This window comes from Sorex fumeus, unplaced genomic scaffold, assembly GCF_029834395.1.
Source record: "Sorex fumeus unplaced genomic scaffold, SorFum_2.1 ptg000003l, whole genome shotgun sequence".
NCBI lineage: Eukaryota > Metazoa > Chordata > Mammalia > Eulipotyphla > Soricidae > Sorex > Sorex fumeus.
The window spans coordinates 22,007,148-22,151,326 of record NW_026606060.1 but is presented as its reverse complement, the minus strand read 5'-3'; the positions used below and the strand labels follow the sequence as shown (position 1 = coordinate 22,151,326).

General features: G+C 39.0%; 3 protein-coding genes, 1 non-coding gene and 1 pseudogene across 4 annotated transcripts; 2 read left to right on the top strand and 3 right to left on the bottom strand.

Moving 5' to 3' along the window:
- Nucleotides 1–7,707: 7,707 nt before the first annotated feature.
- Nucleotides 7,708–9,003, top strand: LOC130028546 (eukaryotic translation initiation factor 3 subunit E-like; annotated as a pseudogene).
- Nucleotides 9,004–54,319: 45,316 nt separating this feature from the next.
- On the top strand, nucleotides 54,320–69,728 carry KRR1 (KRR1 small subunit processome component homolog). Its single transcript, XM_056116074.1, has 10 exons — nucleotides 54,320–54,415; nucleotides 58,712–58,884; nucleotides 60,068–60,202; nucleotides 60,387–60,512; nucleotides 60,604–60,687; nucleotides 61,483–61,539; nucleotides 62,753–62,923; nucleotides 65,447–65,524; nucleotides 65,618–65,711; nucleotides 69,178–69,728. Exons 1-10 carry the CDS (start codon nucleotides 54,331–54,333, stop codon nucleotides 69,318–69,320), a joined length of 1,146 nt encoding a protein of 381 aa, XP_055972049.1. The 5' UTR covers nucleotides 54,320–54,330; the 3' UTR covers nucleotides 69,321–69,728.
- Nucleotides 69,729–70,344: 616 nt separating this feature from the next.
- On the bottom strand, nucleotides 70,345–85,178 carry GLIPR1 (GLI pathogenesis related 1). The gene is made up of 6 exons (XM_056116087.1): nucleotides 84,922–85,178; nucleotides 81,294–81,533; nucleotides 76,600–76,715; nucleotides 72,912–72,997; nucleotides 70,615–70,641; nucleotides 70,345–70,510 (listed from the first exon to the last, which is right to left on the bottom strand). Exons 1-6 carry the CDS (start codon nucleotides 85,111–85,113, stop codon nucleotides 70,356–70,358), a joined length of 816 nt encoding a protein of 271 aa, XP_055972062.1. The 5' UTR covers nucleotides 85,114–85,178; the 3' UTR covers nucleotides 70,345–70,355.
- On the bottom strand, nucleotides 84,177–84,339 carry LOC130029485 (U1 spliceosomal RNA). Its single transcript, XR_008793356.1, has one exon. It is a non-coding gene; the product is annotated as a U1 spliceosomal RNA (small nuclear RNA).
- Nucleotides 85,179–101,226: 16,048 nt separating the features above from the next.
- On the bottom strand, nucleotides 101,227–135,113 carry GLIPR1L1 (GLIPR1 like 1). The gene is made up of 7 exons (XM_056119241.1): nucleotides 134,940–135,113; nucleotides 125,010–125,255; nucleotides 116,571–116,671; nucleotides 105,337–105,425; nucleotides 103,502–103,528; nucleotides 101,358–101,446; nucleotides 101,227–101,265 (listed from the first exon to the last, which is right to left on the bottom strand). Exons 1-7 carry the CDS (start codon nucleotides 135,111–135,113, stop codon nucleotides 101,227–101,229), a joined length of 765 nt encoding a protein of 254 aa, XP_055975216.1.
- Between the last annotated feature and the right edge of the window lie 9,066 nt (nucleotides 135,114–144,179).

The following is a 144,179-nucleotide window of genomic DNA, read 5'->3' as shown; positions in this document are numbered from 1 at the left end:
CTACTATAATAGTTCAGCACTGTCTATAAAGTTCCCTTTGGGATCTAATAACTTCATATTTTTCAGATTATTATTTTAAAATTTATAATGTAATGCCTGATTTTGAAACCAATAAATATTCAATAAAGGCCCTCCCGTTGATCGTCGATTTGCTCGAGCGGGCCCAGTAACGTCTCCATTGGAGACTTTGTTGTTACTGTGTCTGGCATATCGAATACTCTCGGTAGCTTGCCGGGCTCTCCGAGAGGGGCGGAGGAATCGAACTCGGGTCGGCCATGTTGGCCGCTTGTAAGGCGAACGCCCTACCCGCTGTGCTATCGCTCCAGCCGGGTTTGGGGTACAAAATATCAGCTGTTCTTTGGATAATTAGCCTTCCAAAATCTCTGTTTCCTCAACTGCAAAATGGGTATCCTGTCAGTGCACTCTTCAAAGAATTGAATCACGAATCCATGAGAAGAAGTTTGGAAAACATTAGCACAGTGACTTGTCATTTACACACAATAATCTTCAGAGACTCTTTAAAATATCTTTCCTTATGTTTTTTATCGTCTCTGGAAGCACTCTCTCCCCCATGGTCCAAGCTAATATTTCAGCAGAGTGTGAGGGAGAGACTTAAAATCAAGATAGAGTTCACTTTTGCCAGTTCCGGTCTCTGTTTGGTGTGCGTGCTCAGTTGGACGCAAGCTTCTTCCTCTCTTGAATTTTTATATTTGACACCTCCTTAGGGGACAGTTCCATATCAGGTGTCATTTCACATTAAGAAGCCAAATTTTGTGGCCGCTTTCATACACTCAAGAGCATGAGCACAGTCAAGCTGACTGTTTCCACTGTCCGTTCCCAAAATAGTGATGGTACCGCCACGTCCAAAGGAGCATAAACCACATCCTTGTGAAAGGGGTACTCTTGGCAAACTAAGGTTAGGAGACAATCTTGAAATATTCGTCCTTTCTGTTGCTTCGAAGATCATGTCTAATGTCCTTCAGAGTTATGGAATAATGTTCAGCCCAAGCCAGATACTGCTTCGTCTTTCATAGTCAGGTTAGTTGCACAGCTGGGAATAATTTTTCAAGACAACAACCAGCTCGCTCATAGTTAAGCCTTTGATAATCTTTACCTCTGCTTTCCTCTAAAAGGTGCCCTTGAGTCTTCATTCTTGCTCAGTGTCCTGTGAAACATGCTGAAGCTGCTACCGCCTGCTCCCAGCGTTTCATTACCACCTCTCAGTTGGCTTTCTGCTCTGTCCCTCATAAACAAAGATGACTTCCTTTGGCTGGAGAAGGGGTGATGATTGAAGTTTTAACAAGTTTCAGTAATTAATTTAGAAATAAACCTAGCAAAAGAATTAACAAATTATGTTTTGTGGAAAACCAAACTAGTGAAAAAAATCAACCAGGATGGACTGTGTACAGTTTGGTGCAAGGAATCCTAAATAGACAACAAAAGGAAAGCCACAATGCAACAAACAACTTCTAAAATTGATTCTAAATTGATTCTAATAAGTGATACCCTGTTATAACTAGAGAATTGTCAATATATAGTACTGTGCTTACTGAACTCACAATAAGGAAATCACTTAATCACTCAACTTCCCGTTAGTCGTCGATTTGCTCGAGTGGGCGCCAGTAACATCTCCATTTGTCCCTGTCGCATGCTAGTGTAGCCCAATGGCATCTGTTCGCTCTGGGAACATGAAGAGCCTCAAACCGATCGTTCATGATCTTGACGAAGAAGTCTGACCATCTGGTAGGTGGGCAGCCACGCGGTCTCTTGACATCCCGTGGAATCCAGTCGGTAACAGCTCTAGTCCAGCGGTCGTCTTTAAATCTCATTACGTGACCAGCCCATCTGATTTTTGACACCTTGGCAAATGAGACAGCGTCCCTGATCCTTGATCATCGACGGATGTCGGAATAAGGAAATAGAGACTAAAAATTCCTTCTCATAAAGAAGGGACCATTATGACAAAGATAATTGAAATGGTCACTTTGGATAGGAACTGCATGCTGAAAGTAGGTAAAGGAACAAACAAGATAACCTCTCAACCTCTCAGTATCTGTGCTGCAGACCATAGTACCCAGAAGGAGAGACAGACAGACAGACAAAGACACAGATACAGAGACACAGACAGAGACAGAGACAGAGACAGAGATAAGAGTGGGAGAAAAGGAAAGTGCCTGCCATAGAATCACAGAAGCAGGCTGGAGAAGGACAGGTAGTGAAAGGAGGGAAACTGGGAACAGACATCATTGGGCTACAGTAGCACGCGACAGGGACAAATGTAGACGTTACTGGCACGCACTAGAGCAAATCGATGAGTAATGGGATGTCAAGTGATCAAGTGGTTGATCTTTGTATAATGTATATGAACACTTTTTCTGATTTTTAAATACAATTTTTTCTCCCGTTCAGTATATTAGTTTTAGCCTATGTTTCTTTTGCCATACAGAAACTCTTAAATGTAGTTCCAATTGTTTATATTTTTTATTCTGTTCCCTTTGCCAATGACATCAAATCATTAAACATGCCTTTGAGGTCCAAATCTTGCATTGTTCTGCCTACATTTTCCTCAATGTATTTTATATATTCTAGTCTTATCTCAAAGTCTTTGGTTCACTTTGAGTTGAATTTTGTGTAAGGTGCATGATATGAAGGCAGTTTTTTGTTTGTTTTTCTTTTTTTTTTTTTTACATTTGAGTAACCAGTCTTGCCACCACCATTTGTTGAAAACTCTGTCTGTGCTCCATTTTACTTTCTCAGGCCCTCTGTCAAAGATTAGCTGACCAAAAATAACTAGGTAGTTTTAAAGAATCAAAATTAATCATTAGTTCTCGCTAAAAAATAGCAGTAGAGATTCCGATCATCTTTCCTCAGAGGGTAGCGAATTTATTTTTCATAGTGAGCTTCATTACTAGCTAATTTTACATGAACACATTATATCAACATTTTCCTCACATCAATTTCTTATAATTTATTGTATATGAATAGTTTTTTCCCTTACAGTTATATTAAGTGCCGAAAATAAAAGCAATACATTTTTATTAAAGTTAATCAATAGGAGGAAAATTTCTTTTTTTAAATTATCTCTCTTCTTTTTACTTTGTTTTGTTTGGGGGGGTCACACCCTGCTTTGCTCAGGGGTTAGTCCTGGCTCTGCACTCAGGGATCATGCCTGGTGAAACTTAGGGGACCAATAGGGGTTACAGGGATCAAACCTGGATCAGTTATATGCAAGGCAAGCACTATCCCCACTGTACTGTCTCTCTGGCCCCAGAAAATTATATAACTCTTGAAGAGAGATGGAAGAGTGAAGCACTTGTTTGATTATTCAGGTATGTAATCTACCCAAATTTCCATTCATTGCTGCTGGTCTACTGTGTGATACTGGACATAAACTATATCAAAATGCCTCTGAGACAAAATGCCTCAAACTCAATAACTAAAACTTTTGTGCTTCATGAATTTCCACCAACTCTCTGATAATAAAATGTAGATACAAAGCAAGAAGCAGTTAACTTTATGACCACATGTTGGTGCTTGTGGAAGCTTTCTTATTAGGTCACATCTTGCCTGAGAGATGTCATAAGGGATTCAGGTACACAAAGTCATGAAAAAGATGAGCCCAGGCAAGGGATGTGATACGGGTCTTTATTTAGAGCTGAGAGTCTGAATCTTTTCTTTATAGCCTCTAACTCTAATATTGTGATATTATAAAAAAAAAAAAGTAAGCACTGGATTTCATCAATTGCAGAGTTTCTGTGATCCATTTATTTGACTCATATGGGTCAGAACTTTTCTTTTAAAAATTATTTTAATTTATTTTTTAATTTTATTGAATCACCGTGAGATACAGTTACAAAGCTTTCATGTTTGAGATTCAGCCATACAATGATCAAACACCCATCCCTCCACCAGAGTACATTTTCCACCACCAATGTCCTCAGTATTGACCCCCACCCAATCCCGGTCCTCATCCTGCCTCTATGGCAGACAATTTCCCCAATACTATCTCTCTCTACTTTTGGGCATCTTTCAGACATTATCTTTTTCTTGAATTTTTCCACCACCATCCAAGCCTAGCTGCCAGGTGCAGATGTTAGATAACTTATTTTCCATTGCTCATTTTTAATATCATGAGAGCTTCACAGCCACTTTTGTGGCCACACGCTTCTGGAATTCTAGATTGCAAATAGTTGGGTTACAGAGACATGGCTGTAGGGCACTAATCGATTGTGAAATTCAACTGGGCATCTCTGGACCAGGGTTGTTGGTGTGGTAAGATGGTGCCCGGAGGTACATTTTAGGTATGACAGCCATGGGCAGGAATACAGGGGAGATACAGCCTGGCCCCTCTGCCACCATGTAGCCTGGAGATTTAGTCCTGGAACCCGCATACCTGGGCCTTACTTGTGGAAGCTCTTGGTCTCAGGGATTCCATCTAGGGTAGACAGGGAGAGCGCACATGCTCCATCTGGGGTCCCCAGGCGCAGTTGGCTTGATATAAGGCCCGGAGAGACCTCTGACACTGTGGTGTCCTCCAGGACTCACTGCTGTGTCTCTGGACCAGGGCTATTGGTCCGCCAAGATGGCTGTCAGAACTTTTCTTTCAGACACATTTAATGGCCAAGTCATGTTTCATAAAGCTACTAAAGTGAAGAGCTATAATTTATACTTAACCATAAATATACTTAACCTGCACAAGTAAATGAGGATACACAATTTAGGGGCAACTCCTTCTACAGTTATTCATTTAGTCTACAAATAATGACTAAATATCTAGTCTGTACAAGTCACTATTCTTTATTAAAAAAAAATATCCCCAGGGCCAGAGCAATAGTACAGTGGGTAGGGCACTTGCCTCCTTGCACACACTGACCTGGATACAATCCCCAACATTCCATAAGTTCCCTTGAACAGCTCCAGAAGTGATCATGAACACAGAGCCAGAAGTAACCCCTGAGCAACACTGAGTATGGCCCCAAAACAAAAAAAAGTTTTTTTAATAAAAAAATTATCCCTTTCCTCTTAGACTTTTTATTACATTGACATGTTATTCAATTACAATAGTTTAATATACACACTGGTATTGTGCCTTATTATAACCAACAGACTATGGGAGAGAGAACATTGTGCAGATAATGGGACATTAGAAGCAATCCCTGTTTTTAGTTTTACCCTCTTGAAATACATCTACATCCTCACAAGCTCCTACCTAGATTGGCTGAGAGACCTTCACCTCGCAGAGAACTGAAGTATCCAGCTGAAAGATCCAGGCAACAGTCATCTGGGTTAGCTAGTTCCTCTTTATTCTGCCATCTCACCACAAAAAATACATAATGGTTATTTTAGACCACTGATTTTGGGGGTGGTTTTCTATATGCAAAAGATAAAATATAAACTTACAGCATCTTATTTCATCAAAGAGATGATGAGGAATTGCTGAAAGACTTTAAATAAGTTAAAGACCTAAACATATTTTTATTTTAGAAATTTCACTCAATATCAGATATCAGTATACAGGATAAATTGAATAGGTTGATACTGAAAAAAGATAAGAGTAGATGGAAATAATGGTTAGGTAAAACTTTAGAGGATATGAATGTTGACAAGAGAACTTCAAGGATAAGGCAACTTCCCTACATGTGTGAACTGAGAAAGGTTTAACCCTCAGCAGAATCACTCCTAAAATTCAAAACTTTAGCCTAAGTAATTTGTACTTTTACTTTGCACTGAATCATACAAATTATGCTGTTGATCCTGAGGAAGAAATCACAATAACCTTTCCAGGCCCTATATGGGCTTGTATTCTCTTATATACATTCTCCATCCCTCTCGGAAAGTCCAGCAAACTACCGAGAGAATCCTGCCCACACGGTAGAGCCTGAAGAGCTCCCCGTGGTGTTTTCTATATGCCAAAAACAGTAACAATTACGGGTCTCATTCCCCTGACCCTGGAAGAGCCTCCCTCCAATACGGCACCCTTGAGAAGGACGAGTAAGGAGAGGCTGATAAAATCTCAGGGCTGGGACGAATATCGTTACTGGTCCCCGCTCAAGGAAATCAATGAACAACAGGATGACAGTGACATAGTGATACAGTGATGTGACAGGCTAAAAATGGATCTGACACAATATATAGTTGATTATGGAAGATTCGAATTGCACACGGCCTTAGGTTTGCATTATCTAAGTGAATGTTTCTAGCAACAGTCAAGTTTTGATGACTACAACACTCAAATTAGTTGCTGCTTCACACAATAGAAATAACAAGCATAAGAATGCATTTTTTCTCACCAGTGTAACTGAAGCCCTGTTATCTGTTCACCTATTACTTCCCATTTTATTCTTCCCTCCTTTACTTCTTTCCTTCTCTGTTATTCTCTCTAAATACTGGGGTCAAGGGTAATCTAGGCATCTGCCTTTACTAAAATACATTTTCACATCAAGTATTCTATGTACTACAGATAAATTAGATCATACTGTTTGCCTCTCTTCTTCTGGCTTACTTCACTTAACATGATATCTTCCAGTAGCAAATTGCATGATTTCATCGTTCAGTTATACTGGTGATACGGATGAGAGGAATAGTGATATATCCAAAACACAAATTCAACAAAACTGAAAACATGAAACTAAGCTGCAACCACTGAAACTTTGTAGTGTGCCTTTCAAGTTGACAGATGGGGATGGGGATGGGGAGGGGGGCTTGTGGGCTTGTGGACTTGAGGAGGGAATATGGGAACACTATTAGAGGAAAATGACACTGGTGGTAAGAAAAGGTGCTGAAATATTATATGCCTAAAACTCAACCATCAATAACTTTGTAAATAACAGTTCTTTAATTTTTTTTAAAAAAGAATGAAGCATTTCTTTCTGCTCTCCCTCCTACCTGAATGGTTTTGAATGAGTCAAGCTTCTATAACTTCCTCATTCATGAAATAAGGTGATAATCCTGTCCCTACACAGTTCACAGGATTGTGACAATTCAGTGGACATGTGAATGAAGCACTTTAAATTCCTCATAAAGGAATGCATCCAACTAAATAGAAGTACTAAAAATAATTCTTGCAACAGCAATAATCCTCATGCATTGTCCTTAACCCAGGTCCTTCTGAGGTTAGTATGACTGCATGCTGGTCAGATTTCTCAGAATCAAAACATCCAACTGCTTGAAGAGAGATAAATAATAAAGATGGTTAATCTATAAGCATTTGTTGAGGCTGGGTACATGTGAACATGTCATAATAAACTTTATGTTGATTCCCACGCTCTCACATAGTTTAAATTTTCTGAATCTAGCCATTCATTCACAACATTTATTGAATATTCCAGGAACTGTACTAAACAGTGTCTAGATGTTAGGAAAGAGGAACCCTAAGATTCCTTGTCCCAAGTAGTTAATAGGTGTGCAACTGGAGATTGATGACACAAACAACAACAAAGAACATCAGAAGACAAGGTGAGAGTGTTAAAACAGTCATCAAGTGAGAACGAAGAGTGAAATGCACAAATTATTTGAAATGCACAGAGAAATGAACGAGAGCTTTCTTGGGGAGATGACTATGCTGCTAGGAATTCTACTATGTTAAAAACTAAAAACAGCCCTTGGCAAGAGGGCATATGATGACTTGACTACTTGACTACTCACATAGTGCACTTTTTGGACAGGCGCTAGTCTTTATTTCTGTGAAAGAAAGACTGTGCTTGACTTTCTGTGAAAGAGATATGTAGTGAAAAGGAATTACTGCAAGGAAAAGAGGATTTTCTTAGTGATACCAACATTGCAGACTTTGCTATGGATGTATACAAAAACCTTTATTCTGATGATATTTCTCATGCTTTGAGGGGAGAAAGGACCACAATTGTTGCACAACTCAAGCAACTTGAGGCAGAAACGGAACCAATTGTGAAGATGTTTGAAGATCCGGAAATTACAAAATAAATGCAGTCAACCAGGGACATTTGGGTGCTCTTTGACTACCTGGCAGATAAATATGGTTTTAGTCAAGAATACTTGGATACACTCTATAGATATGCAAATTTTCAGTAGAAATGTGGAAATTACTCTGGAGCAGCAGAATATATTTGTTTCTTTAGAGTCTTGGTTCCAGCAACAGAGAGAAATGCTTTGAGTTCACTCTGGGGGAACTGGCTTCTGAAATCTTAAATGCAGAGTTAGGATGCCAGAGTTGGGATGCCAGAGTTGGAATGCCAGAGTTGGGATACCAACTCTTAAGCCAGAGTTGGGAAGACACCACCCGGTTGAAAGAGACCATAGATAATAATTCTGTGAGTTCTCCACTCTGCAGCAGCGAACATGGCTCATTCACTGGTCTCTATTTTCTTCAACCACCCCAAAAGGCAAGATAACATTATTGATCTTTTCCTTTACCAGCCCCAGTATCTTAATGCAATTCAGACAGTGGGTCCACATATTCTCTGCTAACTGACTACAGCAGTGATAACCAACAAGGACGTTGGGAAACAAAGGCAGGTGCTAAAAGATCTGGTCAAAGTTACTCAACAGGAGTCTTATACATACAAGGATACAATTACTGAATTTGTTGAATGCTTATATGTTAACTTTGACTTTGATGGGGCTCAGAAAAAGCTGAGCAAATGTGAATCAGTGCTTGTAAACTTCTTGGTGGCTTGTCTCAAGGATCTTATTGAAAATGCCCGTCTCTTCATATTTGATACTTTTTGTTACATCCATCAGTGTATTAGTATTAACATGTTGGCAGATAAACTGAATATGACTCCAGAAGAAGCTGAGAGGTGGATCATAAATTTGATTAGAAATGCAAGACTGGATACTAAGATTGATTCTAAGTTAGTAATGTGGTTATGGGTATCAATACTTTGCCACCATATCAGCAAGTGATTGAAAAACCTAAAAGCCTCTCATTTAAAAGTCAAATGTCAGCCATGAGTATTGAGAAGAAACAATCAGAATAGTAGGTCAGAGGCTTCAAACTGGGCAACTCAAGACTCTGGCTTTTACTGAAGACCTGTAAAGTAGGGATGAAATTTTCAAAAAAGAAAGATGAACTAATGAAACCATTATGTAAAGGATAACATATTTTTTAAAAACCTGGCATATTGAATATAATTTTGAAAATTCATATAAAATTGGCTGTTTCATTGAAAAAATATAGAAACAATGCAAAGTTCAAGATTAGGAAATAAATACAAACTCTGAAAATAATCTGACACTGATAATGCCATTTACAGAGACATCCTGTTGGCCAAAAAATAGTTATTGCTTTCTAAAATGTCATTCTGAGTTCATTTTATGTATCTTTATAATTTAACAATCAATAGCCATGAAGTGTTTCAATTCACTCAAACATGAATGATTTTGATTTTTTAAACTTCTGAGAGCCTCAGTTTCTTCCAAAAATAAAATATTTAGAAATAGATAATATATAAACTTGGTTGCTTTAAGATAAATTCCAACAGATTTATTTTTCAATGGCTATCTCAATATTCGGGCTGGAGCGATAGCACAGCGGGTAGAGCATTTACCTTGCATGCAGCAAACATGACCTGAATTCGATTCCTCTGCCCCTCTCAGACAGCCCAGCAAGCAACCAAGAGTATGTCGCCTGCATAGCAAAGCCTGACAGGCTCCCCGGGACGTTTTCAACATGCCAAACACAATAACAAGTCTCACAATGTTACTGGGCCCGTTCGAGCAAATCAATGAACAACGGGAGGACAGTGACAGTGATCTCAATATTCACACATGTAAAAACAGTAGAAATTTCAATATGACTCCCTTGGGAGGCTTTTATTTATATCCCAATATAAATACTGTATTCTATAATTAAAATATTTTCATAACTATATTTTGGAACTGACTTGTTGACTTGAGTACTTCAGTGAAAACAACCTAAGGAATATAGGTGAATTTCTTCCTATAAGAAATGCCTATTTCATCTGTACCTGTGAGGCAAGTGCATCAGCAGCCTCATAGCGCCTTCAGACTTCCAGATACCCCCAAAATTGCTGCCGTGCCTTTGGCCAGACCCCAAAAACTTGGGGCAAAGTTTACCAAGAAAGTAAACGGCCAAAAGTTAGGTATGTGGGAAACACACCCACAAACCACCTCCGGCTCAGCTATATAATTGGAGGCAAGGCCTCTTTGGTTCCTGATTGAACTGCTTAATGGACATGATCCCAGAGACTCAGAAACGAATCTCAGAACCCAATGGCTTTAGGTAGAAATGTGTCTGGTCTCTGCAGTAGGTTACTGGTGCTGGGCCAACCCAGGTGGGAATAGGTTTCGTGCCTTGGCCTGTTCCTCCTGGCGGCCCAGTGGCCGCCATCCGTCTGAGGCCACTGGATAGTCACATTTGGGCCCCCAGTGACAAGACACACAGGGCCTCACGGGATGAGGGTGGAGCCGGGCTTGTCCTCCCCACCCCAACGAGACCCCAAATCATCGCCCACGGATGGCCTCTCTGGCTCCTGATCAAGCTGCTTAACGGCCATGATCCCAGAGACTCAGAAACAAATCTCAAAACCCAGTGGCACTTGGCAGAAATGCACCCGGACTCCACAGTACGTTACTGTCGCCGGGCCACCCCAGGGAGGAAAGGGTGTTGTCCCTCCGCCTGCTCCCTCTTGGCGACTTGGTGGCTGTCATCCTCCAGAGGCCATTGGACAGCCAGGCTTGGGCCCGCAGTGACGAAACTTGTTGGGTCTCATGGGATGGGCGGGGAGGTGGAGCCGGGCCTCTCTGGCTCCTGATCAAGTTGCTTAACGGTCATGATCCCAGAGACTCAGGAACAAATCTTGAAACCCAGCGGCTCTTGTCAGAAATGTGTCTGGACCCCGCAGTAGGTTACTGTCACCGGGCCACCCCAGGGGGGAATGGGTGCTGTCCCTCCGTCTGCTCCCTCTTGGCGACTTGGTGGCTGTCATCCCGCAGTGACGAAACTTGTTGGGTCTCACGGGATGGGGGGGAGGTGGAGCCGGGCCTGTCCTCCCCACCCTAATGAGACCCCAAGTCATCACCCACAAACGGCCTCTCTGGCTCCTCATGCTCAACGGCCATGATCCCAGAGACTCAGGAACAAATCTCGAAACCCAGCGGCTTTTGTCAGAAATGTGTCCGGACCCCGCAGTAGGTTACTGTCGCCGGGCCACCCTAGGGGGGAATGGGTGCTGTCCCTCCACCTGGCTTGGGCCCGCAGTGATGAAACGTTGGGTCCAACAGGATGCGGGGGGGGAGGTGGAGCCGGGCCTGTCCTCTCCACCCTAATGAGACCCCAAGTCATCGCCCACGAACGGCCTCTTTGGCTCCTCATCAAGCTGCTCAACAGCCATGATTCCAGAGACTCAAGAGCAGATCTCTAAACCCAGTGGCTTTTGGCAGAAATCCCTCCAGATTTAAGTGTTAAAATTTCGGAATTTCAAAACCACATGGCCCTACTGCAGCCACACGACATCATATGTTACTCATAACCAGCAATAGAACACAAATTGTCTATTGTTGCCTTTTCAGCAGATCTGAGTGTTGGGGTAAAATCTCAAATAATGGTGGGCCTGGTGTCAAAATAGTGAATGTGATCAAAGTAGAGAGAGTAATGTGGAAATCATCTGCCCCACAGGCAGGGGGAGGGTGTGGGATGGGGGTATACTGGGATTTTTGGTGGTGGAGAATGGGCACTGGTGAAGGTACGGGTGTTTCATTGTATGACTGAGACTTAGACCCAAAAGCTTTGTAACTGCTCTCACAGTGATTCAATAAATAAAATTATAAAAAATGAAAAAAAAAAGAAATGCCTATTTCATAATAAATATCTGGGTTTTCATTAGCATGCCGGCTCTCAGAACATCATTTGTTACAAATTAGGCCTTTTAACAATCTCAGAAAATTTCAAATTTAAGGTTATATGAAATTGTTACCATAAAATATAATATAAACATCTTCTTTTGAGTATAAACTTGACTTCATATTGAGTCTAAAAACATTTGGAGCTTTTCCCACTTTAGGGAAGCCATGTTCTCTTTGGAACAAATAGCTCTTTTTCTCTCTCCTCTTACACTTCTCCTAGTAGATTTATTTAAATAAACACTATTTTATGTACTAAAAATGTAAAAATGATGTTGATAAATGCTACACAAGGTAAATAAGGTAGGCTAAAGTAGGTTACTATTTTGAATCATAAATGGGCAGTTATTTTGAGAATAATTTCTTCAAATTTTATGTTAGTCTGAAGGTTGAAAAGACTTTGTAGAACGTACAATAACCTCCTTATTAAAAAATACAGTATGTCAAGATGACATCTTTTGAACATTGCCAATTAAAAAATGACTAGTCATTACCTTAAAAAATGTGATTTATATATGATTTCTAAAGGTGACCAATGATGGAAATTGATGTTTTAACTAGGTTTTACAAAAGAAATACTCTTACTCTAAAAAAAGCTTGGTAAGACATTTGTAGACTTTGTCATTAAAAAATTATTTGCCTAAGTCATCTTATTTGAGGATAATAACATCATGAGGTGTATTTTAATTTTATTCTCAGTTTACAGATGAGGAAATTGAAGATTATCTGTAAAGTGATACTGGGGCAGTTGCTAACCTTCTTGAGTCTTAAATTAGCCACAAGGCAGATTTTCAGTCCCACAAATCCTAAATTTGAAGTCCTCCCATGCTCACCACATATTTAGACCACTTGACATCTTCAATGCACTGATGAATCTGTTAAAACTATGTTAAGCTTGTCTGGGTGTCTGGAGCTGTCTGAACAGCCGTGTTTTGTCACCCCCTCAAGATGCCAGTCACCTGGCTCCATGACAATTTATAACTCACTGGGAAGGGACTCTAAATGCTCAGGTTTTACCTGGTGTCTCTTTGGCTCTTTGGCAACATGGCTAGAAACAAGAGGTCTGACTTGCCAGTTTCTTGACTTCCTCCTTCAACTGTGCTAAGCTGTGAGCCTTTACAATGAAATATCTATAATTAGTGCCTGCATCCCCTGTTTAAGAAGTCAGTGAGCTGGGGTTTCTAGGGGTCTCCTGGGCCCGAGCTGCAATTCATCTTCTCCAGTTGATTCCCTTCACCTACACACATCCCATCTTTCTTTCCATTCTCATTCTTTTCCTTTTGTCACACACTTAAGTGTCCACAGATGTCAAGTGCAGAAAAAGACATGTGGTGTTATGCTTTAGAGCTGGCACATAGGTACTTCCTGTAAAAGATAGGGCACCTCATAGAGCTGTTTGGTAGACTGCTCATCTATATTTATCATGGCCCAATGCTGATTCTTGGTTCAAATAGCCTGACAACTTTTGAGCTGGCTTGATGCCACCCAGGACATCAGTCAACGGGCCATCTAACCATATCAAGTGCGGCTGTTAAGAGCAGGAATTCTGGCCAGGAATTTCTAAACTGCTGTCTGTGGAGGGTCTATGAATTTTGGCTGGGGGAAACTTCCAAAAATAAAAGCTAGATACCGTGGCCATTTGTTTGGACTTTGTAGAAGAGTTATTAGTCATTGGGGGGAAGTGACAGGATGGCAGAGAAAACAGTACAAAAATTAAATCTAATTAATCACTCTGACGGTCAGTCAAGAGCTAAGCCCACTCGTCCCAGAACAACTGTTGGGAGTCTAAGAAATGAGTTTTAAAAAAATCAAAAAATATCTAGCCTTGCCAAATGATATTTATTTATCCAGAGATTGGAAGACCCAGAAGAAAATAAGTGCATTACCAGTAAGCAGTATAGAACTCTAAAGGATAGGAGTTTTCTTTCTTAGAATTCATATGGAAGAGGATCAAGAGACGTGTGTCTCAATCTTGGTAATTTACTTAGTCACATGATATTTGCTAATTTAGACCTTCCTGTTGGAGGAATAAATGCACTCTTCTTTTAAGTTGGCTCTGTCAGTGGTCAGAGCATGATCACCCTTTGAAAGTTGTGAGGTTTCTTACATGGGGCATATTTTTTTAGGAGTATGAGTATTGGAGTAGAACAAAATCAGATTAATCCCCTGCTTACATTTGGTGGGGAACACATCTAGTAGTGTTTGGGGGATAGTCCTGGTTCCAAGCTCGGAGTCATTCCTGGAAGTGCTTGCTGGACACTCCGGTGTGCTATAGGGACTGATCCTGGGCCTTTGTCATGCAAAGTACTCATCACCCTGTGTAAATTTCCTGGTTTCTTACTGGAAAACTCATTTTCCTTCTCTTTGCCCACTTCCTAAACTGTTAAAAGGTGCTGATAGTAACAACACATCTTAATAAACTGTTGTGAGGTCTAAATAAATTAAATATGAATAATTGTCTGGGAGTTAGTAGATTCTCAATAAAAATAATGGTTATCTCATTGATTTTTTTTGCATATTACTAATATAAACCAGAAGATTTTGTCTGTGCGTAACAAAATATTCTAGTGGCTTTTTATGTCTGTTTTCTTTTTACTGGTCTCCCAATGGTGTACTACATCCAACTGATATTGACTCAGGAGAGGCAATTAGGCAATTTTTAGGAGGGGAGGCCTGGTGTTTAATATTATCAATATAAAGAGATGAAATAAATTGTATTAAAAACAAGGGTGACACAACCCACTGTTGCTGCTCTGTAAGCTCATATACCGGTCCTGTTCCAGAGACTCATAAATAAATCTCAAAAGACATCAGCTAGCTGCAAAAAATTCTTGGATACCTGTTTCTGGCTGAGACCTCAGAGAACAGCTTGGAGGGGGCGGACCAGCTCCTACCCTACCGAAGTCCTGGCAGCCACACTCATGCCCCAAAGCCACTGTCAAACCTCTGGCTGAACTGCCCAGTTAAATATTCTGGATTTTTGGAACATCTCCAACCTCTACAATACTGACATCCCAGTAGTAGCACACCAGATTGGTTGGGAATGTAATGCAGAAATCAACCAATCTTGACCAACAAAAATATTAACACAGAAGGCTTACCTTGCAACAACAGTTTAGTAAAAACCCAGACAAGGACTGACCCCATGGTGAGATGCAAAGTTTTTCACAAATTTTCTTCCACTAAAATATTTTTTGATCATTCTGTCACTAGTGGTAACAAGAAATATAAAATAAATCATTTTCTGCCTTGTATGGGGACAGACTTCAGGGGTGATTGGGAAAAACAGAGACAATGGTAGAAGAAAGGTGACAGTGATGGTGGGGTTCTTGTTGGAATGTTGAATGCCTGTAACAAATCATCATAAACAACTTTGTAAACCATGGCATTTAAATAAATTGCGGGGGAGGAGGGTGGGCAGGGATGAAACTCAAATCTCAGACCTTAATAATAAGTTTATAATTATTTGTACTAGACGCTTCACATATTTTTATCTGCACGGTTAGATACACTATATAACTATTCCCTTCTCTCATTTTGTGTTCAGTTACATCCCTCCAGAGGCTTAAAAGCAGCCAAGTGGTTTGAAAACAGATGTTCCTCTATGTGGCTTCTGTAAGATACTTACTGTCCTATAGAAATAAGCAAAGACTTATACTTCAAGACTTTCCCCCCGAATTATTAATAGTACATTTACCAGGATAGAGATACCCCTGATCATTTAAACGTGCACACCTATTTAAAGTAAGAAAAATTGCCACTTACTTCGGTGGTTACTCTGATACTTGCTTTCAAAATAAGGAGAAATTTATGTACAAACAACCTAAACTGAATCACTCCCCATTACCTTATATCAAGTTTGTTTCATTTATTTATAGAACATGTCCTATATGCATGTGGGGTTTTGACATTTTTTTCACTGTTGTTGCTCTCTATGAATGCATCTCTAATGCACCTGGCCAGTACTGACAAGATTAGAAGTGGAGGGTAATAGAAGAGAGAAAAGGAACTATACATTTGGATACTTGGATTCAAGTCCTACTCATAACTCAAGTGCATGAAAGTGGGCCCTGTTTGTTAACCATCTGTACATTTAGCATAACATAGGTCACAGATGCTGACATTTTATAGGGTGTTGTAAGAACATATGAGGGGCTTTGACATACAGCATTTTTAACACATACTAATTTAATATGTTATCTAGCTAGCATTATTGACTAAATTCATATTAATAAATGCAATTTATTGAATAATATAGATTAACTGATAATTAGAGAAATTCTGTATATAAGGGGGAAAATCTAGAAAATCAAATTTATTTGTAATAATTCACTATTATAATTCTGTTGGAATAAACATCTGTCATCTAATTAAATGATCTTATGACTCCAGATGTATTTTTTCACCTTAACGTGTGTTCAAGATCTACAGAAAGTGTGTCTTATATTATATTCTTCCTGTATTCCCGTATCTCACCTCCAAAGTCCTCCCAGATTCCTCTTCTTCCTGATCTTCTCTATCTTTTGCTGCTGTTGGGGATGGAAACAAGAACTTTACAAATATAAGGTGTGTACTCTACAATTGAATATATATCACTGGTTATTTTTTTTTGTTCAGAATCTCCATTGGTGATTCAGAGCCCAAATGCTTTACTCCAGCCAAACATGGTCCTTACTATTCTTTGATTCATTCATGCTATTGATTTTCTCTGCCTTTAATATATAAACTCAACCACTTTCCCATAATAGTAAACTTTTTCAATTAGTCATAGTATTCTTCCTGTTTCCAAGACTTCTTGTTCACTTACCTGGTCACATATGATTTCTCCAATCATTGAGTTCCCTGAGTCATTATTAAGGCCACTTCTGACATGTGTGCTTGTTTTTAAATCAATCTATGTGAATATTTTTATCTAACCACCTAGTTGTTCTACATTTTTTTATAGTTTCAACTTTAACTCTCACAATCCAATGCCTACCTTTATCTGGTAAAACTAATCTAGTACATTTCAGAATCTGTATGCATCTAATATCCAAGAAAGTCTTCATATTTGTCCCATCAAAGCTACATTTCTATTCTTTTACTGTTCCTTCGTAGAGTTGAGATGAAAATGCATTTTGAAGTCTAGCATTTCAGAAATACATGGTTTAATTTAATTTAATTTTTTTATTTTGTATTTTTAGTCTCCGCCCCTCTTGAAGAGCCTGGCAAGCTACCAAGAGTATCTTACCCACATGGCAAAGGTTGGCAAGCTCCCCATGGCGTATTCGATATGCCAAACACAGTAACAAGTCTCATAATGTTACAGGGCCCGCTCGAGCAAATCTATGAACAATGGGAGGACAGTGACAGAGACAGTATTTTTAATTAAATTATCACAAGATAGAGTTAGAAAGTTGTCGATGATTGGATTTCAGTAATATAATGTTCTAACACCTGTCTCTTCACCAGTGTACACTTCCCACAACCAATGTGCCCAGTTTCCCTCCTTCCACCCCAATTTGTCTCTATGGCAGGCACTTTTCCTCTCTCTCCCTCCCTCCATCTCCTTTCTGAATTATGATTTGCCAAATGGGTACTATAAGGGTACCATGTAGATACCCTTACCTACTTTTAGCACTCAGTTCTCATCCATAGTATCATTTCCAATTGTCACTATCATAGTGGTCCCTTCTCTATCTAATGGCCCTCTTCCTCTTCCCTCCACTATGACAAGCTTCCATCTGGTTTCATTTTAATGTAAAATTTTAAATTCAAGCTGCTTACTTAATAAAAATAATGTCACTAATAAAAAATACTTAAAACAGGGTATTTTTCTTGCTATAAGATATGTTTTGTTTATACAATGATCATAAAGTATCAGTTATGTGAAAAAATAAATCTAAGCCCAAGACTTCTTAAGTAAATTTATAATTTTATATATACCCAACTATAAAAAATTTGCCATCGTTTTAATTTACTCAGAAACATTTTGATATTGAAACTGATTTCAAGTTTTTATATTACTATATCTCTGATTAACACAAAAATTTAAATTTCAGATTTTTCTCTACTTAGTTTCTCATAGTAAATTATAGAATATGGGGCACAATTGAGAGAGTTTGTTAATATTCCTTATATATTTTGTTTGTTTTCTTATTTTACCTGGGGTCCACATCCCTTGGTGCTCAGAATTTACTCTTAGTTCTGTGCTCAGGATCACTCATCGTGGTGCTCAGGTCCCCTGTGCAATATTGGGGATCAAATCTGAATTGTTCAAGTGCAAGGCAAATGACCTACTCACTATAATATTTCTTCAGCTCCTAATTTATATTTGATTACATATACTCTTTTAATATCTAGCTGAGTTACTCTTCAAACCTTACAGTTCACTTCCTCAGTCCCATTTAGAGATAGAGACAAAAAGAAGAGTGAGAAATAGCATATTTTTTAAAAGGGGGGATTTGCAATTTTCCTTTTCATTATTTTCATTTCTTCTCCATCTCTCTACTAAATAATTAAAATCATCCTTACAAAGAGCAGCCATTTTCATCACTTTAGTCTCTTCACCCTGCTTGCAGTCTTGTAGTCAATGGCCCCTACTACTCTGTGGGAGCTTCATACTTACTATGAAAATATTGCTTATCGAATCTAAAAAACAAGTGTGAAGCGAAATTTCATTGTGGTTTTAATTTTCATTATAAAAAAATTCAAGAAATAATAAAGTGTTGGTGAGGATAGAAAGAAAAAAGTAATCTTGGTAGAAAGGAACACTTACACCCTCAATGAAAACAGTGTGGCAATTATTCAAATTTTGAAAATAGAATTATATAATCCAGTAATTCCACTTCTGAGTTTTTGTCAAAAAATATGAAAACATGAATTTAAAGACAAATATCCCTGTTTGTTCACTGTAACACTAGTCATGAAAGTTAAAGCATGAAACACCGTAAATGCCCAACAATGGACAATTGAGTAAATAAGATGTGGCATGCATAGACAATGGATTACTGTTAATTTATAAAAATTATGAAATCTTGGGGGTATAGTGCTGCCAGCAGGTCAACCTGTACCTGTGGGGCAAGTGTATGAGCAGCCTGATGGTGCCTTCAGGCTTTCTGATACCACAAAACTACCACTGTGCCTCTGGCTGGACCCCAACAACTTGGAACCAAGTTTCCCAAGAGATTAAATGGAAATAAGTTAGGTATGTGGGAGCCATGCCCACAAACCATCTCCAGCTCAGCTTTACAAGCTCATTTATCAGCCTTGCTTCAGAGGCCCATAAATAAATCTCAAAAGAGATTAAAAGCCACAGTTAATCTCAGACTCATGCAAGGCTGAACAGACCAGGGAATAACGGAGGGGGCCAGCTTGCTGCCCAAGCAGAGCCCCTAGTAACCACTTGCTCCCACATTCCAAAATCATTGCCATCCCCCTGCTGGACTCCACCATCTCAGGACGAACCTTACCTGTTGAAAATTCGGATATGCTGGTCTTGAGACTGAAATCTCCAGGTTTTCTCAGAGTTGGGATGGGCTACCACCACCTGCTTTTCTATACTCCTGGAAACACTGGCAGTCACCCCCACAAAACAACTTCACAGTCACCATGTGAGCTTTTTCTACCAGCCTTGCTCCAGAGACACATAAATAAATCTTGAAAAAGATCAAAAGCCACAGTTAATCTCGAAACTGCTCAAGGCTGAACAGATCAGAGGAAATCAGAGGGCGGTGCAGTCTGGTGCCCACACAAGCAGAGTCCCCAGCAGCCTCTTGCTTCCACAATCCAAAATCGCTGCCATTCCTCCAGTTGAACTCCACCTTCTCATGATGGATTTCACCGAGATATAATCTGCTAAAAATTCGAGTATGCAGGTTTTGTGACCGAAATCTCCAGGTTTTCTTGGGGTTGTGATGGGCTACAATTCTCTGTACTTCCAGAAACCTCAGCAGTTATGTCCACACTCCAAGGCTGCCACCCAGTTAAAAAGCTACACCAGCCTTACCTTCCCAATAAAAATACTGAATGCCCTGAACAAAAACGATGACTTCTAAGTACCTGTATTGCAAACCTTCATACACGAAAGAAAAATGAAAGAGACAGAGAAAGAAGAAAAGTGCCTGCCATAGAGGAAGGCGGGAATTAGAGGGCAGGGTATTGGGGAATGGTGGTGAGAAACAGGAGACATTGGTAGTGTGAAATGTGCACTGATGGAAGGATGGGTGTTGAATCGTTGTATGACTGAAATCCAATCATGAACAGCTTTGTAATGGTACATATCATGAATATTCAATAAGAAAATTCTTTTTAAAGTAATTTGGAATTCATGCCCACTTCGGTCAGCTTAAGTGGCTGAATAAATAGCTGTATTCCTAGAGCTAAAGAAAATAAAATCTTGCCATTGTGACAATATTAATGAATGCTGAGGGTGTTGACTTGGTAAAATAAATCAGAAGAAAAACAATGATCATGGGAATTCACTCATTCATGGAACACAGCAAAAAAAAAAAATAGTGCAAAATAAGCCCTACACATTGAGAACAGAACATTGCTTATCAGAAGGGAAGAGGGGTCAGTGGGGTAGATTTGTTCCTAATGAGTGGTGATTGGACAGTTGGTGGAGTGGTTTTGATGGCCTAGAGAGTTGTCAAGGAGAGAAACTATATACCTGAAATCTATACAGTATTGTAAAATACTACTACTACTACTACTAATAATAATAATAATAGTAGCACTGTAGCACTGTCCTTTCATTCTTCATCTATTTGCTCGAGCGGGCACCAATAACATTTCCATTGTGATTTGTTGTTACTGTTTTTGGCATATAGAATAGTCCATCAAAGGGAGCTTGCCAGGTTTTGCCCTGTGAATGGGATACTCCCGGTCCCACCCGCACGGCAAAGCCTGGCAAGCTCTCCATAATGGATGTATTCGATATGCCAAAATAATACTACATAAAAAAATAATAAATAAATAAAAATTTATAAAAAGACAATCCTTAATGAAGTGCTCTGGGTACTCCTTTCATGGGTTTCACTTTCTAAAACTGGTTTTAAAGAATATATGCAGAAGAACTGATGTACACAAAGCCATGCAAATCTAAATTGGTTTAAAAGAAAGAAGATAAACATTTTGAAAGACAGGAAAAATAATACTGTCATACAACTCTAATGAAATAACAGGAAATGACTAGAATTAGGCTTTACCACATTGACTGCCTGGTTTTTTTTTACTTTTTTTTGGGGTCACACCCGGCGATGCTCAGGGGTTACTCCTGGCTCATGCACTCAGGAATTACTCCTGGCGGTGCTCGGGGGACCATATGGTATGCTGGGAATCGAACCTGGATCGGCCATGTTGGCTGCGTGTAAGGCAAATGCCCTACCCGCTGTGCTATTGCTCCAGCCCCGACTGCCTTTTCTTAAATCTACTTAAAACTACATGAATCAAGGTTCATAACACACACACACACACACACACACACACACACACACACACATGCACAAATGGAACAAATAGTTGAAAATCAGTTTACAGAAGATACTGTGCGAATTGGGGAATTTTTATAATAAAAATTCAGTTGGTTTCCAACATGCAAATTTTTCATTGCATACTGAATGTGCATCTTTAATTGAGAATTCTTCTGATGTTTATGGAGTTAGAGTTAGGATACCCACTTTGACAATTTTAATTATTCTGTTCTGATCTTATTAGAAAATCATGAGCACGTCCATTTGTAAACCCAAGGATTATAGAGCAGTGAATAAGTACTCTCAATGGGGATGTCCAGTGAAGGGTAAAATAATGAAGAAACTGTTAACATTTTTGATTATTAAGTTGCCATTTCAAAGTCCCAGATAAGTAAGTTTGCTTTGCACTAAAAATAAATCAAATTGCTTCAAACAAGTTAGTTATTCTAAGTATTTAAATTAAATAACAAAAACATTCCTACTGTTACAAGTTCTCTGCCAGTCTCATTATATTAACTTTATTTTCCTCCTTTATTTTTTTAAAAAAATCAGGTTTTTCTCTTTTAAAACTTCTCTGGCTTCATTCCTATTTCTTGTCAAGTTTGTTTGGCTTAAAATGAAATTTCTGGCCCATCTTGAAAGCAAATTTAAATCTGACTCACTAACTGGCTTACTATTTCTGCCATGTAAATTTAATTCAGCAATTCAAATAGAGGAATTCAATATTTCAGAAGAAAATCAGAACAGGAGAAGTCGTTATTAGAGAGTTCCTTCATTTTTTTTGTAAATAAAAAAATGGAGCAAATGCTTTTCCTCTCCCCTTGAGAAAAGTGATAAAGAGAAAGACCCTGGTTAAAAAAATTATATATATTTTTTCCAGATGGCCACTTCAAAGTTTGAACTGGATATTTGTGGATAAAATGCAGTCACAAGAGATCTATGGATCAGGGCTAGAGACACAACTCACAGGGCTAAGTGCACACGTTGGAGGCAAGAAGTCTGGGTTTGATCTCTAGCCCAGCACAGTTCTCTGAGCACAGCAGGGCATGGGCAAAACTAACAAATAGTGAAAAGATATGTGGTTAAAGCTTAGATGTTGGTTTTCCAACTTCTGATCTGGTTTGCCTCATATATAACTTCAGAGTCCAATTCATTTTGTTTTGAAAAGGATTTCTCGGACATAAAAAGCATGATACTTAACTCAAGCTGTAAGAACTAAAGCTGTATTTTTTTCTTTTTGGGGGGTCACACCAGGCGATGCTCAGGGGTTACTAGAGTCGGCCACGTGCAAGGCAAACGCCCTACCCGCTGTACTATCACTCCAGCCCCACTAGAGCTATTTTAAAATTGTCTTCATTTTTTCTTTTTTTTAAATGTTAAAAAGATATATTTTATTAGTTTCTACTGTATTTTGTGTTGAACCACTTCAAGAACAAAAAATATATTTAGTATTTTCACAACTGTTCCATCACCAGAGCATAATAACATCATTGAATTCATAAAGCTGCATTGATAACAAGACTAACACAATTAAATACATAATAGCAACCTATAATTGATGGTATTTAAAGTAAAGAAGTATTCTTCAAATACAAGGAGAAATTAAAAAATATCTACACATATGTTTGTGGACTTTAAAGGAAGAAATGATCCAAATTGGTCTTTTTTTCTTAATGGCAAGGTACCTGTGGTTGAATATCACGTATCACTTATTTTTAATCATTGAGTAAGATTTGCCCAGTCAGTTGTACATATTAATTGTCTTTATCTTCCTTTTATCTAGTCATTTTTAACTTCTATGCTTGGCTTATTTTTGTTCAGTGGTACAAATGTTGAGTCATGTTTATTGATGTTGACACACTTTCCCACACCCCTCATCACCTTTCTCCTCATTACCTTATCTGACATTTTCTAGGCTGCATTTTTACTATTGCTGTTTAATTGATTCTAGTGAAAAAAGAGAAGCCATAGTTTTTAATCCTTCATCAACTATTTGTTTCTCTTAGTAGAACCCTGAGTACCTCTGGGATGCCATCAGTGAGTAAATATTGAAATGGATTGGGGGTTCTTATGAGTAGTGATTTAAAACAAGGTGTGCCCAGTGTTGGCAAGGTAGCATAGGAAGGTCTGCACTGGAGTGCCAGAAGGTTTGGCAAGGTAGCATAGGAAGGTCTGCACTGGAATGCCAGAAGGTTTTTTTATATGGACTTGCCATGTACAAACCTAAACCAATTTTTCAATTACCAATATTAGGAGTAATTAACACTTTATGTACCTCATTTATCTGTCCATTAGCATCCATAAAAACTAACATTATAGCCATATGTACCTGTGCTCACTTTAACTTCTTTTTTTTTTTATTAGTGAAACACCATGAGGTACAGTTGTAGATTTAAAATTTTTTGTGCTTGGGTTTCGATTATACAATGATCAAATACCCATTCCTCCACCAGTGCCCATTTTCCACCACCATGGATAATATCCCCCCACCCCCATCCCCCCATCCCCCCCTGCCTATGTGGCAGGGCAATCCCCTGTGTTCTCTCTCTCCTTTTGGGTGTTGTGGTCTGCAAAAGAGGCATTGAGTGGCAAACATGTTCAGTCCATAGTATACTTTCGACATGCATCTCCCCTCCTGGGAGGATCCTCCAAACACCATTTATTTGGTGCTCCCTTCTCTATCTGAGCTGCCTTTCCTCTAGAATGTCCGGCTGGCCACTAAGCTATGGAGTAATCCTCCTGGTGCTGATCTCAGCTATTCTTGGGTATTAATCTCATATTTTGTTACTTTATATCCCCCAGATGAATGCAATCTTTCTATGTCTATCCCTCTCTTTCTGACTCATTTCGCTTAGCATGATACTTTCCATGTTGTACCACTTGTATGTAAATTTCATGACTTCATCTTTTCTAAGAGCTACATAGTACTCCATTGTGTAGATGTACCAAAGTTTCTTTAACCAGTCATCTGTTCTTGGGCATTCAGGTTTCTTCCAGTTTCTGGCTATTATAAAGAGTGCTGCAATGAACAAACAAGTGCAGATGTCACTTTGACTATACATTTTTGCCTCTCTGGGATATATTTCCAGGAGTGGTATTGCTGTGTCAAATCGGAGCTCAATTTCTAATTTTTTGAGAATCGTCCATACTGTTTTCCAGAAGGGCTGAACCATCTCAATAGTCAAAGCAAACACAGACACAGAGTCAAAGGCTGGAAAACAATCCTACAGGCAAACAGCTCCCATAAAAAAGAGCTGGAGTAGCCATCCTAATATCAGACCACATCGATTTCAGAGTGAAGAAGGTCATAAGAGACAGTGAAGGCCATTTCTTATGGATCAAAGGATCTGTACAACAGGAAGAACTTACAATAATAAATGTATATGCACCTAATGAGAGACCAGCAAAGTACTTAAAACAACTACTCATAGATTTGGAAAAAGACATCAATAGCAACACAATACTAGTGGGAGACTTCAACACCGCTTTGTCACCTCTTGATAGATCAACCAGACTCAAGCTTAGCAAGGACATACTTCATCTGAGGGAAACAATGGAAGAAAGGGACTTAGTAGATATATACAGGACACTTCATCCACAAAAAGCTGAATACACATTCTTCTCAAGCGTACATGGAACATTCTCCAAGATAGACCACATGCTGAGCCACAAAACATGCCTCCATAAAATTAAAAAGATAGAGATTTTATCAACAATCTTCTCAGACTATAATGCACTGAAATTAGAAGTAAAATCACACACAAAAACAGAAAACTAAATCAAACACCTGGAAATTAAACAGTGCGCTATTGAACAAAGAGTGGATTAGACAGGAAATCAAAGAGGAAATCAAAAGATTCCTAGAAACGAATGAAAATGAGAACACGAGTTACCAAAACTTATGGGACACAGCAAAAGCTGTGTTAAGAGGAAAGTTTATAGCTCCACAAGCATTCCTCAGGAAGGAGGAGCGAGCACACATAAGTAACCTAACCTCACAGTTTAAGAGCTTGGAGAAGGACCAGAAAAAGGAGCACAACCCAAACAGGAGAAAGGAAATAATAAAACTCAGAGCAGAGATTAACGAGATGGAAACCCAAAAAACAATCCGAAAGATCAATGAAACCAAGAGCTGGTTCTTCGAGAAAATTAACAAGATCGATAAGCCTCTAGCAAAACTCACAAAGAAAGGGAGAGAGAAAACCCTAATAAACCGAATCAGAAATGAAAAGGGGGTCATTACAACAGAAACTACAGAAATTCAAAGGATCCTCAGGGAATACTTTGAGAAGCTTTATGCCACGGAACATCAAAACCTCGAGGAAATGGATAAATTCCTAGACTCCTACAGACTCCCAAGGCTGAACCAAGAAGACCTGGAATACCTGAAGAGACCTATCACCATCAAGGAAATTGAAATGGTAATAAAAAGTCTCCCCAAGCACAAAAGCCCTGGCCCGGATGGATTCACTAGTGAATTCTTCCAAATCTTTAAAGAGGATTTACTCCCAATCCTCTTTAACCTTTTCCATGAAACTGAAATATCAAAAACACTTCCAAACAGTTTCTACGAAGCAAATATCACACTGATACCAAAAGCAGACAGAGATACCACAAAGAAAGAGAATTACAGGCCGATATCCCTGATGAACACAGATGCAAAGATCCTCAACAAACTATTAGCAAATAGAATCCAACTACTCATCAAAAAGATCATACACCATGACCAAGTAGGATTCATGCCAGGGATGCAAGGATGGTTTAACATTCGGAAATCAATCAACATAATCCATCATACCAACAAAAGAAAAGATAAAAAGCATATGATTATATCAATAGATGCAGAGAAAGCATTTGACAAGATCCAGCACCCCTTTATGATGAAAACCCTAGCCAAAATAGGTATAGAGGGGACTTTCCTCAACATAATTAAAGCCATCTACCACAAGCATCTACAGCAAGCATCATCCTCAATGGGGAAAAACTGAGAGCCTTCCCTCTAAGATCAGGGACGAGACAAGGATGCCCACTATCTCCACTGCTGTTCATTTTTTCCTAAAGTAAAAACTTTCCCCTCTGTCATTCAATCATGTTAATCATACCTGTTATGTATCAGGGCGATTCTGCCTTTACCCAAACACTGATAATCGTCTGTTCTGGGTCCCTGTCAAATGAGTCATCAGTGTTTCCTTAGCAGGTGTCATAAACTTGCTAGGTTGCTTATTGGACTGTGTGTCAATGGTTTCAGAAACTTCAGTTTATTTCACTGAATTCTTTTCTGATTGTTCTACTTTTCATTTCTAAAACAAAAATGTATTATTAGGCAGAAACACTGCCAGCTTCGTAAACAAAACAGAAAGCAAACAAAAGCTGTGATTATGCCTGAACTGTTTGTATTCATGAATGAGATTGCTAATATCCAAAGAACATGGTGTCTTTGGAAATAGTGTATATACATCATCTCTCTGTATACTCTCAGCTTCTCCCAATCTTTTTATGCCTGTTATATTTTTCCTAGTTTCACAAAATTTTGTGAAAGATGCTCTTATAATTTTATTTTTTAATTAATTATTTTAATCACAGTGATTTACAATAATTAGGTTTCATACATCCTACGTATACTCCAAAATCACACCCTCCAAAGAGTGCCCACTTCATCCATCATTGTCTGAAGGGTCTGCTCCAAAATCTCCCCCCTCCTCTCACTTTGGTAAACTCAGTTCTGTATACCAGATTTCAGATTATTTTGCCTTTGATCTTTGTTATTCCATTCCTGTGCTTCCTTATACCTGACATAGGAGAGAAATCACTCTGGGTATGTCCCTCTCCTTCTGACTGTTCTTACAATTTTAAATAAATAGATGAGAAAGTTTGTAAAAATGTTCAAGAACTATATAAGAAGACACTGTTAAAGCCATAGAAGCTTATTATTTGAAGCAAAACATTTTCAAATGATGATCCACCACCTTAAAATGTGGTTCTTTTTAAATACATTTGCATTAAAAATTACTTACCAGATACTACATATCACGTAGGTGCTAATAAAATGTCCCTTGCCTTATGAACAGCTGTTATTATTGGTTAAAGCTGACTCAAATCTGAGAAAACAATGACCAGCTTCAAAATATATTGATTAGTATTGAGAGAAACTAGCAGATGGTATTTTGCTAACTATAAATATTTCTAATTAAAATTTACCTCTTGGTTTTCAATTTGTGTAATAGCAGAGATTTTTTGTTACTATGGGGCCAAGGGGTGTATTTTATTTTTAACTCTTCTATTAACAACTATTACTAATAATGATAGTATCCTGTTGGATGATAGGAAAATAAGATATATGATGAGATTTTCAGTCTTTTCTAGAACTATCTACACTGAAGTGTTTTTGAAGTTTTGCTTGCTTGCTTTTATTAACTGTATTTTCAAATTAAGAGTTCCTGCTATCCATCAAGAATTCTTAGAAAAAAGTGAAGACAGTTGAGCTGGAGAGATAGCATAGCAATACAGCTAGTAGGACATTTACGTTGCACTCAGTTGACTTGGGTCCAACCCCCAGCATCCCATACAGTTCCTCAAGCCTGCCAGGAATAAGTCCTGAGTGCAGAGCTACTAGCAATGCCTGAGCATCACTGGTGTGGCCCCCAAACAAAACAAAAAGTGAAGACAGTGTTTTTTTATGCATCTTAGAACTGTTTAAATAGGAACCACATTAGATATATGATACATACACACATAGTCATACTCATTTTTTACTGAAATTCTTTCCTTTTAACTTTCAGGACTATTTCATAAATTTGACAGCTCCCTTTCATCTCATCTATTGCTGTAAACACTGATGCTCTCTACATACTGGTACCCAGATCCCTTAAACACAACTCTCTCATTTCAGATATACCCAGGGGCTTTCCTGTAAGCTTCTTTTGGTATGAACCATGACCTGAATATTAATGATGCAAGCTTTATTTTTTCTCCAATCCTGCCTACTATCCTGGGCAAATGTCACATATCAGAACTCTTCTAGTCACTTAAAATTCATTAATTCTCGTACAGCTGCTCGATCTTCTAATCAGTCAATGACACCTTCAACCATCACATAACTGACACCAAAAGCATAGGAGTCACGTGAGACATATTTTCCCTCCTCACATTACTGATATCTCAATCCCCATGTTGGATAATTTTCCTTCATAAATATTTTTTTCATTATTTATTTAATTTTTAATTATCTTTTTAATTGAATCACAGTGAGATACACAGTTACAAAGCTTTTCACGATTGGGTTTCAGTCATATAATGTTCCAACATCCATCCCTTCACCACTGTACATTTCCTACCACCAATATCTCCAATTTCCCTCCCACCTACCCCAACCTGCCTCTATGAATCTATGGCAGGCACCTCCTCTCCCTCTCTCTCTCTCTCTCTCTCTCTCTCTCTCTCTCTCTCTCTCTCTCTCTCTCTCACCCCCCCCACCCTTTTGGGCTTTATGATTTGCAAAACAGATACCGAAAGGCTAAGGTTATCAGGTATATCCCTTTACCTAATTTCAGCACTAAGTTCCTGTTCAAAAGGATCATTTCTGAATATTATTGTCATACTGGGGCTGGAGCGCTAGCACAGCAGGTAGGGCGTTTGCCTTGTACGCGGCCGACCCAGCTGACCCAGGTTTGATTCCTCAGCACCTCTGGGAGAGCCCAGCAAGCTACTGAGATTATCTCAATCGCACAGCAAAGCTTGCCAAGCTACTCCTGACATATTCGATATGCCAAACACAGTAACAAGTGTCACAATGGAGACGTTACTGGGCCCGCTGGAGAAAATCGACGAACAACGGGAGGACAGTGACAGTGACAGTGATTGCCATACTGGTCCCTTCACTATCCTAATTGTCTTTCGCCCCCCACATACTCCTGTATTAAGTTTCCAACCATTGACCAGTCCTTCTGGCCCCTGTTTTCCCTGGCCTTGGAATATTAGTCTCATACTAATTTTTTAAATCCCACAAATGAATGGAGTCATTCTACATATGTCCCTCTCCTTCTACATCATTTCATTCAACATGATACTCTCCATGTCCATCCATTTATAAGCAAATTTCACGCCTTCATTTTTCCTAATGGCTGCATAGTGTTCCAATGTGCAGATGTGCTATAGTTTTTTTACCCAGTCGTCTGTTCTTGGGGTTGTTTCCAGATTCTGGTTATTGTGAATAGTGCTATAATGAACATAGAAATGCAGATGATGTTGCTGTTGTGTGTTCTTGACACCCCAGGGTATATTTCCAGAAGTGGTGTTGCTGGATCAAATGGGAGCTCAATTTCTAGTTTTTTGAGGAATGTCCATACTATTGATTTTATTTGCATCTGATGATTAGTGATGTAGAGCATTTTTTTCATGAGCTTTTGGCCATTTGTATTTCTTCTTTGAGGAAGTTTCTGTTCATTTCTATTTTTTTCTTGTAAAGTTCTATCAGTGCCTTATATATCTTTGATACTATCTCCTAATCAGATAGGTGTTGAGTAAATAACTTTTCCCATTCCATGGGCTGTCTTTGTATCTTAGTCATCGTTTCTCTTGAGATACAGATTAATGCCTCTTAGATTAATGTAGCCCCATTTGTTTATCTTTACTTCCACTTGCTTGGTCAGTGGTGTTTCATCTTTCTAGATGCCTTTAGCTTCAACATCATAGAGGGTTTCACCAATATTTTCTTCTATGTACCTTATAGATTCTGGTCTGAAATTGTGATTTTTAACCATTTTGATATGACTTTTGTGCATGGCATTAGAAAGAAGCTTGAGTTCTTTTTTTTTTTTTTTTACTGGTAGCTGCCCCATTTTCCCAACACCATTTGTTGAAGATGTTTTCCTTGCTCCACTTTATATTTCTTTTTTCCTTTATTAAAGATCAAATGATCATAAATTTGAGGCCTGCATCAGGATTTTCAACTCTATTCCATTGGTCTGAGGGTCTGCCTCTATTCCAATATCATGATATTTTAATTACTACTGCTTTTTAGTACAGTTTAAAGTTGTGGAGGGTGATGCTTCACTTCTTCTTTTTTCCAAAGATTGCTTTGGCTCTTCATGGGGGGTTATTGTTCTAGGGCCTTTATAAATATTTCTCAATTCTGTTTCCCCATACCTTCATCTCTATGGCTATCTGCACTTTTGGTTTTGTTTTGTTTTTGTTTTTCCTATTGTTTTGTTTTGATACCTAAAATGTCAAAATAGTCTCCAAATTGTACTCCTTTATTCCTACATTTGAACCCTCATGTATTTATCATCTATCCAAAATGAAAAGTGACAATATCAACCCCCTGCCTAAATTTCTCAGTATAAGTGTTAACTACTGCCATTGTAACATTTCATGTTTTAAAGACCCTTCATGACTACAGCAGCAGCCTATACTTCCTACTACATCTGGCACTATACTCCAAACTGAATGGTATTGAATTGTTTCAGCCCTCACTCACCATTCTTCAAAGATATAGCTTAAACATGGCACGCCAGTGAAGACTTCCACAATAGAACCCTTCTCCTCTAACATTTCATCACACATATCAAAATAAATAGTATAATTATTTATTTACATGTTTCATCCGCGAATGGGGCTGGAGTGATAGCACAGCAGTAGGGCGTTTGCCTTGCACGCAGCCAACATGGCCAACCCGAGTTCGATTCCTCCATCCCTCTCAGAGAGCCCGGCAAGCTACCGAGAGTATCTCACCCACGCGGCAGAGCCTGGCAAGCTACCCGTGATGTATTCAATATGCCAAACACAGTAACAACAAAGTCTCCAATGGAGACGTTACTGGGCCCACTCGAGCAAATCGATGAACAATGGGAGGACAGTGACAGTGACAGATCCATGAATGGGTGATCAAGGTCAACATTCATGCCCATGTTCCCACAGAGAATGATACTAGGGCACGTAAATATTTTATTACAAAAAATAAAAGATTTCAAATAAAATTAAATCAATATTTTTAGGAGTCCTTGCATTATAATACTGGGGAAATTAGAATATTTTAAAACACACATTACATTTTATATACCAAATTCCAATAGTTCTGTGTTTGTGTATATGTATATATGCATGCATGTTTTATGCATTTAATTTGAGAACTTATTTTGGACATATATTGTCACTGTCACTGTCACTGTCCTCCCATTGTTCATCGATTTGCTCGAGCGGGCCCAGTAACGTCTCCATTGTGACAATTGTTACTGTGTTTGGCATATCGAATAAGTCACGGGTAGCTTGCCAGGCTTTGCTGTGAGGGTGAGATACTCTCGGTAGCTTGCTGGGCTCTCTGAGAGGGGCGGACATATAATTAATAATTAATGAACAAAAGGGAAAAAATTAGACAGGACATATTTACTAGAAGAACCAGATGTAGAATAGCTCCCAAAGATATTGATACTTATTATTTTAATATATATTGTGTTGTTCAGGGATACCAGGCAAACCAGTGAAAAAAGACTAGAAAGTTCATATGTGGACACTTGATCTATGACAGTGATGATATTGTAAAGTCACATGGTAGGACAGTTGGATCAATAGTCCTGGCATTCTGTAATCAGCTTTCCATTTGGAAAAATCCAATTTGATTCCCACTTTTCACAACACATAAAAGTCAATTCCAGTTGATTTAAAACAAAACCATAAAAAAACCCATAAAATAAAATCTCTTATTTTATTTTAAGAGAACCTTAGGGGGAAATACGAGAATGTTTTATGGAGAGGAAAACATTCAACTAGAAATAACAACTGCAAATCATAGTTTATGAAACAAATTAAATTTTAAAAAGTGTATATTTATCAAAAGATATTGTTTAAAAAGAAAAATGTAAAAGGAGGCACAGTGGAATGGCTCAGAGGCAAAAGTACCTGCCTTGTGAGTATGAGGCCTGGAGTTTGATACCACTCATATGCCACAAGCATGGTCTTGGTGACTGCTGTCTCAATTCCCCAGCACTGTAACAGTGTTTAGTCACTGGGGCACTGAAGGAAGTGGTGTGCAGATACCACCACTAAAAACTTGTGAGCACCATTTGACACCCAGATGTGAGCCTTCAGGTGTGAGCACCACAGTGACCCGCAGAAAGACTAGAACAAGAATATGTAGGAGCACCACAATTAATTGTGTGCAATCCCCTGAGAGCACCTGGGCAAGTACGTAAACTGAAAAATTGCAATGCTGCATGAGTACCGTGGATGTGGTTGCAAGTATCAAAACCTGATATAAATCCCTGATAAGTCCCATAACCAAATGTAGGAATACAGCAATGAAGCATTTAATCCTAGGATATAGAGAGCCACTGGTTTTGAAGTGTTAGAAAAACTGAAATATCGTATAACAAAATGGTCTCTAAGAAACGGGTAGTAGGTAACTATTTTTTAAAAAATTGTTTTGATGTTTGAAATATATCAAAATTAAACAAAATCTAAATTTAAGTAATTATATTTAGGGTGAAGACCTAGCTCAGCATAGAGCACTTACCTTGCACATGCAAGGTCCTGGGTTTGATTCCTGATATCACAAAAAAATAATAAAATAAATAAATATGCATATTTGAATAATTGGAGAATACTTGAAGACATTATAATACTTAAACATTGAAATTTTTGAGAAAAGCAATGGAAAATTATTCTTAGGAAAAAATCCAATGCCTTTGTGTGTGTGAAGCAAAATATTTTTTATTGAATAAAACTTATTTAGAAATATGTGAAGGGAGAGTAATAGAGGCGGTACATTTTCAAGAGAGAACACAGATTTCTCCAGAGTGGAAAAGCAAAGATACATAAAGTCGAGTATTGAGATACATGTTCAAAGGAGAATACAGACTTGAAGAGCAAGCCAAGAATCCTACACCTTAATATGGATACATTACAAATGCTTTCTAAGTGCTGAATCTGTATTTGGTAAACATTTTGAATCCTTAGAATAATAAAAATACTTCTTAGTGCTGATACACATTCATATTTCTATGTGGCACTGTATCTGAAGAAGATGAAAGTACAGAAGATGACAGACAGACTTGAAAATTGATGAGAGATAAATATGTCTCCTAATAAGTTAAAGAATTGGAAATGTGAAAGAGCTGACATTACTTTTAGATATTAGGTGGGTAGACAATTTGAACTTATGTTTAGAGATATTTCATTTCCATTTTCTTTCAAGGCAGGATGCTGAGAAGAGCATCAATACTGGGTCATTTTGGGATTTCTTTCTCTCCAACACACCCCAGTGCCTCTTGTTGGGCACTGAGGCTAAAAGCCCTGCACACATGCTGAGCACTGACAGGGATTCTATTCATTCACGTAAACCAGAGCTTGGAGGTTCTTTCTTTTTTTTTTTTTTTAATTTTTTTTTCCCCCTTTATTTTATTTTATTTTTTTTAAAGTTGTAGATTTACAATTTTTTGTGCTTTGGTTTCAATTATACAATGATCAGATACCCATCCCTCCACCAGTGCCCATTTTCTTATGGGGTGGCAAAACTGCCTCGAAGGTGTTAATGGCATAGTTCAAGCATCGCTTGACTCAATAAAACTACATGGGAAAGGTTTTCTTCCATTTGGTACTGGCTTCTCCAGTCCTGCCAGACCACCCTCCTCTGCAGCCCAATTGCTCTCACTGCACCTGGCCAAGAAAGCCACATGCCCATCTGGAATGCCCTACGACCCACACTGTGTTTACTTCTGAGATAGCACGTGACCTCAGATTTATATATTTATGAATTTGGAGATCCTTTAGAACCAGTCTACATGCCTTGCTCACTAGACTAGCTAATCTGCAATCCAAAGGGGCTATCTAGTTTCCACCTTAGGCAGCATCTCTGTAATGATATAAAAAAGAAAATCTATCTCTAGTCACAAACACACTGAAACCATCTCCACAAAGTACGTCACTGAAAACATAAGATATATAGTAGACTCACCAATATATAGAGTATAACAATATATAGAGTATGTGGTTACATAATCCAATCACCCAAACAACTCAAAGAAGATTCCTTAAAATTTACCATGAAAGATACTCAGATAATTCCTGTAACTCTGTATTTAAAAACATGTTTGGCTCAATTTCCATTGAAAATTTCTGAGTCTATTATTGTTTTCCCACTGGAATAAATAAAAGAAGCCTAATAATAACAAAGAGAACACCATGCCATTTTGTGGTCTTTGCAAAATGTTTGCAATTCTGTAGTCAAAAACCAAGTTCTGAGAATTAAAAAATATGTATACAGGAGTCAAAGAAATAGAACAGCAGGTAAGGTACGGTCCCTTAAGCACACCAGGTGTGATTCCTGAGTGCAGTGCCAAAAGTAAGCCCTAAGCACCACCAGGTGTGGTTCAAAAACAAACAAAAATTTTGTGTATAAGACTTTGAAAAGTTTTATGCCATAACTACTGATCTGGTATTAGGTCCTTCAGACAGGTGAAATCAGAAACAAGTCCATGAGAAATTTCCTTCCTCCCTCCTTTTCTCCCGCCCTTGAAGTAATAGAGTTTTAATAGAAACTTACTTAGATAGACATAAGGGTGGGGGGGGGGGGCGGGGAAGAGAGAAGTACTGTTCAAGAGAGAACACAGGCTTCTCCGGAGTGGAAATGGGGAAGCAAAGACACATTGAGACGAGCAAGTAAGATACATGTTCAAGGGGAAACACTGGGCAAGCCTATCCTATAAATTAAGTGTTTTCATTTTGTTTTCTGTTAAGTCACTGTCCGAAACAAATGGTTCTTATGAGGTCAGAGAAATAGGACAAAGAGTAGGGTCAGTGCCTTGCAAGGGGCACTACCGAACCCCACTACCCAACTGCTGCTATGCCTAAAAACAGCTTTCCCAGGTTCAATTCCAGATACCACACAAGGTACCCCGAGCCTGCTGATTCCTGAGTGCAGAGCCAGGAGTAATCCCTGAGCATGGTCCAAAAATAAACTAAACAAAAAAATAAATGGCTCTTAGTATCATTCTCATTGTGTTAATAATTTTATTTTATCATGCCTTAAAAATACAAACGACTGAGCAAATATGTGTTCTCTACTTGGCAACTAAAACAACTCAAAAAATCATGCTCATTAACTCATCTGAATGTTTACAAATTTTGTACCAATAATTCCTTGTGCTCTCCTTCCACAAATAAATGATAAATATAAAAATAATAAAACTGTTAATCTGTAAAGTAAAGTAAAGTAAAGTAAAGTAAAGTAAAGGCCCTCCCGTTGATCATCGATTTGCTCGAGCGGGCCCAGTAACGTCTCCATTGGAGACTTTGTTGTTACTGTGTCTGGCATATCGAATCTGTATCATTGATTTTTTTCTAACTTTACCCCGAGCAGAGCCCCGGCAGCTGAAGACCTCCGGTTCTAGCCGCACCCATGCTTAAGACCACTATCCACACGTTCAGATGAGCCTCACGCATGAAGGTAGCGGCTGAGGAACCCAGGTGTGCGGGACCCAGGGCATAGATCTCCAAGTCTGCTCGGATTGGGACTTGGGCCTCCTCCACCCAGATCCCCCACCTTCCAGTTTGTAGGCATTACACCCACCAACTGCCCCTGGCGTGGTATAATCCCATCAACTGCCAAGACCCAGAGACAATAAAACCCTGCTCCCAGAAGAGAACAACGTAGAGTCTTATCATCTAATTTTTACTCTGGAGAACCTGGCAGGCTACCAAAAGTATCCTGCCCACATAGCAGAGTCTGGAAAACTCCCCGTGGCATATTCAGTATGCCAAAAACCAGTAACAATGATGGGTCTCATTCTCCTGAGCCTGAAAGCCTCGAATGTGGCACTTTTGAGAATCTCAGGGCTAGGACGAAGGAGACATTACTGGGCCCTACTTGAGGCAATCAATGAACAATAGGATGACAGTGGTACAGTGAACTTCACCATGATATTTATTTTGTTTTTTACTGACTCCTCGCCAGGCTGTTTCTACTTGGAGCACCCCAGAGGGGGGTGGGCGAGAGCCCGCCCCGCACCGCGGGACCCAGCCCTGGCAGCCGACCTCCATTACCCAACCGCCACCAAGCTCCAGGCCGCTTTCCTGACACATCTTTTTTTTTTCTTTCTTTTTGGGTCACACCCAGCAATGTTCAGGGGTTATTCCTGGCTCTGCATTCAGGAATTACTCCTGGCGGTGCTTGGAGGACCATGCGGGATGCCGGGGATTGAACCCAGGTTGGCTGTGTGCAAGGCAAATGCCCTACCAGCTGTGCTATCGCTCCAGCCCCCCAGACACATCTTAAAACACTTCCTACCCATTTTCCATGATTACCACACCATGTTTGATGGAGTTCATACAGTAGGCAAAAAAATCATAGAGAGAAATATATATATATATATATATATATATATATATATATATATATATCCGAGAGTATCCTGCCCACACGGGCAGAGCCTGGCAAGCTCTTCATGGCATATTCGATGTATGCCAAAACCAGTAACTATAACAGGTCTCATTCCCCTGACCCTGAAAGAGCCTCCAATCACTGGGAAAGACAAGTAAGAAGAGGCTACTAAAATCTCAGGGCTGGGACGAATAGAGACATTACTGGCACCCGTTTGAGTAAATCGACAAACGGGATGACAGTGATACAGTGACAGTGTTTTTTTTTATTATTTTTTTATAATTTTTTTCTTTTTTTATTAGTGAAACACCATGAGGTACAGTTATAGACTTACAAATTTTGTGCTTGGGTTTCAGTTATACAATGATCAAGTACCCATCCCTCCACCAGTGCCCATCATCCACCACCATGGGTCCCAGCATCCCCCCCACCCCCCATCCCCCCCATCCCACCCTGCCTCTGTGGCAGGGTATTCCCCCTCGTTCTCTCTCTCTTCTTTTGGGTACTGTGTTTTGCAAGAGAGGTATTGAGTGGCAATCATGTTTGGTCTATAGACTACTTTTAGCATGCTTCTCCCACCCTGGGAGGGTCCTCACAACACCCTTTATTTGGTGCTCTCTTCTCTATCTGAGCTTCCTTTTCACCTAGCACGTGTGGCTGGCCTTCAAGTCATGGAGCAAAATTCCTGGTACTAATCTCAGCCATTCCTGGGTGTTAGTCTCCCTTTTTGTTGCTTTATGTTCCCCAGATGAATGCAATCTTTCTGTGTCTATCCCGCTCTTTCTGACTCATTTCGCTTAACATGATACTTTCCATGTAGTACCACTTGTATGTAAATTTCATAACTTCATCTTTTCTAACAGCTACATAGTACTCCATTGTGTAGATGTACCAAAGTTCCTTTAACCTGTCATCTGCTCTTGGGCACTCAGGTTTTTTCCAGATTCTGGCTATTGTAAAGAGTGCTGCAATGAACAAACAATTGCAGATCAAGTGACAGTGTTTTTTACTTGAAGCACCATGATCAGTACAGTGATCATGCTCAGGTATCATGGTACAATGATCCAACATCTTACCCTCCACAAAAATGTCCATTTCCCTCAACCATTGTCTCAGGGTCCCCTCAAAATGTAAAGAAAATTTCTATCTGAGTCTCTGTTAGATATGAATCTATCACTTATTTCATTAATGTTATAGAACTTTACAAGAGTTTTCATAAATACTTTGAAATCAGCTCTTTTTACAATAGAAGTAAGATGAAGCAAAAAGTTTTAGCAAAGTTCTGGCAAACTTTGATTACCATACCATCAATTAAAATGAAAATTATTATATTTACAAAATAGTGACTTTTACTAAATTACAATAGATTCTCAGTTATTGCCAACACCTATTAAAACAGAAACAAAATGAATTTGAAAGGTAACCATTTAAATAAAAAATATACTCAAATTGAATACGAGCTATGATGATTGTCTCAGTCCACTCAGCTTGTTATAATAATATGTGACAGATTGGGTGGTTTACAAACAACAGAAATATATTTCTCACAATTCTGAAGACTGAAAAAAGACAAAAATCAAAGGTACCTTCAGATTCAGTATTTACTGAAAGCTGACTTTTCACTGTGTCCACTTGGAATGAAGGGCACTAAATCTATCCACCTGATATACTTGACTAGAACTTCTCACTTCCTGAAGTCTTGATCTCTCCTACACCATCACCTTGGGATTGGATTTCAACAAATAAATTTGGGGAAATATAAATATCTGATCAGTTCATAGTTGTGATCTTCTCTTCTACCAGGTTTTATCTAAAGATAAATAATGACTATGGGATGGAACTATAACTAATTTCAGTTACATGCATAGTCTGTGTTACTTGCATTATATAAAAAAAAACACATACTAATTACACAAGGTTAATTGCATTGAACATATATCTGTGTCTGAAGTCATATAGATGAATTATGTATACGTGATGGCTTGAAAGTAACATTTCTTCATAGTTGAGAAAATGGAACTATACAAAAATGAATGAACTTGACCAAGGTCACAGTTAATAGTTTTCAGGACTTGAATTTCAGTGCCTGTGATATTTCCTTTATCCAATATCTACTTGACAATTATTTATTAAAGCACATGCTGTGGGAATGATAACCTGCAAGAGGATTAAGAAGTGGGAGTTCCTGCTTATAAAAAAGTTACAGCTAATTTTAATACTATAAACAATAGACTGTGTTGGTGGGATACTGTCACTTTGATAATGGACGTAGTATAGTAACACTGTACCCCTAAAACATATCAACATCAACTATCTTACAAAAAAACAATCTGTTAAAATAAAAACAGAGAATCTAGAAGTGTCCCCAAAACTGATTGACAGGATCCTATGTATCTGAGCTCAGATAACCACAAAAAAATCACATCCAGTTTTCCCACTTGGAATTTTCTCTTAAAAAACTCCTGCTGTGCTTGGGTCAGCCTCATGCTGCTTTTTCAGGGATTCCTGAAAACTTTGAACCCAAGCATGAATAAACTTGAATAAAGTGGAAAAAAAATAAAACTCCTGCCTTTAGGAAGAAAATTAGGTTTCAGAAAATTAGGATTTAAAATAGCTAGCCCCGGGGCTGGAGCGATAGCACAGCGGGTAGGGCGTTTGCCTTGCAGGCGGCCAAACCAGGTTCAATCCCCAGCATCCCATACAGTCCCCTGAGCACCGCCAGGAGTAATTCCTGAGTGCAGAGCCAGGAGTAACCCCTGTGCACCACCAGGTGTGACCCAGAAAGCAAAATAAATAAATAAATAAATAAATAAAATAGCTAGCCCCAATTTCTTTCCAAATTCAAACTTATTTCCTATGAACAGATCTTGGAGACAAAATTAGTAAACATAGTCAGCATAGCACCTATACCTCAAATGCCAGCAAATTCCATCTAATCTTCCTCAAAGGTTCAAAAGTGGGCAAAGAAAACCATCTTCCATCTTAGTGCTACCTAAATATGAGATTAAAAATTCATGCCACTGGCCAAGCTAGTGAAAACAAAGATAGACAAATGGGACAATCTTAAACTAAGAAGCTTCTGCACCTCAAAAGAAACAGTGACCAAAATACAAAGATAGTGTACAGAATGGGAAAGGATATTCACCAAATACACATCTGACAAGGGGTTGATATCAAGGATATACAACATACTGGTTGAACTCCACAAGAAGAAAACACCCAACCCCATCAAAAAATGGGGAGAGGAAATGAACAGAAACTTTCTCAAAGAAGAAATTCGAACGGCTACAAGGGACATGAGTAAATGCTCTACATCACTAATCATCAGGGAGATGCAGATCAAAACCACAATGAGATATCATTTCACACCACAGAGACTGGCCCACATCCAAAAGAACAAAAGCAACCAGTGCTGGTGCGGATGTGGCGAGAAAGGGACCCTCCTTCACTGCTGGTGGGAATGCCGGCTGGTCCAACCCTTTTGGAAAACAGTATGGACAATTCTCAAAAAATTAGAATTTGATCTCCCATTTGCCCCAGAAATACCACTCCTGGGAATATATCCCAGAGAGGCAAAAAAGTATAGTTGAAGTGACATCTGCACTTGTTTGTTCATTGCAGCACTCTTTACAATAGCCAGAATCTGGAAAAAAAAAAAAAAATGAGTGCCCGAGAACAGATGACTGGTTAAAGAAACTTTGGTACATTTACACAATGGAGTACTATGTAGCTGTTAGAAAAGATGAAGTCATGAAATTCACATACAAGTGGCACTACATGGAAAGTATCATGTTAAGTGAAATGAGTCAGAAAGAGCGGAATAGACACAGAAAGATTGCATTCATCTGGGGAACATAAAGCAACAAAATGGGAGACTAACACCCAGAAGTAGCCGAGATTAGTACCAGGAATTTTGCTCCATGACTTGGAGGCCAGCCACATGTGCTGGGGGAAAGGAAGCTCAGAGAGAGAAGAGAACACCAAATAAATGTTGGGAGGATCCTCCCAGGGTGGGAGAAGCATGCTGAAAGTAGACTATAGACCAAACATGATTGCCACTCAATGCCTCTCTTGCAAACCACAAAACCCAAAAGGAGAGAGAGAGAGAAGAAAGGGAAATGCCCTGCCACAGTGGCAGGGTAGGATGGGGGGGATGGCTGGTAGGAGAGATACTGGGACCCGTGGTGGTGGAGGATGGGCGCTCGTGGAGGAATGGGTACTTGATCATTGTATAACTGTAACCCAAGCACAAAAATTTGTAAGTCTATAACTGTACCTCATGGTGTTTCACTAATAAAAAAAAGTAAATTTTTAAAAAAATGTTCCAAATGGAAAATCCTTTAATTTTCAATTCTTTACCATGAATTGTGAGCATATATTACTCATTCCAAAGTATGGTAGATTATGTCAGACAATTAAACTGTTTACAAACTCGGGGGTATAATACTTTTTCCTTTTTATTTCTCTTGTTTATATGTTTATTGCTGGTGTATCAGGAAGGGATCCACAGAAATACTATGATAATGCTATAACATACCCCCCGGTTCCATTACCATTAACTGAAATATTTTTGTTGTAGTTGTTATTATTTGTCTTCTCTAATTAGGATATACACACCATTAAGTTGGACACCTTGTATGTCTCATTTAGAACGATGCGCTGCATTCCTAGAACTGATATCAATATGCTAGATAATAAATTTATTCAACAAATCATTATTGAGCACAAATGATTGAGTGAATAAAGAAATTAATGGGTTCTATATTTCATAATACTTTTATGAATCTAAAAGTTATATACTATGAAAAAAGATTACCCTTATTTTACTGAACTGTTTTTTTCTCATCATTTCTTTGAAGAAATATTTTTCATTTAGTAAAGAGAAGTTATCAAGAGGTACATGACCCTATTTTAAATGTTATAAGTATTTGAAAGTCATTAATCTTCAGAAAACTTCCCCGTAACATAATGGCTAACACCACCAAATATTGCTTACTTCTCTTGTTTCTGCAATTTGGGCAAGATAGGTCCTTTGCTCCATCTTGTTTACTGGAGTTGAAAAGACTAAGACTGCTTCTTTATTTACCTATGTCCAAAGCATCAGTTATGATGATTGGGACTGAGAGCTGACTATGCATGTCTCTCCAGGCAAATAGCTTGAGCATCCCTCGTAGTGAGGTGGTTTTAGGATAGCTGAACTTACAGAGAGGAAGTCCTCTGAAAACTTCACCTGGAATGGGTAGAGTCATAGACACAACATCCTAATGGTGAATGTCACATGACTAGACCAAATTCTAGTGTGAAAAATATGCTTGGTCTTTGGTGTGAGGAGTGGGATGCATATGAAGAGGGGGAGGCATCAATGGGAAACTCTTTAGAAACTATAACAATAATAAGTTGGTATGTTTAAAGCAGTCTTCCTGAATGCCTTGGAAATTCTGTGATTACCCATATTAACCGGACAGAGAGGAGAACTAAAGCGATGTGTGAGGTAGACAGATAATGCTTCTTCACTGCTCCTAATTTGATGCTGCTGACGCATTAACATTACTTCATTGCTTTGGTGTAGCAGTGGTTCCAGCCAAGGCACAATTGCCAGATACCTTATCATCTGTCCTAAAGCATGACCAACTGCCATTAAAATGATCCTTTAGCTGTATTAAATACTTGTCTTCTGCAAAACCAAATGAAGTTCATAAAGACTCCCTCATTACTGAACATAGGATCCCTGTTGAGAGGTTGAAGGAAGTAGCATATTCTCATTTTAGAAATGAGGAGGTGAAATAAAATGAAGCTCTTGAAATGCCAACCTAAAACATGGAGTTAGTAAGCTAGAATAAAGGGAAGAGGCAATGTGTATGGTATGCATGTGTGTGTCTTAAAGAAGCAGCACTAGATTATCACTTAAATTTTGTTTGTTTTCTTTCCTTTGTTTGCCTCTAACATTAGTGGTTCCACAGTAACAGAAATGTCTTTACTCATGTCATCATCTGTGACCATTTGCCCTCTAGTGGTAAGAATCGAGGAAAAGTGTTTTCCCTGAGAAAAAAAATTCCAGGTTCACTCCAGTAACAATCAAAATCTGATCAAGGTTTTGATAAATGCCTAGTTTTGCGTCATTCTTGAATTATTATACTATGCCCCTACCCCAAATCCTCCTTATTAGCAGTTTACAGCAGGAAACATGTACACAGATTTTGACGATGAGGAATTTTGAGGCAACTTTCTCTAGACGTGTCTTGCCCAGGAACTTAGGAGCCCATGACCAAGGGACAATCTAGAGCAGCAGTTCTCTGAGAGCTGGGCTAGCATGTTCTTGCATGCTCTCTCCTGGGGTTGACTGATGACAGGAGAGTTTAATTTTTATGGGATGTGGGTAGAGACTTATCTTCTTTAAAGACCATGTGCCAAATTCCACAATCCTGACAGCAAATTAGAGGGGGAAATAGCGTAGAAGCCCACTAAGCTCAATAAATGAAAGCAATAACACAGAAGGCTCAACTAGCAACAAACAGTTCAGTAAATCCTCAGACAATGACTTTAATAACACCATTGTGAGATTATATAAAATTGTTATACTTAATCACTTAATCACTTAACTTCCCGTTAGTCATCGATTTGCTCGAGCGGGCACCAGTAACATCTCCATTTGTCCCTGTCACGTGCTAGTGTAGCCCAATGGCATCTGTTCGCTCCAGGAACATGAAGAGCCTCAAACTGATCGTTCATGATCTTGACGAAGAAGTCTGACCATCTGGTAGGTGGGCGGCCACTGGTCTTTTGACATCCCATGGAATCCAGTCGGTAACAGCTCTAGTCCAGCGGTCATCTTTAAATCTCATTACGTGACCAGCCCATCTGATTTTTGACACCTTGGTAAATGAGAGAGTGTCCCTGATTCTTGATCGTCGACGGATGTCAGAACTCCGGATTCTTTCTCTCATTTGAGTGAAATGTGATATTCCAAGCATAGCTCTTTCTATTCTTCTTTGGGAGACCTGAATAGCGTTCTCATCTTGTTTGTATAGGGCCCAGGTCTCTGAGGCATATGTTAATGCAGGAAGAACAGTGGAATCAAAGAGATGTGCCCGGAGCCGGAGGTTCTTAGTCCTCTTAGCTATTTCTTCGACGTTCTTGAAGGCATTCCAAGCCGCTCTCTTCCTCCTGCGCAGCTCGGGTGCCAGGTCATTTGTCATGTTGACCTCTCGACCTAGGTACACATAGCTGTTGCATTTGGAGATGGTCATTCCGTTGAGAGCGAATGGGGCGTCAGGAACAAGGCTGTTTCTCATAAACATTGTCTTTGTAAGATTCAGCTGTAGTCCTACCTTTCCACACTCACGGTCAAAGTCGGCCAGCATTTGTGCCGCTTGGCTGATGTTTGGTGTTATTAAAACAATGTCATCAGCAAAGCGGAGGTGGTGTAGCTGCCGACCATCTATCTTCACTCTCATTCCTTCCCATTCCAGTCGTCGCATGATGTTCTCGAGGGTGGCACTGAAGAGTTTCGGTGAAATGGTATCACCCTGCCGCACCCCTCTCTTGACATCAACTATCACTTCTTTGTAGAATGGTGAGATCCTGGTAGTGAATCCGCAATACAGCTCACGGAGGATCCTGATGTATTGGGCTTGAATGCCCTGATTGGCTAGGGCTTCAGTGATCGCTCCCATCTCAACAGAATCAAAGGCCTTCTTTAAATCAATGAACGTTAAACAGAGCGGCATCTTGAACTCCCGAGAAATCTCAATGAGCTTGGTTATCGTGTGGATATGGTCGATGGTGCTGAATCCTTTGCGGAACCCGGCTTGCTCGCATGGTTGGCCTTCATCTAGTGTTCTGCCAATCCTATTTAGGATGATTCAAGTGAACAACTTGTAGATGACAGACAATAGGCAGATTGGGCGATAGTTGCCAATGTCATGGATGTCTCCCTTCTTGAACAGTAGTACGGTCCTGCTGGTTTTCCATTGGGACTGAACCTTGCATTCAGACAGGTAGCGAGTGAAGAGCCGAGCCAGTGTATTGATGAGTACTGACGGCAGGTTCTTCAGGTGTTCAGGTCTGACCTTGTCTGGGCCGGGTTATACAATTTTTACAAATTTTCGTTTACTGAACTATTTTTTTTGATAATTCCATTTACCATTTTGTCATAACAAAGCAATATAAAATAAATTAGTTTGTGGCTGCTAAGAGGACAGGCTTGGAGTGTGGTGGGAAACTGGTGACATGGTGGAGGAAAGGTAACCCTAGTTACCTGGGATTGATGTTGGAACACTGAATGCCCAAAACAACTGTATTATGAACAACTTTGTAGACCACGGTGCTTAAATAAAGCTAGAAAAACATATGTGCATGAGTATAATATGTTCATGCATACAAACAAAAATTTTCATAAAAGTGATCAATCAATGCAAAGCTCAGTATCGATGAGGTACATATAGGGCCTTTAACTATCAATATTTTATGTCTTAAATTTTATTATGACTACAAAAGAATGTTTTATATTAGCCTGATTTTTTGAGGGAAAAAGTCATACTGTTATTACTTCTAGAATAAAAAATAGAGAAAGGAGAATGTCCAGAGAGTAACTTCAATTGTTATACACAGAATAGTTATAGATTTATGTAAGTCTATGGGTTGGAGCGATAGCACAGCGGTAGGGCCTTGCACACAGCCAACATGGCCGACCCGAGTTCGATTCCTCCGCCCCTCTCAGAAAGCCCGGCAAGCTACCGAGAGTATCTTGCCCACACGGCAGAGCCTGGCAAGCCACCCGTGATATATTCGATATGCCAAACACAGTAACAATAAAGTCTCTACAAAATATTAACAGTAATTTAATCTGGAGGAGTCATAGATAATGGTAGCACTGATATTTTATTTTCCTTTTTATGTGGTTCAAAAATTTAAAATATAGTCATTTCTAGGCTGGAGTGATTGCAGTCAGTGGGTAAGGTGTTTTCCTGCACGTGACCAGCTGTTTCAGTCCTTGGCACCCCACAGGGTCCCCCAACTGGGCACTGCCAAAAGTGATGCCTGAGGGGTCAGAGAGTAGTACAACAGGTAGGGTTCTTGCCTTGCATGCAGCAAACCTGGGTTCAATTTCTGGCATCCCATGTGGTCCCAGAGAACTGCCTGGAGCATTTCCGAGTGCAAAACCAGGAGTACTCTCTGAGCCTCGCTAGGTGTGGTTCAAAACCAAAACCAAAATAAGAAAAAAAAAAGAAAAAAGTGATCCTGTAGAGCCAGGAGTAAGCTGTGAGCACTGCCAGGTGTAGCCCCATACCAGAAATATTATATATATACATATACACATATATGTATATCTAAGTCACAAGTCACCACAATTATAATAGATCACCTTTTCAGAATTACCACATGTGCCTAGAAGAAGTAGAAATGAATTCATTAAACTATAATGAATTTTTTTTTTTGCATTTTGCATTTTGGGTTACACCTGGTGATGCACAGGGGTTACTCCTGGCTTTGCAGTCAGGAATTACCCCTGGCGGTGCTCAGGGAACCATATGGGATGCTGGGAATTGAACCAGGGTCGGCCGTGTGCAAGGCAAATGCCCTACCCACTGTGCTATTGCTTCAGCCTCTAAACAAGTAAAGAATTTTTAAAAATTCATATAGAGAATCACTTGACCCCTCCCCAAATGAAATCTTAGCAGATAATGTCTTCATCAATCTTGTGACTGACCATAAGTAAGTATGTGCTTGAGAATGAAAATTAGGATGACAATAACAAAATCTAACATTCTATTAAGCCCTGGGATAACTTACTTTACTGACTATTTTTTTAAAGGCCCTCCCGTTGATCCTCGATTTGCTCGAGCAGTGGACACTATTTTTATCCTCTGCTAGTGTCCATCCCTCTTTTGGAGGAGCTCTGAATTTCCCCTTGATCACCATTCGTTCTCCCTACCCCTAACCCACAAAGTTTTTGTGATGTGATCATGTCTGTTTTCAGCGTATGATCCAGGTCACTGAGAATCTTCCTGGAGCTTTTGTTAAAATGTTCACCCAACCCCCTCCCCAAACTTTATCTTTAAAAAAAAAAAATAAAAATAATAAGTGCAAGGATGGGCACTCCCAGCAGTGCTTGGTGGCTATGAATTGTAGTAGTTCTTAGGACTTTAGTACCAGAACTAGTATTGACTAGGATTGAATTCAGGGCCTTGAAAATGCAAGTCATTTATTCTACCTCCTGGGCTAGCTCTTTTGTTGAAGATTTAATTCTGAAGCTGTTGTTAGACATTTTGCTTCAGATCAAAGACAACACAGAAAAAAGCGGAACGTAAGAAAAGAATGGATGAAAGAAAATGGGGGAAGGGCTAGAGTTCAACAGCAATTAATTGAGAAAGAAGATGAGAGTGTCTACGACATTATTCATGTCAGTCTAGCTTCCAGGAATGTAGAACAACAAAAACATTTTATCACTTGTTACTTTAGTGTTTTTAAAAATATGGAGCCAAAGAAATATTGAGAACTATTCTGATACACATACTAAAGCATACTAAAATACTGATTTTAAAAGCTATATGTTCAGAGCTGGAGTGATAATATAACAGGCAGGGAGGTTGTCTTGCACGTGGCTGACCCAAATTCAATCCCCAGTACCCCATATGGTCTCCCAAGTACTGCCAGGAGTGATTCCTGAGAACTGCCAATTTTGTTTCTCAAACAAAAACAGAAAAAAAAAAAACGGTTTTATGCTCATTTATTAAGGTAATGAAAAATCTATTTCTTGGGGCAGGATCTTCTAGAGATATTCTGGGGACATTTCTGGGGTCACTCGTATTATTTTACGGGGAATGAATGCTGGCCGGAGAAGCAAAAGGAAGTAAAACAAGGACACTATCTTATTAACATCACAAAATTACTTGTTTAGATATAAACTCATTACATACTTAAAATGCTTCATCCAGACCATGGGGGTGTGGTTCAGTGGTTGAGTGCATGACTTTTGTATATGAGGACCAGAGATCAATCTCTAGCATTGCAAAACAACAGAGAGACACAGACACATACAGTCACATAGACATATAGACACACACACAAACATAAAACAAAACTTCTTTTCCCCAACCTTGGTAACAAAAATAAAATAGATAAAATAAATTTAAAAGTTTTGCTTCACTGAGAGCCATCTGTGATTACCACTCTCTGAAGGATTAGAGAGACATATAAATTTACCAAATGATTAGAAAGCTGTTCCTGGAAAAGTTCAAATATTCCCTTAGCATCATGTAAACAATTAAAAGAATCTATTCTGCTTGATCTATTTGCATAAAATAACAATTCTCAGCAGTATCAATACATTTCACATGCCACTGATTAAAATATTGAATATTCATGTATGTATTAAAAAGCCTTCTGTTGCTATGTCAGAACCTAGATCACAAAATGTGTTCCAGCTTTACTTTGGGGAAAAGAAAAACTGAAAGTTAAATCAAGGCTGTTGCATATCAATAAAAACAGTGAACAGAAAAAACATTTCCTATAAATAGGAGAAACAGAATATATTCCCTACAAAATTTGAAATGTTTTATGGGTATGGAACCTGAAGAGACTAATATTTAAACAGTAATGAGTGTCTTAAGCCACCAAGTATCCACTGACATACATATACTATTATTTTTTAGAGTAATGAGACAGCAGAATTCCAGAATGACTAGGACAGGGTTGAGAGAAATAAAGATGTTCTCAGAGACTCCAAGCAAAATTAACAAACATGGGAAAATATGCCTTTTGAAACCTGGCAAATCCTGCTTAGATGGCTAAATGAATAAAAACTAACTTAACTTCCAAGGTATCCCTTCAGTTCCTTTGAAACAGAATCACAGAACAAACCTGAGTTTCTCAATGGTCGCACTATTGACAATTTTGAGCTGCAAAATGCTTCATTGTTTAGGCTCTAAGTCAGAACATCTAAAATACAAGCTTGGAGAAGGGTGACCCATTCCATTTGCTTCTAATGTTAATTCAAGTTTGAGAATCAATAATCTAACTCAACTCTCTGATTTTACATTAAAATACAGAGGCTGGTTTAGTCTCTACCCAAGATATAACAACTGGTTAGCAGTCAAAGCAGCACATTCTTTCTCATTTCCAGAATTTACTTACAGTGGCATTGTAAGAAAAGGTAGGTAAGGTAAGGTAAGGTAAGGTAAAGGCCCTCCCGTTGATCGTCGATTTGCTCGAGCGGGCCCAGTAACGTCTCCATTGGAGACTTTGCTGTTACTGTGTCTGGCATATCGAATACTCTCGGTAGCTTGGTTTCCCGAAATACTTCGCAGTGACACACAAAACACCCCAAAGGACAATAGTACAAGGCTCACTGTTATACAAGTGCTTCCTTTCTCTAGAGCTCAAAGTTTCCTACGCTTTCATGAAGAGTACTTCATTTTTATTGACATTCTTTTTCTAGAGCTAAGTTGATAACATAATTAGTTTATAGCTAGTACTGCTTTACTAATGTTATCTTTTTGGCTGTCATCACCATAACACTATTTTATTATGTAATCACTTTGAGTTGAAGAGGTCTCAGTTTACAGTCACATTTACTATTATTATCATCACATTTATTGATAAATTAATGTTGATTAAATATTTATTTAATTCATCCTTTTTGATGGTGTCAGGGATCAAATCATGAGCCTCACACATGTGAGGTGTACTACTTTACCACTGAGCAACATCTCTGGTCCTATGATTCAATAATTTTTGGTGGAGAGGTGTTATAGTCAGCTGTGCTCAGGATTTCTGGTTCTGATTTGACCTGGGATCATCTCTGGCAGGGGATCATATTCAGGAACTGAATTCAGGTTGGCTGTATGCAAGGCTCTGTTCTTCTCTCTCTCTCTCTCTCTCTCTCTCTCTCTCTCTCTCTCTCTCTCTTTCTCTCTCCCTCCCCCCTCCCTCCCTCTCTTCCTCCTTCCCTTCCCTCTTTCCATCTCTCTCTCTCTCTTTCTCTCTCTCTCTCTCTCTTTCTCTCTCCCTCCCCCCTCCCTCCCTCTCTTCCTCCTTCCCTTCCCTCTCTCCATCTCTCCCTCAGTCTCTCTCTCTCTCTATCTCTCTCTCTCTCTCTCTGGCCCAAGAATCATTATTTTAAGCCTTTTTTGGTGAGATTTACTGAAATAGAAAGCCACTTATGTAAAATTAAAAGTAAAATTAAAATATGTGAGCTCTATGGATTTGAGAGAACCTCTCTTAATTTAAATTAAAAAAACCCAAACTGGACAAAAATAATTTTATCCCCAATAAATAAATATAGAAGGAAATAAATATAGATAGGAAATAAACCAGATTTGCAAACTTTTTTCTGTTATTTGGTCACACCCAGCTGTGCTCAAAGGCTTAGTGCTTAGAGATCTCTCCTGGCAGTGCTCAGGACATCATGCCGTGCCTGTGCCAAGCAGCAAATCAATTACCTGGAATATGAAAGACAAGTACTCTATCACTGAGCCACATTCCCAGACTTCTGCCCTTTGTAATAAAAATTATTGTATCTTCACTATTAAGCCACAGCCTGACTTTTTGTCAGTACCCTCTTAAGTGTGTGAGAATTAAATTTCTTAATTCCAAGAGAGTTGCCTTTTGATTTCAACTTTCTTTTTGTGAATAAATAAATTAATTAAAAGTTGATAGAACATGTTATCTGTAGGAGTCTGACTGCATTGAGTTTTAATATAAGGAGCAAATAAGTTACAATCAAAAGTGGCCTACCCCTTGTTCTTATGACCCAGTAAAGAATTTCCATCAAGATTTTTACAAAGAACCTCTTTAGAAATGATAGTTTGTTTTTCCTTTTTAGTGTTATTTGTGCAGTTGCTGTAAATAACCTTGTAGCTTGGAACAGATATTTATACTCAGATTTCCAAGAGTATAAAAATCATGCAAACTGTGATTGATGACAATTGTCATCTAAATGCACATCCTCTGAAGTATCTTTATAGCAACAGTCAGGCTTATGTACATGCACAAACACATAAGCAGTTTTTGACAATCATGTGCATGTTGTTTTATTATGGATTTCATTTTCCTGTTCTTTTGCCTATTTTCACCATATATATGTATAAGCCTACATGCTAATATAGATTAATTAAAATAAAATAAATAATACATGTTAATATATATTGCATACAGTTATCCAATTTTTCTGTATCACTTCAAGTCATTAAGTATATTTATTTCTTATTGTCATATATTTCTTATCAATACATGTGTAGTTTTTATTTTTTGCCACCATGTATAGTTAATAGTTAACAGTGAATGAATATCACATAGGAAGCACTTTTGAAAAAAATTACATATATAAAGAGTGAAGTATGAGGCTGTTCTTCCCTTTATAGGAAAATGAGCAGAGGTGGATGAGAAACTTACCTAAGGCTGCATAACTAGTAGGTGATGAACTAACCAGTGAATCACCAAAGCAATTTACTATGCAAGGCATTTTTCAATGCAATTGTACACATATCCTAATAAGATGGATTTTTTTCTTTTAATTCACAATTTCTCAGGATTGAAATTACTGCGGGAAAAATATGTTTATATTTTACATTTTTTATATCCATAGATTTCTTTGTAAATCTACAGTTTACATTTCCACAAGTAGTGTACAAAAGCACTTTCTTTTTTCCAGCAGATTTTCTTCAAATTTTTTAAAATTTCTTTTTTTGCCACAATGGTAAGTAAAAAATAAGTTTCATTGTTTTCTGTGTTGCTGTGTGTCTCTCTGTGTGTGCATGTGGTGTGTGTGACAGTAGAGAGGATAAGCATCATGTTTATCAGCAGTATAGATTTGTGCTACCAGAAATTGCTGCATTGAATCTCGAGACAAAAAATCAAGGCATGTATGTCTAAAACATACATTAATGTGTGTATATTTTATCACTTGTATCACTTGTCATCCAGTTGATCACTGACTTGCTCAAGTGGGCACCAGTAATGTCTCCATTCATCCTGTTGCTTGCTAGTGTAGTCCAATGGCATCTGCTCACTCCAGGAACACAAAGAGCCTCAAACCGTTTGTTCAGGGTTTTGATGAACTCTGACCATCTCGTAGGTGGGTGGTCATGCGTCCTTTTAACGCCCCATGGAATCCAGTCGGTAACAGCTCTAGTTCAGCAGTCGTCTGTAAGTCGCATTATGTGTCCAGACCATCTGATTTTCAACACCGTGGTAAATGAGACAGCGTCCCTGATCTTTGATCGTCGATGGAGGACGGAACTCCGGATTCCTTCTCTCATTTGAGTGAAGTGTGATACTCCAAGTATAGCTCTTTCAATTCCTCTTTGAGTGATCCAAATAGCATTCTCGTCCTGTTTTCGTAGAGCCCAGGTCTCTGAGGCATATGTTAGTGCTGGAAGAATGGTGGAGTTGAAAAGATGTGCCCAAAGTTGGTATATAAAATGTATATATTAAAATTTATAAATAATATGGGACCCAAGCGATTGTACAGTGGGTGGGCATTTGCCACACACATAGCAGACTCCAGCAACCTTCGTGGTACCCTGAGCACGACCAGGAGTGATTTCTGAGTGCAGAGCTAGGAGTAACCCTTGAGGACCACTGGGTATTACCCCCAAAACCAAATATGTATATGTATATGTATTGTGTATATATATATATATATAACATATAATGGGACTAGAGAGATTATACAGGAATTAAGGTACTTGCCTTGCGTGTAGTTGGCATTGACACAGAATCGATCTTCAGCACCTTATCATTTCAGCTGACCACCACCAGTAATAATTCCTGAACAGAGATCCAAGAGTAAGTCCAGAGAATCACTACACAATCCCCTTCCAAGAAAAATAATGTTATTATATCAATCACTTAGTACTAAATATTTAGAGAGAGCACTGAACATCTATTATATAATTATTGTACTATATACAGTAGTATATAGTACAAATACGGTATTATATAATTACTTTAATATAATAAATGTATATATATTTATGCAAAAATAGGAGGCTGGCAGTACCAAAACTATGCATACTATACCAGTAGACTGGACACAATAGAAAAGTGTTGATGTTGCTGATTAAGTCCACAAACTTTTAACTGTACCTCACGGTGATTCAATTTTAAAAAAAAGTCCATAAACATTAAGGCCAGAGAGATAGTAAACAGGTTAATAATATGTTTGCATTTTATTAGGAGCTAGGAACTCTTTATTTGTGCTACAAAGTAATTTTGATACAGTAAGCAATGAAACAAAATAATTTAAAAGATAATTTTAATAGATGGAACATAGAGGTTAAGGGCCTTTAGCATTTCTGGTGATGGTGTAGGCACAGTAGCTTGTTATATCAAAAGAATTAAGGGTGACACTATTAAAAATCATAGTACGTCAACTGCAATTACATTATTTATTTTAATGAGCTTTTCCATGGGCTGGAGCGATAGCACAGTGGTAGGGCGTTTGCCTTGCTCGCAGCCAACATGGCCGACCCGAGTTCGATTCCTCCGCCCCTCTCGGAGAGCACAGCAAGCTACCGAGAGTTTCTCGCCCGCATGGCAGAGCCTGGCAAGCTTCCCATGATGTATTCAGTATGCCAAACACAGTAACAACAAAGTCTCTCGATGGAGACGTTACTGAGCTCGCTCAAGCAAATCGATGTACCACGGGAAGAGACAGTGACAGTGACAGTGAGATTTTCCATTCTTAGAAATACGGTAATTTTGGGGCAGGAGTGATAGTACACCGGATATGGTTATGGCCTAGCATATAAGGCCAACCCAGGTTCAATTCCTCGCATCTCATATGGTCCCCCAGGCACCTCCAGGAGTGATTCCTGAGAGCAGAGCCAGGCGTAAGCCCTGAGCATCGAAGGGTATTGGCCCTAAAACCAAATCAAAACCAAAAAATAGAAATGTGGGTATTTGCAAAAGCGATAAACTGCATCTCTTGAAGTCAACAATGCAGTATGAGGGTAGTCAGAAGTTAGTCATTTGGGGGAACTTTAAAGCTACTCAGATAATTCTGATGTGTTGCTGAATTACTACCCTAAAACCTGACAGCATCACTCTTGGAAACAAGGACTTGGGCATTAGCCTTCTGAAAATTACCAACCTAGTTATATTTAGATCTTGATTTTGTTTCGAGTATTAGAAATATTGCAAACGAAGTATCAAGGCAAAGCAGTCTCCCGATAAAGGATAGTACCGCTGTCACTCCGTGTGATCAAGGACCACATATAATCATATTTGCACGATTCCCGGTCCAGCAGTTATTTGACCACCATATAAATATTTAGCAAATAAATTACTCTGTCACATGCTGTAACCAAACACTGCCATCCTGCGTTCCGAATTAGACCCTGAGGTCACAAGACAGAGACAAATAAAACCGGATCCCAGCCTCCAAGGGGCTCAAGGAACTAAACTACATTTCCCAGGATGGACCTGGACCACTTGGTTGCAGTGCATCCTGGGAAAGAAGTCCTCCGGTTTCCCCCCCATCCCGGTCCCCCGGTTCTCCATTGGACTCGTAGTAGATGCGCCGTGATTGGTGCAAATACGCGAGCTCGGCTTCGGACCCGGCGGAGCCTGCGCAGATGTGCGGAACTCCTCGTGGGTACCGAGGTTGTAGGCGGTAGGGTTTACGCACCACCTCACTTCCGGTGGACCCCGGAAGCAATCGCAAGAATGGCCTCCTCCTCGGAGCACGGGTCGGTCGCAGCCCCCGGGAGAAAAGCCTTCAAGAACCAAAAGTCGAAGCAGGAGAACAGAGGTGAGGGTGTGTGAGCATGGGGAGCCCGAGGTTGGGAGGCTCGTCTCGAATGTTCTCTGGGTACGTGGGAATTTACTGTGCCGCGTGGAGACTGTTGGGGACCCGAATAGTTAGTTCCTGACGATCGGGGGGCGCGGGGGCTGCTGACTCGCAGGATCGAGCGGCAGACTCGGTTCCCGGCCACGATTTTCTAAGTCATCTGACCCTGTGCTGGAGCATCCCGAGGAGAAGGTGCTGCTGACTTCGCCCTATGGGAATGATGAAGCGAATGATTGCGGGGAATGGCGGGCGAGCTTGCAGGGTCGAACTGGCAAGGCTGGGGAGTGACTGGCCGAAAGGAGGGTTGGGGAGAGGGTCGGGGCAAGTGTCGGACCCTGGAGGCTGGCGGAGAAGGGAACTGGGGCCGACGTGTGGAAGAGGAGATGACAGGCGCGCCCTTAGCCCCAGCTTGTCACTCACCCAGGACGCTTTTGGAGTTGCATCCCAGTTCTTGGCTGTCATCTTGCAGTTACTCCTACAGTGCGCTTCGGCTGTTTAGAATGCCCTGCTGAAACCGTCTTGTGGAGTCTGATTTGATCCATTTTCTTCAGTATGAATGATAATAATAATAATAAACAACCTAGACTGGAGCAATAGCACAGCGGGTAGGGCATTTGCCTTGCGTGCATCAGACCTGGGTTCGATTTCCAGCATCCCATACGATCCCCCAACCACCGCCAGGAGTAATTCCTGAGTGCAAAGTCAGGAATAACCCCTGTGCATGGCCGGGTGGGACCCAAAAAGGAAAAAAAAAAAGCTGATTATTATTTTGGGGCTGGAGCAATAGCATAGCGAGTAGGGTGTTTGCCATGCACGCGGCCGGCCCGGGTTCTATTCCCAGCATCCCATATGGTCCCCTGAGCAACGCCAGAGGTAATTCCTGAGTACAGAGCCAGGAGTAAACCCTGTGCATCGCCAGGTGTGAAAAAAGCTAAATAAATAAATAATTTTTTTAAAAAGCCTAGAGAAATTGCCCAGGGTAGGATTACCCAGTCGTTTAAAAATAAAGTATTGCGGAATGATGGTAACAGCAGGGTTTGGTATTCTTCTATGCTCACAGCGCTGCCGCACCCACCTCTGTCCAACCCCACCTATGTCCCACCTCCACAACCTCGGTTCTCTGTTCTGGTGGGAACAGCTTTGAGTGAACTTTCGTTGGACTGTCACCCGTAACGTTGTATCTTTGAGATAGTCAGTTCCTGTCAGTTTTACTGGAAGGGTTAAAGACCCTAAGCTCTATAGCTATTAAGGCAGTATTGAACATGTTGCATTGTAAGTGTGTAATGCACAGAGAAGAGAATGCAGTGTGCCTCCATTGTGAAACCAACACGTGGAAAAGGTGTACCCAGACCATTTTCTGGCATTGAGTATGACCACATCCTAGAGGAAACTCTGGGTATCTCCGATTGCTCCCCCACAACCCCCCACCCCCGCCCACACACACACACATCCCCAGCCCCAGAATCTCAAGTAGCAACTCAAAATCCTATTGATCTCTCTGTCGCCATATTTTTCGTAATCTTCATCATCTACCTATAAAATGTTTTAATCGGGTTTCCTTTTGAGTATTACATGAAAGGGAACAGTAGCTTCTTAACATGGCAAGCTTTTTAGGCAAAACAGGCTACCTTAGTTTTTGAGAGTCAATGAGGGTGATGCAGGTAGTTTTTTCTTTTCACTAATCTCTGATATTCTCTAGTATGAATATGCATGGATTTTATTTTCATTGTACTCTTGGTGGGCATTTGAACCGTTTCCATTATTTACTGTTATAAACAATGCTGCTGGAAACAACTTTTTACTCCAGGTAGCACATTTAAGGGCTTCTCCAGCCCAGTGAGGTTGTTCTTGAAATGCAGGAAATGTGCAGGTGATACTAAATCATTCCAAAGGAACTGGGCCTATTGATAATGCCGTTAGCAGTGACTTGAGTTCTTAATGACTAATAACCATAGTAATATTTGCTATTACTTGATTTTTGAGTTTTGATAGATAAGATATGTGTTTGGAATTTTTGGGGGTATTTTGTACATCCTTTGTAGTGAAACTCCTGTTTTTTTTCATTAGCCCAGTTTTTTGTTTTGTTTTGTTTTGTTTTTATTAGTGAAAAACCGTGTGGTACAGTGTAGACTTACAAATTTTTTGTGCTTGGGTTTCAGTTATGCAATGATCAAGTACCCATCCCTCCACCAGTGCCAATTCTCCACCACCACTGATCCCAATATCCCTCCCACCCCCTTATCCCCACCATCCCACCCTGCCTCTGTGGCAGGGCATTTCCTTTTGTTCTCTTTCTCCTTTTGGGTGCTGTGGTTTGCAAAAGAGGCATTGAGTGACAGTCATGTTTGGTCCATAGTCTACTCTCAGCATGCATCTCCCATCCTGGGAGGATCCTCCCAACACTCTTTATTTGGTGCTCCCTTTTCTATCTGAGCTGCCTTTTCCCCTAGCGTGTGCGGCTGGCGTCCAAGCCATGGAGTAAACCTCCTGGTACTTATCTAGGCTATTCTTGGGTGTTAGTCTCCTATTTTGTTACTTTATGTTCCCCAGATGAATGCAGTCTTTCTATGTCTGTCCCTCTCTTTCTGACTCATTTTGCTTAGCATGATGCTTTCCATGTAGTACCAATTGTATATAAATTTTTGTAATTTGGAATTTTCATCTTTTCTAACAGCTACATAGTACTCTATTGTGTAGATGAACCAAAGTTTCTTTAACCAGTCATATGTTCTCGGGCACTCAGATTTTTTCCAGATTCTAGCTATTTGTTGTTGTAGTTTTTAATATATAGCCTTTGGGAATATTTAAATAGGGAAGTAACAGTCTTTCATTGTAAGTAATCATTGTTTTAGAATTTGAGTGACTGTTTTTTTCCTTAAGGTATTGGAAAGTGATTGGTACATGAAGACCAGCTAACTTTCAGTGTTTGAACCAAATACATAGCAAAGTGGATGTGAATATAAAGAAATAGAAAGCATGTTTACTTGGTTGATAACGTGGATCTCCTTTTTAAACTTAAGTGGGCTCAAGAATCTCCTGTGAGGAGAATGTTGGAATGGATTTCTGGGCTTCCTTCCAGGAATGCAGATTCAGTGGGCCTGGAGTGGAGCTCATTTTTTTCTAACAAACTTAGTTTATATTGATCTTCCGGGTGTGGATCACATCTTTGAGTAGTTCTCTATGAGGTGTAACTATTGGATTTAAGAAATTTTTTTGCTTTTTCCCCTCTGGAGAAGCCCATGTTCTCTCTTGAACATGTATCTCTCTCTCTCTTTTTCCCTCCTTCCTTTGCTTAGAGAAATTCTATTTAAATTAAAACAATTTACTTCACTTAAAGATAAGAAATTCTTAAAAGCACCAGGAGTCTTAATGAATGAAGTAAGAGGTTATGATACGGATTGCAGATCGAAGGAGGTATTTTGTATTGGTGAAAAGAGACTGAACTGATGAACCTTGCAAATCACATCATCTTTTTGGATTGAATGTCTTTTATTTAAATGGAATAAAAACACTGGTTCTTCCATTCTTTCATAACTTAACATAAGAGTATACATTATAGTGAAAATGTGAGCGGTTTTTGGAGTGTAACACCAAATAGCAATTATTCATCACTTAAAGTATCAGTTTTAAATATTTTACATTGTGTACACACATATAGCTACAGGAATGGAATTTTTGTATTATAGGAAAGTCCAAAGGTCACTTAGATTTCTTACTAAAATAAGCTTGTAAATGAAATTATACTTGAATCTGCAACTCTTAAGATAGTGTGGTACGATATAGCTTTGAGTGTCCACTACCTTGCGGGTCCAAAGAAGGATGTCCTTCCCTTCAAGAAATTTTGTTTTGTGAAGCCGCTGAAATATAGGCAAATAATTTTTATGTGTGTGTTGATGATAATGACAGAAACATGTTCCTTGTTTTTTAAGTATTTTTATTTTATTTTTAAATTTTTATTTTGCTTTTTGGGTCACACCCGGCGATGCTCAGGGGTTACTCCTGGCTGTGCACTCAGGAATTGCTCCCGGCAGTGCTCGGGCAACCATATGGGATGCTGAGGATTGAACTCCGGTTGGCTGCACACAAGGCGAATATCCTACCTGCTATACTATTGCTCCAGACCCGCATGTTACTTGTTTCATGATATTAAATGCAGGGGGAAAGGAAAAGTAAAGATAGTATAGGAAAAATTGTACTTATGTGGATATTCAAAAAATGGCAGTTAAAATTTGCTGTGTATGTTTTTCCCCTCTGCAGATGAATCAGAACTACTTACTGTACCTGATGGTTGGAAGGAACCAGCATTTTCCAAAGATGACAATCCCAGAGGGCTGTTGGAAGAGAGCAGTTTTGCAACTTTATTCCCCAAATACAGAGAGGCTTACTTGAAAGAGTGCTGGCCATTGGTACAGAAGGCTTTGAATGAACATGTATGCATAATTCGTGTATTTCTTTGAGCTTTTGCTCTTGTGAATAGTTTTCTTTCAGATAGGTTGATGTGTGCAAATGAATTTATTTTAAGATACTAGTATCTGGTTGTCTTTGGTATTTAAACAGGCTGGGTAGCTTTATTCTTATTTCAAAATTTGTTTTTAATTTTGTAGTAGAATGTTTTTGAAAAACTGTATTTGAAATGTAAGGGTGAATCCGGATTCCCAAATGCCACTCTGCTGGTAGTTGTCATGTTCCTGTGCAGTTTTTCCTGAGGAATCTTTTTGACTAATTTCTTAATTTCTTATTTTAAAAGATAGAAGTAAATGTGCCCAACTTTCTCTTGTTTGCTGCTGCTGCTTCTTGCTAGAGCAATGTGTTTTTGTTTTGCAAATTATGGGATGAACCCTATTCAGAAATTAGTTTAGTATAAAGAAGCCTTAAAAAATTCAATATATAAGACATGGGAAGAATAACTTTTATAAAGCGTGTGTGCGTGTGTGTGTGTGTGTGTGTGTGTGTGTGTGTGTGTGTGTTCTGGGACTGTGCTGTAAATGAAATTGCCCATTGTAAATGAGATTAATTCAGTTTACTACAAACTATTTTGTGGTTGTCTAGGATTTTGTGGTTATTTAAGATTGGATTCAAGTCTCGTAAACTGTAGAGACCCAACCTTATATTAAATTGTTTGTTACTCAATATACTGAGATACTCTTTATATTATATTTCCAAGTCAGAAAATAACATTTTTACTGACTATATTGAAATCCGGGTCATTCTACTGAGAAATTAAAGCATAATTATCATCTTACAACTTTTTCTGAACTTCAAATAATTTGTTTTCACTTTGTGCTTAATATAAGCCAAATAGAAGGAAATTTGTTTCCAGGGGAAAGTCTGCTCTCACTGAATCAGATTATCATTGAATGTATAATTCCCAAATGTTTTTTGAAGTTGACCTAACTTCCCTATGTAAATAAAACTGTCTTAAAGCAATATAAATGTCTCATGTTGGAATATAAAAGCAATCAAGTGTTGTATTAATTACATAGCTTTTTTAGGGAGGGAGTTGATGAAATGTGAGAGATAATACTATAGAAATTAGTATTTTGGTAGAATAGGCTCTAAATATCTGCTATTGAATTCTCATTTTGAAAATTGTTTACTCTTTCTTTTTTGTAGCATGTTAATGCAACACTTGATTTGATCGAGGGCAGCATGACTGTTTGTACAACAAAGAAGACTTTTGATCCGTATATCATCATTCGGGCCAGGGACCTGATAAAACTCTTAGCAAGAAGCGTTTCATTTGAACAGGCAAGCTCAGAATTACAGAAATTTTGCTTTATTTACATCAGTATTAGTGTTAGCCTGTGGTTTTTTCATCTCTGCCCCCTTTTTTCCATGGAGTTTTCATTTCTGTTTTTAAATAGTCTTAGCCTATACTTGGGGAATGGGGTGGGAGTAATATTTGTGAAAATTTTCTTTACTTTCCCAAAAGGCAGTGCGAATTCTGCAGGATGATGTTGCGTGTGACATCATTAAAATAGGATCCTTAGTACGAAATAAAGAAAGATTTGTGAAAAGAAGACAAAGGCTTATTGGTCCCAAAGGATCTACACTGAAGGTACTTTTTCACTGGTAGAAAACTTTCTGAAAGTTTTCCTCCATCACTGGTTTTTCAGTAAATTGAATTTCAACATATTTTTTGGATCTAGGCCTTGGAACTTTTAACGAACTGTTACATTATGGTTCAGGGAAACACAGTTTCAGCCATTGGACCTTTTAGTGGCTTAAAAGAGGTAAGAGCTAATTTTTATCAGATAAGCAGACTGGTTATAAACATTATGTAGTTATTTAATTTTTTGACCACCTAAGCAGTACCTATGTGGTTCAGAAAAGGGAGAGGAGAGGAAGGGATTGGAGGAGGCAAGGGGAGTGGAAACTGTTCCTGTTAACTGTGTTGTTGGTTGTCAGATTGACTGTGAAGTCTTGCTTCCTTTTCAGTAGAAGAGTAATTCTGTTGTAGACTTTCTTTCTAAAAACTATCTACCTTTTTCTCAGAGTTCAAAATTAAATATGCTCGCACGGCAGAGCCTGGCAAGCCACCCGTGATATATTCGATATGCCAAACACAGTAACAACAAAATCTCCAATGGAGACGTTACTGGGCCCGCTCGAGCAAAAAATTTTGAATATATATTTTTCCCAATTTGTTCAGTTTTGTAGTAATTTCTTGAAATAGTTTTATTTCCCTATTACAAAGGAAAAAGATTGAACAGAAAATTGAAGTGACTTTCCCATTTGAATTGGTAGGTTCATTATTTGAGCCTACTTTTCTAACTAAATTTTGCCCCCCCCCCAACGTTGAACAGTGTTAGTGTGTTATATTGGTTCTTTGTAATACTATTTAAGTACAGTAAACTTAAGAAACGTAATGAGTCTATGGGAGATCGATTCTTAGGAAAACTCTGGATGCTACTCTGAATAATTGAAGGAGCTGTTCTATTGATTCGGTTGCCACTGCCTGTAATCCTCTGCTGTCTAGTTCATTAAAACCTGTATGTGACTGATTTCATTTTTCTTTGCAAATTCAGGTTCGAAAAGTGGTCCTAGATACTATGAAGAATATTCATCCAATTTATAACATTAAAGTGAGTGTTAATTGTGTACTACTATATCTGTGCCAGTTTTTGTACTGCAGAAACTTGTCTTAAAATCAAATCCTTTTATGAAAGCCTAATATATAAAACAAGTAAAAGTTATTTTGGGCAAATTAGAGGTAGAGTTCAGCCCCTTCAACTCTACCTCTCCCTTGGAAGCTTTTAAGTTTTGAGAACTGTTTGAAAACCACTGAAGGGAAAATTATAGCATAATTTAAATAATCTAAAGCAAAGAAAATGCATTGCATAGAATTTGTTGTAGATTATCAATCCAGCTCTAAAGATGCGACGTTTTAGAACTCTGTCTTTTTCTGTTAAAGAAACTTAGGGATATTTCAAATTCTACGGTAGTTTAATGAGCAGTGGATAATTATTGAATAAGCAATTTAAGTTTGCTTAAGTAAAGTTTGGAGAGCACTGTTCTGTTGAGGTGAAAGAATGATTTTTGAGTTTTATTGGGACATTAAAGCTATCTGATCATGCTTCTCATAGCTAATCCATAAAGTTCAAATAGGGGAAAGGTGAGAATATTGGTTTGATCATCAGAAAACTTACGTTTTTTTTTTTCTTCTTTATATCACAGTTGCTATTGAGGTTACAGGGAACATAACTATTTAAGGATTCTCCCTTTCTGATAAATTGAATTTTAATTTAAGGTTTTAATGAAATACTGGTTTAGGAGATTAGTCACTTTTATCTCTGGACAAGTCCTCGTTTCTTTTTTGGGGGATGAGGGCAGGGACACACCGTGTAGTGCTCAGGGGTTACTTCTGACTCTGCACTCAGGAATTACTCCAAGTAATTTTTTATCAGGTATTAGTTATAAACATTATGTCGTTATTTAATTTTTTGATTGCCTAAGCAGTATCTAGGTGTTCCAGAAAAGAAATAGGTAGTAGTTCTCTGGGAACCACATGGGGTACCAGGAATTGAACCTGTCACATGCAAGGCAAGCTCTCTTCTTGCTGTATTATCTCTCTGGGTCCACAGCTCCTCATTTCTTAACTAAATTTCTCATGGACACCTGAAACTTGGTTAAATATCTATTTTGAGATTGTGGGTTTTTTTTTTTCTTTAGGAAATAGGTTTAGTCCTATTGAGAGAAGGAACTAATTTTAATTGTATTAGTTTGCAAGAAGACTGATAAATCTAGACTTGTGAAATAAAAGTCTTTTACTTTGTTCATATATTGCTGTGATTACAGACGTTAATGATTAAACGAGAGTTAGCGAAGGACTCTGAATTAAGATCACAAAGTTGGGAAAGATTTTTGCCGCAGTTCAAGCACAAAAATGTGAATAAACGGAAGGAGCCAAAGAAGAAAACTGTTAAAAAAGAGTATACACCATTCCCACCACCACAGCCAGAAAGTCAGGTTAGTATTAAATTCTGAGTATCTTCAAATCCATTTCAATCCCCAAAATTGTTTGTTTTGGGGGACCTTATGTAGTGCCAAGGATTGAGCCCAGGTTGACTACGTCCAAGCACCCTACCCACTGAACTATAGTGCTGACCCCTAAGAAACTTTTTAAGTTAAACTTACTTTGTAAATTGAGCCTGGGACTACTTCACTGAGTTCAAACCATGTGAAGATGGTTCCTGACAGTTGTGTCCATGGAGTCACTGTAAATGTTCCGTGGGTAAAGAATTTAATTGAATTCTCTACTGATATAGCATAATTCCTGTGAGCTGGTGCATATGACTATTCTACTTTTGAAATCTTAAAATTCTAATACTCTTACTGTAATACTGCTTCATTTATTTTCCAAAATCATTCTATTTTTCTCCTGTTCTCCACCTCCTACCCCAAATGTGGCTTAGTTCTGAAACTTGATTTCAGACATACCTTAATTTTAAAAACTTGATTTCAAAATTTGAGCCAAATGTAGCTGGCACAAATCATCTCTTTGGATTATAGCCACTGTAAATGGGATAAGTCCTCAATGTTGTCTGTCAGTTCAGCATGTCATTTTAATTTTCTCATCATCCTTCCACACCCAAGAGGTAATCCTGCATTTTATTTTACTTGAATTACTTGAGACTTTCAGGTGAGAAATCTTTCATGTTCCTCCTCATCTTTCCTCATTTTTTCCTTCTATGTTCGTTCTTCCCTGTCTGCTGTGTTTTAAGATCTTTTTAACCAGTTCTTTGCGTTCAGCCTATAAACCCATCCATCTCAGTGAGTGTCTCGCAGAAGGTTTGGTGAAAGGTCAGGGGGATAAAATGAAACTTAAATTATCTAGTCGAAAAACTCACAGTGCTGGATCATGAGGTCATGAGAAAGGGAAGTCAGCGAGGCTAGAAGGAAACTGATGGCTGAAGGAAGTTGAGCAGGCCAGTGAATAGAACATAGCAGGTGCTTTAATACTCTGGTCCTGTCCTGGAACTAGTAGTTAATACTTATCTTTACCCACTAGGAATTTAAGTTTCTTGAAACAGGGATACCTATGTTGACTTATTTTGCCATTTGCCATGTGTCTAGATAATTTATTTAATCTGTGCTTTAGCTTCCTTATACATAAAATGGGGATTATTTTACTGCCTGTTAAAGAATTGTTAATGAAGGTCAAACGCATTACTAACTGCAAAGACCTGCAACTCTAAATAATTCAAAACAGCTTTTTACAAAGATGGTTCTGGAGGCCAAGAAGGAAGCCCCCTGAACCTCCCCCCCCCCCAAGTTGAAGGCAAAGCCAAGGTTTTGAAGGCCAAGAAGGCAGTACTGAAAGGAGTTCACAGCCACAAAAAGCAAAAGATCCGCACTTTACCCACCTCCAAAGACACAAAACTTTGCAACTCAGAAGGCAGCCAAAATACCCTCTGAAGAGTACCCCCAGGAGAAAACAAACTTGGCCATTATGCCATCATCAAGGTCCCTCTGGGCACTGAGTCAGCCATGAAGATAGAAGATAATAGCACACTTGTGCTCACTGTGGATGGCAGAGCCAACAAGCACCAGATTAAACAGGCCGTGAAGACACTCTATGACATAGCTGTGGCCAAAGCCAACATCCTGATTAGGCCTGACAGAGAGAAAAAGGCATATGTTGGGCTGGCTCCTGACTATTATACCTTGATATTGCCAACAAAATTGGGATCATCTAAGCAATCCAGCTGGCTAATCCTAAATACAGATTTTCTTTCACCATAAAAAAAAAAAAAAATTCAGAACAGGAGCTGGAAGATAGTACAGTTGGTAGCATGCTTGCCTTGCTCGCAGCTGACAGCCGGGGTCGATTCCTGGCATCCCATATGGTCCCTGTGCACTGCCAGGAGTAATTTCTAAGTACAGAGCCAGAAGTAATCCCTGGGCATCACCAGGTGTCATCCAAAAACACAAATGAATTCAGAACGTTGGCTTATGATAATATCACTTCAGTAAGAATGAGATCAGTTATGTATGTCGACTATTTTTCTAATTAGTATATAGTCACCAAATATTGACCAAGTCTTTTTTTAATGACACACTGCATCCTGTTGTCTTTATAACAGGCTTTTATCTTTTTTCCCTGTTTTTCTGTTCTTATAAATTATTGTGCTTTGAGACCTTCATCTTGGCAGAAATGTTCAGTCATTTTCTAAATCATTCTCCTTCTCATTTTCCTGACATTCAGGTTTCTTTAAGTTTTCCCAAAGCTATCTTTCCAGCTCCCTCACACACTTTCTGCATCATAGGCCTTTCACGCCACCCGAAACAGTGTTAAGGACGCTGAGCTTATCACCTCCTTGCTTCATGCTGTTGTCAGCTTAGATATAGTTCCTTCATTGTCACTAGCTTTAAAATTAATTGTGGATTTTGACACCAGTTGTTCTTACCTCAACAATGTTATAACTTTCTTAGGTAATAACTTCTTGCCTTCATTATTTCTGATGTAATTGCAAATTCTTATTTCAACAGATTGATAAAGAATTGGCTAGTGGTGAATACTTTTTGAAGGCAAGTCAAAAGAAACGGCAGAAAATGGAAGCAATAAAGGTAGGACTATTTTACAAAATTTTTAATAGAAAAATTGATAGAAACTTGAGCCCTTATGAATTGTGTTTTTAAAAATTTTTATTAATAATACAGGCTAAACAAGCAGAAGCCCTCACTAAGAGACAAGAAGAGAGAAACAAAGCTTTTATTCCACCTAAAGAGAAGCCAGTTGTGAAGCCTAAGCAAGGTAATGCCTGTTTATCAGCTTTTGGTATGACATAAATGTCTACTAAGAAGTAAATCCATAGTGAACTTATCTGAATCTCTTTTTAATGTTACGTTAAGAAATAATTATTCCGTCAGTTCAACATTTTACTAATTACTAATTCTCAAAACAAGGCTCAGCTGAAATAACTTAGTTTTGTAGTATATGAGTAGCACACTTTCTCGTAGGTTTTGAAGAATAAATCGTATCATGAGACCACTGAGCATTCTTTAGAAAGATTGTTGTGAAAGGTATAAATCTGAGTGGTGAATCTTATCGAAATTGAATAACTAAGCAGTGAGATTCTGGTTCTCGAACACATTCTTAAAAAGAGCTTGTCAGGGGCCGGGAGACAGTACAGCGTCTATGGCGCATACCTAGCAAGTGTTCTACCCAGGTCCAATTCTTGGCACTGCAGGGTCTCCCAAGCACCACTGTGTGTGTCCTGGAAGTCCCCAACACCCACCTGGTGTTGCATCATATTCTCAGCCCATTGGCAGAGAGTCTCCAGTGGTGCCCTTGGACCTGTGAGCACTGCTTGGGAGTTGCTGCTGCATCTCCAAGCCCCCAGCAAAAATGTTTTTTTAGGACTTGTGCTTTGATTTTCTTAAGTGATCTATGGCTTAACATTTGGTTCTTTTTGTTTGTTTGTTTTGTGGGGAGGTCATACCTGGTCAGGACTTATTCCTAGCTCAGGAATTACTCCTACTGGTGCTCAAGGAACCATATGGGATGCTGGGGTTTGAACCTCGGTTGGCTGATTATAAAGCAAGCACCCTAACCTGCTGTACTATCACTCTAGCCCCCAAGATTCCTGTATTATTAACATGGGATTCTCATTTGGGCTGAAGGACACTAATGAAATAACAGAAAAAATCTGTCTTACAAGCACTAAAAAGACACTTTGAGAAAACACTTTTCTACCCTTTCTTCCTTTCTTTTTATAGCTCATTTTGATCCACTCTCTCCTTTTTTTGCGTTTTCTTTTCCATAAAGCCAATACTCTTTCTCCAGTAACTCTTAAAAGTACCTAGTGGCAAAGTTAGGGGAGGGGAGGTCACCAACTGCACTGTATGTAACATAAAGGCGATACAAAGTGCTGCTTTGGTGCCTTTTAGGTATTTTATATTGGATTAGTATTAGGAGCTTTAGAATACTAAATTCCTGGGTCAGTAGAAAGATGGTGCAAGGAGTTAAGGTGCTTGCCATGCACACAGATGACCCCACTTTGGTCCCTAAGACTGCATGTGGTCACCAGGCACCACCAGGAGTAATCCCAGAGCACAGCTGGGTATGGTCCATTCCCCAAATACTAAAATCCTTTCTGTCGGTCATAGATTATATGTCACTGCCCTCCCATTGTTCATCGATTGTCTTGAGCGGGCCCAGTAACATCTGCATTGTGAGACTTTGTTGTTACTGTGTTTGGCATATCGAATACGTCATGGGTAGCTTGCCAGGCTCTGCCGTGCATGCGAGATACTCTCGGTAGCTTGCCGGGCTCTCCCAGAGGGTGGAGAAATCGAATTCGGGTCAGCCTGTTGGCTGCATGCAAGGCAAACGCCCTACCCGCTGTGCTATCACTCCAGCCCATAGATTATATAAAAGTTTAAAATGTTAAAAGCTGGGGTCAGAGCCATAATACAGTGGGTAGGAAACTTACCTTGCACATGGCGAGCTGGGATTTGATTCCCAACATCTCATATGGTCCTGAGCACCTCTAGGAGTAATTCTTTTTTTAAAAAAATTAATTAATTTAATTATTGAAACACCATGAGGTACAGTTATAGACATACAAATTTTTGTGCTTGGGTTTCAGTTATACAATGATCAAGTACCCATCCCTCCACCAGCACCCATCCTCCACCATCACGGGTCCCAGCATCGCTCCCACACCCCATCCCCCCATCCCACCCTGCCTCTGTGGCAGGGCATTCCCTTTTGTTCTCTCTCTCTCCTTTTGGGTTCTGTGGTTTGCAAGAGAGGTATTGAGTGGCAATCATGTTTGGTCTCTAGTCTACTTTCAGCATGCTTCTCCCATCCTGGGAGGATCCTCCCAACATCCTTTATTTGGTGCTCCCTTCTCTATCTGAGCTGCCTTTTCCCCTAGCATGTGTGGCTGGCCTCCAAGTCATGGAGCAAAATTCCTGGTACTAATCTTGGCCACTCCTGGGTGTTAGTCTCCCATTTTGTTACTTTGTGTTCCCCAGATGAATGCAATCTACCTGTGTCTATCCCATTCTTTCTGACTCATTTAGCTTAACATGATACTTTCCATGTAGTACCACTTGTATGTAAATTTCATGACTTCATCTTTTCTAAGAGCTACATAGTACTCCATTGTATAAATGTACATCAGGAGTAATTCTTGATTGTATAGCCAGGGGTAATCCCTCATCATTGCTGGGCATATTCCCAAAACCAAGAAATATATAAACAATGGTGAATGCATGATATCTTTTCTATACAATTTGTTAAGTACCATTGAGATATTCAATATCTAGTTTAGTTTCAGTTAATGGTTTAAAATGTTTTTCCACTATAGTGGAGACTTTAAATCTACTTAAGCTAGGACTGGAACGATAGCACAGCGGGTAGGGCGTTTTCCTTGCATGCGGTCAACCTGGGTTTGATTCCCAGCATTCCATATGGTCCCCTGAGCACTGCCAGGAGTCATTCCTGAGTGCAGAGCCAGGAGCAACCCTTGTGCATGGCAGGGTGTGACCCAAAAAAGCAAAAAAAAAAAATTAATTAAATACATGATAAAATACATTGATATAGGGCGTTTGCCTTACAAGTGGCCAACATGGCCAACCTGAGTTCGATTCCTCCGCCCCTCTCAGAGAGCCCGGCAAGCTACCGAGAGTATCTCGCCCACACAGCAGAGCCTGGCAAGCTCCCCGTGACGTATTCGATATGCCAAACACAGTAACAACAAGTCTCATGATGGAGACGTTACTGGGCCCGCTCGAGCAAATCGATGAACAACGGGAGGATCGTGACTAATCGTGACATTGATATTTAATGGAAGTTCATTTAAGTTCTCACCTAACCTATTGATATGTTCTTCGAAACTCCCATTTTAAGTGAAATTATTTAAAGAGAAGTTATGAGAGAAACAGGTCTTCAGATCACTTTGTTTCATTCTACTTAATTTTATTATAATATTAATAAGGAAAGTACATTCCTGACTGGTATGAAGTGAATAAAAGTACAAGTACATTCAAGCAAATTGGCAATATTGGGGGATCTGCAGTACTTCTTCCTGATTTGTTCTGAATATGAAGAAGTTTCTAACTTTTCTCTAGGGAGTGCTTTGTGTATTATATCATGTTATTTCACTTACACCAGTACCCTGATATTATTGTATTAAATGGATATTTTATCATAAGTAACTGTTTCATTTGGCAGAACCTAATGAGTTCCATGTATTGTGTTTTTTATTTAGCTTCTGTCGAAACTAAAATTGATGTGGCTGCTCTTAAAGAAAAGGTTAAAAAAGCAAAGAATAAGAAACTGGGAGCTCTCTCAGCTGAAGAAGTTAAGCTTAAAATGGAAGCAGATGAAAAGAAAAAGAAGAAAAAAAAATAAAAGAAAATCCAAACTCTGAACAGGAACTTACTAAAATAACTCCTTTTGTAAAGGATTTTAAAATAACAAGGCATTGGTTGCCCAATATTTGAGAATACTCTGATCAACTTTTCTGAGTTTTGTATTTCTATGTGACTTTTTTTGAGTTGTAATAAATTATTCTATATGTGTTTATGAATTTTTCATACTAGAAAATGAATATATCTTTGTATACCTGACATTTAATCTGCTCTAGTCAGCTTTTGCCAAAGCATGATTGCATGAATAATTCTTTAGGTTATTTAAATGATTTTTTGAAATATGACTGTTGTAATTGTATAGAAAATCCAGTGTCTGATAAGAATGATTAGTCTTTATATGTAACTGTCCCAACATCCAGTTTTGAATAAAACATCAATTTTAAGTGTTCTTACTGTCTAAAAATAGTAAGGAAACATTTCAACTTACAGTTTGGTAATCTCAGTATTTTGTTCTAAGGTTATATACTTTATAAGCAAAACCAAAACAAGTTCTTTTAAGTCCCATAATTGCTTCTATTCTGAGTCTGGGGAAAGGTAACCAAAAAGAAAGACATCATGTTGCCAAGAGAGCAGGGAAAACCAGACAGGGTTTGGTTGCTAGCATGCAGCAAGTTGTGTGGATATAGTTTCACAGTGCTGTCAGTGGAGCTTAGAACCAACTAAGTCAAGAATACTGGTTTTACTAGTTTCAAAGGAGAGACACTAGGTTATTTAGTGGGGTCCCAGCTCTGGCAACCTGATAAGAGTGAGAAAGTAGATGGCCTGCCTTCAGTGCAGCCAATCTGAATTTGATCCCCAGCACACTATCCGTTCTCCTAAGCACCCCCAGGTGTGATCCCTGAGCACAGAGCCAAAAGTAAGCCCAGAGTACTACCGGTTGGAGCCCATAAAAGAAAAAAGTGAAAAGTGGAATTTGTTCTGAGAAGTTTCTTTGAGGATTTGTAATAATGGTTTTTTTTTCTTTTATAAATACAGAAAATTTACACATGAACGAGGTTCTTTTTTTCTGGATTTATTAGCCCAAAAGAGTTAAATGAGGGTATTTGCGCTTCACAAAAATGGTAATTATAACACTCAGTATTATAATTGGTGGATTAATGATGAGAAATAGAGATGTGTATCTGTTACGTGAATATATTGGCCAGTCTGGAAACATAAGAGAGTAGTAACCTGTGGAACAAACAAAAATATTCTCTTAAATGTTATTTCTTACAATGTTATTTCTTACATTTCACATAGGATTTGATGAAAGTATTTAAAGTTGCTATACGTACGTGAAACTTTGTCTCGCTGGGGGTTGGCTGTAAAGTCAAAAGAAAAAAATTCAGAGTAGGTATTTGTGAGACATTCATTTTAAAAAGCAAGCGTCCAAGTTATGACCATTAACTGTGCCTTTTGCTTTATTATAATGAATTTCAGAGCATATTCAAGAATTTGTATACCAGCATTGTTAACTTCTAAACACTTTATATGCACATTATACATTTGATTGATTTTATATACCATTACTATAAATGGAAAATCATTATACACCATAACTAGCGACAGTAAATCCAATTAAAATGAAATTATTGGAATTTTACAATGTTAGCACTGTAGCACTGTCCTCCTGTTGTCCAATTTGCTCGAGCGGGCACCAGTAATGTCTCACAACAAATTGTGAGACTTGTGATTGTTTTTGGCATATCGAATACGTCACGGGGAGTTTGCCAGGCTTTGCCATGCGGGCAAGATACTCTTAGTAGCTTGCTGGGCTCTCCGAGGGGCGGAGGAATCAAACTCGGGTCGGCCATGTGCAAGGCAAATGCTTTACCCGCTGTGCTATCGCTCCAGCCCACAATGTTAATAGTAATATCATTACTGAAATATTTTTTTGAAAATAAGTTTTTCTATAGAATGATACCATTTTGATTTGTCAGTAATAAATGACTATGGCCTCTTGTCCATGGGTATTTGAGTCTCAGAAAGTCGTAATTCTTTTGCCGTGGTCTTTTTACAGATTTTGACCAGAGCCTTAGCAAGAAAGTTCCTGATTTGCATTAGCTTTTTGGATATTTTTCTTAGATATGCTTTCCACACCAGTTCAGCAATTACTGGAATGGTAACTAACAAGTAGCTATCCTCAGATGGAACTAGTCGTTGGTTTTATCTACGGTGAGTTAGCATGATGCTGCCATTTGCTGCCTCTTCCTTGACATGAAATCAAGGATATAATGTGTTGTTACATTTTTCTTGAAAAATGTAACATCTGTGCACTAGCTAAAATCATCTTGCCATACCATATGCTCAGCATGTTTTACAAAATCATCCTGTTTGGCTTCCATGAGGATTTGCTACAATGCCAATCATTTCTAAAGAACCAAGAATTACCTTTCTTCCCGTACTCATTATCTTTCAGAAGGAATCTGTTAAATGCAATTTTTTTCTCCTTGTAACTATATCCTTCATTCATGTTAGCATTTTTCCTTAATCTTTTCTAAGAGTTCAGGGCTTTTCATTATTGGACCTTAGTCTTTGTTTTTGGATTTTTGTCCCACAAGATTAGTTAGAGATCATCTAAGGCTGGATTGCCAAAGTGAAAAGTTTAAAATGACAGCAATTTTCTTCTTGATAGAATCTGGTGGTGGTATTTTTTATCCAGAATCTTTATATTTTGGGGGGCCACACCAAGCAGTGTTCCAGGCATATTCCTGGCTCTATGCTCAGGAATCACTCCTGGCAGTGTTGGGGAACCATTTGGGGTGCCAGGGATTGAACCTTGGTCAGCTGCATGCAAGGCAAGCACCCTACCCACTGTGCTATCTTCCTAGTCCATACTGGGATTTTTGAAGGAAAGTGACTTAAGAAATGTGCTCAAAATAGTATTTATTTGTCCAGATTAGACACATTGGACATACAAAATTACATCCAAATTTATATACAAAATTTATCCATATTTATATGTCTATTTTTCTATATTTCTAATTTCTCTATATTTATAGAAATTATAGACAATTCCTATTTACTTAGAGTTTAGTGGGGCAATTATCTGATTGTATATAATTATAGTACAATTATTCAGTAAAACAATAAGTGTTATTTTTAGTTTAACTGCCTCATTCTCATCAAAATTGGTTTTATTTTTCCATCTTTGACCTTCACTGATATTAAGTGGCTGTCTTACTAATAAAAATTACCATGTTGCAGCTTAATTTCACAAAATAAGTTTTCCAAATCGAGATCTAGCTTTGAATCCCTTACACAGGCAGTATTACAGAATTTGGATTTTTGTTGTTAACCTTATTTTTATCTTGAGGGAATTAGCAAATGTTAGGTCCACAATTTCCAATATATCATTTCTTTGGTTGTTTTACATATTGGAAGTAAATAAAAGAATATGAATTGCTTTTTTTCAATTTATCTTAACCATATATTTATTCCTGGAATCCTATAACATTTTGTTTGGTGACTGTTGTGGAATTTCCTGAAAATAGCTTTTAGTACAAAACAAATTTTGTGTTCTAGTTCTGTAGATACTAGGAACTTGGTTTTGATCATATTGCATTATCGGTAAAGTTTTCATATTACTTACCACAGAGATTGTCCAAACACATGTCATTTTTGTGGCAGGCACTACAAGTAGAACCTTTCTTATAAGGCCAAGTTGGGTAATTTCCTCTATAAAGTAGAAGAAAGTTGTTCATTAGGAGAGAGCTTTCTTTTCAATTGTAGTTTTCTTTCAATCCACTAAATCCAAGTAACAGTTTTTCACAGAAAGAGAGGATTATAAGAAATATAGAGAGAAGAAGACAAATGAAGTTGCTAATATTTACAGGGCTCATTTTCCATGGATTCTTGTCCAAATCATTTAATTATTATAACTAAGGAAGAAATTATTTTATATCTAGCATATATAGACAGGAAAGCTAAGGTTTCTTAGATATCAAGAAACTTGAAAAAATTACAGTATTTGATATAAAGTTTTTCTCAATTGACCAACAGTTCCATCTAAAGCAACTAACACTCGTAGAAAAACTGTCATGACCCATAATTACTCTCCTTAGTCCAACAAGCCACCATAGTTATTATTGGCAAGGACACATTTGACAAGGCTAAGAGGCTCCCCACCATAGTAACATGAGATGTGGAGAATTTCAACTATGCAATTTGTTTTCCCATAAAAGATAAGTGAGAATACTGTTCATAGGTTAGAAACTGTTGTAAGCATTCTTGAACAAAATAGTTGATTTGCACAGTAACTCCAGTAAGGAAAGTTATCTCCATTTTACTTTTAGGGACTAAGGCACTTAGGCATTTAATTAAGGTCACACTAGAAAGGGAATAACCAAATAATGAAAATCTGGTGAATTTTGGCATGATGAAAGACTGTAAACTTACTTAAAGTGCCATAGCAGTTAAACTTTTTGAAGTTTCTTGTTTTCTTAATTTTATTTTGAGAGCTCCATCCAGCAGTGCTCAGAGGCTACTCCCAGCAAGGTGCTTAGGGGACTGTGGTTTCTGGAATTGGATCCATGCCTCCTGCATGTAAAGTGTAGGTGGAGTGAGGAGGCTTTTGGAAAATTTTTAACTCCTAAATACTATAGGACCCTTCAGCCTCCTAGTGGATCTGATGGGATATTTCTCAAAATTGTTTTCAAAGTAAATATTTGTGGAGTCAGAGCAACAATAGTACAGTGGGTTTGCTTTGGACATAACTTGCCTTGGCTTAATCCCTGGCACCCCATGTGATCCCCAGAGCCCACCAGGAGTGAGTCTTGAGCACCACTCAGTGTGATCCCCCAAAATAACATTTGTTATTTATGATGTACTAATATGTGCTTCTCTTACATTTCATTAATCAGGGCATTTTATCCAATAATTTCAAAGCAGTGAAGAACAAACTTGTGTGTAATCTGCAACAATTGGAATGGGATACAAAAATATCTACTACTTTCTTTACAAAGATAAAGGTAGTGCCAATGTGGACTAATATAATGTGTATCAAAACTTCGTAATAAAACGTTATTTCAATAAGAATTTACTTTCGAAGTTAAGAATTTATTTGAAGCATATTAACACCTGTTTCCAACCCATATGTTCTAATCACATTTGACTCCAAATGATTGTTTCAGAAATTAAATTTACCCCGTGCTTACTTTGCATCAAGGAAAATGGCCAAATAAGTATAATAGAGATTCTGACAGCAATTATTATAATAAAAGATGTTTAAAATGGACATTAGTCATTGACTGTTTTCATTGTTAAAAAGCACAGTACTCATTGATTGTTTTCACGGTCACGGTCCTCCCGTTGTTCATCGATTTTGCTTGAGCGGGCCCAGTAACGTCTCTATCATGAGACTTTGTTGTTACTGTGTTTGGCATATCGAATACATCATGGGTAGCTTGCCAGGCTCTGCCGTGCGGGCAAGATACTCTCAGTAGCTTGCCAGGCTCTCTGAGAGGGGCGGAGGAATTGAACTCGTGTCAGCCATGTTGGCCGCTTGTAAGGCAAACGCCCTACCGCTGTGCTATCGCTCCAGCCCATTGAGTGTTTTACATTCTAAAAAAGTTTTTGTTTGTTTGTTTGCTTTTTGGGTCACACCCAGCGATGGACAGGGGTTACTCCTGGCTCTGCACTCTGGAACTACTCCTGGCAGTGGTCGGGGAAGCATATGGGATGCAGGGGATCGAACCTGATGGCCACGTGCAAAGCAAATTTCCTACCTGCTGTACTATAGCTTCAGCCCTCTCTAAAATGTTTTTAATACAATAACTTGTACCACTTTGTTCCTTAATTATTTATTCTAAACAGTAGAGGGGAATTTTTTTACTTCAAAAACAAGCTGAAAAAACAAAGGAGTGGTGAGTTCTAAGGAAATGCAGGATTTATCTTGGGAGAACCATGTTCTTAGAAATATAGATTTGTTTAGATGAGGATGGTTAAAACCATTCAGGTATTATTGGTTCTAATAAAGAAACAAAAGCTTTGGGTTTTACCCTGATTGTCTAAAGGAAAAAGTGTTGGAACTCTTAGATTATGGAGAAGGAATGAGATTTTTTTTTTCCAGAAATAGTGAGGCATCCCAAGCTGGTGACTAAAGTACTTAGGAACTGTAGTATCTGCTCCTCGTTGGACATTTAAGTAATCCACTCTGAGTGAAAATCTACCACACATTACCCTGTTCAGCTGGGCCCAATGGAATGAGGTGGAAAGACTTGTGTCCTTACTGTGGATAATGCAGATCATGCAGATCTGAGAGACAGGGAGCAGTGAAAAGAGAGCCACAGTGCAGCGGATGGAGTTTTTATCTTGCATTCAGGTTCTATCCAGAGTATCCCCTTTGGCCTTCTGAACACTGCAAGGAGTAATTCTTGAGTGCAGAGCTTAGAGTAACCCCTGAGCATTGTCAAGTATGTGCCTTAACCAAATATATCCTGGATTGGAAAACTGCTGAATGTCCGATTCCAAATCTTGCAGTTACTGTAACTAGGGAATGAAATAACACTTCTGAAGAAATGTCTGGAATACTGAGGAATATAGTGAAGTTGTAATTATGCGGAATGGAAGTCTTTGACTTTATGTATATAGGAAAAAAGTCCTTAGAAGGCAGAAGGAAGTAAAAATATGTATAAAGTAAATTTTATAATTGTGTTTAATTCAGCTGGAGCGATAGCACAGCGGTAGGGCGTTCACCTTACAAGCGGCCAACATGGCCGACCCGAGTTCGATTCCTCTGCCCCTCTCGGAGAGCCCGGCAAGCTACCGAGAGTATCTCGCCCGCACGGCAGGGCCTGGCAAGCTCCCCGTGACGTATTCGATATGCCAGACACAGTAACAACAAAGTCTCCAATGGAGACGTTACTGGGCCCGCTCGAGCAAATCGATGATTAACGGGAGGGCTTTACCTTTACCTTAATTCAGCTAGACTTATTTTGATATTGTAAAAAGAAATGCCATATTTTCATAGACCAATAAAGTAACATTAACCCTTCTATTTCGTGGTACTATCACATCCAACTAATCTAGTTCCTATAGATATTTTAGTCATGTTACTCAGTATGTGTCAGTGACATTTGTGAAGGCTATCTGTATACAAACACAATCATTCAAAAAGGAAAAATATACAGAATGTTTATGAGTAAATATCTGAGTATGTGAGTTAAGGGCAAATATTATTTTTGCTTCTACACTTTTATTATCTATACTTGTTAATAATAAAAATATTTTCAAAATATATATTTTTAAATATTTGGAAAAAGATTTATCTGTGCACTTACGCAGGTCCATAGTTGCATATAAAATGTGCTGCGTGGTTAATTTGTGTTGAGCGAGTAATAACTGCAGAACAAAATTGTACTGCACAGCCAACTTTGAAACTATCTGCCCAGACAACCTGAAAGGAAAAAAAAGATTTTTAACGAGGAAAAGAATAAAATGTACATTTGCATATGATTGTCTTCATGAATATCACATTGTGTATTTTCCGCTAAGGGAGAACACATCAGGGAAACGTTTGTGCTCTGAATTTGCTAAGTAATGTGTTCCCCACTTGTACCCAGGGCCGTAAAACCAGTTAGGCCATTATCACCCACTTTGGGAACTGCTGGAAGGATTAGTCTCTAAGTGTGGAACAAAAGGAAATGAGAAAAATCAAGTTAATGTTATGGGCCTAAGCACATTTGCGGAGGGGAGGAGGGGGATTGATGGGGATGACACCCAGTGAAGGAGGAAGTGGGCCGGTGCACTTTTGACATAGGATTCTGTGCTGGGCCGCCTATGAGATGAGTCTGTCCAAAGGAAGTTTGGCTTCACCGTGAAAAAAATCTCCCAGTTCTGAGACTAGGTCAAGGCTAGAGATATAAATCTGAAAAGCATGGAATTAGATTAGATCAGAGGTCAGGAGAAGAGTTAAGTAAACAATCTGAGCACAGTGTCTGGGCAGGAATGCCTTGCTGACCCAGCTTGTGAGGCTACTGAGACTTTTGGTGACTCCAGGTGGAAAAGCAGCTGGTGCCCGGCACTGGCCAGCTCAGTCTGAGTCCATCAAGGAGGCCAGTGAATGGGTGAAGACTCTCCGCAACGCAGTGTTGTCGGGCTCCAAACTGAGCTCGGGCCACTAGGAGCCATTGAAGGTGGACACTCAGTTGCCACGGTGCCCCAGCTGCTAGCTCCAGGACTGGAACATTCTATAAAGTCTAACTGCCGGGCCAGGTGCCCTTGCACAAGCTTCTGTCATGGCACTGATTGCTCAAACAGGAAGGCGTCCCTGGGCAGCAGCATCAGCAGGGCCGAACTCAGGGTCTCTGCATTCCATCTTTTCTAGGCAAAACCTCTCTTGCCCCCAGGGAAACCAGATGGTTTGGAGCTGCTGTGTGTTCTGTAGGGCTGGAACGATAGCACAGTGGGTAGGGTGTTTGCCTTGCCGGAGGGTGACCCGGGTTCGATTGCTCCATCCGTCTCGGAGAACCCGGCAAGCTACCAAGAGTATCCCTCCTGCACGGCCGAGCCTGGCAAGCTCCCTGTGGTATATTCAATATGCCAAAAACAGCAACAACAAGTCTCACAATTTGTTGTGAGACATTACTGGCACCCACTCAAGCAAACTGATGAACAACAGGACAGTGCAACAGAGTGTTCTGTACCCAGGGCAGCTTTTCCTGACTGGATTTTCCACTTTCTCAATAGCCCCTTTCTGACAGCGGTGGGGCAATGGTCTAGAGATGCCAGTGCCAGTGATGCTGAATTTACACTGAAGCAAAACTCCAGCAGTAATAGGAAAGGTCTCGGCAGCAACTGGATCCACTCAGAAAGTAAGATCCTGGGTCCACTCACTGGATCCACTGGATCACTCACTGCATGCTCAGAGAAAGTTATGGGACCAGCATCTTAGTGAGAAGCCTTAGCAGCTGGAGGACCTCCCGGGGAGAGGGAGTTGGGAGAGGAATGAATGCAAAAGGATGAAGTGAAGGGAGAATGGGACACCCTAGCCTCATCGCCTGGAACAGAACTTGAATTTACCCTCAAACCTGCAGTTTCTCAAACATCTGTAAAGACCTCTTTCTCTGCTGTATTCTCATGATCCACGCCATTAAAATGAACCACAAAATAAAATGTAAAAAAAAAGTGGAAATAAGAGTTAAAGGTGCAGTTAAACCCGTCTTCAAAGATCTGAAGCAAAAATAAAATAAGATTGAATTGTGTGTGCACGGCTGTCAGGAATTCTGTGACAAGAACTGTGACATACATGGGATATGCAAAGGAAACTTGAAGAGAAGCCAATAGACAGCTTCCCAAACTGTAGAGAAACCTAGTTACGATTCTTATCTAAGGGTTTGGGCTTGTGAAGGCGAGGGCTCTGAGGATGTGGCGTGATGTGTGAGGATGTGATGATGTGACGACGGTGCTGCATTCTGAGAGTCCTCCAGCAGAGAGCAGCACCTGTGAGAGCTTTCCAGCAGGACTGAGGCTAGGCCAGTGAGAATGTGGAGTTTTCCTCAATAAAACAAAAATACCTCAAAAAAAAAAAAAAAAGCTCTTTCTGGGGAAGACAGTATAGAACAAGAGGAGGTTTCCCTGAAGTTGAAGGTAGGGTGAGGTGCTTCCAAGGAAGGAACCTTTCCTCTGTACTTCGTGGCCGGAAATCACTTAGGAAAACCCAGAAGTGAGTGCCTGGTAAGAAAAAGCCTGGCCTTAGAAGAGTGGCAGATGGCAGGGGGACTATGGAGTGGGGTCCTGGACATTTGGTGGTGGTGGCTGCAGTAAATTCGTCTGTCAATCCCCTGTACTTTAGTCTCTACTTTTGAAAACTTTTCTTTCAGTAAGTCATGGTCACTTACATTACTGTCAGTGATAGGGTTTCTTGCAAAGAACATCCCCACATCACACCCTCCACTGTAGGAGAACACTGGTTTGTCCTTTCGCCCATGCTACAAGGAGCTTAGGTTTATCAGGTTACACCCATCACAGTGTGCCCGGTCACCCCCATTCCCTTGTTTATCTGTAACCACTTCTCTACCCTCTCTTCCCCAAGGTTAATCAGCTATTCCCCCTAATCAGACTCTATTAACTTGTAAGGTCAGATTCCTCAGAAATCTATGTTTTCATATCACGAGGATCAGACCATCCTGTTATTCGTCGATTGCCTCGAGCAGGCCCCAGTAACTTCTCCTTCGTCCTAGCCCTGAGATTTTTTAAAAAGTGCCATATTCAAGGCTCTTTCAGAGTTAGGAGAATAAGACCCATCATTGTTACTGGTATTAATGCCCTGCTTTCTGCACTCTCTCCAGGGCCCCAGCTAATGAACTGAATTCAGTTTAATTGAACGAGTCTAACCAAATAAACTTAATCCAATAGAACCTACAAGGATTCTAGAACTTGTGACAAACAATGGGGCTGGAGCGATAGCACAGCGGTAGGGTGTTTGCCTTACACGCAGCCAACATGGCCGACCCGAGTTTGATTCCTCCGCCCCTCTCGGAGAGCCCAGCAAGCTACTGAAGCTACCGTATTCGATATGACAAACACAGTAACAACAAAGTCTCCAATGGAGACATTACTGGGCCCGCTTGAGCAAATGGATGAACAACAGGAGGACAGTGGCAGTGACAGTGACAAACAACATTGTATCTAGGGAATCTATTGTCTCTCCCTTTTAATTGAAAATCTACCTTTTAGTTCTGAGTTAGTTCATCTGACTCATCAAATGGTAACACAAATGGGTTGAGGTGCTTGTAGACATTGAAACTAAAATTGATCAATATTGCCATCTAGTGGGCATTCCAAGCACAACCAAACCTGAGCTTCTAAGTTGCACTACCTATTTACTTTAAAGTAAAATTGTTTTATTTAGGGGACAAGGAGACACACACACACACACACACACACACACACACACATACACACACACAGAGTACACATTACAGACTGTGATTTAAGCAACAAAGTGCAACAAATAGTTAACTATTCCCCTTTCACGCAGCCGACCCTGGTTCGATTCCTCTGCCCCTCTCGGAGAGCCCAGCAAGCTACGGAGAGTATCTCGCCCAAACAGCAAAGCCTGGCAAGCTACCTGCGAGGTATTTGCTATGCCAAAAACAGTAACAAGTCTCACAATTTGTTGCTATTCCCCTTTCAAGTACCAGCTCATTCATACACACTATATAACTTCACCAAGTTCATTTTGCCTAGAGTTATCTTCATTTTATGTTTCAGCAAACATGTTCTAGCTCAGCTTCCAAGAACATACAGTTAGTTCTTGTTAATTAACTTCTCTATGAACAACTTCTAAGTGTCCTTATCTCCCTTGGATCAGATAAATGATTTTGTCCTCTTTGCTAACAGAGGACTTTGTTAATTTCTCTGAATTGCATTAGACAGGAAACTATAGCAGAAGGGAAACATCTAAGCAGGTCAGGAGTCATTTCCTGTGAGGCACCTTATTTCCTGCTCCTCTCCTAAGTTTCTCTCTCCCACTTCACTGCTCTTGCCCTCTCCAATAAAGTATCAGCACTGACGCTATGATCTGAAGCTGACATTTAGAATTCTGCTCTGGACTAGCTAAACTCAGGATCTTATAACACTTATCCAGCACGGGATTGGATAAAATTCAACTTCAACACAATGAGCTAACACTTCACCCCAGTGAGATTAGCACACATCAAAAAGAACAAAAGCCACCAGTGTTGGTGTGGATGTGAGGGAAAGGGAACCCACATTCACTGTTGTAGGAATTCTACTATTTCTGTCTCCTTATGAAATAATATGGGCGCATCTAAAAAAACTAAATAATAAGCTTCCATATGACCCAGAAATCCCACTTCTTGGCATCTACCTCATTGCTCAAAGCACCATTTTGAAGACATTTGTGTTCCTTTGTACACTTGAGTGGTATATATTTTTATAAAAGCAGATTTTGATTTTTCTCCTCACATTTGAAAAGATAGTTTCAAGAGAATATAGGGAAGATTCTTACCTGAGTGTAATGGCCACAGACACTGCGACATTTCCGAGTCTTGAAGTCATAGTCTTTTACTTCATTGTACCAGCTTGTGATGGCTGATGACACAGAAAAGATGGAAACAGTCCCTGTCCAGATGTTTTCTCCCAGAGCAGTAAAATTTGGGTGCAGATGTTGGCCTAACCTTGGGTTATGTTGAAACTGACAGGTTCTTGCCCATCTTTTTGCAATTTGGGCTAGTTGTGGATCCCATGTCTGGAAAAAAAAAAGTATACAACCATGAAGTGTAGAAAGAGCCCTGTGGAGCAAGGAAAGTCTCTTCAACAAGTGGTGCTGGGAAAACTGGGCGGCTATATGCGAAAAAATGAACTCAGACATCTATCTAATGCCAGGCACAAAATGGATCAAAATGGATTAGAGATCTGAATATCAGACGTGAATCCAGAAGGTATCTGGAAGAAAACATAGTCAGAACCCTCCATGATATTGAAGTTAAAAGCATTTTCAAAGAAAAGCCAATGACCAAGCACTTAAAAGCAAAGATAAACAAATGGGACTACACTAAACTAAGAAGCTTCTGCACCCCAAAAGAAATGGTGACCAAGACAAAGACAGCTCATGGAATGAGAAAAATTATTTACCCAATACGCATCTGAAAAGGGGTTAATATATAAGGCACTGGTAGAAGTTTACAGGAAAAAATACCAACTCCATCAAGAACTGGGAAGAAAAATGAAAAGAAATTTCCTCAAAGAAAAAATGCAGATGATCAAAAGGCACATGAAAAAATGATCTACAACATTTATTATCAGGGAGATGCAAATCAATACAATGAGATACCATCCCACACAACAGAGACTGCCACACATCAAAAAGAACAAGAACAACCAGTGTTGGTGTAGATGCAAGGAGAAAGGAACTCTTATTCATTGGTGGGAATGCCAACTGGTTCAGCCTTTGGGGAAAACAATATAGTCTGTAGCACTGTCCTCCCATTGTCCATTGATTTGCTCGAGCGGGCCCAGTAACATCTCCATCGTGAGACTTGTTGTTACTGTATTTGGCATATTGAATACGTCACGGGTAGCTTGCCAGGCTTTGCCTTGCGGGTGAGATACTCTGGTAGTTTGCCGGGCTCTCTGAGAGGGGTGAAGGAATTGAACCCGGGTCGGCCATGTCGGCCACATGCAAGGCAAACGCCTTACCCGCTGTGCTATTGCTCCAGCCCCAATATAGTCATTTCTCAAAAAACTAGAAATTGAGCTCCCATACAACCCAGCAATACTAATTCTAGGAATATATCCTCAGAGCCCAAAAAACACACAGCAGAAATCCATATGTCGTTCTATGTTTATTGCAGCACTATTCATAATAGCCAGAATCTGGATTAACTTGAGTGCCTGAGAACAGACGACTAGATAAAGAAACTATGGTACATTACACAATAGAATACTATGCAACCACCAGGAAAAACAGTCATGAAATTTTCTTATAAATGAATGGACATGGAGATAGTATTATGCTGAGTGAAATAAATAAAAAAAAATGATACAGACACAGAACAATTGCACTCATCTGTGGGTATATTTAAAAACAACAACAACAACATGAGACTAATATCCATGGACAGTAGAAACTAGAGCCAGGAAGACTGGTCCACAGATGGAAACTTGCCAAGATGGAGGGACTAGGGAAGGGCAATTGGGATAGAGAAGAAAGCACTATAACAATGATAGTTGGAAAAGATCACTCTGGTCAAGTACTGAGTGCTAAAAGTAAGTAGAGGGGTATACATTGATAAACTGGCAAGCCATCACGATCACGACCATCCTGTTGTTTGTTGATTGCCTCGAGCAGGCCCCAGTAATGTCTCCTTCATCCAAGCCCTGAGATTTTTTAAAAAAAATGCCATATTCAAGGCTCTTTCAGGGTTAGGAGAACGAGACCCACCATTGTTACTGGTATTTGGCATATTGGGTACGCCACGGGGAGTTTGCCAGACTCTGCCATATGGGCAGGTTACATTCAGTAGCCTGCCACTTTGTCCAAAGTAAGAATGAGATAATAATAAAGCCATAATCCTGAGAAAGAGAGAGACAGAGAGAGAGAGACAAAGAGAGAGAGAGAGAGACAGAGACAGAGAGAGAGACAGAGACAGACAGAGACAGAGAGAGAAAGTGAGAGAGTGAGAGAAAGGAAAGTGCCTGCCATCAAGGTAGGCTGGGGAGGGGTTAGGGATGAATATGGTGGCAGGAGGGAAACTGGGGACATTGGTAGTGGGAATGTGCACTGGTGAAGAAATGGATATTGAAATATACTGTGACTGAAGGGTTACAGCGATAGCACAGCAGGTAGGGCTTTTGCCTTGCATGCGGCTGACCCGGGTTCAATTCCTCCATCCCTCTTGGAGAGCCGGGCAAGCTACCAAGAGTATTCCGCCTGCACGGCAGAGCCTGGAAAGCCCCCCATGGCGTATTGATATGCCAAAAACAGTAACAACAAGTCTCACAATGGAGATGTTAGTGGTGCCCGCTCAAGCAAATCGATGAATAACGGGAGGACAGTGCTACAGGACAGTGCTCCGTAGTGACTGAAATCCAAACATGTACAACTTTGTACCTGTGTATCTCTTGGTGATTCAATAAATTTTTTTTTTACAAAGTTGGGGAGAAAAAGGTGCGTCTAAAAATAAGTAATTTCCCCCAAAACCTTAAATATGTTGATAATTGAATAGTGTTACTGTATACATTTAGATATAAAGTTGCTTTCAAATTGAAAAAAAAAAGAAAATGGAAGAACCTGTTCTACAACAATGTGAATGTAGGGAGCAAAGTGCAGATTGTGAATGAGGAAAGACAGGAACCACCCTACATGTGTATCTCTTTTTCTTTTTTTAACCAGGGGATAGAGCAAATACAGTCCTACACTATCACAAATTATGCAGTCGAGTTTCCCACATTTGGGGAAATTGCAGGAGTCAGCACATCCCAAATGCAATGCATAAGCTTCACCTTGGGAAAACTACCTTCATGATCATGGTGTCTCCCCGCCAGGTAAGTATTGCATGTGTACCTCTATCCAAGCCTTGTCTGCAGACACTGTGTAGGCCACATTCTCCGAGAATTTAGTATTGAGAGAAGGACGCAGACCAACAGTTCAACAGAGGCATTTGTGTGCCAAATCTATGTGCCATGCTTCACATATTTTCATTATTCAGTAAAAATCTAGAAGGGCAAGAGCTCAGCATTGCATTGCTGGAATTCAAACCCAAGCCTGACTAACTCAAAAGATCCATGCTAACATCTTGGGAAAGGGAATACTCTGCTGGAACAACAACAATAAGTTTAAAAGACAAAACAATAAAAAAGAGAGATCCTCACATTTACCAGACAGACAAAAAAAATTGAGCCACATTTCTCTATAAGCAAAGGAAAGGAAGCGTCTCAAGCAGAGGCAAAATGTGTCTGTGTGTTCACTGATCACAGCGTTAGCAGGCAGAGCTAAGCTCAACCACAGCCTGTAAATCAATTGTACTCATCAATCACAATGAGGGAAAACATCATGCAGGGATACTAAGGATTTCCATCACCACGTTAGCTGTTTTTGGATTCTTTTGTGCCACAAATAACCGATGTTCGCTTACCATGTACTGCATATCCGTGGCTGGTGGGTTGACCTCTGAACGGAATTTGTTGTGAACACGAACACAGTCTTTGATGAAAGCTTCATCCTCAATATCTGGCAATGTATTTTTAGTGTACTCATAACTGAAGGCTAAGCAGACAAGCCAGGAGGTGCACACCAGCGTGCTTTGCAGGCTGGGTCTGCCTGGCATGGAGCCTGAAGGCTGAAATCCAGAGCGGCTGCAGGCTGGGAGCTGGCGCTGGAGTCTGTGCTTCACCCCCCACCCGGGACATTAGCAGCTTTGAGGAAACAGAAAGCAGAAACTCTGCTCCCTGCTCTCAAGAGGTGGCTTTCTCCATATATGGTGTGTGGCTCATCTTGGGCTCCTAATCCTATTTCTTCTTCTTCTTTTTTTTTTTCTTAGTGGTTTTCAGTGACACAGCACCTATTACAACACAATAAATTCCTGCTGGGTGAACTCAGTTTAGTAATCGAAGATAAAAGCACAGGCTCTGTTTCAGGCGCTGCTTCACTGTGACTCAGTGAAGCACTCACTCAGTAACTCACTGTGAGTTAGCTGTGATTAAGCCCCCAGGGCTGATGACCTAACAATCAGGAAGAGGCAGAAGAAGACAAGGCTTTAAGGGAAAGGATCCTTTACCCATGGCTTCAGGCAGATTGTGGTCAGTTCCTGAAGCTCTCATCAGATAGAGAGGGATCTAATGAAAAAGGGCTGGAGACACCAGGATTGCTAACTGTGAAGCGAAACCTGCCAACATGGCAAGAAGAAAAAATCCTCTGAATGAATACATGAAAGGATCCCCCCCCCACCCCCCCCCCCCCAGAAACCAGCATCGCCAAAAGAGACTGATACCCAACTCAATTTTAGTTTCCTAGTTCCCAGGATGAGATCTAAAACCAGTTTACCGGAATTTCTCTGTAAGCATTAAGGAGAGAGTTAGCTGATAGGACCAACTGTCCCCTAAGGGAAGGTGACCTTGCCCCAGTTGATTTGCTTTTTTACTCCTTCACTTCCTTCTGCCCATATGAATCATTCTTTTCTACTTTGGGGGGCAGTGGAGAGGGGTATAGCTCCTCAGAGCTCTCTGGAAAATGCCACACAGATACAGAGATGAATTCAATTATCAGTTAGAGCTGGTAGAAAACAGGGTACCTGCTTTCTCAGAATCTATCATAGAGTGTTTTGCGAGGTGGGTGAGGAGTGAGAGAAGGGGAGGATGTGGGGAAAGAGAGAGGAAGTGAGGGAGGGGCAGTGGGAGGGAGGCAAAATGATTTGTTTGGGGGAACAGAGAATAGGAGAGAGGCAAACAAATCAGAGAGATCTCTGTATCCTGTTAGTGGTTTGGATTTTGTCATTAAGGTGATAGGTAGTCATAAGAAGGTTTTTATTTGTTTTGTTTGTTCACACCCAGAGAGGTTACTCCTGGCTCTGCACTCAGGGATCACTCCTGGCAGTGTCAGTGACTATATGTGAAACTAGGGATTGAACCCATTTAGGCCGGAATCTAAGCAAGAGCATACCCTTTGTACTATCTCTCCAGTCCCAGGTGGGATCTAGTTTAATAAATTAGTTTTAAAAAATGGGAGGAGGAAATGGAGGTATGGAATATTTATAATGGAGGCTATTAATAAAAGTATTATAGAATGATAACATAGATGTATTGTTGCCACACAGTAAACTTAAAAAATACTCATGTAGCTTCAAATTTTGTTCAGTCTGATTAATTTGTATAAGCTTTCCTTTCTATTAGATCTATAATATTCATATCTAGGATAGGAATCTCCTCTTCTGATTGGATGCAACTTGTTTACCAAGAAGAGACAACTGTAGGGGAATAACTTTCTCTATATTTCTAGATTCTTGACTATAATACAAAGACAGGCTAATAGGAGAAAAAGAAAAGTTTAATTATATGTATATCAACTATAATATGGGAGCTATTAGAAAAACTGAATTACTCCCTACTATGAATTAAATAACAACTAAAAATATGGTACTAGAAAGATATTAATATAGGGTTTGTTTAATTGAAAATCCGTTACTAGTTAAGAGCGTGACTTTTTTAAAAAAAAAGTTTATGTTATTGTACTTAAGGTAACATAGTTACAAAAGTGTCAATGCTCCTGCTTTCAGTATAAAATGTCACTATACCTTCACCATCACTGCAATACCAAAGATTCTTTATGACTGTCCCTGTGTTTCTCCTATTTTAAAAAAATTGCTAACAGATTGAAGCGACAGTACAGGGAGTAGGTAATTTGCCCCGCAAGCAGCCAACTTGGGTTTGATCCCCATTACCTCATACTGCTACTGTGAGCCATGCCAAGAGTGATCCCTGAGCACAGAGCCAGGAGTAAGCCCTGAGTACTTCCAGCTATGTCCCCAAACTAAAAAAAAAAAATAATAATTAATTAATTAATAATAGCTGTTTTCAATAGTAGTGATATTATCTTATACTTGAAATGCTGCTATGCCATTGGACCACAAAGATTCCTCCATCTCTATCTCAAAGTACCTTCTTTCATCACTTCCTGAGCATCCTCACACCATAGCTCTATTGAACATATCCAAGGATTTGTTTCCACTGGTGATTGTTTAATCCCCTGCTTTATTCCTGTATACGCTCCATATGAGCAAGGTCACCTGCTATTTGTCCTTTTCTTTCTCTCTCTTCTTCTCTCTTTCTTCCTCCCTCCTTCCCTCTCTTCCTTTCTTTTGTTCTCGTTTTTATTATTTTTAAAATTTGGAAGCCACACCCAGCTGTGCTCACAGCTTTCTCCTCGCTCTGCATCAAGGATTTTTCCTGGCAGTTTCAGGGGGATCATTTGGGGTGCAGTGTTAAATGTGCAAAGCAAGTGCCTGCCACATTGTGCTATTGTTCTGGCCATTTTCCGTCTGACTCTCTTCACTTAGCATGGCTTCCTCAATTATATCCAAGTTGCAGCATACTTCAAAACTTTCTCTAATGTCATTTCTGAGAAGTGTTCCACATACACACACACACACACACACACACACACACACACACATATGCCACTATCTCTTTATCCATTCATCTAATGTTTCTAGACACATGGGTTATTTCTAGATCTTGACTATTGTAAGCAATACTATGACAAACATATGTTCTGCACACAAGGTTTTTAAACTGTCTTGGTTCAAGTGAAGTCCTGATATTGTCTGTGTGACTGCGTATTTAGCATCTGTGCTTCAGCTTTTTCCTCTGTAAAGTCCAACTTGTTGGATGGATAAGAAATTACATGTGACAAAAGGGTTGGAAAGTTCTGAAATGTTACATTCTAGACTTAGTAACTATGTTATCATTTTTTCTTTATCACAGCAGGTATGCATACTTGTATTCTGTAGGCACAACTGAGTGTCTAGAACAGATTCATGCAATATAGTACTACAAATAAATAAGTTAACTTTTGGAAAAATTGTATCTTGACCCTATGCAAAAACTTTTGTTACAACTTTAGAGTTTGGGAGGGAGGGTTTGGACTCTACCTTGTATTGCTCTGGGAACCATGAGGTGTTAGAGTTAGAACCCAGGACAATGGGTTTTGCTGTACATTTAGAAGAGTGGTATTACATTTTTTTCCTTTAATTTTGTTAGATTTGTTTATTAAAAGCCTGGAGCCATAGCACAGTGGGTAAGGTGTTTTTCTTGCATGCTACCAACCGGGGTTCGATTCCTCCGTCCCTCTTGGAAAGCTCAGCAAGCTACCCAGAGTATCACACCCGCATCGCAGAGCCTGGGAAGCTCCTCATGGCATGTTCTATGCCAAAAACAGTAACAACAAGTCTCACATTACCTATATATACTTCTCAGAATGTTTTTTAGAGTAGTATATTTCAGAGAAAATGTTTTACTAAAGTTTTTACTCTTTGTTGTATTTCTTAACATAATAGCTTAAATATAAATGAACTCAATTTTTTAAACATGAAAATCTGCTTACTTCTCTTTTTGTTTCTTTGTAAAGTTATGCTGTTCTGTTCTTTCACAGGAAGCCATGCTAAGTGAAGAGAGTCAGACGGGAAGGCTTTAAGGCTTTCCTGCTGAGGTTAACCCAGAAATGATTCATGCTTTTTGACGTAGAGTAACAGCTGAATTATGCTTCAGCTGTTACTCTTCATCCCTTTTAGCTGAGGGAAGATCCTAGCACAAATTGAAAATTGTGCATAGGCAAGAGTAGAGAGTTGATGTGCAGTTTTCACAGTAACTTGCCTTTACCTTCTGCCCTTCAACTTTTACCCTTGCCAACAATGGGGAACCTCAGGTTCCTCATAGTATGCTGAAATATGCAATGTGGGAGACGTGGGAAATTTCTTCCTACTCTTCTGAGATCTTGGGCTGCTTGAACCAATAAAGAACAGCAAACAGATTAGTAGGATAAAAAAAATCAATTAAAATATATATATATAACATTTTCAGAGATGTAAGGATTCTGAAAATAATGAAACAGAACTGTGGACATAGCTCAAGGGGCTGGTGTGCTATATGGTGCAAACCTGACATGCAGAGTCCGGGGTTCAATCCATGACTCTGTATGGTTTCCTAAGCATCTCATGGGCCTCAGCACCACTGGGGAGACACTCAAACCCCCTAAGAGAAGAAAGCAAATTTGGCTAAGAAATGCTAGAGTGAAAAAATCAAAAAGAAATTCTAGAGTAAGGCTGTGGGATAGTGGAAGAATGTCTGGAATTAGGTTACAAGTTCAATCCTAGATCAAACCTACTATCCCTCATGTGATCCAAAACATATTGGTTAGTGATCCCCAGTGTCAAAACAAATTGCAATTTCTGGATCACAAGTGTATATGAGCAACTTAAATGTGTGACCCTGGCTAAACCCTGCAATTAACTGTGTGAGTATTCGCACCAAGTGTGTGACTTGTGGCATGCACTGCAACCAAAAATGTCTGTGATCACAACCAAACGTGTGAGCACCATGACCAAATGTGCACAATACCCGATTGTTATCAAAGCAATAAAGGGAAGGGGAAAAAAATGAGAAAGATAAAAGGCAAGGTGATCTGAGACAAACTCACATATTAAGAGAGGGTGATTTACATGACAAAGAGCAGATGCTGTCTAATTAGATGCCTGCTTGCCCTGCCTTACACATAGAAAAAAAGTTTTTTTTTTCTGAACTGAGAGTTATTTGGGTGGAGTTCTTGCCTTGCATGATTCCATCTTCCAGCATTCTATTTGGTCCCCAAAGTCAGCCAGGACTGAACCCTGAGTGCAGAATCAGGAGTAAGCCCTGAGCACAGCTGGGTATGGCTCCCAAACAAACAAAAGGAACCCAAACAATCAAAAAAGCCTTTCTGCAGATAACCTCAATTCTCAATTCTCAGCCCCCCCCCTCCCCCGCCACGAAATTTACATTCTCCTAGGTACTTAAGGGAGTGTTTGTAGGTCTTGATTGATTTCAGCTCAAAATAGTTCACATGCCTTAGGGAATGCTGTTCTAACCTCTAGGGGATGAGGGGGGAGGGGGAGGGGAGAGTGAACAGATCCTTCAATTAGTCAAAGTGCATGATGTTCATTTATAACAGATTTCACGCTTCGTCATTATGTTCACACCTTCATTATCACATCTAAGAACTTGGATTTTGGTCAATATTCTTTCTCAGCATTATCTAACACTCTTTCCAAGATATTTCTTTAATCAACTCTACTTTATTGATTCTAAATAATCATTCAAACAGACATATATTGAGTCTTCCCAACTGGAGATGCTCTACTGCAAATGGAATTGATCTGCCATTCAATGCTTACTTTGACCACAATCTTTTTCCCTCTAATCTCCTACACACTGATTCTGATTTTGCTACTGAAAATGCTATACTTGTGGTGGTTTTCAGATGAATTTTTCATCCTCTTATTTTCTCAGTTCCTTTCAGTTCAACCTGTTTTTATTTCTATCTGGCTTAAGCAATAATGAGAGAGGAAACCTGAATTTCCTCTTCGCCCACTGTTGCTTGTGAGTTCATTTTAGCTGGCTTAAGTCTACATTTTAGACGGTAGTACTGTAGTACTGTTCTCCTGTTGCTCATCGATTTGCTCTAGCAGGCACCAGTAACGTCTCACAAGAAATTGTGAGACTTGTGTCACTGTTTTTGGCATATCAAATAAATCATGGGGAGCTTGCCAGACTTTGTCGTCCGGGCGAAATATTCTCAGTAGCTATCACTCCAGCCCATTGTAAATTACAGTACCTAAAATTAAAAAGCAAGAAAACGGCCGAGAGGGAGCACAACAAATAAGGCACTTGCCATGCATGCAGCTGACCTGGGTTTGATCCCTGGATTCCCTGAGCCCACCGGGAGTGATCCCTTAGCACAGAGCCAGAGTAAGCCCTGAGCACTGCCAAGTGTGCCCCAAACACCAAAACAAGCAAACAAACAGACAACCCCCCCCCACCTCCCACTATTACTAGGATGTGTATTAAGAACTTAGATCACGTAGAGTTGCAGAGGTAGTGTAAAGGTTTCTGAGTTTGCCATGATTTTATCCACAACCATGGTTTAAATCCTGGTACCACTTATGACCCATGAGTGCCCCCTGAACTTAATACTAAGCATTATTAATGAGATAGTCCTCTTTTTTTTTTCTTTTTGGGTCACACCCGGCGATGCACAGGGATTACTCCTGGCTCTGCACTCAGGAGTTACTCCTGGCGGTGCTCAGGGGACCATATGGGATGCTGGGAATCAAACCTGAGTCAGCCGCGTGCAAGGAAAACGCCCTACGCTCTGTGCTATCTCTCCAGCCTGATAGTTCTATTTTTTATTTTCATTTTCTTGTAGTGCCAGAGATCAAATCTAGGGCCTGACACATGCATATTATTTCACTAGCTATATTTTACAAATGATATGGATTTAAACACATGAAGACACTTTTAGACAAAAATTGTTTAAACAAAAAATCTCAAAAAGAAAAACAAAAAAACCCCGCCTCACATTCTCTCATTCTGCCTTCACGCATTTAACCCACTACCGCAGTTGATGGTTCGAATACCCAGGCATGTCTGCACGGCTCATGAACAGCCAGTTATAAATTGTGCTCGGATCTTCAACTTCCAAGACACTCCAAGTTGTTCAAAGGCTGGCCTGCATTTCCCCTGCAAATTCCTGAACTCTTTCTGAGTCTGGGTAGTTTACACTTTCCAAGACCATAAATTCTTTCCTAGCCCTTGGGCTCACAGGAGACCAAGTGATAATGGACAATAACCAGGAAGATGTGCAAATAAATTATCTAAAAGACCCTAAATACATACAGGGTGTTAGTCTTAACAACATAAATAGTCAGTAAATTGACAAGACATCTCTGGAAAACAAATGAGAATCTTTTAATATTTTGTTCGATAAGTAACGTAAAGACACAGTTTTCCTATTAAAAACACACACACACACACAAAATGAGCCATACTTAATTTAGCCCTATACTAAGTCCCTTCCCTGCTGGGAATTTTCTTCTACTTACTCTTGAACAAACTTTTTTATTTTCTCACTCTGAATCTCAACATCTTTACTGCTCAATATTTTCATTCTTGAAAGTATTGACCTACCCTGGGACTGTGGATAAACACAGAAACACCCTATCATTCTTGCATCAAAAATAATTAAATATAAAGAATTTATGATGTTAAATATTAAATATCATGAATTTCATTAAACAGTGAGTATCTTCAAGGTTCTCACTCAGAATCTTCCTGAGGGAAGGAGACATGGATTGGACAATCATTGATTGAAACAATGTTGTTGTTTTTTTTCCAAGAAGAAAACTACTAAGGATAGAAAAGCAATGTTAATGGGCATAATCACAAGTTCTTGCTCATTAGCATTTTAAATTCGTTTCACTTCTTTCAAGCAGTAGTTTATATAAGTTCTTCCCAAAGGGCTGCATATACAAGGGGAGTAAGAATGTTCTAGTCTCTTACTCTTCTTATAAGAATACTTATTCTATCAGAGGGGGATCCCCCTTTATGACTTCACATAAATATTATTACTTCCACAATGTTCACCTCCTAGTATTGTTGTATTGGGGGTTATAGATTCAATATACAGAGTTGGAAAGAAATTCAATAAATTATATTTCTAATTTAAAATGTCAACCTCAAATTATACAATGCAAATAGAAATTTACTTGGATGTTTAATGAAATACTCCTTTGCATTTGCAAGAACTTTTTAAAAATCTGTGTTGTCTAAGGTTATCGCTACTAACCATACATAGAGCTCCCTGCTCTGTTGAATGTCATAGCCACTAGACACACAGGGGTCCTGAGCAGCTGAATAATGGTGTGACTAGTCTGACTGAAATTTACACAAAGTGTATACATAAACATCAATTTGAAAAATATATATAAAGTACATGTGTACATCTATACTCATTCCAGTACTCAATAGTCAGAATATGTCCAAATTTCAAATGTCCAACAGCAGATGAGTGCACAAAGAAATTGTGATGCTATATGTATATACACACACATAAATTTTCTTGTTTGTGTGCACATATAGACACATACACAGAATGGAGTATAAGTATAGATGAAATTATGCAATTTGGATAGAACTTGAGAGTATCATGTTAAGTAAATAAGAAAGAACATAAATATTGGATAATATCACTCATCTGTGACATACAGAAAAACAAGATAAGGTAAAAGAAAGTATCAAATGCTTTACAAACCCTTGGTCTTGGACTGAAGAATTGAGAAAGCTGAGTAAGGGAGGGAGTTGGTGGAGAGGGGGTGATGAGGTTGACTAAAGGTAACATAAGTGTCAAGGTTTTTGGACACTTTCATGGTGAAAGGTGAGGTAACTACTTCAAAATAAACATAAACACTATTGTAAACATTGACCTGAACTATAATACATTTAAAAAAATAAAGCATTTGCTGAGAGGGTTGTGTGGGGCACTGAGAGAGGACCTTAAGACTTTGATGAATGGTGACATTGGTGGTGAATGTGGAGTTGGATCATAAAATATAGAACATAAAATATGACCGTTTCGTTGTACAAGGGAGATGTTCACAACATAGGCAACTATCACCTGATCTGCTTGTTGTTCATCATTTACAAGTTGTTCACTCGAGTCATCCTGAGTAGAATAGGAAGAACACTAGACGAAGGACAACCATGCGAGCAAGGCAAGTTCTGAAAAGGATTCAACACGATCAACCATATCCACACAGTGACCAAGCTCATTGAGGTTTCTCAGGAGTTCAAGATGCTGCTCTGTCTAATGTTCATCGACTTACAGAAGGTCTTTGATTCTGTTGAGATTGAAGCGGTCATCAAAACCCTAACCAAAAAGGACATTCAAGCTCAGTACATCAGGATCCTCCGCGACCTTTATTACGGATTCACCACCAGGATCTCACCATTGTACAAGGAAGTGATCATCGACATCAAGAGAGGGGTTCACCAAGGTGATACCATTTCACTGGAACTCTTCAGTGCCACCCTCAAGAATGTCATGTGATTACTGGAATGAGAAGGAATGGGAGTGAAGATAGACGGTCAGCAGCTAAACCACCTCCATCTTCGCTAATGACATCATACTAATAACACCAAACATTAGCCAAGCAGCCTGAATGCTGGCTGACTTCGACTGTGAGTATGGAACGGTCACAGTGCAGCTGAATTTCACAAAGACATTGTTCATGAAAAATGAACTAGTCCCTGATGTTCCATTTGCTCTCAATGGAACAAACTTCTCTGAATGCAGCAGCTATGTGTACCTGGGTCGAGAACTCAACATGAGGAAAGATTTGGCGCCAGAACTGTGCAGGAGGACGAAGAACTTCCAGCTCTGGGCACATCTCTTCAACTCCACCATTCTCCCTGCACTAACATATGCCTCAGAGACCTGGGCCCTACAAAAACAGGATTGGACTGCTATTTGGGTCTCCCAAAGAGTAATGGAAAGAGCTATGCTTGGAGTATCACGCTTCACTCAAGTGAGAGAAGAAATCCACAGTTCGACTTCCATCGATGATTGAGAATCAGGGATGCTGTCTCGTTTGCCAAGGTGTTGAAAATCAGATGGGCTGAACATGTAATGAAATATAGAGACATCTGCTGGACTAGAGCCTTTACCAACTGGATTCCAGTCAAAAGAACATCTTGTCGCCCACCCACAAGATGGTCAGACTTCTTTGTTAAAACCATGAATGAACGGTTTGAGGCTCTTCATGTTCCTGGAGCAAACAGATGCCACTGGGCTACACTAGCACACGACAGGGACGAATGGAGACATTACTGGTGCCCACTCGATCAAATCAATGAACAACGGGGCGGCAAGTGACAAATGATAAAATATTCCTGGAACTATACATTAGTTCAGTTACCATTATTTATTATGTATAAATAACAATTGAAGAAGCAAAGGATAGTCTTATAGAATCAAAATTTGCACAAATAATGTTTCACTTCGTCTGACTAGCTGCACATTTTTAGCTGAGTTAATTTCTCATTTCTGAGAAGAAAATTATTTTCACTTCCTCAACCAAAAGGAAATGGTAGCTTCAACAGCACTTTTACCATTTCCTCTGAATATTTTAGTTATTTTAGTAAGATGTGCTGTTGAAATAAACACGGATGGTCTTAATTATTAATCTTTTACTTTGCTTTTCAGTGCTTTTTGATTCCTGCTAAATCAAACATGGTCCTGTGAATGCGGTTTCAAGGGAAACTATATGTTCAAACAGACTTTGTAGAATTATTTGATTTATTAGATTATGGGTATGTCAATATCTTTACAATTTATGAAGTTTAAGAAACTGAAACATCTTTAAAAGCTTTAATTCACAGCTGACATCAGCACCAGGAGGATTACTCCATAGCTTAGAGGTCAGCCGGGCATTCTAGGGGAAAGGGCAGCTCAGATAGAGAAGGGAGCACCAAATAAAGGGTGTTTGGAGGATCCTCCCAGGAGGGGAGATGCATGTTGAAAGTAGACTATGGACTGAACATGTTTGCCACTCAATGACTCTTTGCAGACCACAACACCCAAAAGTAGAGAGAGAACACAAGGGATTGCCCTGCCACAGAGGCAGGGTAGGATGGGGGGGATGGGTGTGGGAAGGATATTATCCATGGTGGTGGAAAATGGACACTGGTGGAGGGATGGGTATTTGATCATTGTATAATCGAAACCCAAGCACAAAAAAATTGTAAATCTACAACTGTACCTCATGGTGTTTCACTAATTAAAAAAAAAGCTTTAATTCACTGTCAATGCTGAGTAAAATATTGTTCTTTGTCCCTGACCCAGGAGGCTTATATGTTTTAAGTTTTACTTCAGTAGCTTGCAAATAGAGTAAAATCTTAAGTTTTACTTCAGTAGCTTGCAAATAGAGTAAAATCTTACAACTTTCCAATTTCTTTAATTTTTTTGAGGTAGCATTGTTTTTTTAAATCTCTTTGTGTTCATGTGTGGTGTTCATGTTCATCTATGGTGCTATGTTACTACACCATATACATTACCGAACTGCTGATACTTCTCAACCACAAGCATTGGATCAACTTCAATCTTTTAGCCCACACCCCATACTCCACTTTGTGAACCTCATTTTTGCGGTCAATCTCAGTGTTTGTTTTCCTTGGCCTCTGTTCTTTTGCTGTTTTCTTTTATGCCATATATGAGTGTGATAAAATAAAATTCCCCTTTCTCCTTTTGACTTACTTACTTTAGAATAGCACTGTCTGTAGCACTGTTCTCCCCTTGTTCATCGAGTTGCTCAAGTGGGCCCAGTAACGTCTCCATTGTGAGACTTGTTGTTACTGTGTTTGGCATATCGAATACGTCACAAGGAGCTTGCCAGGCTTTGCCATGCAGACGAGATATTCTTGGTAGCTTGCTGGGCTCTCCGAGACGGGTGGAGGTATCAAACCTGGGTCGGCCTTGTTGGCCGTGTGCAAGGCAAATGCCCTTCCACTGTGCTATCCTTTAGAATGCATGTTCTAATTTCATCTCTGTGTACGATTTCATCTTTTCTTATAGCTGAGTAGTGTTGTATTGTGATAGATACCACATCTCTGTTTATGCGTTTGTTAGCTCTTTCTTTGGATGTGTGGTGTACAAATATTTCCTCCCTATAAGTAGAATGTATCTTTGTTTTAGCAATAGTTTCCTTCATTGAGTAGGACATGTTTCAGCAAGTTTCTTTCTCTCTGCAGAAAACTTTCTTGAAATGTGTGTGCTTATGTACTTTTTTTTGTTTATTTTTATTTCCCTTGTTATTGGGGTCAACTCTAAAAATATCTGAAGACAATATTGTGCAGTGCTTTGTTTTGCTTAAATTGTTTTGCTTCATTCAGCCATCCCATTGGTGGCCAACTTCATGGATTTGCTGAACCATTTGCTCCCACATCATGGCTGAAATTGTGAGCATGTACTTCTCCACTGACATTGCTCCTGAAAGCCAGGACCAGTTGTCTTTACCCAGGAGAGGTGACCATGGACTTACGACCTTTTACCGAATTGCTTTAGGGCTACTTACATAGCCTGAGCTTTGCCATTTAATGTGTCCATTTGACCTATCTAAATGGAGATGCCCTTTTGCTTTATTATTTTATCATGATATTGACAGTATTCTCTTTTTACAAGGGCACTCTTGCACATTTGGAGAGCCCTGTTTCTTTTTTGCTTGCACACCTGAGATGACTATCAATAGTCAACTACGAATTGCAGGCAAATGGCTTGTCTATCAAGCTTTGGGGATTGTCTTATTGGTTAAAACTAAGCGGTCATTAATAAGAACCATGTGTACCCCCATGCCCATGTTGGTCAAACACTTGCAGGTAGGTGTTTCTTGGGCTGGTGGGGCATCTGTAGTATTTGCATCCCACTTAGTGCAGCTATATTGGACTCCCTTTATGTATTAATTTTTGAGGGGGCCACCTAGGATTGGGCCACTTAAGCAGCAATAGCATTAGAGACAAGGAGATTAAAACAAGCTTTAAACATGCTGGACCTGAGTCATTTCTGTGATTGGACCAGAACTTTACTATTGAGAGCTTTGGGTAGAGTCTCTGGCAGTGTTCAGAATGGCTTCGGCAGCCTATTTACTCTGGTTACAGCTTTGGAAAGATGTGGAACCCATTACTGCTCAGAAAAGCAATTAGTGGCTGTGTGTACTGCATGGTGGCTTCAGAACGGCCACTGTGACTGTTCATACTCTGTACCTATTATGTCACTCAGCTGTAAAGTGGGACTGCCCAGGAACCCACAATAGCCATGTGGTGAGACTATTTGCAGCAGCCAGTATGTTCACGACCATCCTGCTTTAAGTGTTAGTGCCGGATGTATCGGGGCTGATGACATAATTTCTCTCCCTCAGGACCAGAGACAGGCTTCTGCCCATCCCTATCAGGATGGATAGTCAAGTTCCAGAGGACAGAGTTTATGCCACAGGCAGTCGGCCAAGTAAATCAGTGTGGCTATCCAGTCCTTTGCCAAAACAATCTGGTATGGCTCTGGAACAGATCAAAGCAGATCCTCAGGTGTACTGCTGGAAATTTGACTCACTGTTGTAAAGGAGTCCTTACTTTTCTCTGCACTAGTATTTGGTTCCATGCATCAGGTCCTTTAGTTATGGATTGTGTTGCAGACTCTTAATAAGAAGTGCTGAAAGGGTGGTCTAGCCCCAGTGAAGTTCTATTAAAATACAACCCCCAATCCAGCTGCAGATCACCACAGAGGACATTCATTCTGTTGAGACTGGGTTTGAACTGGAAGGGAAGCATCTTCCTGCCAGCCCCAGTGACTTTGAACCTGATCTTAAACAAGCACTGATCTTGACCTCATGTGGTAAGGGGCCTTTTGCACCACAGGGCCAGGAGATGGAGAGAAATCTGCTCTTCTCTTGTGTTGGTAGTCACTCACCCATGGAAGTGAAGATGATCTTCCCAAGGGGAGGGGGAGAAGAGACAAATTATTCTGAGAAAAACTTTATACTTAGTTTATGGCCAACTATGAGCTTCCCCTTGTTGTTAATACATGAAGAACCTGCTGATAGCCTAACAGAGGCCAAAAGTGCATGATATAGCAAGCCAGGCTGGGGCCCACAACAGCCACTATTTGGTCAACCAATTAAAAACATATCTTAATAATGAATTTGCCCTACTTAGGGCCACCATATTGCTTTGTCCTTCTGCCCCAGGGTTGGTTTGGGCTAATACCCCAGCTAAATGGATTTATATCTGTGCTATACTGACCAACTTCTTCCTATGCTGTATTTTCACTGAGTTGTCTACTGAAGCCACAGCCAACTTGCCTTGGAGAATCTACCTGGTATACCACAAGAACTGGACTTGATGGCATAGGTAGGAGCTAAGGAGCCCATAATGTAATAAGGTAAAAGGTAAAGGCCCTCCCGTTGATCGTCGATTTGCTCGAGTGGGCCCAGTAACGTCTCCATTGTAGACTTTGTTGTTACTGTGTCTGGCATATCGAATACTCTCGGTAGCTTGCCGGGCTCTCCGAGAGGGGCTATCGCTCCAGCGGTAGGGCGTTTGCCTTGCACGCAGCCATAATGTAATAATTAAAAAAGAGCCCAGATCTTTCCTCCTAAACAGAAGTAGATAAACCTTCTGTACCCCTGGCAGGTCTACTCTATTTGGGACACAATTCAAAATGAATAATTTTTAAAAGTAAGTTAATAGTTTAGGCTTTTTTTCTCAAATTTAAAGACATGTCAGAATTAGACATGTCAGAATTAACCAACTTTTGTTTTGTAGAAATTATGTTAACCATGCAAGAAGTAATTTTATAGGTTTTTTTCAAAAGGCCTGTTTTCTTTATCCTGTTATTTAAAAAAAGAAAATCTTCTAAATGAATGTGATTTAATTTTTAGATATGCCTACCTTTCAAAGATTAAAATTAATTTTCCTTTGGAGTTTCATTTGTTCTTATCACTTACTTATTATAACCACAGCACTCATTATATGCAGTGTGAAACTTTTCTTAAAAACATTTTTAACCTGAATCACTGGCACTGTCCTCCCATTGTTCATTGATTTGCTCGAGTGGGCCCAGTAACGTCTCCGTCATGAGACTTGTTGTTACTGTGTTTGTCATATCGAATACATCACGGGTAGCTTGCCAGGCTCTGCCATGTGGGCGAGATACTCTCGGTAGCTTGCCGGGCTCTCCATGAGGGCCGAGGAGTCGAACTCGGGTTGGCCATGTTGGCTGCTTGTAAGGCAAACGCCCTACCGCTGTGCTATCGCTCCAGCCCTGAATAACGATGATATTATTTTGGGGGGGCTGTTATTCTTTAAGCAAACTACTGGCATGTAAAGAAACATTCTAATTTTTACAATGCTGTTATTTAGTCTATTGCAATTTAAATGGACTGGAGCAGTAGCACAGCAGGTAGGGCGTTTGCCTTGCATGCAGCCTACCCAGGTTCAGTTCCTCTATCCCTCTTGGAGAGCCCGGCAAGGCAAGCTACTGAGGGTATCCTGCCCCCACGGCAAAGCCTGGCAAGCTCCCTGTGGCATATTCGATATGCCAAAAACAGTAAGGACAAGTCTCACCAGTGCCTGCCCAAGCAAATTGATGAACAATGGGAGGACAGTGCTACAGTGCTACAGTGCTACAATTTAAATGACAATCTAAAATATTACAGTATGTGGCCTAATAAACGTTTTACTTTTTGTTTCTGAAAAAATATGCTCAGCAAAAGTTTTCCTTTCTGTTTTGTTTTGTTTTGTTTTGTTTGAGGGCCACATCCAACAATGCCTAAGGCTTACTCCTGCCTCTATGCTCAGTGATAACTACTAGTGGGCTTGGATGACCATAAGGAGGGGTGTCAGGGATCAAACCCAATTCAGCAGCATGCAAGGTAAATGGCATACACAGTGTCCTATCTCTTTGGACCCCCAAATGGTACTCTTCATTCTGAAAAATTGAAATTTGTCTAAACAAGATTTTTTAAATTACTATTCTATGTTACAATATTTTCTTTTGAATTAAAAAGACACTTAGTTCAGATAACAGGTAATATTGCTGGCCATTTTAAAAAGTAAACCAGTGAAAGCCATATTTAATCATATTCTTTTATTATAATGTCTTGTGATTTCTCTTGTATGCATGAAAACTATACTATTCTTGGAAGAACAGAAAGCAAACATAATGCACTATATGCTATCTTTTGAGATGCTGTCGCTTCGATAGAAGTTGTGTTCAAACTTGGAGATTCTGTCAACAAAACAGAACAGTTAAAAGCTCACTTTAGTTTCAATGGAAGGTAGTAATTGAATCAGTGCTGAACTATTTTCATTCACTCTTTCAGGTTTTTGTTGTGCTTTGGATTACAAAACTTAAAAAGAAAAAAAAAGATTTAAAATTAAAAATAGGAGTCTTGGAGGATGGTGGTAGCACCGCCAAGACATTGGGACCGATGGAGCTCACTTTAGTTTCAATGGAAGGTAGTAATTGAATCAGTGCTGAACTATTTTTATTCACTCTTTCAGGTTTTTGTTGTGCTTTGGATTCCAAAACTTAAAAAGAAAAGAAAAGATTTAAAATTAAAAATAGGAGTCTTGGAGGATGGTGGTAGCACCGCCAAGACATTGGGACCAATGGATCTGTGGCTGCTCTCAGAGCTCTGAACTGCAGGATGCGGGTGGCCCAGAAACTGCATGATCATGTCATATTATTTATAAAATGTTAAACTGATAGAAAAAAACAAAGTTAAATTAAAGAACAGTGAAGTTAAGAATTAAACTGCTGGAGAGGGGCTGGAACCATAGCACAGCTGGTAGGGCATTTGCCTTGCACGCGGTGAACCCGGGTTCAATTCCCAGCATCCCACATGGCTCTTCGACCACCACCAGGAGTGATTCCTGAGTGCAGAGCCAGAAGGAACACCTGAGCATTGTGGGGTGTGACACAAAAAGCAAGAAAAGGAAAAAAAAAAACCGCTGGAGAGTGTAAAGGTGGGGGAGGGGCGGCCACAGGTGCTCGGACACGGAGAACACGGGGGACACGTGGAGCTGCAGCAACTCTTGAAGCTCTGAGCTGCAGGGTTCTGCTACACAGAAACGCTGCATCATTTCACTGGACCGAATGCAAATTTCAGTTAAATATTCTTCATCCCGCTTTTTAAAGGAAAAAAAAATGCTTCTGGAGTCCAGCCTGGTGCTATCGTGGAGCACGGGCTATGGAACTGCTGCGGTGCCTTAAATACCTGCCATAGCCAGTCAGTGAGGTGCAACCGGGCGCCAGGGTGATTTGCTGCTAGCTGGGTGCTCCTTCTACACCCCGAGGCCTGGCTGCACCTAATGTTGTGACCTATGTGACTCAGTCTTCTGAGCCTGTCTTAGAGGAAGATCCTCTCCTAGTCCTTCAGCTCCCTGAGCTCCAACTACTGGAGACTATGCTGCTGGAATAGCAACAGCAGCTGCCTGGAGCACCAGGTCTGGCAGGACCCAGGCACCCATCTGGTCCTGGTCCATGGCCTGCCATGTCTGCCTCTATTGTCTCCAGTATCACTGAGGCTCAGATGGCACAACACCACTGGCAGGTCAACCTGGACTCACTGGGCAAGAGTACCAGCCACCTAATGATGCCCTCAAGCTTTCTAATATCCCAAAGTTGTCCCATGCCTCTAGCCAGACCCCAACAGCTCAGGACCCAGTTCGCTGAGAAATTAATCTGCCCAAAATTTAGGTACATGGGTCTTTGTGACTGAAATCACCAGACCCTCTCCAAGTCTGGATGGACTACCTCCCCCCAACTTCTCTGTACTTCCAGAAGTCCCAGCAGCCTCTCAGGAAACCTCCTGTGCTGCTATGTACGCTCACCTTTTGGTCCTGCTTTGGAGACTCATAAATAAATCTCAAATGACATCAGCCAGTCACAAAATGTGTTCAGACACCTGCTTATGGCTGTGTATTCCAGGACACCTCAGAAGGGGGCAGGTCAGCCCAATGCCCACCCAAACAGAGCCCTGGCAACTGCTTGATCCAACACTCCAAAGTCACCACCATGCCTTCAGCCAGACTCCATCACCCCCGGAGCAAGCTTACCAAGAATTAACCTGCCAACAACTTAGGCCATTGGCTCAAGAAGTAGGTGAAATTCCTGGGCAAGAACGGAGTGCTGAAAGTAGGTAGGAAGGGCAAGCACAATAACCATTCAGTACCTGCATTTCAAACCATGATGCTCCAAGGGGGGGTGGGGAGAGAGAGAGAGAGAGAGAGAGAGAGAGAGAGAGAGAGAGAGAGAGAGAGAGAGAGAGAGAGAGAGAGAAAGAAAAGTGCCTGCCATGGAGACAAACAGGAGGAGAATGGGATTGGGGGGTGGGAAACTAGGGACACTGGTGGTGGGAAATGTACATTGGTTGACGTAATGTACAATGCTGAACACTGTATAATTGAAACTCAATCATGAACAACTTTGTAACTGTGATTCTAACTGTGCCTCAATAAAGTAGTAAAAAATGAAAAACAAAAAAAGATATTCTGATTCAAATGTCAAAAGAAAATTAAATTAAAAACACTCAAAAAAGGGCAGGAGTAATTGAATTAATACTGAATTATTTTGATTCACACCTTCAGCTTTTTGTTGTTCTTTGGATCCTGAAACAGAAAACATTTTTTAATTGAAAATATTCACATCCTTTGCTGACTTTTTTGAATAAGACAATTAATTTAGAAAATATTTGAAGTTTTAAATTCAGAAAATGAAAAGGACTTCCAAATCCAGATGCTCATCACCAACAATGTGTATCAAAAAATGTTTCTGGAATACTTCTCTATAGTGGTGTACAAAGCCTAAAATATTCAAGCTATATACAATGGCTAATTAATTTTGACATGCTGCTATGATATGGCATATAAAGTTCCTGAAAAAGTACAAAATTCATCCTTCATGTTGAGTTTTTGGTATCCAGAGTGCTCTATCAAATAGCTCTTTTATTTTTGTAATTGGTCCTTGCTTCAACTTTTTCCCGTCAAAATTTTCTCTCATATTTACCATTCTTAATAGGATCCCATAATTTGTTATGATGTTATTTATATCATTTTCCCACTTTTTCATTTTTAGCTTATATTATGTATTGAGCATAAAGTTGAGGATTCAAATATAATATTTATCAGAAAAATTTTAAGAAAAATTTATGGCTAAATTAAGAATCAAATAAATAAAAATGAACACAAAGTATAATTTTAGAGTTATTCAATTAGTGCTGTAAAAAATAAGCTGCATCAAAATGACAGAAAATAATATGGGCTATAGTAGCATCCAGAATTTATTAATAATTTAATTTATTTGGGACCCACATCACTTATTATTATTATGATTATTATCATCTGATCCAAAGTCTTCATATGCCATATCTCTTTTCTCTCAAAAAGGAAACCAATAAAGCTAAAATTTGACTTTTTATAAGAAATTAACAACTAAAACAAGAAGGGACATAAATAAAAAAGCATGGACTTAAAAAATGGAACATGGAACATAGATTAAAAATAAAGAGAATTTCTTTAGAACTAGAATCAAGTAAAATATTGTCTGCCTGGTCTTCCAGACCTGAATATCATATAACATTTAAAGAAATTAAACCAGTATTAAACAGACACTAAGAAAATACTAACTCAAAACAAAGTTTTTTTAGCTTTGTTTTAAGTTTTATATAAATAGAATTATTTAATATATTTTAACATCTTGGTGCCTATTTTCTTTCATGCCATCAAGTCTACTTTTGCCCCACAGCATTCAAATCATCTCCTCTTCACCTATTTCACACTCTATCATCAATCAAAGTTTATGCATTTGTCCTTAAGAATGTATCTTTGAGGCCAGAGCAATAGTATAGCAGGTAAGGCATTTGCCTTGCACACTACTGACTCAGGTTCAATTCCTGGTATCCCGTATTGAACACCCATGAACCACCAGGAGTCATTCTTGAGTGCAGAGCCAGGAGTAAGTCCTGAGCACTGCCAGGCGTGGTCCAAAAAACAAAAAGAACTTTCATCTGAAAACTAAAGGCTTATGATAGAAAGTAACCATAGATTTAAATCACAATTAATTTGGACATTGATTACTTTGGCGTGAGTCACTAATAAAAATAATATCCAATGAAAAGGGACAGCTACAAATACAAATAAGGAACATTTCAGCCAGTAGTGTACTGCAAATTTAATCACAGTTATATTTCACTTCCTTCTCTTTTTTAGCAGATAGGAAAAAATCAGTGAAGAAATGAAACTATATCTGAGTTTAAATATGATAATTTATGACAAATTACTTGTCATTCTATAGCAGAGATTAAATGTTATCTGTAAGTTGTCTGAAAACCTATTCAAGAGACCAAAATTGAAATATAATGAATTTATGGAAAATTTGCTCTTTGATAGGCCAAGATTTTGTCTTTCTTTTTGCTTACTGCAGAGCTTGTTTCTACAAATTTCTCCAGGCTCACACAAAGAGCAGGGTGTTCCTTTAGTATACGGGGGCATATTTGGAAAATTTCCTCTGTAAAAAAACAGAAACATTGATTAGACACATAGCTCTTGATTTCTCTAATATTGTGCATGTGTTCATACAAGTTGCCTTGATCACCAAGTCATGAAAGTTGAAAAGGAAAAATGATTTTAGTCCCAAGTTTATACTAATTTCTTTTGCAAAGATAAAAACTATTAAATCTCTAATCTATGAGGTGGTTATATTCTTGAATAGTTTGCAGAACACAATTTAGATGTAAACCCAGTATACAATATCCACAAAGGTTTTGCTGTAAACACTGAAATTATTTCTTGATTTTGTAAATGGAATATAGCAAAATTTTAATTACAAATAAAACATAAGCTTTGGAATTCAATTTAAAATTTAAAAATTAATTTAATTCTTGTTCTATGTGATGATATACCAAAAAGAGTTGGTAATTATTTATTCCTATCTGGTCATTTATAGAAAAAAATCTGCTGTCAGTACAACACTGGAGGGTTTTCATAGCTGCTTTTTATCATAAGGTTTAAGAAGTTCTTTTCAGGGATGGAGAAGTAGTATAGTGGGTGGGCACAAGGCTGACCTGAGTTCTATCCCTATTTTCCATATGGTTCTCTGAACACTACCAGGAGTAATACTTCATGATTGTAGAGCCAGAAGTAACCTCTGAGTATTTCAGGGTGTTGCCATCCCCCACCCCCAAAGAAACATTTTTTCTTAAAAATGTTTAGTTTACTGAGTAATTTTTATCAGGAATAAAGTTTGGTTTTGTTTTTTTTCTCATTTTCCTAGTGTATTTACATTTAACACAAACATCTTGTACCAGGAATTTTACTCCATGGCTTGGAGGCCAGCCACACATGCTAGGGGAAAAAGGAGCTCAGATAGAGAAGGGAGCACCAAATAAAGGGTGTTGGGAGGATCTTCCCAGAATGGGAGAAGCATGCTGAAAGTAGACTATAGACCAAACATGATTGCCACCCATTGCCTCTTTTGCAAACCACAACACCCAATAGGAGAGAGAGAACAAAAGGGAATGCCCTGCCACAGAGGCTGGGTGGGGGGGATGGGGGGTGGGAGGGATACTGGGATTCGTGGTGGTGGGAAATGGGCACTGGTGGAGGAATGGGTATTTGATCATTGTATAACTGAAACCCAAGCACAAAAATTTGTAAGTCTACAACTGTACCTCATGGTGTCTCACTAATAAAAATTATAAAAAAAAGAATACATGCCCAAGAATAATAAATGAATCTTCAAATAAAAAAAAAATAAAACAAACATCTTGTAGGTAACAAGTAATTCGTTCTTGATTTCTTATCTAATGACAATCTGTGCTTTTCACGTGGGTGTTTATGCCACTTGCATTTGATGTGATCATTGATGTCTTTAGGTTTTTAAAAAAATTATGTTTATTAAAACACTGTGATTTACAAAGCTATTTATAATATAGCTGCTTCAGACATACAATATTCAAATACCAATTCCATCATCAGTTTGCTCTTCTTTCTACCAATGTCCCCAGTTCCCCTCCTGCCCTCTGTCCTGCCTCCTTAGCAAACACATAACAGATTGATTTCATATTGCTTGCCCCAACAAAATGTAGAGCAATGCAAATGCAATTATCAGAAAATAAATCAATAAAAGCCAGTTTGTGATGATTACTTTCTGTATAGTTTTAACCTACATAAGCAAAGAAATCAAAATCTCTGAAAGTGTAATAAAATGTTATTTTCGTTCACATAGATTAATTTTCAATTCTGGTATCTAAAATATTTTGTATTAACTTATATTTTGTACTTGGGCCTCATTATGGTAATAATCCTATCTTCACTTGTTTAAGGCTATCTTCTGATTATTCTGCCTTATTTCTTCCTTATTATCCCCCCCTTTTTTCCCTTGCCTCATTTGGATTAATTGAATATTTTTTTAAATGTTATGTTATTTTTTTAAATAAATTTTTTAAAAAAAATTATCTTTTTTTTTTTTTGGTTTGGGGCTCTACTTGACAGCACTCAGGGTTTACTTCTGGCTCTGCATTCAGGAATCACTCCTGAAGGCTCAGTGGAACTAAGCCCAGTTCAGTTGCATGCAAGGCAAAAGTTCTACTCACTGTACTACTGCTACAGCCTTGTATTTTTTTTCATTTGTTTGTTTTGGAGCCACAGCTGGTGTTGCTCAGGCTTATGCCTGGGTTTGCACTCAGAGGTCACTCTGGCAGGCTACAGGGACCATATTGGGTGCAGGGCATAGAACCCGGATCAGTCACATGCAAAGCAAGTACCCAACCAGTTGTACTGTCACTCCACCTCCAACTCCCTGTTTTTTAAATTTTAATTTTGCTTACTTAGTTGGTTTATTTGATACTGATTTTTAAAAAATAGTTTAGTATTTATGTTATGTATCATTCACTTATCATAGATTAAATCATTCCATTTTACATAGAGCAGAAGATAATACTCTAATGCACATTTTAAAGTGCTTTGAGAAGTGATCTTAAAGAGTACTATTACAAATGTTAGTAATTACATATGGAAATGGATATTATCTAGAATTAATGTAGTTAAACTTCACAGTATATAAAAGGTTGATTATTATGTGTACACCTGAAACTTATATTAAATGAAGGGGGGGAAATCATGTAGAAAAACCTTTATAGTTTTTATTTTCATTTTTCATTTTTTACACTCAAGACTTCTTGCTACAGTTATCAATTTTTCATGTTATAACCTTTCATAGAATATTGTTATCTTTGATTAAACTAACTTTGAAGAAAATTTAATGTTAAGAAAAAATTCTATATATTTACTTATGTAGTTAGTGTCTGGTTTGTAAATCACAGCGGGTAAGGTGTTTGCCTTGCATGCAGCCAACATTGCCGACCCGAGTTCGATTCCTCCGCCCCTCTCAGAGAGCCCGACAAGCTACCGAGAGTATCTCGCCTGCACGGCAAAGCCTGGCAAGCTCCCCGTGAGGTATTTCGATATGCCAAACACAGTAACAACAAGTCTCATGATGGAGACGTTACTGGGCCCGGCAAATCGATGAACAACGGGAGGACCGTGACCGTGACTTTATAATTTGAAAGGTATTTTAGAATAGAATATAACTTTTCTTCCTTCCAATACTTAAATATATTGTTGCCTTATCTCTTGAGTTGATTGTAGTGATACATCTTTTATCCTTGCCTTTGATCCTTTGACTGTAGTATGTTTTTATTCTTTGGCTACTTTTGAATTTCTTCATTTAAATGTATATTGGTCTAGTTTTTTACTTGTTTCTTGTGATTGGGATTCTTGGATTTATGTGTCTATATATAAAGTCACATCTTTAGTTTATGAATATTTTCACATCATCTACAAATAGCCATACCTTATTTTCTCATCTGATTCCCTTTGATTTCTTTTCTGTGCCTGATTGCTATGGTACAGATTAACAAAACTATACTGAGTAATTGTATAAAAAATAGACTTCTTTGCCTTGTGCTAATCTCAGAAGGAAGGCTTCAGTTTTTCACCACAGAATATGAAGTTATCTGAGGTATTGTTGAAAATGTACATTATTATCTCGAGTTGAGTTCCTTCTACCCCTTTTTTTGTTCAGGTTTTTATAGTTAATGGATACTCAGTCATGTTAAAAGATTTCTTTGCATCTGCGGATATCATCTTATCAATTTTTCTTTCCTTTTGATATAGTATGTAGCACTGTTCTCCCATTGTACATCGATTTGCTCGAGCGGGCACCAGTAACTTCTCCATTGTGAGACTTGTTGTTACTGTTTTTGGCATATTGAATATGCCATGGGGAGCTTGCCAGGCTGTGCTGTGGGAGTGGGAAACTCTCAGTAGCTTGCCAAGCTCTCTGAGAGGGATGAAGGAATCGAACCCTGGTCGGCCACGTGCAAGGCAAACGCCCTAACCGCTGCACTATTGCTCCAGGCCTGATATAGTATAATATATTAAAATATTTGCATATGTTGAATCATCCTTGTTTGCCTGGAATGAACTGCATTTGGTCATTGTGTATAACTGCACCAGAAGGCCATTCTGTCAGACTCAATAAGTCCTGAGACTGTTTCTGACTTAGAGTGTTGATATAAAAATAATGTTCTTTAAGTCCTTTGTGATCGGCTCCCTCCTATGCTGGGATGGTATTTTTTGATTCAGTATCAGCTTATTGATATTTTCTCTTCAGTCTGTAACTGCAGACAAGTCCAGAGCTAACAAGTATTTCTAGAGAGTTTCCCTCCACACCCAGGAAACACTTCTTAGCTCTGGACTTGTCTGCAGTTAATTGCTACACAGGATTGAGTCTCCCCTGAGGGGGTAGCTATTTCCTCTGGAAAATTCTCTTAGCAATACCCCTCATGGGGTGCCAAGATCCATGACATTCTTATACATTTTTGTGTTGATGCAACAGAATTATTTCGTTCTGACCACTTATGATTCCTGTCCTCTCAAGTATATATAAAATTGTACTAGGCCACAAATTTACGACTATGCATTTATTAGATTTGCTCCTTTATCTAAGATGGAATGTATACACACATATATACTTCTGTATAAATTTTGGTGTGACAATCATGTACATTTATTGTTTGTTTTCACCTTTTGTACATATGAACTTTTTTTTTAACTTTCAAAGTAGTTTATTCAATAAAACAAGCAAAGTTTGGTAACACAGTAATGTGTTTCTTTTTTTATTGTGAGTAAACTTTTATTTATTTATTTATTTTTAATTGTTAATTTTTATTAGCGAAACACCATGAGGTACAGTTGTAGACTTACAAATTTTTGTGCTAGGGTTTTAGTTATACAATGATTGAGTACCCATCCCTCTACCAGTGCCCATTCCCCACCTCCAATGCTCCCAGCATCCCTCCCACCACTCCCCAACCCCCGATCTCACCCCATTTCTGTGGCAGGGCATTCCCTTTTGTTCTCTCTCTCCTTTTGGGTGCTGTGGATTGCAAAAGGGGCATTGAGTGGCTATCATGTTCAGTCTATAGTCTACTTTCAGCATGCATCTCTCATACTGGGAGGATCCTCTCAACACCCTTTACTTGGTTCTCCTTTCTCTAAGTGAGCTGTCTTCTCCCCCAGCATGTGTGGCTGGCCTCCAAGCCATGGAGTGAACCTCCTGGTACTTATCTAGGCTGTTTTTGGGTGTTAGTCTCCTATTTTGTTATTTTGTATTCCCCAAATGAATGCAATCTTTCTATATCTGCCCCTCTCTTTCTGACTAATTTCCCTTAGCATAATACTTTCCATGTAGTACCACTTGTATGTAAATTTCATGACTTTATCTTTTCTAACAGCTGCATAATACTCCATTGTGTATATGTACCAAAGTTTCTTTAACCAGTCATCTGTTCTCGGGCACTCAGGTTTTTTCCAGATTTGGGCTATTGTGAATAGTGCAGCAATGAGCATAGAAGTGAAGATGTCATTTCGACTGTACTTTTTTGCCTCTCTGGGGTATATTCCCAGGTGTGGTATTGCTGGGTCAAATGGGAGCTCAATTTCTAATTTTCTGAGGAGCATCCATATTGTTTTCCAAAAGGGCTGAACCAATCGGCATTCCCACGGGCAGAGAAGGAGAGAGACCCTTTCTCATCACATCCACACCAGCACCAGTTGCTTTTGTTCTTTTGGATGTGGGCCAGTCTTTGTGGTGAGATGATCGATCTCGTTCTTTTGATCTGCATCTCCCTGATGATTAGTGATGTAGAGCATTTTCTCATGTGCCTTCTAGCCATTCAGATTCTTCTTTGAGAAAGTTTCTGTTCATTTCATCACCCCATTTTTTGATAGGGTTAGATGTTTTCTTTTTGTAGAGTTCAATGAGTGCTTTTTATAATCCTTGATATCAACCCTTTATCAGACGGGTATTGAGTAAATATCCTTTCTCATTCTGTAGATTGTCTTTGTATTCTGGTTATTGTATCTTTTGAAGTGCAGAAGCTTCTTAATTTAAGATAGTCCCATTTGTTTATTTCTGTTTCCACTTGTTTGGTCAGTGGAGTGTCGTCTTTAAAGATACTGTTGGCTTCAATATTGTGGAGGGTTTTGCCGACCTTGTCTTCAATGTACCTTATGGATTTTGGCCTGACTTTGAGATCTTTAATCCATTTTGATCTGACTTTTGTGCTTGGTGTTAGGTCGAGGTCTAGGCCCATTTTTTTGCATGTGGTTGCCAGTTATGCCAGCACAATTTGTAAAAGAGGCTTTCCTTGATCCAGTTCACATTTCTTGCTCCTTTATCAAAGATTAGATGTTCATACATTTGGGGTTGTGTGTACGGATATTCCACCTTGTTCCATTGGTCTGTGGCCCTGCCTTTGTTCCAGTGCTGTTTTAATTATTACCGCTTTGTAGTAGAGCTTGAGGTTGGGGAGGGTGATACCTCCCCAAGTCTTTTTCACAAGAGCTTCTTTAGCTATTCGTGGGCGATTATTGTTCCATATGAATTTCGGAGTGCTTCATCTATTTCTTTGAAGAATTTCATGGGTATCCTTATAAGGATCACATTAAATCTATATAATGCTTTCAGGAGTATTGCCATTTTGGCGATTTTAATTTTTCCTATCCATGAGCAGAGGATATATTTCCATTTCCTCGTGTCCTCTTTTACTTCATGGAGTGGCTTTTTGTAGTTTTCACTGTAGAGGTCCTTTACCTCTTTAGTTAGACTGATTCTGAGATATTTGATTTTCTGGGGCACAATTGTGAACGGGATTATTTTTTTCATATCACTTTCCCCTCTCTCATTATTTGCATATAAGAAGGCCATGGATTTTTGGGCATTGATTTTATAGCCTGCGACTTTACTGTATAAGTCTATTGTGTCTAGGAGTTTCTTAGCAGAGAATTTGGAATTCTTGAGATATAGTATCATATCATCTGTGAATAGTGAGAGCTTGATTTCTTCCTTTCCTATCTGGATGCCTTTAATGTCTTTTTCTTGCCTAATCGCTATTGCAAGTACTTCCAGCACTATGTTAAATAGAAGTGGTGACATTGGGCATCCTTGTCTTGTACCTGATCTTAGAGGATAGACCCCTAGTTTTTTCCCATTGAGGATAATGCTTGCCATGGGTTTGTCATAGATGGCTTTGACTATCTTGAGGAAAGTTCCTTCAAAACCCATTTTGGTGAGAGTTTTCATCATAAACAGGTGCTGGATCTTATCAAAAGATTTCTCTGCATTTATTGATATAATCAATATTGTTTTTATCTTTACTTTTGTTGATATGATGGATTATGTTGATTGATTTCCAAATGTTAAACCACGCTTGCATACCCGGGATGAATCCTACTTGGTCGTGGTGTATGATCTTTTTTATGAGTTGTTGGATTCTATTTGCTAATATTTTGTTGAGGAGCTTCACATCCGTGTTCATCAGGGATATTGGCCTATAGTTTTCTTTGTTGATGGTGAACATTTTTTTTAAGAGTTGGTTTATTACTGGTCTTTTTTTTTTAACCTTTGGGATTAGAGCACCAGAATTTCATTTTTGGCAACTCTCATTGAACTTACTTAATACTTCTATTTAAATGTACAATTGTCAGAAGATAACAAAAATTATAGTGTCCTCAGAAGAATAGCTATTCTCCTAATAATGGCTTTTCACAATAATTTTCAGTTCTTTGCTATTTCATATATGTTATATTATATTACAAAAATACAGATAAAACTACTTTGCTTTCTTGGGGCTGGAGTGATAGCACAGCAGGTAGGGTGTTTGCCTTGCACACAACCGACCTAGGTTCGATTCCCAGCATCCTATATGGTCCCCTTGAGCACTGCCAGGAGTTATTCCTGAATGCATGAGCCAGGAGTAACCCTTGAGCATTGCCAGGTATAACCCAAAAAGCAAAAACAAAAAAACAAAAAACCTACTTTGCTTTCTAATATTTAACTTTTAGTGTGTCACTATATTGTTGAGTTTTTATTCATCTCAACAATACACGATATGATACATAAAAAGTGAGAAATGGAACAGTGGGCTGTGGCGCAGGCAGGATGTGAAGAGAAGTTTGGCAGACCAGGAGCAGCCTCCCAGGCTCTTCCAGAAAGACGGGTGGAGGATGGGTAACAGGTGAACTCCCCAACCTCATCCCATCTCTCCCTTTACTGCAGAGTCATTGTTGTCAGAGTTCCATAATCCTAGTCTCCTCGTGGACCTCCAGTCTCCAAAATCTCAGTTTTCCTCCACATCTTCTTGTATTCCCTTTGTTGCTGTATTCTCTATTTTCTTCCTTTGTGCTCTGCTTCTATGTGTGCTGTTGTGCTCTTTTCTGTCTCTGTCTTCTGTCCGTGCGGACCTTGTAATCTTCTGACTTCTCCCAACCTTCTAATCTTGTAAACTTGTCACCTCGTAACTTCATCTCTTTGTCTCTTTGTCACTCTGTCTCCTGCTTTCTAGTCTGCTGCTGTTGTCCTCTTCTTCAGTCTCTGGTCTCTTCTTCTGACCTCTTTTAACCCTGTTACCATGTAACTTTCTGACGACAACCTAGTAACTTTCTGATGATGACCTTGTAACTATCTGAGGACTGCTCAGCTAGTAATTCACTTAAATTGTTAAAGTAAATTTACTTCTTATAATATTTCTAACAATGTCATTTTGTATGAGCACAGTAAGAGTAAGTAAGCACAAGCTTAAAGTTTGGTTCTTCCTGGGGACATCTCACTATATATTCCAGACCACAGTCCTCAGGCCAGGTTAGTCTTCCTAACCCCAGCAGGGTCCTTATTTAGTTATCTCTTTTGGTTCATGGCAGAGTTTGTCCATGACCGTGCTCTTAACTTATACTTTAGTATTATGGTGCTTGGCCTGGCCCATTTTGATGCCAGGGTAGCTCACTGCTTGCCCTGGGTCCATCAGTCCCTCATCAGGACTCTGCTCTTGGAGTACCAGGAACTAAGGGCAATCAAGTAAATATGGATGCCCAGGAATAAATATTATTTTGGAGTCAATTAACTTGCATGTTACATAGCATAGTGTCAATTAACACGAATATTAAATAAGCACAGTGTCAATTGTCTTCCTGTGTCTATACAAAAAGTACATTGCTAAATAAACCATTCAAATGATACAAAGGAAAGAGAAAAGCAATATAGGAGTATTAGTTGTGCCTCAGTTGCTCTGTTGTAGGAGTGGTTCATAAACTTTAAGCTCCCTGCAGGAGCAGTAAAGTGTTATCCGACACTATATATTTATTGCGGGCTAGAGCGATAGCACAGCGGTAGGGCGTTTGCCTTGCACGCAGCCAACATGGCTGACCCGAGTTCAATTCCTCCATCCCTCTCGGAGAGCCCGGCAAGCTACCGAGAGTATCTCGCCCGCACGGCAGAGCCTGGCATTATTTTTACCTTTTTGGCTCCTGGCTCTGCACTTAGGAATTATTCCTGGTGATGCTCAAAGTAAATATGGGATGCCAATTATTGAACCAGTGTAGATTGCATGCAAGGCAGGTGTTTGGAAAGCGGCCTGGAGTGTGGCGGGTAGGTGTTTACCCTACTCGCTGTACTATCGCACTGGTCCAGCACTATATATTTTTGTCTAATTTTTATTTTTACTTATAAGACAGTTTCCATAATTTAAACTTTCTTTCAACTTTACTAGTTCATGACAGATGCGATTCTTTACACAAAGTATTTTCTCTCACTATCCTATTTATCTCCGTGCAAGTATTTTCTCTCACTATCCTATTTATCTCCGTGTTTTCACTCGGAGCACCCCAGAGGGGGCAGGTGAGAGCCCTCCCCACCCCACAGGACCCAGCCCCGGCAACTGACCTCCACTACACAACTGCTGCTACACTCCAGGCCGCTTTTCACATGCTTGGGCTAGGCCTCACATATGAGTGAACATATTTCTGGACACATACATATAAAACACTCCCTACCCATTTTCCATAATGACCACACCATACTTGATGTGGTTCAGACAGTAGGAAATAAATCATAGGAAAAATATATATATTTATATGCCTCTTGGAGAGTCTGGCAAGTTACCAAGAGTATCCCAACCACAGGGCAGAGCCTGGCAAGCAACCCGTGACGTATTTGGTATGCCAAAAACAGTAACAAGAAAGGTCTCATTCCCCTGACCCTGAAAGAGCCTCCAATTGTTGGGAAAGATGAGTAAGGAGAGGCTGCTAAAATCTCAGGGTTGGGACAAATGGAGACATTACTGGTGTCCACTCGAGTAAATCGATGAACAATGGGATGACAGTGATACAGTGATCCTATTTATCTATCTGAGCCACATTATAAAAGAAAATTTTATATTATTTCATAAAACACACATTTATAAAATAATGCTTGACATTTATTTCAATTTAAAATATTTTAATACGACCATGATCCCAGAGACTCAGAAACAAATCTTGAAACCCAGTGTCTTTTGGCAGAAATGTGTCCAGACCCCGCAGTAGGTTACTGTTGCTGGGCCACCCCAAGGGGGAAAGGGTGCTGCCCCTCCACCTGCTCCCTCTTGGAGGCTCAGTGGCCGCCATCTGCCAGAGGCCACTGGACAATCAGGTTTGGGCCTGCAGTGACGAGAAACCCAGGGCCTCACGGGATGGGGCTGGAGCCAGCCCTTTCCTCACCATCCCAATGAGACCCTGAGTTGCCGTCCATGAATAGCCTTTCTGGCTCCTGACCAAGCAATCTGCTTAATGGCCATGATCCCAGAGACTCAGGAACAAATCTCAGAACCCAGCAGGTTTTGGCAGAAATCCCTCCAGATTTAATTGTTAAAATTTCGGAATTTCAAAATCGTGTGGCCACTACAGCAGCCACATGGCATCATATGTTATTCATAACTATCAATAGAAAACACATTATCTACTGTTGCCTTTTCAGCAGATCTGGGTGTTGGGGTAAAATCCCAAATAATATGGTGGGTCTGGTGCCAAAATATTGAATGTAATCAAAGGAGAGAGAGAGTAATGTGGAAATCATCTGCCCCACAGGTAGGGGGAGGGTAGGGGATAGGGGTATACTGGGGTTTTTGGGAATGGAGAATGCGCACTGGTGAAGGTACGGGTGTGTCATTGTATTACAGAGACTTAAACCCAAAAGCTTTGTAACTTCTCTCATGGTAATTCAATAAATAAAATTATAAAAAATAAAAATAAAATATTTTAATGGTAAATAACTTACGGAGGTGCATAGTTGCATACAAATATTGTAGTGTGATATCCTCCAAGATTGGGACACAATGCAGCTGCACAACCAACTTTATTTGAAACGGCCCAAACCACCTATAAAAGAGAAAAAAATTTTGACTATGTAAAGCCATGATGGGGCTGGAGCGATAGCACAGTGGTAGGGCATTTGCCTTACAAGCGGCTAACATGGCCGACCCGAGTTCGATTCCTCTGCCCCTCTTGGAGAGCCCGGCAAGCTACCAAGAGTATCTCGCCCGCACGGCAGAGCCTGGCAAGCTATCCGTGACGTATTCAATATGCCAAACACAGTAACAACAAGTCTCATGATGGAAACGTTACTGGCCTGCTCGAGCAAATCGATGAACAATGGGAGGACCGTGACCGTGACCGTGAAAGCCATGATGCAAGTATTATATTGATATAGAAATATACCATGTCCTTGTCATGTGAAGAAATAAATCTATGTTATATACAGGCAATGTTTTCTTTATTCTTAAACTTTTGTTTAAATAGTTATTTTTAAGTCCTTTCTCATGAGTTATCTAGATTAGATTAGATATAGTTAACTAGATTTTCCCAGTGATTCTCATAAATCAGAAGGAGGATATAAAGGATAGCCCTAATTACATTTTCTTCAACTTGTGACATTTATGTATTTTTGTTTTCTCCATGACAATAATCAAATAATATAAAGGTAGGGACCAGACATTATTGCAAGCAACCCATTCCAGTTCCATATCTGATGCTTACATATGGCCCCCTGAGCACCACAAAGAATGACCCCTGAATACTGACCAGTAGTTGTTTTTTGGGGGGGAGGGTCATACTCGGCAATGCCCAGGGGTTACTTTTGGCTCTGCACTCATAAATTACTCCTGCCGGTGCTCAGGGTACCATATGGGGAATCGAACCCGGGTCGGTCATGTGCAAGGCAAACGCCCTACCCGCTGTGCTATTGCTCTAACGCCCAAAAGTTAGTTCTGAGCAGTGCTAGTGTGGCCCTCCAACCAAAACATTTGTTTTCAGAAAAATTCTTAGTTTATAATTACCTTGCAAAACTTGAGGTTTTAACAATTTATGTTACATATGTTATATCACAAGAGAAATTAGTAACATTAATGAAAGAAAATACCTGCCACCAACATAATAAATCTTTTGCTTAGTTGAAAGATTAATGAAGTAATTCAAAAGGAAGAGTAATTCTTATCTAAAACTGATCATGGGTAGAGAGATATAAAAGTAAAGAGCATTCATTTTTCTTTGTGACAATAGTGGAATTTTCCTGGGAATATACTGCCTTATTCTATTCAGATAATAAAATAACTCTTGTAAAGCAGACAGATTTCTAGAATATGTGTCTTTTCAAGTTACAGGATGTATTAACAGAATTTGTAAGCTGATGTTTTCTAGTATCATGATCTGGGCGTAACCAAAATAAACAGTTTTGCTGAAAAATATGTTAATGTCTCTTTTCAATAAAAAACACAAGGAACTGAGAAGAGTTGGTTTATTTATAACCATATGTGCAAATTTGGAGTGTGAAAATTAATTTCTAGCTAGTTCCCCAATTTAATAAGATTAGATCCTTTTAAAAACGTTTTTTCAGTATCCATTTATTTTGATTTGTGAGGTGATGAATTTTATTCAATTAAGAAAATTAAGTTCAACACAAAATATAAACTCAAAGAATAGAATAAGGGCTGGAGTGATAGCACAGCCAGTAGGGCTTTTGCCTTGCACGTGGCCAACCAGAGTTTGATTCCTCCGTCCCTCTCAGAGAGCCTGGCAAGCTATCAAGAGTATCCTGCCTGCACGGCAGAGCCTGGAAAAGTCCCCGTGGTGTATTCAATATGCCAAAAACAGTAACAACAAGTCTCACAATGGAGACATTACTGGTGCCCACTTGAGCAAATCCATGAACAACGGGAGGACAATGCTACAGTGCTACAGAATAGAACAAAATCAGGAGAAAAAGAAATAGTAAAAGGAAGAGATCAGAATTGCCAAAATTGGGAAGATCTCCTGTCCCTCCTCTTGGGGCAATGACTCAAAATCAATTAGATAATACTACACATCTTTTTATATATATATTTATATCTTTATATAAATATATTTATGTTATATAAATGCATATATAAATATATGTATATGAGTAAATATTTATTATGCATGTATACTGGAGTGATAGCACAGTGGTAGGGCGTTTGCCTTGTGCGCAGCCAGCCCTGGCCAAGCTGGATTTGATTCCTCCGCCCCTCTCAGAGAGCCTGGCAAGCTACTGAGAGTATCTCACCCACATGGCAAAGCCTGGCAAGCTACCCGTGATGTATTCAATATGCCAAACACAGTAACAAGAAGTCTCAAAATGGAGACATTACTGGGCTCACTCGAGCAAATCGATGAACAACGGGAGGACTGTGACAGTGACAGTGCTGTTGTGTTATATAGATACAATATTACACACATATTAACATTTATGTGTATGTGTAAACATATATATGAACATAAATAAGTGTACACATAAATATATGTATATATAAATATTTCATATATTATTTGTATGTATACATTTATTTATGTATATACATATATTAGGTTGGCATTTCTTTATTTAGTTAATAAAAGATAGAGATAGGAGACTAGAAACTTAGTCACTAAGAAATCATTTGATCTCTCTTCTTCCTCTTCACCCGGTTTCTCCAAGCAGGCGAAGGAATGCAGTCAATGTTTGAGGATGTTAAGTGGGAAGGAAGTATCCACTATTGACAGTGAAACAGACTATTGCAAATTAAGCAGTACATCATAATGCTTGGAGTTGAAAATGGGGATAATACTGTTAACACCTCCTTTAAACTGAGAAGAACAGAAATACCCAGGATTTAGGACATACACCCCTCTTCCCCCAAATGCTATCAAAGGAAATTCTGAGCCCTTCCCTCACAAAGACAGGTGAGGACAGGATAAAATGGAATTCACCCAGTCTAAGCAACATAAAACAATTTCATCCTCCAGTGCAAACAGAACCAGGAAGCCACTAAAGAAAAGAGGAGAATTCTGGCGAGGTGGCTGCAAAGGCAGAGTCCATGGCCCCAGGCTTCTCTGTCCCCTACCACCATCTCCTCCCCTACTGTTTTTCCCTTAAGTATCCTTTTCCTCTCTTCAAGAGATTTGTTTTTCTTGTGTTCATCCTTTCCCCCACACTTCCCCATATTTTTAGGCAAAACAGTATCTGTCACTTTACTTGACAATAAATAATTATTATTGACTTGACCCTCAATAATAAACATCAACAACTTGACCAAGTTGTTGAATGTTCTCTCTCAATTCTTGGAAACCCCTGAATGTTTTTTTTTTTTGGCACTCAGCCTCATCTTTGCAGCTAATATTTCCCTTTATTTTTTTTTCAATATTTAGCATTAAGTTGAGTCTCATTTCAGATCCCACTTTAAAATCATATGCAGAAAACGCAAATGACCACACATTTCATGTCCTTTTATAGCAGGAAAAACCATGCTACTTTGAGGCGGGGATCAAACTGACCTTTGATCACTTTCCTTTTGAATGGTTTATGATAGGACTGTGATGAAACTGTAAGTCCATATGTTTTGAAAAAATCATTTTTAGAAATTTTTATGAATAGCGACTTCAACATGAAGTGCAATTTCTTAATAGATACTATTGTGATTACCTTTTGGCTTTGATAATGTAAAATAAATATTGATTAAATGTAGGTTTAAAATAATTTGTTTTCTTTAAAAGGAATCAATGTAATGTTAATATCACCATTGGTTCTAACTTCAATATGAGTATCTGAAAATGTAAATGCCTGACATTTATAGCTCATTTTGCCCAAAACATTAAGCAAATATAGATGTTGAAGCAATATCAACCCTTTCTTAACTATTAAGTTAATATTTAATACTTAATATTTCTTAACTATTAAGTCTGCAATTTCTCAATTCACTAATGAACAATAAGATCCTTTTTTCTGATATAGCAATACTAGAAAAGGAACATTTGGAAATAGGTTCCTCTTTCCTTGCAGCAAAGGACAATGTATTCTCTGCTTATTAATTTATGGTGCTGGACATTGAACTGGGGCTTCACATATGTGAAGTCTGTGCCCCACAGGAGCCATATCCCAAATCCCAGACAAAGGATTATTTAACAGCAGTGACTCAGCCTGAATGCCATGTTAGGAATATTGCTATTCTGTTTATTTTCAAGATAACTGACATTTGATTCTGCATTCTCAATTTTCCCAGCAGGAACCAAAACACGTTATTTGCAAGTGTTCATTCTGAAAGGGGTTCCTACTTACAGTATTCTGTTTGTATCCTGTTGTGAGACAAAAAGTAAATAAGGAAGGAAATATAAGATTGGCTAAAATACTTTGATCAGGGCTCCTCGATAAAAGTGACAAGTGAACTCTGTGTGTTATTTTAAAAATAGGTAAAGGAGCAAACATGGTAACCTTTCAGTATCTGTATTGCAAACCATAACGCCTAAAAGGGGTGGGAGTGGAGAGGGGGGCAGGAGGGAGGGAGGGAGGGACAGAGAGAGAGAGAGAGAGAGAGAGAGAGAGAGAGAGAGAGAGAGAGAGAGAGAGAGAGAGAGAAGTGCCTGCCATGGAGACAGGCTGCTGGGCTGGGGGAGACCCTGCAGGAGAGGTGAAAGGAGGGAAACTGTGGTCATTGGTGGTGAGAAACGTACATTGGTGGAGGAATGGGTGTTGAAACATTGTATGACTGGAACCTGACCAAGATCAGCCTTATAACTGTATCTCATGGTGATTCAATAAAAAAAAAAACAGAAAAAACATTGTGTCAATTAAGTTTGTATAGATGAGGCCTCACTTCTGCCCAAAGTTCCCTTCTGTAATAACCAATTGGAAAAACAATAAAAAATAATGGGTTGTTTTGGTTTTTGATACTGAACATTAAAAAACAAGACAATCTGTCCAAGAGAGGGGTGCAATGGGAAAAGGCTGTGAGTTGTATACTTTTCCCAGTTTTTTTTTTCACTATTTAAAATTTTGGCGGTTGATGGGATTCACGTTAGGAACCCAGGCATGCGGGTCTAGGGGCTGAGATCTCCAAGCCTGCTCGCATTGGGGCTGAGCATGCTCCACCCAGATCCCCATCTTCCAGTAGGCAAACATCACACCCACCAACTGCCCCCGGCGCCAGGTAATCCCATCAGTGGCCAAGACCAGAGACTATAAAACCCAGCTACCGGAAGCATTTGCGGCCACAAGACATCTTATTATCTTGTTCTTACTTTGGACAACCTGGCAGGCTACCAAATGTATCCTGCCCGCACGGCAGAGTCTGGCAAACTCCCCGTGGCGTACTCAATATGCCAAATACCAGTAATAATGATGGGTCTCATTCTTCTAACCCTGAAAGAGCATTTCACAGGGCTATGAGGAAGGAGACGTTACCAGTGCCTGCTCAAGGCAATCGACGAACAACAGGATGATCGTGATCGTGATTTAAAATTATATAGTAAAGTGACTGTGTTGATATATAGGGGTTCCTCTCCATCAATTCAGCAGGACATTAACCAGACTAGACAAGTGAAAAAATTTGCCCTAACCTGGTAAAGAACCACCTATTAAAAGTTAACAGAAACAATTCTGAGTCTTGTACCAGAACAGGAATGGGCCCTGTTCCCACTAGCTGGGCTGGACAGCTTCATAATTTCTGGGGCTTGGGTAGAATATTTAGAAGACCTTGGCTTACTGTTGAGAGATAATTAGTCTAAGACTAAAGAGTGTTTTCATTCCACCCAAAAAGCATTTTAAATGTAGGCAACATGTTAAGAAAGTTTTTTAAAAAAATGTTTATACATTATTTAAAACCCAGAAACCCAAAGATTCAAAATTCAAGCAACAATTATATCCCAGAAGATTGTCACTGTCACTGTCCTCCCATTGTTCATTGATTTGCTTGAGTGGGCCCAGTAACGTCTCCATTGTGAGACTTCTTGTTATTGTGTTTGGCATATCGAATACGTCACAGGGAGCTTGCCAGGCTTTGCTGTGCAGGCGAGATACTCTCGGTAGCTTGTGGGGCTCTCTGAGAGGGGCGAAGGAATCTAACCCGGGTTGGCCAGGCCGGCTGCATGCAAGGCAAACGTCCTACCCATTGTGCTATAGCTCCAGCCCTGCTATCATATCATTCCAGCCCATCCCAGAAGACAATTAAAAATATATAAAAATAAAGATAAATTAGCATGCAACAAGATAAAATTTACCTAACAAGCTAAGGGGCAAGGCAATTCAATCCAGAATAAAAATTTTAAGTAAATCAAATGAAACTAATCCAGAGTTCACATAAGTGTCAGAATTAGCATGAAAAACATAATAATTATTCTAACTGTATCCCAGTGCTCAAAAAAAGCTAGATAAATAATCATATGCACTACCTGTGTCAATAACAAAGAGAAGACAAAAACAACTCGAGTAAATGTAAACTTTAACATCTAACATAAAAAATAAACTAAATGTCATCACAGTAGATTAAACATTATAGAAGAAATTTTTAGAAGCAAGAAAAAGATACAGAGTGTTCTTCCTCCTAGGTAACTGGATTTTGGGAAGAGAAATTATTTAAAGTGAATGCTAGAAGCAGTTCAAATGACAATGTTCAGCATTTTTCTAAGTTTTATTTAAAACAGGCAGCCACAATTTCAATCACAGCATAAAAGCCTGAATAAAATTTCATTGCATTTTGAAATTGTTTAGGGATTGAAATAAAGGAATAATTATAAAGAGAAAAAGACACTTTACGTTCAGAAAAGTGTATTACAATATATTTCTTGTTTCATATGAGATGACTATGAATTTTACAAAAAAACAAAAACAAAAATGGCACTCTAAGTGAATTCCATTCCTAAGGAAAATATCTTCCTAGTTGTGTAAACACACAAAAAAGGACGGGCTAAGGGGACGGCAGCGGCGTATCTCTCCCGCCGCCCGCGTTCGGTAGTCGCAGGCCGTTTCCCACTGCAGGGAGGTGGATGGCTATGGTCTGGCGAAGGAAGGAAACGAGGGCCAACCTGGTTGGTCTTAGCAGCAGTTTATTACATGGAAGAGATGTATGTCATGGAGGCTCCAGGATCTCTCAAGCACGTGCACCTTTGTTCTCTCAGCTTCTGTCCTCAGCCCCATCTTCCCAGGTTCTCTGATGCATGTGTCCCCCAGAGAGCCCTGAAATCTCCCTTATATGGATCACAGTACCTCTAAAGGGCGCAATATAGTGATGTCATCAAAAGGAGTTACAGAAAGAACATTGTGGTGGCAAACCATACATTGTTTCTTTACAATCACATTGTTTCCTTAAATCCGGAGGCCAGTAATCCTGGCCCTTTTACAAACTACTAGCACTTGTATTAGCACATCAAAGACCAGTCTTCTAGAACTTGGAATCTACATCCCAAAGATCAGGCCTGGTTTAGCACCTGGGATCTGCATACCTAAGACCAGCTAGGTTCCTGTGAGATAAGGGAAACTGCCTCAATATACTGAAATCATTTACTGAAGGCAGTTTGAAGGGGAGAAAGGTTCAGTCTCATCCAAGCTAGTCAGGACATACATGGGAAAGCAGTTTCTAGGGCAGATTCTCATTTAGCAGATCAACCCACCCTAGAACAGATTTCCCTGGAGAATTTCTCCTCTCCTTGTCCGACCAACATATAAGCATACATAATATAAATCATTTTGTATGGACACAGTAAGAAATACTTTGAGCTTATAGAATTGCTCTCCTAGGGCCATCTCGATCTCAGACTGTAGTGCTCAGGCCAGATATCTTTCCTATTCCTAGCAACAGGGTCCTAGTCTTGTCGTTACCTTTGGATCATGACAGCATTTGCCTATGATCAAACTCTTAACCTATAGTTAAGAATCGTGGCACCTTGGCCTGGCCCATCTCGATGCCAGGGTAGCACATAATTTACCAGCTTGCCCTGGTTCCATCCAGTCCCACGTCAGGACCCTGCCCTTGGGGTGCTAGGAAGTAAGGGCAACTGAGGCTTAAGTTGAGAACGCAGATGCCCAGGAGTGAATAATATTCAAGGCCAATTAAATCCTAAGTTATAAAGCATAATGTTAACGGTCTTCCTGTATCTTTACAGAAAGGACATTGCATCAAACTATTCGAAAGACATAAGGAGAGGAGAAAGGCAATATTAACTTACAGTACGGCTTCAGTGTCTAAGAAGGATGAGACCTTACAAATTGGTTGGGGAAGAGAGCATAGAAGTGGTTACAGACGAACAAAGTAATGGGAGTGACTCGGAAGCACTGTGATGGGTGCAACCCGATAAACCTAAGCTCCTTGTACTCCAACACTAGTGAAGGTGAGGTTTTCAGCTACTCAGCTGAAACTCATACTAATAATGAATCAACAAAAAATTAAATATTTACCTGAGTATAATGGCCACAAACATCAGTACATGCTAGAGTATTATAATTATAATATTGAGTTTCATTATACCAAGCTTCAACAGCTGACTTTGGTGAAAATATGCTTAATGATCCCAGCCAAATATTTTCTCCAAGAAATTGATGATTTGGATCACATGCAAATGGTGATGATAGACAACCATTGTGTTCAAATTTGCACTTGTTTGCCCATTTGTAAGCAACCTTTGCTAAACTGGATTCCCAACTCTGAAAGATAAAAAAAATAATAATTTAAATTAAAATGTGCAATGTAAAGTTATTCTAATAATAATAACATATTTAAAGTTACTATTAATTTTAATTCAGGGTAATTATTGTTCGGTATTTGTTATGTTCAGATCAGAGTGAGTCATTTCTTTTTAGCACTGCTCAGCGTTATTTGTATAGTATTCACTACTTCGCAATTCATCTTTGTATTTCCAATAACTTGTAGTTGACCTGATATGGTAGAGGCATTCAACAAATGTCTTTGAATGTGATTTAAATGTAAGCATTCAGAGTCTAGAAACTCAGATCTCATGAAAGTAAAAGTAGCACCGTCCTCCCGTTGTTAATTGATTTGCTTGAGCGGGCCCAGTAATGTCTCCATTGTGAGACTTTGTTGTTACTGTGTTTGGTATATCACACACATCACAGGGAGCTTGCCAGATACTCTCAGTAGCTTGCTGGGCTCTCCAAGAGGAGCGGAGGAATGGAACTCTGGTCTGCCAGATGGGCCGCATGCAAAGCAAATGCCCTACCCACTGTGCTATCGCTCCAGTCCGAAAGTAAAAGTAAAGAGAGAAAAGCCCCATAAGCACTAGTAATAAAATTTCCTTATTTTGTTGGAGTAATTACAAAGCAAAACCAAAACCCCTAAATAAGCCTATAGTGAATATTCATATAAAATGATAAAGAATTGAAAGATTGTTTTTCAAAATTGGGAATGAAACAAGAAGTCTTAGTATTTCCATTTAAACTTGTAGTAAAATCTTTAGTATGTAATAAAGTATTTGAATTATAAATATATGGCAATAATATATCATGTTTAGTAGTTGGGATGTCATTATTTACAAATAACTTTGTGTATGTAGAGAATTTAAATAAATACACAAAAATGTAAGAGGATAAGTTATTGTAGTTTCTAGGTATGTGCAAGATATAAAAATTATATATTTAATTATTTAATTATATGTATTTCTATTTTAAAATTATATTTATTTATTAAATTATATATTTATATATTTATTAATTTATTAGTTATGAGTAAAATATACAATGCCCACTGTTCACTGTTCTCCCATTGTTCATCGATTTGCTCGAGCAGGGCCCAGTAATGTCTCCATTTTGACTTTGTTACTGTGTTGGGCATATTGTTGTTACTGGTTTTGGCATATTGAATATGTCACGGTCACGGGGAGCTTGCCAGGCTTTGCCATGCAGGTGAAATACGGACAAAATACTCTCGATAGCTTGCAGGGCTCTCCAAGAGGGGCATAAAAATCGAACCTGGCTCAGTTGGGATGGCTGTGCGCAAGGCAAACACCCTACCACTGTGCTATCGTCCAGTCCCAGCATCACATTTGTTGGGGTTCAGAATAGGCTATTATGAATAGTGCTTCAATAAACATAGAACTACATACGGATTCCTGCTGTGTGTTTTTTGGGCTCTGAGGATATATTCCTAGAAGTGGTATTGCCGGGTTGTATGGGAGCTCAATTTTTAGTTTTTTGAGAAATGACTATATTAGGGCTGGAGCGATAGGACAGCGGGTAGGGCATTTGCCTTGCATGTGACTGACATGGCCAACCCGGGTTCGATTCCTCTGCCCCTTTTGGAGAGCCCAGCAAGCTACCAGAGTATCTTGCCCGCATGGCAAAGCCTGGCAAGCTACCCATGACATATTCAATATGCCAAACACAGTAACAAGTCGTCTCACGATGGAGACGTTACTGGGCCCGCTTGAGCAAATTGATGAACAAAGGGAAAATAAACAATATTTAAATTAGAAAATTTCAAAAACATTAAATATGTATAAATAAATAACTTATATAGTCTTTAAAAACACCTTTGCATGAAAGCTATATAAAACACCAAATTAACTTTTTTTTTGTTTTTGGGCCATGCTCCATGATGTTTGGGGCTTATTCTAGCTCAGTGCTCAGGCATTACTCCTGGCAGGCTTGGGGGACCACCTGGGGTGTCCAGAATTGAACCTGAGTGGGCCTCATGCAAGACAAGTGCCCTACTGTATTATCACTCTTACCCCATTAAAAAAATTTTTTAAACTGAAATGGAGGCATGAAAAACTTCATGAATTGAAATATTCAATATTATAAAGACTATTAGCCTTTTGTTTTATTTCCAAAAAAAATCTAATCTAACCTTTTGGCGAGAGGATAGAAATTGATTATAAAATTCAGATGAAAATTCAAGTAACAATAAAAAAACTAAGGCAATCTTCAATATGTAAAACCAAGCGATGAATTTACTCTATCACCTATTGTAAAGCTATATGCTATATTAAAACAATATAGTATTGGCACAAGAGTAGATATATACAGCCTAGTGGAACAGAATAGAATCCCGAAACATTTTTGACAAACATGACCACGTCCAAATGTAGATTACTATTGACAAGATGGTTTTTAATTTTTTTTAAACAAATTTTAGAGTCACACTATGTTGTGAATAATATGGCTTTCTTATGTGAACTTTACCTCGGTTTTCCATCCATAATTTTTTTTGGATTTTTTGGGTCATGACTGGCAATGTTCAGGGGTTATTCCTGCTCTGCACCCAGAAATTATTCCTGGAAATGCTCAGGGGCCATATGGAATGTAAGGGATGGAACCTTGGTCAGCCAGTTGCAAAGCAAATGTCCTTCTCGCTGTACTATCACTTTGGCCCAATTCATAATGTCATAACTAGTAGGAAATCAAAATTGAGAAATTCACAATGATATAATCTAGAGATCCTAAGATTTCAGTAGATTTTTATATGCATTGATTTGTGTCCATATGTGTAACTTCAAGCAATTTTGCCACAGGTGTAAACTGAAGCAATGATACAGTCAAGATACATATGGTATTCCATTATCCCAATGGGCACACACGCTAACTTTTAAAGCCACATTCATTCATTTCCCCACCCTACACCTAATGCTTGGCAATCACTGTTTTTTCCATCTCTATAATTTTGTAATTTCAATTATGTAATTATAAGATTTCAGAGCTTGATATTTTATTTCTTATTGTTGATTAGTGCCCCGTAGAATGCCTCATCTTTTTAGTTTCTGGGCCACGTGTGGTAGGTAGTGTTCAGGGCTTACTCCTGGTCTGTGCGCAAGGATCATTTCTGGTGGTGCTCAGGGACCATATGGGATGCAGAAGATTGAACCCAGGTAGGCTGCTTGCAGGGAGAATGCCACATATTTTGAAGTTCACCTATGTATAAAAATTTAGTTGTTTTATAAATTCAAGGCATTATAAATAAAGCGTCTACAAGTATTTGTTAATTCTCCCCCCCACCCCCCCCCCAGCCACAGCCACCAGCTCTCAGAGGCGACTCGCATAGCATTTCTCAGGAACTGTTCCCAACAGCAGTGCCAGTTACCCACTGCCTGCTGTCTGCCTAAGTACCAACCCTCTCAACTATCTCCCCTATCAGCCCATGAACATGTAGGAAAATTCGCCTGGGATTTGTCATTGCTGGGTCAACATGTATGACAGATACAATTTCTCCATATCGTTTCTGATATTTGATTATAGTTCTTTTTTTTTTTTTTTAAATTCAACTCCTCTAACTAGCGGCCAGTGATATCTTATTAGAGTGTTTCTTTACTTGGTTTTGCTGTTTTATTTGTGGTGCTGGGGTTGAAACTAGAGTCACACACGTCAGGCAAGTATGCTGAACCATATCCCTGGCCTTTGCTGTAATTTTCAAAATTTGTTTCTTTTTTTAATTGCAACCATTCCTGCCAATGCTAAAGTCTGATAATACTTGCTATCCTCAGGGTCAGAGGCTACCAGAACAACACACAGCAGAGCTAGGGGTGGTAGCATGTAATGCCAGATATGTCGTGAACCCTTTCACATGCTAAGTTTGTTCTTTACTGTTTGAGCTGTATTTCCGCCCTCTTAATTATATTTTTATTATCGTTTTGACTGACATTCTTTATGGCTAGTAGCGAACATATTTTGTGGGCACATTTTTGTTTCTCATCTGTATATCCCTCCGGTCAAATGTTTGTTCACTCTTTTCTATTTTTCATTTTACAATGTCATTGCTGTTTTTCTGTTTGTTCGCTTTTGCCTTTGGGTTACCCCCGGTGGTGTTTGGGGGTTACTCCTATCTCTGCACTCTGCACTCAGGAATTACTCCTGATAGTGCTAGGGGAACCATATACACGTTTACGTATTTGGTAGGCCACATACAAGGCAAATGAACACTCTGCCCTCTGTACTATCTTTCTGGCCCTTTCTTTCTTTTTTTTTCCTTAATAATGTTTATTGAGTTGCTGGTGGAATCTACAATACTGTTAATTATAATTGTCATGGATACATCATTCCGAGGCCACACCTGTCACCAGAGTGCTAGAGTGCCTGCTTCCCTCCACCCAAAGGCTCCTCCCAGAAGCCCCCAGTATTCCCAGTCCCTCACCATATGTAAGTTCATACATATAAGCAAATCTGTGAAGAAATTCTTCAGTACTAGTAAGTTTGGCCATTTCTGTTCCCTTACTATGTTTTTTATCTCATATTTGAAATGGATCTCTCTTTCTGTTTTTTTTTTTCTGTGTGGAGGCATCTACACAGACAGGTGAACAAAGATAATTTCCTGGAATTCCACAAAATTATAAATCGATGTTAAATTAATAAAGTAATATTTTTGCAGGCATACAATTTTTAAGTTAATGCTATGAATAATTCTATGCTAATACATTTTAAGATTTTCATAAAATAATCCAACAAATATCAAATTTAGCAATGAAGTGAATTAATGAAAATACAAGGGGATAATTATTTTTAAAATGAATGGTTCACATTTATTTTCCACTAGTCTATAGCATTTTAAAATGTACTAATAAGGTTTATGAAACAGCAGTTTAAAAATGTTTCTGATGAGATAAACTTTTCAAGTTTTCTTTAATAGCTCCTTGTTTTTATGTTTGATAGCTTGTCATGTATAATCAAGATATTCATCCATATTAAGAAATCTTACCTGACTTGATATTGACTATTCTGTTCATTTTTTTCTAAGAATTTTATAGTTTTATTTTGTGAATTTGAATATGATCATTTTGTATTAATTTTTTTACAAGGTATAAAGTTTACAAGTTAACTTTTTTTATGCTTATGGGTGTCAGATGTGTGATGATTTGTCTATAGTATGTTTTTGCAAGGTCTTTCATATGTCCTCAATACATTTCATGTTAGTAATTTGTGTTGGTGTGCATTTTGCTGATTTGCTTTCAAAGAATAAAGTTTGTAGTTTATTGTTTTTAATATCTTTTCAACATATCCATTTCATTTATCTGTTATTTTTCTTCTAAACTATATTTTTATTATTTTGACTACACATTTCAGAGTCTTTCTCTTTTAAACATAATTATTTAGTACTATTAATTCATTTCCCTCTAAGAAATCCGTAAGATGCATCATATCGGTTTTGATATATTGCATATTAATTTTACATTTGCATCCACATTTATCTATATTTAACTTAAGACTTCCTTTTTAATCAATGTAGTTTTTATACGTACTTAATTTTCAAGAATTTAATGAATGTCGGGGCTGGAGAGATAGCGCAGCGGGTAGGGTGTTTGCCTTGCATGCGGCCGACCCAGGTTCGATTCCCAGCATCCCATATGGTCCCCTGAGCACTGCCAGGAGTAACTCTTGAGTGCAGAACCAGGAGTAACCCTTGTGCATTGCCAGGTGTGACCCAAAAAGAAAAAAAAAAGAGTTTAATGAATGTCTTCTAATTTGATTTCTTCTTTTATGCTAAAGCTTTTTAAATTGACTGAGATACTGTGATTTGCAATATTATTAAGTAGGTTTCATGTGTTTTGCTTGAATTCTTTGTGTTCTGAAAACATACTCCATATATATTAGGTTCTCTGTGTAGATTTTTTTCTGGATATCGTTATTACTGTTAATATTCATAGTAGTTTATAAATTTTATTATTTACCTGGTGTGTATTTTGTTAACATCTGTTTCCAAGAAGATTGATGATATTTTTAATCTTGTCAATGTGTAGACTAAAACTAACACTGAAGTTGTTTGACAATAAATTTGTCAATCAAATCCATTCAAATAAAATTAAATGACATTTACTGTCATTTCATTTCATTTTAAATTATGTATTTAAAGTCATACTACTTATTTCATTGATTACTTTTCTATGTATTTTTGTAGTATTTTTTTCCACCTTTTTTGCTCTTTGGGTGGGGGCAAGGTAGGTCTCAGAGCCGTATGCAGCTGTACTCAGGGATTACTCCTGACTTTTTGCTCAGGAATGAGCCTGACTTGAGGGACAATATGCAGTACTGGAATTGAACTACGACCAGTGTCATACAAGCCTTAGCCTCTATTCTGTCTCTCTGGTCCAAATCATCTTTTAAAACTACCAAAATAACGGTATAAAAACATTTGTTTTCGGTAGCCAAGAAGGACTTTCAACAATTTCCCAGAGAATGGTTTGTAATTTACTGTTCTGAAAAAATAAACAGCTTGAACAATAAGCCTAACATACCAAAAGTTCTATGTACTTAGGAGAGAAAAATAATACAAAACCAGGATTTCATTTTTTTCTTACAGAGTTGCTGTAATACTGATGGAAGTCCATAGTCAATAACAGCAAACAAATGTTCTAAAACCAGGTAATCTCACAATTACTACACCATGTCAGATGGGGTTCAGACAGTAGTTCAATCATAGAGAAACATATAAATATATGCCTCTAGGAGAATCCAGCAAGCTACTGAGGGTGTTCTGCCCGCATGGGCAGAGCCTGACAAGTTCCCCATGGCATATTCGATATGCCAAATACAGTAACGACAACAGGTATCATTCCTCTGCCCTCAAAGAGCCTCCAGTCGCTGGGAAAAGATGAGTAAGAAGAGGCTGCTAAAATCTCAGGGCTTGGAGGAACAGAGATGTTACTGGTGCCCACTTGAGTAATTTGATGATCAACAGGATGACAGTGATACAGTGATACAGTGATTCTCACTTAATATAGTCCTAAATTTTATGCATTTTGCTTTTTCCTCTAAGTTATGTCAATTTAACTATGGATTCTTGAAAACTTTGTCTCTCCTTAAGACGATGGCTGTTCTAGTCTTTTGCCTGAATCATTTGGCAGTTTCTCTGCTTTAAAAGGAAAGCATCATTAGTGTATGTGTGATATTCCTTTAAAAAGAAAGAAAATAATATTCTAATGTTGGATAGCTATAGTCATTCCCTATTGTAAGTGTTGACACAGTATAAAAATATTTGGTCATTATAATTAAGACCAAGTATTAATATACAAATAATAATCTTGGCAGGGTTAGAATTTACATATAATGACTAAGGAACAATATGCATTTAAAACACGTATTTTAAGTCAGTTCAAATATAATGTATTTCAAGTCATTTCAATTATATATATAATATGTAAAAATTATAGTTACTAGATATGTATATCAACATCTATTTGTAGTTCAGTGTGTTCAAAGACTTCATAATATAGTCTTCTTTTTCTTATTGAATAGAAATTTTAAATATTTCTAGAAGTAATGATTAGGGAGCAAACTCAAGTAGAGTTTGCATGTCAAGCATGTTTGAGACCCTGAATTCCATCTTGACACCACCAGATTCTCCCTACCCAGCACCTATGGAGGGTCCAGGATTCCCTGGGACAGCACTGGCTCGAGAAACAGTTGTCTGAGCATCATTGGAGTCATCTCTCTAAAAAAATTCTTTATAAGGTGCTGGAGAGATTATATAGTAGGTAGGGTACTTATCTTGCACATGGCTGACCTGTCTTCAATTCCTGGCAACCCATTTGGTATCCCAAACACTTCTAGGAGTAAGCTCTGAGCACCATCAGGTGTGGCCCAAAAAAGGAAAGAAAAAAAAAGTCTTCAAAGAAAAAAATTATTTTAAGGACTCCTTAGATCTGGCAATACTTTCGTCTGAAACATAGTTGTTATTGATATTAAGTTGTTATTGGTGTTTCTGGGGGGTGTCTAGGGGTTCTCTCTGCCCTTGGAGAAGCCCACATTCTCTCTTGAGTATGTTACTCTCTCTCGTCTCTCTCCTCTCTCTCTCACTCGCTCTCACCCTCTCACACTCTCACTCTCTCCCTCTCAGAAATCCTCCAAATAAAATCTATTTTATTTTACAAAAACGTTGTTATTGATGTTAGTTGTTATTGATATTAATTTAGACGGAAATTTTTACTGAGCAACTTGTAAATTAAATTTGATATATTTGTAGATGTTCATTATTTAAAGCCTATCTTATGACTATCTTATGACTAGTCAATTATGATGTAAAAATGCCCTTCTTATCACAATCATTATGAAATGTATCTTTATAACTGAAATTCTGTGAAGATAAAAATCTACTCATAAATTATTTAAAAATAGAACCAAAGACATTTGGTTTTTATCTGATTTTAGTTTTATCTGATGGGTAAACAGGGGGAACCCTGTCTTTTTAAGAATGTGCTTTATGATCATAATACTTCTGCTAGTTCTTTGTAATAACAATCACATTGTTGAGAGGAGGAATTTGAGATGTCTTATTACACTACTAACTTTATATTGAGAGTATAAAAAGGATCTGGAAGAATAAACATAGTATATTAATAAAGTTTTCAAAAATTTTTGCAAGATTATTTAAAAAATTTGCTTTTAAAAAATTTTAAAAGATTATTTAAAACATTCAAATAATAAAATTAATACCTAAAAAAGAATTATTGAGATATATTTGATATAGAAACAACTACACATATTATGAGCAATTTGATGAGTTTGGATATACAAAACACCCATGATTACCTATCAACATCATCAAAGAATATTTTCCAGAGTTTCCTTGTATACTTTTCTATCTGGTATACAAGGAAACTCTGGGAAATATACTTCCCAGGGCACTGCGTGATGTTTACTTTTATTACAAATTTTGAAGATCCATTATCGTATTTTAATTATAGTTTGCTGCAGGTTGACTTTAGGTTGACCTTGCAACCACTCACTACTTTCGGACTCTTATGCAGCTGATATTAAAAAGTTCAGATAAGTGAAATGTTATACCCTTTAGTAATAATGCTTAATTTCAGCCCTCTGCTTACCCCCTACCAGATTTTATTCTGAATACTACATATGTAATTTTCTTAAACCCTATATAAAATATAAAAAAATAAATAAAAAATAATAGCACAAGAGAAAATTTATCTCTTGTGCTTTTATTTTTTATATTCATATACATGTAAAATAAATATATAATTAATTTTACATGTAGTATCTTGATTGTGGCTTTGGGAAAGTCAAAATATGGGTGATGGGAACTGTGTGAATTATGTCTGTGTTTAGTGATGAAGACTAAGAAACACTCAAATATGCTCCTTCTTCATGCCTCCTCCTGGCTCTATGACCTTTCCCCTATCTCGACACTCAGTCCTACCCTATTCTGCCATCCCCAGCAAAAGAAATTTTAAATTTAGGCAAGGAATAGCTTCACATTTTCCTTTCTCATTCATACCCGTGACTGTCCTGGAGGACTCAGCCCAAGTCAAGGTGCGATTTTGAACTGCATGCTGAGAATCCAGATTGAATTCACAATGAAATCGTGAAATGTATCGCCCAGGTATGGAAGATGAACCAGAGGAAACAGAGCCCAGCAGGATTTTTTTCTCTCACCATTTCTTTCATGTCAGCCGCTGGGGGGTGCACCCAGATACGCAACTGATTGTGAGCCAGGACGCATAGGTCCATGAAAGCCCGGTCAGTGATGGTTGGAACTTTGGGAGACGATTTACTAGTTACCAGATAGAGACCTAAAGTCCATAGCCATCTCAAATTCTCCCTTAGCATCGTGATGGTGCTCCAAGGCTGCTATGACCGTGAGAGCCCTTAACGGCGGTAGTGGCTTTGTCTGCCAGTCTGCCCCAGCTCCAGATGATGCTCGCCACGGACTCAGTTCCCCTGTACAGCCTCAAACGCAACACAGGGGGAGCTCATCAGGCTAGGTTCTAGCTCAGAATACCAGGCTGGGTACCATAGCAACAGAATTACGCTACTCAGAGCGCCTGGCTGCAGGTGAAACAATTGAGTCGTCTATTGCATCCTACGCATTTGCCACCACGTTGTTCTTCGCGTTTCTATGCCAAAAATGATTGCAAAGGGTGCCCGGACAGCGAAGAACTGTATTTTGAAAGTCTATTGTGTCACATCTTCCTCATGAATTAATATAGATGCTTATGTATATTGTGTAATATGTATAACTAATGTGTTAATACAATAGGCACCAATAGCTTTTCCCAGGCCTGGGAAATACCTACGCTAGTTTCAGAGGCTGTTTCCTTGTATAGCTTTTAAAATCACTTTAAGCAAATATCAGCATCAGATTGCCACCCTCCCCCCCCCCTTTTTTTTTTACTCACAGGGAATAAAGCAAGAAGAGGTATATTATTTACTGGTTGGCAGACTGTGATCTTAAATTATCATCTTACCACTTAGCAATTTAATAATTTAATTCCTTTCAATGGCAGAGACTGCCTAGAAAGAAGCAGACAATGAGAAAAAGTGTATTTAGGTATACTTTTCAGTTCTTCTGAACAAAACCTTTCCTTATTGACACTTGTTTAGAATAGAGTTACCTATCATTTGCCTACCATTAGATGACTACAGATAAAATAAAAACTGCTATTAATTGGTATGTGACTATGACTGTGATTTAATGCATGAAAGAGTACATGTGATTTCTACTTTCACATGTGAATCAACATCACTAGGTTTAATCTTTTATATCATATACATTGTTAATTATAAGCCAGATTTTGAATCTGTGGCATTAAAAGATTTTTCTTCATGTCTTAAAGGTTTTAAATATATTTAATAAGTTGAGATTGCTTTTACAGTGCCATGCAATTCAAGTGAACACCTCCAGACATCTATAAAAGGTCAATTAACAGAAATTGAAAACTTTGATGTAACTGGTTATCTTTTGATATAAAGGAGAAAATTCAATGGGGAAAATACAAGAACTCTAATGGAAATTTTACTGGGAAATAGAAAAGAAATTCTAATCTACCATCTGCTAATGAATGTGTGCATGAAATCAGTGATACTTCTATAGCCCATACTGTGCTGCTGATACACCATACCCTAATTAAAATCTTCCTTCAGGACTAAAATCTTTCCAGCTTGAAAGGTAAGTTTGGAACAGACCTACCGCTTGGTGCTCCATAGATTTCAGTTAATGGTAACTATCTCGGTGAACTGAAGCACCATACTGATTGATTATTCAGGACCAAAACTTTGGGGATTGTTTCCCTTTTACTATTTAATCTCCAACATCTTAATAGTGGAGGTTAATAGTTGATGAACAACTTAGTAATCTTTTAAGACTTTAAAGATTACTTCCTGTTGATATTTTTTTGCTGTTGTGGTGTTGGCTTTTTATTGGTGGTGGGTTTCAAACTCAAGGTCTTATACATATGAAACCTGTGCACCCCTGAGCTATCACCCTCTTGTTCTTAAAGCAGTTCATTTTTTCTGCATATTATTACTTTATTCTTCTCTGTAGTTGTTAAGGTTATCCAAAAAGAGTCAACTGAACATATATCTCTATCCTTATCCTCCATTTACATACACACATTTTACTTAATTTTTATTAAATTAATTAATTAATATTAATTTTCCTGGAAGAACTTTATTTTCATTTTTTTTTCTCAGCAGCTTATTGGGCAATTTACCTGAATTTTACCTCCACAGTAAAATAGAAATACAAGTGTACGAACCTTCCACTAGAACCCCCATCACAACCCCCTCAGCATCTTCCTATGCTTGTGGAGTTGTAGGACCCTCCACACAGTAGCCTGCCTTGCAGAACCTCTCCAGTTGCTACCTCTGATACTTCACACTTTACATATAATGTTACCACACACACATTTTTTCTTTTTTGGGCCACACCCGGCAATGCATAGTGGTTTCTCCTGGCTCATGCGCTCAGGAATTACTCCCGGCGGTGCTCAGGGGACCATATGGGATGCTGGGACTCGAACCTGGGTCGACCGCTTGCAAGGCAAATGCCCTACCCGCTGTGCTATCGCTCCAGCCCCATTTTAAAGAAATTAAATTGAAAACTGGCAGATTGAAAATGGAGGTAAGAATAGGTATTGAACATGGAGCCTAGAAACTGAGGAAGAATTTCTGTTTGACTTTGGAGGCAGAATACCAGTGTTGGCGAACTTCACTGGTTGCTCTAACACCTTTATCTTATTGGACAAGACCCACCTTTATTATAGTAAGCTATAATACTCAAAGTATGTTGGTTTATATGTTAAACACTATCCTCAAGAAATATCTAGATTTGTGTTTGATTATATAACTGATGTCCATAGTCTAACAAAGTTTATGCATAAAATTAACAATCATACTCTGGTCCCTTTTTAAACACTTTATCTATGTATCTTATTACTTTAGGATATGTTGTTTTCAAATAAACTTACAAATGGTGTTAACTTTATTTTTAGGCAATATTGTGATCACATATTTTTTTTCCCTTTCTGGAAAGAGTTGACCTTTTTGTCAGAACCAATATCATTTCTGAATGTACAAAATAATATAATTCCTTTACTTGACTTTTCTGTATCCAATCTTTATTTTCCCAGAAAAAAATTATTACTTTAAAAATTAACACACTCTCTTCTCAAAATCCTCAATACTTCCTGTAACAATTACAAAATCTGAAATTCTTGGTATGGTCCACAATGCACTAGATCTGGCTAATCTTTGTTTCTCCTGTGAGAATCTCTGACTCTTGAGAAGGATAGTCTCTCCTTAGGCCTTTCCTTCTTGCCTTTCCTTTTCTGAGAATTCTTCCTAGTGAAGCCATATATCCCAAATCACCTACCTATAGTATTAATCCCTTTAGTTTGTTAAGTTTTCTTAATTGCTAACTGATATTTTATATATATTTTAATGATTGTAACCTCTATTAGATGAAAGTTTAACCAAAATAGTAGATGTATTTACTTCATTGCTCTATCTAGAGTACCCAGAACAAGTACTCATCCCTTATAGCTACAATAAATTTAGGTAAACTCTGGCGTCTGGGCGAGGTTATTTTGAAAAGACAATGGCAAATTAGAAAAACTGGTTTGTGAAAAGAGAACTGAATTAGCATCTAAATTGGGCATCTGGCATTTGGCTGTATATTTTTATTTATTTATTTTTGCTTTTTGGGTCACACTCAGCGATGCAGAGGGGTTACTCCTGGCTCATGCACTCAAGAATTACTCCTGGAAGTACTCAGGGGACCATATGGGATGCTGGGAATGGAACCCTACCCGCTGTGCTATCACTCCAGCCCTACATTTGGCTGTATAACTCAGGAAATTTACAGCATATTGGAGTGGAGTGGAACCTTAAGACTATCCTGAGTCAATTTTCCTGCTATTGATGAGTTTAAAGATAGAAGAATAAAATCGACATTTATTAATTCTTAGGCTTGTTTCCTTTTTTTATTATAGCACAGCGGGTAGGGCGTTCGCCTTACAAGCGGCCAACATGGCCGACCGGAGTTCGATTCCTCCGCCCCTCTCGGAGAGCCCGGCAAGCTACCGAGAGTATTCGATATGCCAGACACAGTAACAACAAAGTCTCCAATGGAGACGTTACTGGGCCCGCTCGAGCAAATCGACGATCAACGGGAGGGCCTTTACCTTTACCTTTTTTATTATATCAGTATTTAATTATACAGTTAAAGAATTATGTCCATGTCTGTAGAAAATAAATCTAGAACATTGAATATCTTTTTAAAAATCACTGCGAGATCTTTGCAATCTGATATTAAAACATATGCTTAAAGCTTTTCCCCTTCAAAACGTTACTCAGAGCACAAAATGGGGAGTAACACTGAGACAGCCAAGTGTGCCCAAAACCCCCAAAACAATTTTTTTTAAAGCAAAATTTACAAAACATCATCTGGCAGCTTAACACGTGGTTTACACTCTATTCACCACCTTAAAAGAAATTCCCATAGTAATCACTCGATCCCCACGGTGGATCCGGGCCGGGCTTTAGCCCTTTCCCGGGGCCTAGGAGACGCTCTGAGTGAGTCCGCTCCAGCTCCCCGCCAGGGTTTAGGGGTGTTGCAGAGCGTGTCTTGGCAGAGGCTCCGACTACAGTGTTGGGGTGAGAATTCACCTGTCCGGGGCCAGGTCTACGGGGATGGGAAGAGGGTCAGACGGGAGAGAGATTGCAGTTTGGGGTCAAGAAGAGCAATAGAAGGTGCGTCCAGCCCAGGCGACTTCTTAGACTTTTTATTCCTGCAAGTGTGAAGCGGGCTGGAGGCCCTTGAGGGCGGCTTCCGTTGCCAAGCAACCCGCGGACGCGGGATGGACCCGCTGAGATTCGCTGGAAATTCTCTTCCCAGCTTTCTGTGCCTTAAGTTTTCTGGAGAGTTCTTTGTTGAAAATCCCGGATTCTCCCTTTTTTCCCCCAGCCCTCTCATTTTGCACCAGATTTTTCACCCAGCTTGTCGGGTCATGTCAGGCTGGCTGTCGCTTTTGTCCCCACCCAGACTGGGACATTCATTCCGGAATCAGAGCTCTGAAGTTTTATCACAACTTTGGAGGAAGTGATGGCGATTACTATGTTGCTATGTGTGAAATTAGGAATGATCCTAGTTCCATTCAGGTGTCTGGGTCTTGCCCACCGTTCAAGATAGATCTGGGCCCCACCTGCATTAAATTAGAATACTAAATTGTATTACACATTTATTTTCTCTCTCCTAGATGTGAACAGGTTATTCTTTGCATTCCGGTTTCATTCTATTCTGGTAGAGGCAAAGTTATAGCTTTTCATTTCACTAATCAAGAGAGGTGATGAAAATAGGGAATAGAAATCATCTTTTAAAAATGAGAGCAGTGAGAGGTGACTTCACTTCTTTTTGGTAGCCGTGAAGTTAATACTGTAAAACTTGGGTCTGTTGGTCCACAGTTTCCTTCACGCTTTAGACTTGACTCATGGTAGTTTGAGTACAGAAGAGCCTTTCAAAAATGCTTCCCTTCCCCAGCAAACTCTACAGAAAGTTCAATACTTGAGAACAGGAGTACTCCTTGGCCTATACCCCACAATAATCTCACAAAGCTATATATTTGAAGGGAATATTTTCCTATAAATTTAGGTTTCTCATACTCATAGGTCTCTGGAACTAATGTCCCTTTTTTTTTTTTTCTGCTACCTGAACCAGCAAGGAGGCAGTATAGGAAAAGTCTGAAGTCAGGCTCAGCAATAACTGGCAAATCATTTGTCAAGTAAAATTCACTAATTCACTTTTGGGCGTGGGATATGTGTGTATCATGATCCTCATTTAAAAGATCAGAAGGTTAAAAAAGAGAGAGCAAGAAGTTTGAGAGATTTTGTCTCTAAAGTCCTTTTTCTTAAAATTCTTTGAAATAAGGAATTAGAGGCCTGATTGCTCTGAATGGACAGATTCAGACATTCTATCCCATGCTATTATTGCCCTTCGAACATTTGTATTATATTTCAATAAACCATTTGAATCTGTGTAGCTTTGAAATAACACTCAAAATGTACAGAATTCACTCATTTGACAAATACTCTGTTTTCCTAGACTTTTTAAGTGCTGAGATATAGGGGAGTCATGGCAGTAATTCTTGCCTTTTTGAAGCTTCTAATCTAGTAGCTTTCATTTGCATTTTAAATGCCATAAGTAATTTTTTAAGGAAAATTTATATGTTGTCATTGTGATCATGTATTAGTTACAGATAAAAGGAAAGATATTAGATTAAAATGTTCATAGGTATTCGCACATTATTTGTTTATGATGTAAGTATTAAGTGTCCACTCCTCTCGGAGAGCCCGGCAAACTACCAAGAGTATCTCCACCGCACGGCAAAGCCTGCCAAGCTACCCGTGACGTATTCAATATGCCAAACACAGTAACAACGAGTCTCACAATGGAGACGTTACTGGACCCGCTCGAGAAAATCGATGAACAACGGAGGACAGTAACAGTGACAGTGATATTAAAAACATGAGATGACAACCTTTAAGGTATTCCCCTTTTTTTAGGGAAATGAAAAAGAGATAATTACAGTGAAGAATGCTTACTGTTTACCTGTAGAAGTACACAGACTAGGAGGAGTTGGGAATTGGTGTGTTTAGATCTTGCTGTTTTTATTATATGTTGATTATGCAGATATAATGTGATCTATAGTGATCTGAAATGCCTATAATAGTTAAAGTATGTGTAATTGTGTGACTGATGCTTGAAGAAATAACAGCTCAGTATCCCTATCTCCACCTAAGTTTATTGAACATTGTAGCAAATGCAATAGATTTTGTGATGTGATTTAAAGCAAGCAGCAGCTCTTTCTCTCCACCAGAAAAGAAATAAATTTTATAAAATTAATTTTTCTCTCTTTTTTCCCTTTATTTTATTTTATTTTTTTAAAGTTGTAGATTTACAATTTTTTGTGCTTTGGTTTCAATTATACAATGATCAGATACCCATCCCTCCACCAGTGCCCATTTTCCACCACCATGGATAATATCCCTCCCACCCCCATCCCCCTATCCCCCCTGTCTCTGTGGCAGGGCAATCCCCTGTGTTCTCTCTCTCCTTTTGGGTGTTGTGGTCTGCAAAAGAGGCATTGAGTGGCAAACATGTTCAGTCCATAGTCTACTTTCGACATGCATTTCCCCTCCTGGGAGGATCCTCCAAACATCCTTTATTTGGTGCTCCCTTCTCTATCTGAACTGCCCTTTCCTCTAGGATACCCGGCTGGCCTCTAAGTTATGGAGTAATCCTCCTGGTGCTGATCTCAGCTATTCTTGGGTATTAATCTCATACTTTGTTACTTTATATCCCCCAGATGAATGCAATCTTTCTATGTCTATCCCTCTCTTTCTGACTCATTTTGCTTAGCATGATACTTTCCATATTGTACCACTTGTATGTAAATTTCATGACTTCATCTTTTCTAACAGCTACATAGTACTCCATTGTGTAGATGTACCAAAGTTTCTTTAACCAGTCATCTGTTCTTGGGCATTCAGGTTTCTTCCAGTTTCTGGCTATTGTAAAGAGTGCTGCAATGAACAAACAAGTGCAGATGTCACTTCGACTATACATTTTTGCCTCTCTGGGATATATTCCCAGGAGTGGTATTGCTGGGTCAAATGGGAGCTCAATTTCTAATTTTTTGAGAATCGTCCATACTGTTTTCCAGAAGGGCTGAAGCAGTGGACATTCCCACCAACAGTGAAGGAGTGTCCCTTTCTCGCCACATCCACGCCAGCATCGGTTGCTTTTGTTCTTTTGAATGTGGGCCAGTCTCTGAGGTGTGAGATGGTATCTCATTGTGGTTTTGATCTGCATCTCCCTGATGATTAATGATGTAGAGCATTTTCTCATGTGCTTTTTTGCCATTCAGATTTCTTCTTTGAGAAAGTTTCTGTTCATTTCATTGCCCCATTTTTGGATGGGGTTGGATGTTTTCTTCTTGTGGAGTTTAACCAGTATTTTGTATATCCTGGATATCAACCCCTTGTCAGATGTGTATTCGGTGAATATCCTTTCCCATTCTGTAGACTGTCTTTGTATTTTGGTCACTGTTTCTTTGGAGGTGCAGAAGCTTCTTAGTTTAAGATAGTCCCATTTATCTATCTCTGTTTTCACTTGCTCGGCCAGTGGCGTGGCATCTTTGAAGATACCATTAGCTTCAATGTCATGGAGGGTTTTGCCAACTTTATCTTCAATGTACCTTATGGTTTCTGGTCTGATGTTGAGGTCTTTAATCCATTTTGATCTTACTTTTGTACATGGTGTTAGGCAGAGTTCTGAGCCTATTTTTTTGCATGGAGCCGTCCAGTGATGCCAACACAATTTATTAAAGAGGCTTTCCTTACTCCACTTCACATTACTTGCACCTTTATCAAAGATTAGATGAGCATATGATTGAGGAGAGATGTCAGTGTATTCAACCCTGTTCCATTGGTCTGCAGTTCTGCCTTTGTTCCAGTACCATGCTGTTTTAATTATTACTGCTTTGTAGTACAGTTTGAAGTTCGGGAGGTTGATTCCTCCCATTTTCTTTTTCCCAAGAATTGCTTTAGCTATTCGTGGGGGCTTATTGTTCCATATAAATTTCAAGAGTGTTTGCTCCATTTCTTTGAAGAATGTCATGGGTATCCTTATAGGGATTGCATTGAATTTATACAATGCTTTCGGTAGTATTGCCATTTTGACAATGTTAAATCTCCCGACCCATGAGCAGGGGATATCTTTCCATTTCCTCATGTCCTCTTTTATTTCCTGAAGTAGCGTTTTGTAGTTTTCTTTGTACAGGTCCTTTACTTCCTTAGTTAAGCTGATTCCTAGGTACTTGATTTTCTGGGGCACAATTGTGAATGGGATTGTTTTTTTCACGTTGCTTTCTTCTCTCTCACTGTTTGCGTATAGGAAAGCCATGGACTTTTGGGTATTGATTTTATAACCTGCAACTTTACTATACGAGTCTATTGTTTCTAGGAGTTTTTTGGTGGAAGTTATTGGGTTCTCTAAGTAGAGTATCATATCATCTGCGAATAGTGAGAGCTTGATTTCTTCCTTTCCTACCTGAATGCCCTTAATATCTTTTTCCTGCCTAATCGCTATTGCAAGTACTTCCAGTACTATATTGAACAGCAGTGGAGAGAGTGGGCATCCCTGTCTCGTCCCTGATCTTAGAGGGAAGGCTCTCAGTTTTTCCCCATTGAGGATGATGCTTGCTGTAGGCTTGTGGTAGATGGCTTTAATTATGTTGAGGAAGGTCCCCTCTATACCCATTTTGGCTAGGGTTTTCATCATAAAGGGGTGCTGGATCTTATCAAATGCTTTCTCTGCATCTATTGATATGATCATAT

Coding starts and splice junctions, on each gene's coding strand:
- KRR1 (XM_056116074.1), top strand. CDS start 54,331: ATGGCCTCCTCCTCGGAGCACGGGTCGGTCGCAGCCCCCGGGAGAAAA. Junction 54,416..58,711: donor GTCGAAGCAGGAGAACAGAG/GTGAGGGTGTGT, acceptor TCCCCTCTGCAG/ATGAATCAGAACTACTTACT. Junction 65,712..69,177: donor AGTTGTGAAGCCTAAGCAAG/GTAATGCCTGTT, acceptor TTTTTTATTTAG/CTTCTGTCGAAACTAAAATT.
- GLIPR1 (XM_056116087.1), bottom strand. CDS start 85,113: ATGCCAGGCAGACCCAGCCTGCAAAGCACGCTGGTGTGCACCTCCTGG. Junction 72,998..76,599: donor ATATGCAACTATGGACCTGC/GTAAGTGCACAG, acceptor TCTACTTTATAG/AGGAAATTACCCAACTTGGC. Junction 70,511..70,614: donor CCAGCGAGACAAAGTTTCAC/GTACGTATAGCA, acceptor TTTGTTCCACAG/GTTACTACTCTCTTATGTTT.
- GLIPR1L1 (XM_056119241.1), bottom strand. CDS start 135,113: ATGCTAAGGGAGAATTTGAGATGGCTATGGACTTTAGGTCTCTATCTG. Junction 103,529..105,336: donor TTGTAGAAACAAGCTCTGCA/GTAAGCAAAAAG, acceptor TTTCTGTTTCAG/GATCCAAAGAACAACAAAAA. Junction 101,447..103,501: donor AGAACAACAAAAAGCTGAAG/GTGTGAATCAAA, acceptor TTTCTTTTTAAG/TTTTGGAATCCAAAGCACAA.